The sequence below is a fragment of the Rhinatrema bivittatum genome, chromosome 3, assembly GCF_901001135.1.
Source record: "Rhinatrema bivittatum chromosome 3, aRhiBiv1.1, whole genome shotgun sequence".
Lineage (NCBI taxonomy): Eukaryota > Metazoa > Chordata > Amphibia > Gymnophiona > Rhinatrematidae > Rhinatrema > Rhinatrema bivittatum.
The window spans coordinates 536,118,585-536,262,763 of NC_042617.1; the positions used below are offsets into that span (position 1 = coordinate 536,118,585).

Genomic DNA, 144,179 nt, shown 5'->3' on the forward strand with positions numbered 1-144,179 from the left:
ATCGCCTCCGTCAGAGTAGGGGAGTTTTTAGTGTCCCTCGATTTGACGGAAGCGTACCTACACATTGCAATTTGGAAGGACCATCCGCAGTATCTCCGGTTTATGGTCCTCTGCAAGCATTACCAGTTTCAGGCACTTCCCTTCAGGCTGGCGACCGCTCCGCGCACATTTACCAAGGAGATGGTGATCGTGGCGGCGGCTCTGTCGCCAGGGGATCCTGGTCCATCCCTACTTGGACAACTGGTTCATTCGAGCGAAGTCAAAGGAACTATGCGAGGCAGCGGTCGCAAGGGTGGTGCAGACACTTCGCGCTCTGGGTTGGATCATCAATGCGGACAAGAGCCAGTTGTCCCCCGCCCAGGTCCTGGATTTTTTGGGGGCGAGATTCGATACTTGGATTGGGGAAGTCTTCCTGATGCAGGATTGGATAGACAAACTCATGTTGCAAGTTCGGCGTCTCTTGTCCCTGCCAGTTCCCAGGGCATGGGACTATTTACAGGTTCTTGGTTCTATGGCGTCTACTCTGGAGTTGGTCCCATGGGCTTTCGCTCATATGAGGCTGTTGCAAAGGGCTTTGCTCTCACATTGGGACCCCAAGTCGGAAGCTTTACAAGTTCCCTTACCCCTCCAGGAACCAGCCAGGTCAAGCCTAGCTTAAGAACATAAGAAAATGCCATACTGGGTCAGACCAAGGGTCCATCAAGCCCAGCATCCTGTTTCCAACAGTGGCCAATCCAGGCCATAAGAACCTGGCAAGTACCCAAAAAACTAAGTCTATTCCATGTAACCATTACTAATGGCAGTGGCTATTCTCTAAGTGAACTTAATAGCAGGTAATGGACTTCTCCTCCAAGAACTTATCCAATCCTTTTTTAAACACAGCTATACTAACTGCACAAACCACATTCTCTGGCAACAAATTCCAGAGTTTAATTGTGCGTTGAGTAAAAAAGAACTTTCTCCGATTAGTTTTAAATGTGCCCCATGCTAACTTCAAGGAGTGCCCCCTAGTCTTTCTACTATCCGAAAGAGTAAATAACAGATTCACATCTACCCGTTCTAGACCTCTCATGATTTTAAACACCTCTATCATATCCCCCCTCAGCCGTCTCTTCTCCAAGCTGAAAAGTCCTAACCTCTTTAGTCTTTCCTCATAGGGGAGTTGTTCCATTCCCCTTATCATTTTGGTAGCCCTTCTCTGTACCTTCTCCATCGCAATTATATCTTTTTTGAGATGCGGCGACCAGAATTGTACACAGTATTCAAGGTGCGGTCTCACCATGGAGCGATACAGAGGCATTATGACATTTTCCGTTTTATTCACCATTCCTTTTCTAATAATTCCCAACATTCTGTTTGCTTTTTTGACTGCCGCAGCACACTGCACCGACGATTTCAATGTGTTATCCACTCTGACACCTAGATCTCTTTCTTGGGTTGTAGTACCTAATATGGAACCCAACATTGTGTAATTATAGCATGGGTTATTTTTCTCTATATGCATCACCTTGCACTTATCCACATTAAATTTCATCTGCCATTTGGATGCCCAATTTTCCAGTCTCACAAGGTCTTCCTGCAATTTATCACAATCTGCTTGTGATTTAACTACTCTGAACAATTTTGTGTCATCTGCAAATTTGATTATCTCACTCGTCGTATTTCTTTCCAGATCATTTATAAATATATTGAACAGTAAGGGTCCCAATACAGATCCCTGAGGCACTCCACTGTCCACTCCCTTCCACTGAGAAAATTGCCCATTTAATCCTACTCTGTTTTCTGTCTTTTAGCCAGTTTGCAATCCACGAAAGGACATCGCCACCTATCCCATGACTTTTACTTTTCCTAGAAGCCTCTCATGAGGAACTTTGTCAAATGCCTTCTGAAAATCCAAGTATACTATATCTACCGGTTCACCTTTATCCACATGTTTATTAACTCCTTCAAAAAAGTGAAGCAGATTTGTGAGGCAAGACTTGCCCTGGGTAAAGCCATGCTGACTTTGTTCCATTAAACCATGTCTTTCTATATGTTCTGTGATTTTGATGTTTAGAACACTTTCCACTATTTTTCCTGGCACTGAAGTCAGGCTAACCGGTCTGTAGTTTCCCGGATCGCCCCTGGAGCCCTTTTTAAATATTGGGGTTACATTTGCTATCCTCCAGTCTTCAGGTACAATGGATGATTTTAATGATAAGTTACAAATTTTTACTAATAGGTCTGAAATTTCATTTTTTAGTTCCTTCAGAACTCTGGGGTGTATACCATCTGGTCCAGGTGATTTACTACTCTTCAGTTTGTCAATCAGGCCTACCACATCTTCTAGGTTCACCGTGATTTGATTCAGTCCATCTGAATCATTACCCATGAAAACCTTCTCCATTACAGGTACCTCCCCAACATCCTCTTCAGTAAACAACGAAGCAAAGAAATCATTTAATCTTTCTGCGATGGCCTTATCTTCTCTAAGTGCCCCTTTAACTCTTCAATCATCTAACGGTCCAACTGACTCCCTCACAGGTTTTCTGCTTCGGATATATTTTAAAAAGTTTTTACTGTGAGTTTTTGCCTCTACAGCCAACTTCTTTTTAAATTCTCTCTTAGCCTGTCTTATCAATGTCTTACATTTAACTTGCCAATGTTTATGCTTTATCCTATTTTCTTCTGTTGGATCCTTCTTCCAATTTTTGAATGAAGATCTTTTGGCTAAAATAGCTTCTTTCACCTCCCCTTTTAACCATGCTGGTAATCGTTTTGCCTTCTTTCCACCTTTCTTAATGTGTGGAATACATCTGGACTGTGCTTCTAGAATGGTATTTTTTAACAATGACCACGCCTCTTTGACATTTTTTACTTTTGTAGCTGCTCCTTTCAGTTTTTTTCTAACAATTTTTCTCATTTTATCAAAGTTTCCCTTTTGAAAGTTTAGCACGAGAGCCTTGGATTTGCACACTGTTCCTTTTCAGCTTGGTGGCTGATGCACAAACACTTGTCCCAGGGGATGGATCTGGAGGTCCCTCAGTCGACTATTGTGATGACGGATGACAGTCTTTCTGGCTGGGGGGCAGTTTGCCAATCTCAGGCAGCCCAAGGCCAATGGACGCAGCAGGAAGCGCAATGGTCCATCAATCGTCTCGAGACCAGGGCAGTCCGCTTGGCCCTGCAGAAGCTCTTGCCTCTGGTTCATCGTCGGTCGGTGAGAGTGCTCTCTGACAACGCAATGATAGTAGCATATATCAACTGGCAGGGAGGCACAAAGCCGCCCCATAGCGGTGGAGGCGGACGAGCTCATGGCCTGAGCAGAAACTCATATGCTCAGGATAGCGGCTTCACACATTGCCGGGGTAGACAACGTACAGGTGGATTTTCTGAGCCGTCAGATTGGATCCCGGAGAATGGGAGTTGTCTGACTAGGCATTCGTGTTGATATCGCATCACTGGGGGATTCCCCGTTTGGATCTACTAGCGACTCGAGAAGAGAGCATGGAGCGGAAGGGGTGGATGCTCTTGTCCTCCCATGGCCTCGCGACATTCTGCTCTATGCATTCCCTCCTTGGCCTCTGGTAGGCAAGGTCTTGAGAAGGATAGAAGCCCATCCGGGAACAGTGGTGCTGGTGGCTCTGGAATGGCCATGAAGGCCGTGGTTCGCGGATCTCCTCAACCGTGCAGTGGATGGGCCGCTCCGTCTGGGTCATCTTCCGAATCTCCTGCTGCAGGGTCCAGTATTTTTCAACCAGGTAGATTGCTTTTGTCTAATGGCTTGGCTTGTGAGAGGCAGCAGTTGAGAAAGAAGGGGTATCCGGATTCAGTGATTTCCACTCTTTACGGGCTCGCAAAACGTCCACCTCTCTTATGTATGTCCGAGTCTGGAAGTTGTTTGACTCTTGGTGTAGTAGGTCGAATGTTTCCCTAGGCGGGCCTCGATAGTCCACATTCTAGCCTTCTTGCAAGAGGGCTTGGCAAAAGGGCTAGCTTTCAGTTCTCTCCGGGTTCAAGTGGCGGCATTAGGATGTTTACGTGGAAAGGTGGACAGTGCGTCCATAGCGGCTCATCCAGATGTGGTTTGTTTCCTTCAGGGTGCTAAGCATTTGCATCCACCACGTCGAGCTGTTTCTCCATCCTGGAGTTTGAATTTGGTCCTTAGGATGTTTTGTGAGCCTCCTTTTGAACTGCTCAGGTGCGTCACTCTGAAGGACCTTACGCTCAAAACGGTGTTTTTGGTAGCTATCTGCTTGGCTCGAGAATTTCGGAAATTCAGGCCCTATCTTGTAGCGAACCTTTTCTTAGGTTTTCCGATTTTGGTGTTTCTCTTAGAACCGTGCCGTCCTTCTGCCTAAGGTTGTATCGGCTTTTCACGTGAACCAGTCCATTGAGTTGCCTGCATTCCCAGATTTGGATCAGAATTCTCCACATGCTCGTGAATTGAATTGTTTGGATGTCAGGCGGGTGCTGATGCATTACTTGGAGGTCACTAATGATTTTTGCCTGTCGGATCACCTTTTTGTCTTGTGGAGCAGTCCCAGGAAAGGGCATAAAGCTTCTAAGGCTACTATTGCCCAGTGGTTGAAGAATGCTATTGCTTCAGCATACATATGTCACAGGCGAGCAGTTCCAGAGGGTCTTAAGGCTCATTTGCTCCATTCTCAGGCGGCGTCCTGGGCAGAAAGTCAGTTGATTTTCCCTCAGGAGATCTGTAGGGCGGCAACCTGGAAATCTTTGCATACCTTTGCCCGGCATTACCTTTTGGATGTTTGGGCTCCCAACTCAGTATTTTGTCAGCGGTGTGCTTCGAGCGGGGCTTTCTAGGACCCACCCCATGTAAGGCGGCTTGGGTACATCCCAGCAGTCTGGGCTGATCCGGGTACATACAGGGAAAGGAAAATTGGTTCTTACCTGCTAATTTTCGTTCCTGTAGTACCACGGATCAGCCCAGATGCCCACCCAGATTTTTTGATTCCGTTCAACAGATTATCGGGTTTTTTCCTGTCATACTATAGCAGGATGAAGATTTCACATTTGGTACATAGTTGAGTCTCCTAAATTTGGTTTAACCATTTAAATTTCTGGATTCCTGTTACCACTTTAATTCTGCTTTGATATTGTTTATACTGAAGGGGCTGCAGGTGGCACATTCTACTTACAGGGGTGTCCTTCAAGTTTTTCTCTGTCTCCATCTGCTGGAAGGGAGGCATAACCCCAGCAGACTGGGCTGATCCCCGTGGTACTACAGGAACGAAAATTAGCAGGTAAGAACCAATTTTCCTGTGTTAATTCCAAGAAATGTCATCTTTTTTTTTTGTGTGGCCTGTGCCACATCAGGAAAAACACAATCCTGCATATTCAAAAACAATGTATGCAGATGATGAAGGTACAGTTTGAGTAATCAGTCTTTAGCCAGTTCTAACAAAAAGGTAACTATCCGAATGGAATTTGCTAACTCTCCATTGGATTTCTCCAAAATTTGACACATTCAAGATTTCAAATGACAATTGAGACTTTAAGATCCAACCCCTCTTATGTCTGTCTTCTGGGGGGAGGGGCGACAGTATATTTCAGACATGGGAAGTGCCTCACCTGAAATCTGTTGTACCTCAGTGAGATCTTTTAAATAGTTGCCAGTGCGTCTTTTAAAAGGTTTTCCGAATCGCATTCCCCAATATCTCTAATTTATTATGTAAAGTCATTTTTCATAAAAACATAATTTGCCATACTGGGTCAGACCAAGGGTCCATCAAGCCCAGCATCCTGTTTCCACAAGTGGCCAATCCAGGCTAAAAGTACCTGGCAAGTACCCAAAAACTAAGTATATCCCAAGCTACTGATGCCAGTAATAGCAGTGGCTATTTTCTAAGTCAACTTGATTAATGGCAAGTAATGGACTTCTCCTCCAAGAACTTATCCAAACCTTTTTTATACCCAGCTAAACTAACTGCACTAATTACATCCCCTGGCAACAAATTCCAGAGTTTAATTGTATGTTTCCTAGTGTGTAGCCAGATGGACTCAGGACCAATGGGTATTGTGCTTTTCTACTAGCAGATTGGAGACGGAGTCAGATTTCAAATCTGACGTCATCCTGGGTAAATATACCCCTGCACTGACCTCAATTCCTCAGTATCTCTCCGTCTCCTAGCAGATACGGACACTATACCACATACTAGAATAGTGTAAACAATTACAACAAAGAAAAAAAAATTATCTTTCAGAAGATCGAGCTCCGCTCTCCGATGAAACCTAAGGGTCCCTCCCCCAGTTGAGAATTCCTGAGGTGATTTCCAAGATCCCTCAGAGGTGAGCCTTGGTCCGGTAGCTGGTTCCCCGCATGGACTTAGCTCCCAGGGTGGCTGAAAGGCAGCAGGTGCACAATTGAGTGTGGCAGTGAAGGTATTCCCCTCTCCCCCTGCAGCTGGAGACCACCCGGTACATGACCGGAAAGCGCAGAGACCAGGTAAGGTAAAAAAAATCTTTTAATTGAGGTCTCCGGTCTCCAGAGCTCAGATAGCTGTATCGAACGTCTCTTCGAGCGAGGTTTAAAGGGACACCTATCAGGTTGAGCAGCCTGGCTTGGGCTAGGCCCTGATCCAGTGCAAGGGTCCACATGTGGAGACCCTCGGAGGGGCACCATATTTCCTCCTTGACCGGCGGTACGCGTGGGGCAGGCCAGGTGGCCGATGCGCCTAACTTGTCTGCACCCAATATAGTCCCACACATAGCTGTGCGCACAAACTGAGACATGCGCACAACTTTCGCACATGGCGTGTGCAACTGAGCGCATCTCGTGTGCACAACTGAGCGCACCCGGGCACATTACCACGTGCACAAACTGGTTTGTGAGAGCAGCCATGCGCACAAACTCGTGGAAAACAATGGCACTGCCACTCAAGAAGGCCAAGAGACACTCCCTTTGCACAGCCTGCGATATATAAAACCTCTTAAATAAATAAATAAGCCACACAGCTTGAATTGGAGTCCTGCCTATGCCAGCACTGCGAAGAAGCCCAGGGGGAACCAAAACCTGGACCCCTACTGTCAGGAAAGGAGTCCGGAACTACTGACAAGTGCTCCCCAGACCTATGTATCTCCGGCACGTCCACCCCTCTCCCTGGGATCAACATGGACCCAGGGACCTTCTCCTGGGTGGAATTTTTCAAAGGGCTGCAAACCTTCGTCAGGCACAACCAGTCCCAGCTGTGCACCAGACTCAACCCCTACTGGGAGCTCTAGATCTTCCCGATCTGGCTCGGATGCCTCAAGATATGTCTCGCCTAACCAAGAACTTCCCTAACAGAGATCCAGACACCTCAGATGATGAGAGTGACTCCCTGAAGGAAGGAGAAATCCCTCCAGGGATGGAACCATACCGAACCATGCTTCACTTTTTCCCCAAGGACTAATTAATTGCCCTTGTTTCCCAGACCCTAAAGACGCTGGGTATTCTGGGCACGGACCCTATAGCAGAACCAAAGAAGAACCCCATCTTGGTGTCCCTTCATAAGGCCTCATGCTACTTTCCAATGATGGAAGCTATCCAGGAACTGATTGACCTGGAATGGAATGCCCCAGAGGCCAGCTTCAAAGGGGGGCGGGCATTGGAAGCCCTATATCCTCTGGAACCTGCGGCCAAGGAATGCCTGTGTTTCCCAAAAGTGCCCCTTTAACCCCTCAATGATCTAATGGTCCAACTGACTCCCTCACAGGCTTTCTACTTTGTTCTTCCTCTGTCAAGAGGCAGTGCAGATATAGGCCTGAGCTCTGTCACAAGGCATGCACCTATGTGTACCTAGCAGGGTACACCTATGTGTACCTAGCAGGGACAGAGAATGTGGTTGTGGACTACCTGAGTTGAGTGTTCCTACCACATGAGTGGGTGCTGTATCATACAGTAGCAGGCCGGATCTTCCACCTGTGGGGTACCCCAGATGTGGACGTCTTTGACTCCCCTTGTAACAGCAAAGTAAGCCATTTCTGTTTCCTGTTCATGGCAGATGGACTATCAGCCTCGAAAACCTTGATCCCTATGAGGAAAGGCTGAAGAGATTAGGGCTGAGGGGGGATATGAAAGAGGTCTTTAAGATCATGAGAGGTCTTGAACGAGTAGATGTGACTCGGTTATTTTCACTTTCGAATAATAGAAGGATTAGGGGGCATTCCATGAAGTTAGCAAGTAGCACATTTAAGACTAATTGGAGAAAATTCTTTTTCACTCAACGCACAATAAAGCTCTGGAATTTGTTGCCAGAGGATGTGGTTAGTGCAGTTAGTGTAGCTGGGTTCAAAAAAGGTTTGGATAAGTTCTTGGAGGAGAAGTCCATTAATGGCTATTAATCAATTTTACTTAGGGAATAGCCACTGCTATTAATTGCATCAGTAGCATGGGATCTTCTTAGTGTTTGGGTAATTGCCAGGTTCTTGTGGCCTGGTTTTGGCCTCTGTTGGAAACAGGATGCTGGGCTTGATGGACCCTTGGTCTGACCCAGCATGGCAATTTCTTATGTTCTTATGGGACGAGGGTCTTCTGTATGCGTATCCTCTGCTTCCACTAGTAATGAAGACTCTCTTGAAGCTCCAGCAGGACAAGGGGAACATGATCCTGGTGGCTCCTTATTGGCCAAGATAGGTCTGATTCCTGCTACTGCAGTACCTGTCGATCAGAGATCCTATCAGTCTAGGTACCTCCCTCGATCTGACTACACAGGATCGGGGCAGGCTGCACTATCCAAACCCCACAGGTCATTAGCTATGATAGTCTGGATGTTGAAAGGCTAGTCCTGCAGTCCCTTGACCTCTCTGATCATGTGTTTCAGGTGCTGGTTGCTTCTAGGAAGACTTCCTCCAGGAAGTCTTATAGACTGAAGTGGAAGAGATTCTGCATCTAGTGCGAAGGTCATGGCTTAGATCCATTCGCCTGTCCCACTCTGAAGCTGCTGAACTATTTGTGGCACCTCTCGGGGGCTGGGTTGAAAACCAATTCGGTCAGGGTACACCTGCCATGAGTGCTTACCATCAGGGTGTTGTTGGTATGTCCATCTCTATGCAGCCCTTAGTAAGGCAATTTATGTGGGGTGTGCTTCAGCTGAAGCCTCCCCTCCGGCTTCCAGTTGTGTCCTGGGACCTCAACGTGGTGTTGGCATGGTTCTTGCAAGATCCATTCGAGCCTCTTTGCTCCTGCAATATGAAGTTCTTCACCTGGAAGGTTCTCTTCCTTGTGGTGGTCACTTTGGCGCACAGGGTCAGTGAGCTTCAGGCTTTGGTTATGTATCCGCCCTACATGAAATTCTTTCATGATAGGATGGTCCTGTGTGTGCATCCTAAGTTCCTGCGTAGGGTGGTGACTGATTTTCATTTCAATCAATCAATCAATCATTCTGCCCACCTTCTTTCCGAGGCCTCATTCAAACCAGGGCGAACAGGCGCTGCACAGTTTGGATTGCAAGAGGGCCTTAGCTTTCTATCTAGAATGCACAGCAGGCCACAGGCAGTCCACACAACTCTTCATATCTTTCAACAAGAATAGACTGGGAGTTGTGGTAGGCAAGCAAACTCTGTCCAACTGGCTGGCGGATTGTATCTCCTTCTACTATGCACAGGTGGGCCTTCAGCTTGGAGGCCATGTCAAGGCTCATTCTTTAAAACCTTGGTGGTGGCAGTAGCCCACTTGTGGGCAGTTCCCATCACTGAAATCTGCAGGGCTGTGACATGGAGTTCCTTACACACGTTTGCTTCCCACTACTGCTTGAACAAGGATGATTGGTACAATAGTAGCTTTGGCCAATCTGTCCTTTGCAATCTCTTCCAACCTTAAACCCAACTCCTGTTGGCACCCAGTTAGGGGCTGTTGGTCATTGTTGTATCCGGGAGCAGCCTGTAGCTTGGTATTCACCCATATGTGAGAACTACCATCCTGCTTGTCCTAGGAGAAAGCAGAGTTGCTTACCTGTAACAGGTGTTCTCCTAGGACAGCAGGATGTTAGTCCTTAGGAAACCCACCCGCCATCCCGTGGAGTTGGGTTCTCCTGCGTTTTGTTTTAATTTTTTGCTCCCACTCCACCAAACACCGCTGCCATCCCACACCCTGAAGCAAATGGAAAGATCTGATGGATGCTCACAGCAGCCAGGCTTGGGCACTACTCTAGGGAATATCCCAATTCTTGCTAACAGGATATGCAGCTAAGATGGACCCTGTGATGTCAGTAAAAGTGGACATCCCCTTTATCATTTTGGTCGTGTGAATCTGCACAAGAGTAAACACTAGGGGCCTCTTTTTATGTTTCCTAGTGCCTATCTGGGAACAGGGTTTATCAGTTTACTGTCAGATGTAAACAACTGATAGTCATCAGGCTGACCACTTGCTGAAAGAGACAAAAGACTAGCCAAAGAGGTGGGAAATCAGCTAATTTAAAGCCTTAATCATGTATTCACCTGACTATACACAAAGCTGCTGAATTATGCATAGGTGAGCCCTTAAAAGCAGCAGAGTGCCAAGCAGGCAGGGTACCATAAAGAGAACGAGACAGCCCATCTGAGTGCTGTTGCCTTCCCTGGCCGAGCTCCATACACCCCTCTGCGCAGAGAAAGACTGGTTCCCTCCAAGAGATCCTGCAGCAGAGGAGCCAAATGCACCTTGCTGCTACAAAGTAACAAGATGAAGCCCTTCTCAGCTCTGGATGCCCTGACCCAGAGATGCAGCCCATAGAGAGACCAGCCTGCTGAAGATCCAGAAAGAGGGTCCCTCTGCAGGTCACATATAGTAAGAAATTTTACATTTTATTCCCTGTGCAATGGGTCAGGAAGTTAGAAACCCTTTATATGCAAGTCTCTGCCAGGGACAGGAAATGCCAGCATTTACTCTGTGATCAGACAGCCAGATGTAAAATAAGCAGTAATATTCTATGTATGTTTGTTTCCAATTTAGTTATTACACCTAGCCTGTGTAACTGTAGAATAAAGCAGTATTCAGACAAAAATTTTGGTTAATTTTCTAAGCAAACAGATAGGAGGATTGCTTGTAAATAGAGGTACTCAGAAAGGGGGAGTGTGAGAGAGACATCCTAATCACATTTTCCCCTCAGTAGCACGTGGTTGGGATGACTTTTGTTTTGGTGCATGTGCTCGTTGGGGAAAAAGCATGACCTCAGTCACATTTCTGCAGTGGGGGCAAAAATACTATTCAGCAGGGAGCACTGTGGTGAGGAAGCAGTCAGCCCATTAAGCAGGTATGGTATGGTGGTCCTATTTGCTTGCCATTAAGGTGCTAAACACCGTGAATAGTGGAGTTGGATAGAAATGACAGCAGAGAGGGATCGTATGGTCCATCTAGCCTGCGCAGCAAGTTCTTATGGTAGTAACTGCCGCCCCATGCAGGTTACTCTCCAAGCCTTATGTTAAAGGATAGTAATATTTTACATTCAAAACTGAACAGCTGTGAAACCCAGAACTAAATTACTGCTAGCAACATTGTCAGGGTGAGCAGCCTTCTTGATAACTCAGACAAGGCTGCTTGAACATGCTTTGAGTATGGAATTTGCTTGTGCTACAATCTTGCAGGTTACCATGCTGAGGGCAGTATGAGCATCCGTTTGTCGGCAACCTTTCCTGCTAGCCAATGTCCTTATTAATGAGCCCTTATGATATAATATATACAAACATATCATAACGTGCTTGGCAATACTTCCTAATCAGGCCCCCTTAGAATAACCTTGAGTCTGTAAGGGATGTGCAAGAAAAGGTTCCTACAGTGAGCCCAACATCGGTGCTCCTGTGGCTTGGCCATTTTTTACAGTGCAATTGGGCCATATCGTTAGAGCTGTCCAGTTACCTTGTTCTCTCAATCTCTTATGGCACCCAGATACCATTTTTCTCTGTCTCAGCATTTTCTTGGTAGTGGTGCTCCTTTCACATTGCCTTTGAGAGAGCGCATTGCACATTCTTTATGTAGAGCAAGATCTTTACCCATCTAAGCTGTCAGTATGCATGTATTTATTTATTATCATCATTTTAGTCCACTTACCTCTGAACTATCTCCTTTTAGCTTTAACGTCCTCTTAAATACGCTTCATGGTGATCAGATATCTTCAGTGTTGATCTCATGTTGCTTAACTTCTGTTATTTTTTTGTTTTCTCATTTTCATGTAGAAGCAATGGCATTCATCCAGGACTCAGCATACAAAGGGCAACCATTGGTTTCCAGTGATTGGTTCAGCATCAGCATATTACTTCAATGAATTTCGTACGATGGGTCAGAAGGATGGCCATCCTGCAAAAGGTTCTAGTTCTTTGTCATCAATGTGTGGCCCCCTTTAAGAATCAGGGGCCATGGCTAGGGGTATGGTGGGTAATACTGCTACTTAGATAAGTTAAATGCAGGATTATAAATCCTCTGTGATCTGCTTGGTTTAGATAATTATGCATTTGCAGTTCGATAACTTCACTCAGCCCCCCTGCGTCATATATGCTTGACGATCTGAGTAGCTGGGTATAGGGGATCCTCACTATCCTTGATGCCTTCTACACTCCAGCACTTGCATATCGCATTTCCCGAGACCAGCGCATATAGCACGTCCTTATAAGGGTATTTTGTGATGGCCTATAGCAGCAGTGGATTGGCCTATCGAGGCTTTGGGTATGCCTCGGTGGGCCCATCAGGCCAGTCACATGACTGGTGTTAATCACAGTGCCCTCTTGCCTGTGGAGCTGCTTTAACCAACATGAGGCCCTACAGCAGTTTTTTTTGTTTGGTTTTTTTTTTACCAGCTGGAGCTTCTCTGCTTGCTGGCTCCTACCAGGGTGTTAAGTCTTCATTTTTCGTGGCAGCTGCAGTGGTAAGAGCTACCTGGGCCTCTCTCTCCACCCCATTTGGCAGCAGTAGTGGTGGTAAATGGCTCCTTGGGCCTATCCACCCAACAGTGACAGCAGGAAACACTCCTACGGCTTCCCCTTTCTCCTGCTCAGCAGCATCACCATGCGTGGGTGGAGAATTGGCAGCATGTCAGAACCATGGCTTGTGTAGCAAGGTCAGGGAGGGGTTTGTGAAACTATGGCTTGTACAAAGGTCATAGTGCTGCTGAAGCACAAGAAATTTGAAAATAACACCGGGGTCTATCTATGAGCCAGCAGAGCTCAGGTCTTTTGGCAAACTCTGCCCCTCCATGGTAACAGGAAACCTGTGCGATGGGAGGTGAAGGGGTTTTTTCAGAACCTTAGCGCTGCTTGGTCACAGATAGACCCCAGTGTTACTTTCAAATCTCTTGCCCTTCTTCGTCAGCACTATGACCTTTCTACAAGCCATAGTGTCACAAACCCCTCCCCTTCCACAGTACAGGATCAAATAAATCAAACCAGGTGAATGGGGAGGATCCAAGATGAGGCTGTAAATGAAAATGCAGGGAGATGCTAGGCTGGGTGAAGGGGAGAGGTTGCCTACTGAGCTCCAGAAAAAAAAAGAAAAAGATGCTGGGATGGGAGAGAGATTGCAGGGAGAGGATGGAATGGGATGGGAGAGAGATTGCAGGGAGAGGATGGAATGGGATGGGAGAGAGACTGCAGGGAGATGATGGAATGGGGAGAGAGACTGTAGGGAGATGATGGAATGGGGAGAGAGACTGTAGGGAGATGATGGAATGGAATGGAAGAGATATGATGGGATGGGAGAGAGACTGCAGGGAGATGATGGAATGGGGAGAGAGACTGTAGGGAGATGATGGAATGGAAGAGATATGATGGGATGGGAGAGAGATTGCAGGGAGATGATGGAATGGAATGGGAGAGATTGCAGGGAGATGATGGGATGGGAGAGAGACTGCAGGGAGATGATGTAATGAAATGGGATAGAGACTGCAGGGAGATGATGGGATGGGAGAGAGATTGCAGGGAGATGATGGAATGGGAGAGAGACTGATTGGGGATGATGGGATGGGTAAAAGACTGCAGAGAGATGATGGAATGGAATGGGAAAAAGACTGCAGGGAGATGCTGAGATAGGATGAGATGGGAGAGAGATTGCAGGAAGATGATGGGATGGGATAGGAGAGAGACTGCAGGGAGATGTTGAAATGGGATGGGAGAGAGACTGCTGGGAGACGATGAAATGGGCTTGGAAGAGAAATTGCGTGGAGATGATAATGCAATGTGATGGGAGAGAGACTGCGGGGAGGTGCTAGGTTGAGTGAGGGGGAGAACGCAAGGGGAGAGGCCCCTAATTGCTCTCCTCTGCTGCCAGCCCTCCCATCTTCAGGCTGAGGAAAAAAAAAGAAAACCTTGCAGGGACTTTGCACCCCACCCCCTTTCCAAGCTAAACAACACTTCCTCCTGGAGCTTTAAATTATAGTCCACCCTGTTGTTCTGCCTGGATTCCCCCCCCCCCCCCCTCTTAACCACCAATATAAGTAAAAGCATTTTATTTTTTTACATATGTCAGGGAGCTATGTGTGTCAGGGAGCACATATATGAGCAAGAGTGCATGAGTATGTTAGAGTATGAGTCAGTGATCAAGCAGGCATCTGTGTGTACGTGTGTGTCAAGGAGAGAGTAGAAAGTCTGTGTGTATCCCCCACCCCTATCTAATCCATGCAATCTCAGAATGATTTGAATCTAAAGTTCCCAGGGATGGAGAGTGGAGGATATTTTTATCCTTACTATAATTTGGTATGTCTTCTGTTTTGAAATATTTAATTAGTGTTTGGGAACTTTTAATAATTTTATATGCATTTTTAATTATTCTATATTCTATTTTCAGCTGTTTTAAAATATTTTTTTATTAGTATGATTTTACTGTCGTGACTGATGTTTTGTGAGATCTGGTGACTCTTGCAACCTAGCACTATACAATAGTTATTATATTTCTTACCGCAAGGTCTCCAGGCCACTAGGCAATTTAGTGCTATTCATCTAGGCTTGAGAAATGAGCTTGGTGGTAATTGGGGTGATTCAGGACTGCCATATTCCCATTCGATTATTACTGCACACAGCACATCCCACGAGATAAATCCCACAGGTTTCGGGATGGAGGACTTGATAGGCACATGGCAGTATTCAGCACATTTCAGAATGGAGGCAATCACATATGTTGGTGACAATCTGCAGTATTCTCCTGTGGTTTTGGAGGGGTTGGGCTATCCCCAGAGCAGTATGCATTTTGTTTTCAGCATTATCATGGCTTTCCAAGTCATTGAACAAGAGCATCGAGGGCTATTAAAGCTCTAGGCAGCATTAGTGGTTATAAGATATGGCCACATCTGGGTTGATGGGGTGTCCGCGGCAAGTGAGGTGGGCTTGAGGCGGGGGTTGATCACAACCAAGAGTGCATGGCGTGTGCAAATATTGAAAGCTGAATACCAAGTAGCATGGTATCCCTGCTCTTACGTTGCAGCGGTGGGTGACAGTGAGATGAGTTGCCTGTCAAGTCTTCAGCTTTGGTGGCCAGGATTGGCCTGTGCATCACCCAAAATTATGCTACTTGCTCTTTTGTGGAGCAGGACTTCATTGCACTGCAGAGAATTTTGTCGGTAATCAGGATCGAATTGCAGGATAACCTAAGGGGCAAGGCTTCAATGGCACTGTGTTCCCCAATGGTGCTACACTGCTGTAGCATGATACTATTTTATTTATTTATTTATTTATTTAACATTTTTCTATACCGTCGTTTGGTGGGAACAGACACAACGGTTTACATTAAGGCACATAAAATGAGGCTAACGTATCTTAATTTACATAGGTGCCATTTTAGGGTCGGTAACATAGTTTGTAAATAATATTAATTGGTAAGTGTAATGAGTCATTTCCAGTTTACATTTTAACAGTTTAGGTTACTAGATTACTTTTATGGAGCACTTTTGAATTGGAGCACGACTTCGATGGCCTTGCATCTACAACAGCGCTACATTGCAGTAGCAGGATTCTATGAAGCATTCAGTGAATGGAAATTCAACAGGTAAGGGCGTGGTCACCACTGGGGATTGAGAATACATTAGTAATTGATGTTTTGGAATTGAATGAATGCTAGTAATTTTTAGTAATTGTATTGTATTGTTGTATGCAATTGACCGATGTTGCGGCCACATCCATCCAATAAAGAACTTCTTTTCGAATAATGGACTGACAGAGTTGTCTCTTACAAATATGAAAAGAATCTTGGGATGGGATGGGGGTTAATTATAGGTAGGCGAGAGGAGGCTGTCGCACCTGAGATGGCTGAGATTCTGCAGCCTATATCCACTTATTCTTACCATAAACATTGAGGGGGAGATTTTAACAGGTTGCACACACGCGTCCATGTGTGTGCGATACCCGGCGCGCGCACATGGGACACCCGATTTTATAACATGCACGCGCAGGTGCACGTATGTGTTAAAATCGGGGGTCGGCGTGCGCAAGGGGGTGCACAATTGTGCAACTTGCATGCACCGATGCCTGCAGCCTTCCACCAGCACCTCCCAGGCCGCTCTGATTTTGGAGCGGCCTCGGAGGGAACTTCCCAATCCCCTAACCCTCCTGCCACCTAGACCCCCCCCGACCCCCCAGAGGCAGGCACAGTTTACACATGCCGGCAGCTTGCCAGCACTCAATTCCCCCGGTACAGCGGCAAATGGCTGCTGTGCTGGGAGCCTCTGACCCCGCCCTGCCACCTGGACCGCCCCTCCCCTCCCCTGCCCTTTTTCAAAGCCCTGGGACATACGCGCGTCCCAGGGGCTTTACGCACATCGCTGGGCCTTTCTAAAATAGACCCGGCACTCATAATCCCACCTACGCACGTAAATCCAATAGATTTACACGCGTAGGCTTTTTAAAGTCTACTCCTGAATGCATGCAATGTACAAGATATGGGACAGAAGGAATTGAGCGAATGATTTATATATCATCAGTACTGAAGTTGATGTTAAGCTTTTGCTGATTTTTTTTTTTTTTAATCAGAAATGATTCTCTGCCTTCAAAACAGATAACTGTTTCACATTACAGAGCACTTTTTATATTTTTCTAGAGTAAGAGGTATGTGAAATGTATGCATTCTTCCTCCCCCTCACACTGTACAAATGAGACCTCTGTAACCTATGTGAGGTTGCTCTGTGACCCACTGTTCAGTTTGCAGTTACAGTTACAAACAGCAGACACCACTTTCATTTGTTTATTTTATTACCTAAAATTCGAGCAAAACCAGACAGAGAGAAAAAGGCGAGAAAGATATGGATGGAGGGAGGAAAACCTGTTGTGTTTGGGGGGTGCTGGCGGAGGGAGACTGAAAACTGCATATATACAGAACACACAGAATGATGAACCATGGATTGAGAGGCTCCTAGATCTCTCCTGTCACTGTTAACCTCCAACAGGGCTTTGTTCTGTGCTTCTGTACCAGTGAACACCTGACTGTCAAAACTATCTAAATCTACTTCTGTGGGGGGTTTTTTCTGGTCAAGTTGTCTCTGAACTGTGACCCTTCCTTTCTCCTTGCACCAGTGCATATTCACTCACATGTCATTTCTCTTCTCTGCTTCCCTTCTTTACTGTCTTCAGTCCTTGGCATTTTGTCTGGGCTTCCTGCTCCTTCAGAACAAGCCAAGGACTAGGATACTACTAACACCATTCAGTGATAGGGAAGCAATTCATCAGATGTTCACAGGACAGAACCAGCGGTCACAACAGCCGGCGGGAAGCCTGCATCAGTCCTTTAAAAGGATTCCCGTAATGCACGGCCGTATATTTCTCACTGCGGCTGGCTTCAGGGAAGGGTTTTATTTGTACATGGGAAAGAATGCATCGTAAGGAGGTCCCGTGTTGTAGGCATTTTTCATTCGAAGTGCTACCGTTGCTCTTGCTGCTTTACAAGCAACAGTAATCCACCATGGGGCAGACAAATTATTCTAATATGAAAATACAATCCAATACCTTTTCTACAGAGCTAATACATTTTACATGAAAGCAATTTTTTTTTTTTTTTACTGAAAATTGTCATTTCCACTGCAAGGGTGATGTGTTGCTGTTTTTTGGGGTTTTTTTTATCAGCAGTGTATAGCAACACGCTGTATTCAGACAATTCCATGGGGAAATGCCCCTCCATTTCTGCAGGCAATTCTTCATGAGCACTGACACAAGAGGATGCAGCATTCTTGCCAGCGTTTGCCATGGTACACATTGCGTTATGGCCATTTACACCATGGTTCAGTCTTAATACGTTGGGCCCTTTGGGGTTTTATTTTCATTCAGTTACTCACTATTTTCTATTCTTTTCTCCTTTTACCCTTTTATTGAGTATAATTTCTGCCTGATCACCCTTTTTATCAGTTTTTAATCTTTGTATTATTCCTTCTGTCACCCTAGTCTGTTTTTCTCTTCCCACCTCTCTGGTCTTCCCTGTCTTTTTTTTTTTGTTTTATTATTTCTTCCCATTCGACTTCTGAAGCAGAAGTTCCTGGAGAGATTGTTATACGCTGTTGCATTTTGTGCATCCTGCAGCCTCTTTCTCAGGTAAGAAGACATATGATGTCCATCCACAAATCCAGTTTTGGGTATTTCATTAAGACTGTGCTCAGTACCGGCCTATAAGCTGGTACAGCTCTTACTAATACCAGCTCAATGCTCCTATCCACTGCTGGATCCAAGGACTGCACAGTAAAGTGAGGTATAATAGTCTGTTATTAGGAAAGAGGTTCTAACAGATCTCTTTGGAGGTGAGGAGTGCAGAACTCTTCTATTATTAATAGAATAGAAGCCATACATTGAAGTCAGCACAGCAACTTCATAAATCTACAGTTTTATCAAAATCCCATAAAAGTTGCTCTCAAATGGCTTAAAAATATATATATTACACCCCATTGCGGGTTTCTGCTGTAGTCCCTCTGCTGGCAGTGTCACTGGAGCAAAGCTGCTCCCGGGAGCATCCCAGGGACTCAACCGAAAGGCTCTGGACAGATATTATGCTTCCCAGACTCTGCTGCCGTATTGTCCGAGGATGTGTTTCGACCTCCACTTCCACTTCAAAGTTTATCCCCTCTCTGAAAAGAAAGAAAACACATCAATAAGTGAGGCTAGGTGCTGCTGGTCTTTTAGTTTCAGTCCCCTTCAAGCTGTCCCTCGTTTTCTCCTCCTCTCTCCAATTCCATCTTTCTCTTCTCCCTTTCTCCTTCACTCTCTTCTCTCTGTTGCCCCCCTCTGTGGTCTGTAATCACCTGTAGGATGACTCCTGCACCTCGCTCAGCATACTGCCTGCCAATGCCACGGTACTTGCTGAGTGATTATCCTGCTCCTTTGCACCTTCTCTGTCCTGGCGACTGTGGCTGGTACTCGGCAGAGAAGCAGCTTCCTGGGTAGCGTTCTCACCCACCACGGTATTTGGAAACACTGACCACAGCTCATTCACTGGAAATAAGCATACAGCATGCATCTAAATAACCCCATTAAAAAATACAACAGCTTCCCAATATGCACATGAGTTTTTTGTTGAGCTGATTATCAAAATTCACTGATTCAACTAGCAAATGCAAATTAAAGTACAGCAGAATATATCCATGTTGGTGGAGGGAGTATCCGCCATTAAACAAAAGTAATACCTACTAGCTGGCTCAAAAGAGCACTTGTGTAGGACTGCAGATAGAACCGGTTTCTTCACCTTGGCTTCCCAAACCTTCTGAATGACACCCATAACAGCTGAGTTTTCAGATTATCCAGCATGTGCATGAGATAATCTGCATATACTGGATCTCCAACATTTGCAAATTTATCTCAAGCATATTCATTGTGGTGATCCTGAAAACCTAACTGACTGGGGGAGGGGGGACATGAGGGTAGCTTTGGGATATACAGAACAGGCCTGGGAAGTCCCGACTTAGGCAGAAGATCTTTGTTGCAATCTTCTTTTGCATGGCTATGGCCATTAAATGCACCAAAGGAAAAGGCTTTTCTGCTGTTTTGTAGTAATGGCTGGGCTAGATGGGAGGTGGGTACAAACAGGGAGGGAGGGAGGGAAGAATCTCTGGGCTGCAATTGAACACTCATGATGCTGTAAGCACAGCAATAGCTGAGTTCAATTAAGCTGGAAGAGTACAGGAGCAGCAAGAAGCTGCTGGTTCAAAAAATGTAATGGTAGCCTATGCTAGTGCTGAAATCCTAAGGTGGCTTATAACATTTAAGGTTCACCAATAGTGACTTTCCAAGAGCCAATGAAAATCGTTGGAGTGAATAAACTTGGTGGTTGCAAAAAAACCCATAAATTTTTGTGATTTCTCAGATCATGTGTCAAAATCCTTTAATGCAAGGTCCACACAAGACATTTACCATCAGCAAGATTGCTTGTTTAAAACATAATGGGAACAACACATGCTCCAGGCATAAGAGGATTCCAAGTGAGTCTGCTAAACCTATAGTACAGATAAATTCAAAAGTAACATGGTTTTATTTTAAAAGGGAAATCTATGTTTGGTCCCAAGGCATTCTGGAAATCCAACTCCCAAATGTTGATTGCATGAGGCCAGTACATCTAAGGTATTTGTGCATGTGTTGAAATCCTTTATTCCTGTTCATACCCCAGATTGGTCCAGACTACTGGGTTTCGACTCCCTGCCAGCAGATGGAGAGATGGAGACAGAAAAGAAAAGCTTTACTGGCACTGCTACCTTAACCAAGATTGCCACCTGCAGTCCCTCAGTATTTCTCTGTCTCCAGTAGATTGTAGAGGTGTAAAACCTGCAGTCTGGAGTTTAAAAAAAAAAAAAGAGGAAGAAGAATTTCTTTCAGGAGCTTCCTCCTAAGGGGTTGTTAGATCCCTGGTGAGGGCAATTCTCCCTGATTGAGTTGGACAAGCAGAGGGTTGGTGACTCTTGGTACTGACTCGTCCCTGGACACTGAGGGGATTTTGATTAGCTGGTGGCCCAGTTCCCTTGATTCCTTGGAGAGCCCTCTGGAAGCAGCAACCACTCTGCAGCATTTAGGAAAGTACTTTTTGTCTTTATCTATTACAAAAAAAAAAAAAAGAAAGAAATGACCTGTATTGTTTTACACAGGGGCTTGGAGAGGGTTTCTTGACTTCAACTCGTTCTGTGAGTGATCGCTGATCCCACCAGACACAGGTGAGAGCCGGCGGTAACTGGGGGTTCCGGCGTTGACAAGACCGTGTAGCGAGTGACAAGGAGGCAGCACATACGGGTCATACATGGTGCTGGCCAAGGACTGAGGCAAGGCCTGTCGCTCGTGTTGGACGACCCTAAGGTAATCCAGTGGTTTTGTAGGAAGAGTTGTGGCCCTTGATTCCACGTGCTTAAGCAGCTAGGCATCAAACGTCCTCAGATGGAGACGGACCAGGAAAGGGTGTACACCATCATGGTCGGCTTGAGAGGTCCAGCTAAGGCCTTTCCCTTCCGCAAGCAAGTAAAGCACCTGGTCATCAGGGAGTGGGACACCCTTGAGACCATGGCAACATTGTACCCGTTGCTGGAGGAGACACTCAAGATTTTGATGCTTCTGACAGTAGACACTTTGGTCTCAGGAGTAAGCAAGAAAACCATCATTCCAGTAACAGGGTCTGCCACCTTGAAAGATGTGCAGAACCGTAAGCTGGAAGTTCACCTTAAGAGGATTTTTGAGGTTTCTGCTTTGGGTATCCGGGCTGTGGTATGCGGCAGATTTCTGCATAGAAGCTGGGTTCAGCAGTTGCAAGTGAAGGAGACGTCGTCATCGTCCTCCATTAAGCAGGTGGAGCACTTGGAGGCAGCGGTGGCCTATATAGTGGATGCCTTTTATGACTTGATTAAGACATCCTCCAGAGTTATGATGTCAGCATAGAGAGAGGAATAACCAGTAAGAAAAAAGAGGTGATAATGCCCTTGTACAGGTCCTTAGTGAGACCTCACCTGGAGTACTGCATTCAATATTGGTGCCCATAACTCAAAAGGGATAAAGTCAGGACAGAAGTGGTCCAAAGAAGAGTGACCAAAATGGTGAGGATCAGCACTGGAAGACTTATGAGGAGAGGCTGATGGATCTGAATATGTACACCCTTGAAGAAAGAAGGTGCAAGGGAGATATTATACAGACCTTCAGATATCTGAAAGGTTTTAATAATGCACAATTGTCAAACCTTTTCCATTGGAAAGAAATCAATAGAACTAGGAAATGAAACTCCAGGGAGGATGACTCAGAACCAATGTCAGGAAATATTTCTTCTCTGAGAGGATGGTGAAAGCCTGGAATGCCCTTCCAGAGGAGATGGTGAAGACAAAAACAGTCAAGGAATTCAAAGGGGCATGGGATAAACACTATGGATCCCTAAAGGCTAAATGATAGAAATAAAGAAAAGAGTACATGGGAGTAACTGGGGGTAACTTGCTGGTATGGCAGTTGCTACTCTTAAAAGTATCAAGGCTTAATGCAACTCCATAATTGCTCTCTGCTTCAACAGCAGTGACTGACAAAAAGGGGAATTGGATTCAGACAGCAACCAATAAGGGCACCAACTTTTATGGTTTGGGGAACAAATATAAATGGGGATAACTAGCTGTTGAGGCACTTACTACCCTTAATCACTAAGCCTGATACTTTAGATGCAACTCCAACATCGGTGTCTGCTTTCACACCAACAGTTAAGGGAAATTGCATAATTGTTGCAATGTACAAGTAATATCTCTGTTTCCATTGTAAAAATGTTCCTACATATAATTTAAAATGTTCCTACGTATGTTAATGTTACAATGTAAAAATAGTACAACCCCACTGTCATACTATTACCTGTTATAATGTGAACCGATGTGATGTACCCCAACGAATGTCGGTATATAAAAGCAAATAAATACATAAAATAGCATCCGAGGGCCCTGATTTTTATGGTCTGGTAAACTGATAAGCATGGGGGTAACCTGCACAATGCAGCAGATACTGGCATAAACTTGCTGGGCAGCCTGCGTGGATCATTTGGTCCTCTTCTGCCATTATTTCTATGTTTCTGTGTTTCTATATATTGCCAGAGGACAAGCCAATGGGGGGGGGGGAAGAAATCCTTTTCCACCAGTTTGTGTTTTAGAGACTATAGATGATATCCACAGAACAGAGGCCCTTTGACAGTACAGAGATGAAGCTCGGGCAGGACCCAGTCCTTTTGATGTGAGCAAAAACTGAACCGAGATACCACTGGTCAAGGAACTGGGGGAGCTAAGTCTTCACATTGAAATGGGGCCAGTCCACGCTTCTCTTCTGGCTGTCGAGTGGGTCCACTACCACATTTACAGGTAGTGGACCAGAATCACAACGGACCAGTGGGTCTTGGGAGTGATAAAATGACAACTACACATCAGAATTTACACGCCCGATGTGTGAAGCCTTCATCGTCTCCACTTGTGCTACTCACACCAAACAGATAGCAGTTCGCAACACACTGCACCGCTTGCAATAGCTAAGAGTGATGATTCCATTTCCCCAAGAAGAACGGAGAAAAGGTTGGATCAATATGGAACAGGGTATGGAGTTGGAAATCCCGGATTGGGTGATAGGGTCTGCCGACCCCAGCTTTTCCGATTGGAAAGTGGTGTGTCAGGGCCAGACCACGTAGGGTCAAAGGAGAAGGCATCATGGTCTATCAATCAGTTAGTGATGAGAGCAGTGCGCTTTTCCTTATTTTTCTTTCTGCCATGGTTACAAGGTCAGGCAGTGCAAGTTCTATTGGACAATGCAATGACAGTGATATATCAACTGGCAGGGAGAGACTAAAAGTCGGATAGTTTCTCAGGAGGCTCAGTTGTTGGTTTACTGGACGGAGCAGCCTCTGGTAGTTCTGGCAGCATCTTACATAGCTGGGGTAGACAACATGAGGGTGGATTTTCTCAGCAGGCAAAAGTTGGACCCCAGAGAATGGGAGCTGTCAGAGGAAGCAATGCTTCTCGTTCGGGCCAGATGGAGAATGCTTCTCATGCACTTGATGGCATTGAGACAAAACGCCAAGGCGGTATGCTTTTACAGTTGCAGGCAAGAACACAGAGCAGTAGGAATTGATGCTTTGGTGTTACCATGGCTACCAGGGATTCTTTACATCTTTATACCATGGCCGATCCTGGGCAGGGTGCTACAGGCAGGGTGAACTGATTCTAATGGCTTTGGAATAGCCATGTCGACCTTGGTTCGCGGACCTAGTAAACTTGGCGGTGAATGGTCCATTAAGGTTCAGTCACCTTCCAAGAAAGTTGTGCCAGAGACCCATATTTGTGGATCCTGGTGTATTGCTTCTGTCTCGTGGCTTCGTTTTTGAGAGGAACCGGTATTCCTAAGATGTCATTGCCACCTTACTGCAGGCTGGACGGCCGTCCATATCCTTGCCTTATGTTAGGTGTGGAGTATTTTTTTAAGCTTATTGTGTTGAACAGAGCATGCAGCCTACTCAGGCTTCAATTTCCTATACCTTGACCTTTTTACAAAAAGGTCTAGTGAGGAGTCTAGCCTCTAATTTCTTTCGGGTACAGATGGCAGCTTTATGCTGTCTTCAAGTGCGGTGCATCCAGCTGTGATTCATTTAATTTGAGGGGCAAAACACTTACTGCCCCCAATGCGGGAGGTTTGTCCCTTGTAGAATCTTAATTTGATGATGAGGGTGTTGTGTGAGGCTCCATTCAAGTCATTGCTGGGGCACCTCTAAAGGATTTAACCCTGAAAGTGTTTTGTTTTTTTTAGTGGTAATTTGTTCAGCCAAAAGAATTTCAGAGCTTCATGTGTTGGCTTTTAAAGATCCCTTTCTTCAGTTTCCAGAGAATGGGGTATCCTTGCAAATGGTGCCCTCATTTCTGCTGAAGATTGTTTCATCCTTTCTTCTTAGTCAATTCGTTTTTACAAATTTGGATTTGGCTGTGCCACATGTGAAGGTACTTCGTGTATTGGATATGAGGCGAAGTTATTAAGGCATTTCTAGGTGACTAATAGTTTCCAGAGATCAGATCATATTTTTGTGCTTTGGAATGGGCCAAGAAAGGGGTGGAAGGCATCCAGGCTACTATTGCGAGATGGCTGAAGAACGCGACTACCTTGGCTTGTCAGAGGGTCTAAGGGCTCACTCGACTCAGGCATAGGCAACCTCACGGGCTGAGTGTCAGTTGGTTTCTTCACAATAAATATGTTGGGCGGCTACTTGGAAGTAGTTACGCATTTTCTCCAGACCTTACTGGTTGGATCCGGACTCTGAGGGGTTTAGAGAGAGAATATTATGAGTGGATCTATTACATTCCTGCCCAGTATAGGAGAGCTTGCATACATCTAGGAGTCTGGACTGATCTGGGTTATAAACAGGAAAGGAAAATTGCTGGTGGCTGAAAAGAATTGGTAAGTACTGCTTGGGAAAGTTTTTTTAGAATTTAAAAATTTTGGGGAGAAATAAACTATTGGGATATATTTTTTAGTGTGTTAGTATTAAATAGCTAGTCAGAAGGCAGGCAAAATAACCAGGAGTTTTGTGTGTTTATATTAAATAGCTAGTCAGAGGGCAGGCAAAAACCAGGAGTCCAATCTCTTGAGGCTAGAGTGGCAGACCTGGAGTAGCTGAGGCAGACAGAGAGGTATATAGATGAGACCTTCAGGGACACAGTAGCCAAGTTCAACTCCAGTCTGGATCCCTGGTGCTTCCATGGTGGAGGAAAATATCCTGATCGGAGAGCATCAACCTGGTGCAGCAGGAAACGATCCTGTAACAAGGATCTCACACCGAGGATGTATCTCCCAGGGCTACAGCCCAGAAGGAAAGAGTTATGTGAGCAGTCATAGTTGGTGATTCGATTATTAGGATTGTAGACAGCTGGGTGGCTGGTGGGCATGAGATCGCTTGGTAACATGCATACCTGGTGTGAAGGTGGTGGACCTCATGCGCCACCTAAATAGGCTTTTAGACAGTGCTGGGGTGGAGTCGGCTGTTGTGGTACATGTGAGCACCAACGACATAGGAAAATGTGGGAGGGAGGTTCTGGAAACCAAATTTAGGCTCTTAGGTAGAAAGCTGAAATCCAGAACCTCCAAAGTAACATTCTCTGAAATGCTCCCTGTTCCACAATAAGGTCTCCAGAGGCAGGTAGAGCTCCGGAGTCTTAATGCATGGATGAGATGCTGGTGCAAGGAAGAGGGATTCACTTTTTTAAGGAACTGGAGAACCTTTTGGGAAGGGGAATCTTTTCCAAAGGAATGGACTCCACCTTAACCAGGGTGGAACCAGGTTGCTGATGTTAACCTTTAAAAAGGAGAGAGAGCAACTTTTAAACTAAATCAAAGGAGAAAGCCAACAGTCGCTCAGCAGCACATGGTAAATAGGGAGGTATCTTCAAAGGATACTAAAGAAGTATTAGAGTTAGGGCATCCCAATAGAGAGGTTCCAATAATAAGAAAACTAGTCCAAGTGCTATAATTAAAAACTCATCTGAGCTAAAAGATTCCAATTTAGCCCAGTCAACTGAAAAGTAGAATGTTAACACAAACAAAAAATGCACTTTGAAATGTTTGTATGCTAATGCCAGAAGTCTAAAAAGTAGATGGGAGAGTCAGAGTGTATAGCAGTGAATGATGATATATAAAATTGGCATCTCAGAGACATGGTGGAAAAAGGATAACCAATGGGATAGTGCTATACCAGGGTACAAATTATATCGCAATGATAGAGAGGAGCAACATGGTGGTGGGGTAGCGCTCTATGGGGTAGATTTTAAAAGAAGCGCGATCAGCCTACTTTTGCTTGCGCATCAGACTCAAGCAAAAGTACGCTGGATTTTAGTAGATACGCGCGGAGCCGCGCGTATCCACTAAAATCCTGGATCGGCGCGCGCAAGGCTATCGATTTTGTATAGCCTGCGCGCGCCGAGCCGCACTGCCTCCCCCCGTTCCCTCCAAGGCCGCTCCGAAATCGGAGCGGCCTCGGAGGGAACTTTCCTTTGCCCTCCCCTCACCTTACCCTCCCTTCCCCTACCTAACCCACCCACCCGGCCCTGTCTACACCCCCCCCTTACCTTTGTCGGGGGATTTACGCCTCCCGGAGGGAGACGTAAATCCCCGCGCGCCAGCGGGCCTGCTGCGCGCCGGGCCGCGACCTGGGGGCGGGTACGGAGGGCGCGGCCACGCCCCCGGGCCGTAGCCACGCCCCCGTCCCCGCCCCCAAAACGCTGCCGACACGCCCCCGGAACGCCGCGACGACCGGGCCCGCCCCCCGACACGCCCCCTCCGAGAACCCCGGGACTTACGCGAGTCCCGGGGCTCTGCGCGCGCCGGGAGGCCTATGTAAAATAGGCTTCCCGGCGCGCAGGGCCCTGCTCGCGTAAATCCGCCCGGTTTTGGGCGGATTTACGCGAGCAGGGCTCTGAAAATCCGCCCCTATGTCTGGGATGGCACAGAGTCCAACAGGATAAAGTCCCTGCAAGAGACTAAATGCACAATCGAAAATTTATGGGTAGAAATCCCTTGTGTATAGGGGAAGAATACAGTGAAAGGAGTATAATACCGTCCACCTGGTCAAAAAGATGAGACTAACAGTGAAATATTAAGAGAAATTAGGGAAGCTAACCAGATTGGTAGTGCAGTAATAATGGGAGATTTCAATTATCCCAATATTGACTGGGTAAGTGAAATATTAGGACATGCTAGAAAGAAAAATTCCTGGATGGAATAAATGACAGTTTTATGGATCAATTGGTTCAGAAACCAACAAGAGAGGGAGCAATTTTAGATCTAATTCTCAGTGGAGTGCAGGATTTTGTGAGAGGTAACTGTTTATTCTAAAGAAAGTACAGCTGCAATAGGTAACTTGAGACTTTATTAGGGAAAGACAGAGACAAAGGGATAGGGACAAGGAACAGAACAAAGCACGAGGAAATAGTTTGTTCTGGGGGGCGACAGGTCCATACAACTGCACAATCACCCAGCCACCCCAAAGTTTCAGTAATGTGGATAATCTTTTATACCTTTCATACTGACCAATCAGAGTATATGCCGAGTGTTGATTCTAGATTAGAGCAGTGCATTTCATTTGAGAATATATTAGACCAATCAGCTAATGGGTCTGGGGTGTTGGCTGGCTGCATTCCAGCATGTTGGCAGGGTCCTCAGTAGTCTTAATCTAAAACTAGCATTCTTGAATACAGCAGAGATGAGGTACTTCAGAAAGTCAGTGCATAATATAACATACATAACTGTGGTGGGGCTGCTTGGCAATAGTGATCATAATATGATCAAATTTGAATTAATGACTGGAAGGGGGGCAGTAAGTAAATCCATGGCTCTAGCACTAAACTTTCACTAAACTTTCAAAAGGGAAACCTTGATAAAACGAGAAAAATAGTTTAAAAAAAACCAAAAACTTGAAAGGTGCAGCTACAAATGTTAAGAGTGTGCAACAGGTGTGGACACTGTTAAACAATACCATTTTAGAAGTGCAGCCCAGATGTATTCTAAGCATGAAGAAAGGTGGAAGGAAGGTCAAACAATTGCCAGCATGGCTAAAAATTGAGGTGAAAGAGGTTATTTTAGCCAAAAGATCTTCATTCAAAAATTGGAAGAAGGATCCATCAGAAGAAAATAGGATAAAACATAACTATTGGCAAGTTAAATGTAAAACATTGATAAACAGGCTAAGAGAAAATTTGAAAAAAAGTTGGCCTTAGAGGCAAAAACTCATAAAAACTTAAATATATCCGAAGCAGCCTGTGAGGGAGTCGGTTGGACCATTAGATGATCAAGGGGTTAAAGGGGCACATAGGAAAGATAAGGCCATCGTGGAAAGATTAAACAAATTATTTGCTTCGGTGTTTTGGGTTTTTTTTTTAATTTTATTTTTATTAAATTTCCACAATCACAAAAAATACATATGTCAAGAGATTAGATAAATAACCAAAAATATTTCTCGCATTAATTTTACCAAACAAATTTTCAAACCTATCAGATCTCTACATATTTTCTTAATAGGCAATCCGGGAGACCAAGGGTTTACTGAGCGAACAACGGTAATCAAATAAAAAGAAGCTCAAGAGGTACCCCCTACATTAATTTTAGACGTAACCCCCACGCAACATAATCTAGGAGTGTGAATCCAGATAGGCCCTTAACTGTGAAGGCTCGAAGAACAAATACTTGGAATTTTGAAAATGAAGAAGACATTTGAACAGATATCTTAGAGAGAATTTTGCTCCTCATGACACCACCTTGTCTCTCATCGAAATAAACTTCTTTTGCCATTCCTGCGTAGACCTTGCTATATCAGGAAATATCTAAACTCTTTGCCCATGAAATAATGACTTTGATTGTGAAATTTCTCTCTGATATAAACGCAAAAGTTACAAGTAACGTTCTTCTTGCTTGAATGATAGTCTCTTGTGTTAAATCCAAAATATCCGTGATATTTAAGGACACTTCTTGAGGAGGATTTACAGGTATTTCATCCTTAAATGAAGGCAGGTAATGCTTCATCTGGCATTTTAAGAACTTGAATAAGAAAATTCCTAAAGAAATCCTTTGCTGATACCAGATGCAAGTAAGGAAAATTCAAAACTCTTAGATTCAAAATCCTTGAGGAATTTTCCAATTTCATTGTGTGGATTATCTCTGATTGTATCAGGTTACTCTGAGCAGTTTCTACAGTAGAAACTCTTGTTTCCAAAACTTTAATTTTAGTAACGAAATTAGCCACTTGAGATTCCATAACTTGCATCTTAAGATTAGTGTCCTTCATTATTTGCGTTAGGGATAATATAGCTTTCTCTAAAGAAGACAGAGCATTCCATATAGAATCTAATGTTATCACGGACGGTTTAATCAACAATGTCTGAGGCATTAAGCATACCTTGGATTCCTTAACTCCTAGTTCCAGGGGGTTTCTGCCACTTTTCAGAGCTTCAGGGTTGTGGAGAGCTGCCATGGGGCCCTTGGAGTCCCATGTCAAGGGACTCTCTGAAGGCGGTGTCAAATGACGTCCCTTCTCAGAGCCTTTTCTCCAGCTTTATCTCTCCAGACAGGGAAAGTGGCGATACCAACAAATCTCAGTCCTCCACCGAAGTCTTAAATGGTGGCTCTGGAACCGTCGGTGTACTAGGGCTCAACGATGTCTCTTCTGCTAATCGCCCCGACATTCGCTCCATGCCGGTAGCTGAAGCGGCTCCACCCTCCAGTGCTTGAAGTAAGGGTGACGCAAAGAACGCCTCAATCCGTGGTTGCTGTAGTTCTGATCCAGGAGAAGATGCCGTATTTGCCGGAGCTTAGCTTTTCTTTTGGTATGTGGCATTTTTTGTTATAGGAAACAAGAGTAAAGGAATTCAGAGAGAGCTTCTGTGCATCCTCTTCAGTCGGCAGCCATCTTGGTCTGTGTTCGCTTCGGTGTTTACTGAAGAGGATGTTGGGGAGATACCTGTTCCAGAGATTGTTTTCAAGGGTGATGATTCAGATGAACTGAACCAAATCATGGTAAACCTGGAAGATGTGGTAGGCCAGATTGACAAACTGAAGAGTAATAAATTACCTGGACCAGATGGTATACAGCCCAGGGTTCTGAAAGAAGTAAAAAATGAAATTTCAGACCTATTTCAGTTAATTTGTAACCCATCACTAAAATCATCCATTGTACCTGAAGACTAGAAGGTAGCCAATGTAACCCTGATATTTAAAAAGGGCTCCAGGGGTGATCCAGGAAACTAGAGACCGGTGAGCCTGCCTTCAGTGCTGGGAAAAATCGTGGAAACTGTTATAAAGAATAAAATCACAAAACATTTAGATAGACATGGTTTAATGGGACACAGCCAGCTTGGATATACCCAAGGGAAGTCTTGCCTCACAAATCTCCTACATTTTTTGGAAGGGGTGAATAAATATGTGGACAAAAATAAACCGGTAGATGTGGTGTATTTGGATTTTCAGAAGGTGTTCGACAAAGTCCCGCATGAGAAGCTTCTAAGAAAACTAAAACGTAATGGGATAGGAGGCAATGTCCTTTTCTGTATTGCAAACTGGTTAAAAGACAGGAAACAGAGAATAGGATTAAATGGTCTGTTTTCAAAGTGGAAAAAGGTAAACAGTGGAGTGCCTCAGGGATCTGTTCTTGGACTGGGGCCTTTTAATATATTTATAAATGATCTGGAAAGGGGTATGACAAGTGAGGTAATCAAATTTGTGGATGACACAAAATTATGCAGAGTAGTTAAATCTCAAGAGGATTGTGATAAATTGCAGGAGGACCTTGTAAGTCTGGAAGACTGTGCTTCCAAATGGCAGATGCAATTTAATGAGGACAAGTGCAAGATGATGCATGTAGGGAAAAATAACCCTTGCTGTAGTTACATGAATTTAGATTCCATCTTAGGAGTTACACCCAGGAAAGAGATCTAAGCGTCATAATGGATAATACATTGAAATTGTCAGCTCAGTGTTCTGTGGCAGTCAAAAATGCAAACAGAATGTTAGGAATTATTAGGAAGGGAATGGTGAATAAGACAGAGGATGTCATAATGCCTCTGTATTGCTTCATGGTGGGACCGCATCTCAAAAAAGATATAGTTGACCTGGAGAAAGTGCAGAGAAGGTTGACCAAAATGACAAGGGGCATGAAACTGCTCCCCAATGAGGAAAGGCTAAAGAAGTTAAGGCTGTTCAGTTTGGAGAAGAGATGATTGAGGGGGGATATGATAGAGGTCTACAAAATCATGAAAGGACTTGAACAGGTTAATGTAAATCAGTTATTTACTTTCTCAGATAATAGAAGGACTAGGGGGAACTCCATGAAGTTAGCAAGTAGCTCATTTAAAACAAATTGGAGAAAATTATTTTTCACTCAACGCATTGGTAAACTCTGGAATTCATTCCCAGAGGATGTATTTATGGCAGAAGGTGTAACACAGTTTAAAAAAGGTTTGGATAAGTTCCTAGGGGAGAAGTCCATAAACTTATTAATCATTAAGGAATAGTAGCTTGGGATTTATTTAATGTTTGGTTACTTGCTAGGTACTTGTGACTTGGATTGGCCACTGTTGGAAACAGGATGCTGGGCTTGATGGATCCTTGTTCTGACCCAGTATGGCATCTCTTATGTTCTTATGAGACCGGCAAGGTAATCAATCATAGTAGACTTGGAGGCCATAAGGTAAGACAGAACAGCTCAGGAGGGCATAGATAATGGCAGGGAGGCCTGAGAAGCCGCAGAGCAAGGCAGAGGTCCTGGAAGGGCCCAGAACAAGGCAAGATGCCACAGAGCAAGGTGAGAGGCCAAGAGAGGCCACAAGGCAAGGCAGAAGGCCCAGAGGCCACAAGACTAAGCAAGGTAGAATAGTGAGATAAGAGTGGCCAGGTCAGAGAGCGGAGATGATATAATGAAGAGGCACTGAGGAATTGAGCATGCTGGGTTAAGTAGGGCTGAGGCCGAGGTGTAGTGTGACTAGTGAAGAGGTAGCTGGCAGAGCTAGGAGTGAGGCTCGCTGAGGACTCCTGGTGGAAGTAAGGTTGCACAGCAGGCAGAACTTTGGTATGGGGAGACTTCATAACAGGCAAAACCATGACATCATGGATAGGAGTTCCCTTCAGTAGAAAGACTTACTCAATACTTTCCAATTTATTGATATTTAGAGGTATCAATACCCTTTGATAGGGACTATATCTTCTACTGCCCAAGACACAAAGGGGTACATTTTATAAAAAAGCGCGAGCGTGTACTTTTGTTCACGCACCAGGCGCAAACAAAAGTACACCGGATTTTATAAGATACGCGCGTATCTTATAAAATCCGGGGTCGGCGCGCGCAAAGGGGTGCACATTTGTGCACCTTGCACACACCAAGCCCTGCGCGCGCTGCCCGGTCCCTCCGCCTCCCCCCACCTTCCAATCCCTTCCCCTACTAACCCACCCCCCCAGCCCTATCTACACCCCCCTACCTTTATTCCCAAAGTTACGCCTGCTCGAGCTGGCTGCCGGCACGCCAGGTTCCGGTCCGGGGGCTGGTCTGGAGGCCATGGCCACACCCCTGGGCCGGAACCATGCCCACGGCCATGCCCCCGGAACACCCCCCAGGATGACGCGCTGCCGCGACACACCCCTGACATGCCCCCCCAGGAAAGCCCCGGTACTTACGGGCGTCCTGGCGCTTGCGCGCGCCGCCGAGCCTATGTAAAATAGGCTCAGCACATGCAGGGGGGGGTTTGGGGTAGGTTTTCAGGGATTACGCGCGTAACCCTTTGAAAATCTACCCCAATATGTATAATAGGCTTAACTATTTCCTGTGCTCTCCATACTTAGAGTCTAAGATTTCCATGACTGACATCCTGGTTAGTTCTCCCTCTGATCATCACCCTGTTGAGATAACTGTCTCCTTTAAAGCTTCTCAGCCCAGGGCTTTTTCTTGGAGACTTAACACATCCCTATTGGGTGATAAGCATTTTCCTATCCTCTTTAAAAAGGCAGATACTAATTTTAATGCCTGCAATCCAACGGAGGATTACCTGCCTGTTCTGAGCTTGGAGGCATTTAATGCCTTCTTCAAATGGAAAATAATTATGCCAGTTTCCTTCAGCGTGAGCAGAGGAAGGTGGACGAGCTTCTGGTTAAAATTTAGATTTAGAGGCTCAACACAAGACAATTTGTTCAAATCAAATACTGAAATGATTAGCAGATAACAGAAGGGAGCTTAAGTCCCTAGAAATTGGGAAAACTGGAAAAGTACTAAAATATACCAAACTGAAATTCTTTGAGCATGGCAATAAGCAAAGGGCTTTCTAGGTTGGAGCTGTTAAAAAGAAGGCATGCAGATCAAACATACCTAGTGTCAGGATGCCGGATGGAGATACTACCATGGACTTAAAGGCTATTGAATGCTCTTTTGTTCAGTATTTTCAAGATTTATACAAGGCTCTTACAGGCCAATTCAGTAAAGTCCGCGGGAGAGCGAACGCCCGCTCTCCTGGCGCGCGCACAGGCCACTCGCCTGTGCGCACGATAAAGTATTTAAATGAGGCCCGGCGGTAGAAACGGGCATCCCTAGCACCTCCTTTTTGACAGGAGCGGCGGCTGTCAGTGGGTTTGACAGCCGATGCTCAATTTTGCCAGCGTCTGTTCTCGAGCCTGCTGACAGCCACAGGCTTGGAAAGCGGACGCCGGCAAAATTGAGCGTCCGGTTTTCGACCCAACAGCCACCGACCGACTTCCAATTTTTTTTTTCTTTTTAACTTTTTTTACTCTTCGGGACCTCCGACTTAATATCGCCATGATATTAAGTCGGAGGGTGCACAGAAAAGCAGTTTTTACTGCTTTTCTGTGCACTTTCCCGGTGTCGGAAGAAATTAGCGCCAACCTTTGGGTAGGCGCTAATTTCTAAAAGTAAAATGTGCGGCTTGGCTGCACATTTTACTTTCTGAATCGTGCGCGAATACCTAATAGGGCCATCAACATAGCCTTCAACATGGGAAAACGCGTGTCCAATGGCAGGTAAACAGTGCGCTCCAACGGAGCGCACTGTTTACCTGCCATTGGACACGCGTTACAGTACAGTGCGCTCCGTTGGAGCGCACTGTACTGTAATGGCCTGAAAATGAGGTTAGCACGATGCTATCCAAGAACTTTTGTGTCACTGACTCTGCCTACAGTTATAGACACCCCAAAAGACCAGTTGGTAGCTCCAATTTTGATGCTCGGGATCCAGCGCTCCCAGGTGAGAAATGTTCTAGCCCAGATGGGTACCACATAGAATTCTTTAAAACATTACTACTTGAGGTGACATCTTTCCTGTTGCCAGTATATAATCTTGTGGGTGATGCAGATCTATCTTTTGGTGATATGACCAATGCCAATTTCTTGCTACTTTATAAAAAGGGAAAGGATGCCTTGGATTATAGCCAATATCCCTTTTTGAACTCTGTCATTAAGATTCTTTCAAATATATTAGTAGAAGTGCTGAAAAGTGGAATATAAAAATGTACATAAATAAAATTAAAAAAATAAAAGAAGGGAGGCCAGGCCAGAAGTAATATAGCGAAATTGAAAGGTGATGAAGAACAATGTGTGGAGAGTAATGAAGAAATGGCAGAAATGTTAAACAAATAGTTTAGTTCGGTGTAGGGGGGATGACTCAGAAACAAAGTCAGGAAATATTTCTTCACGGAGAGAGTGGTGGATACCTGGAATGCCCTTCCGGAGGAGGTGGTAAAGACGAAAACAGTCAAAGAATTCAAAGAGGCATGGGATAAACACTGTGGATCTCTAAAGGCTAGAAAACAGAAATGAGATAAGCGTGCAGGGGGGTAACTTGCTGGTGCGGTGGTTACTACCCTTAGTAGAAGGCATGGAGATGACTAAACTTAACCAATTACCCTTGATGCTTTTAATGCAACTGCAACTTTGCTCCCCATTTAGACGGCTACAGAACGGAAATGAAGGATAGCATGCAGGGGGATAATTTGCTGGTGCAGCAGTTACTACCTTTATCAGATGCTCCCCGCTCAGACAGCGGGGGGAAAAGAGGAATTGATTCAGATGACAACTGAGGGCCCACACTTCTATGGGCTGGGATACTGGTACACAGACATAAGGGAAAAAAGCACAGGACTGCTTCTATGGCTAAGTCCTAAAGAATATGAAGAAAGCATGCATGGGGGTAACTTGCTGGTGCAGCGGTTACTACCCTTAGCAGAAATCATGGAGATTCCTACCCTTAACCAATAAGCCTTGATGCTTTAAATGCAACTGAAACATTGCTCCCCGCTTCAGCGGCAGGGGAAAAGGGAAATTGGATTCAGACAACAACCAATAGGGCCCCGATTTCTTGGTCTGGGGTAATGATAAGCAGATATAAGAAAAAAAGCACAGGACTGCTTCTACAGCCAAGTCCATAAGGAAAGCATATCAAGCAACCCTATAGGCCGGATTTTAAAAGGGTTACGCGCATAAGGTACGCGCATAACCCTTTTAAAACACCCCTGCGCATGCCGAGCCTATATTGCATAGGCTTCCGGCGCGTGCAAAGCCCCGAGACGTGTGTAAGTCTTGGGGTGGGCGTGTTGGGGGTGTGACGCAGTCAGCGCGTCATCGGGGGCGTGATGCGGTCGGCGCATCATCTGGGGGCGGTGCCGCAGGCGTGGTTTCGGCCTGGGGCATTCCGGGGGCGTGGCTGTGGCCTCCGGACCAGCCCCTGGACCGGAACATGGCGCGCGGCAGCCGGCCCGGTGCGCGCAAAGTTACGCCTGCCTCGAGCAGGTGGGGGGGGGTGGGTTAGGGAGGGGAAGGTGGGGGGAGCCGGAAGGAAAGTTCCCTCCGAGGCGGCTCCGATTTCAGAGAGGCCTCGGAGGGAACGGGCAGCGCGCGCAAGTTGCACAAATGTGCACCCCCTTGCGTGCGCCGACCCCGGATTTTATAAGATACGTGCATATCTTATAAAGTCCGGCTTACTTTTGTTCGCGCCTGGTGCGCGAACAAAAGTACGCATGCACGCTGTGTTTTAAAATGTTACCCCTGTATGAATTTTCAAAAAAGCTCATCACCTAGTCCAAAATGTTACTAGCCGAAACTTTTAAGGGTATCATAAGGTTTGGGGATAACTGCACAGAGTGACAGTTACTACCCTTAAGAGAAATATGGGAGTAACCTGCATAGAGTGGCAGTTACTACCTTAAGCTTGCTGGGCAGACTGGATGGACCATTTGGTCCTTTTCTGCCATCACTTCTATGGTACTCTGTTACTATATTCTCGCCAAGGTTCTGCAACTTAGTTTGGAAAAGATGTTGCCTAGTATAATACACAGTGACCAAACGGGCTTCGTCAAGGGGAGACTATCTCAAACACTAGAAGATTGTTCAACATCTTACATATTGAATGTCATAATGCAAGGGTATATCTGATCTGATTATATCTCTAGATGCAGAAAAGGCATTCAATCAAATGACTTGTTCTTTCCTGTTTCAGATTTTGCTACATGTGGGTCTCCCTGATATAAATTTATTGCTTGGATTGCCACCATGATTGTGACACCTAGGGATCATCTGTTAATAAATGGCTCTCTTTCTTCATTTATCAATATAGCCTGAAGCACCAGGAAAGGTTGCCTGTTTTTCCTATTGCTCTTTGACATGGTCATTGAACTTCTGGTAGTGGCTATCAGGCAACAGTCAGATATTTGGGGTTTCATGCTGGGGGAAGGGAGCCCAAGATCTTCTTATATGCGGACAATGTCCTGACCTACTTAGCAGACCCTTGCTTGTCTGGCCCAGCTTTCCTGGCACTTCTCTCTGATCACGGTGCTCTTGTTGTCTATAAAACCAATCTAGTTAACTCAAAGTTTAGGTACTAGGATAGCTAGTCCTGCTTGCCTCTCTGATTTCTGAGTAGTGTGGGATGGATTCACATATCCTGGCATTTACATTTCCAAAACTTTCAAAGATTTATACTCAAAATATTGTGGCCCATTGATTGGCAAGAAAAAAAGTGAGGTATTAGCTAGGGATTTCTTAGCTCTATCTTGGTGGTGGTGGAGGGGAGGAGGGGTCAGAATCTGATAAAAATTAATGTGTTACCCAAGTTATTTTATTTGTTCTACATATTCCCTGTTCCATTCCAGTGAACATATTTAATGACATATAGCCCATTCAGTAAATTTATCTGGCAGCACAGACAAGCCACGGTGAAGCTGACAGTCACTCAACAGTGCATGGTTCGGAGAAATGCATCCTTGAAGGATATTAATGAAACAGGAGAGTTAGGGCATCCCAACAGAGAGGTTCCAATAAAAGCAAACATAGTCCATGTGCCTATATGTAAAAAATCACCGAAGCTATTCATTTCCAAATTATCCCTAACAACTGAAAAGCAGGTTGTTAATACAAACAAAAAGCACACTTTGAAATGTCTCTATGCCAATGCCAGAAGTCTAAGAAGTAAGATGGGAGAGTTAGAGTGTATAGCAGAAAATGATGAGCTTGATATAATTGGCATCACAGAGACTTGATGGAAGGAGGATAATCAATGGGATAGTGCTATATCAGGGTACAAATTATATCGCAATGATAGGGAGGATCAACTTGGTGGGGGTGTGGCACTTTATGTCTGGGAGGGTAAGGAGTCCAACATACAAGAGACTAAATACTCAGTAGAATCTATATGGGTAGAAATCCCATGTGTGTTGGGTAAGAGTATAGTGATAGGAGTATACTACCGTCCACCTGGACAAAATGGTCAGACAGATGATGAAATGCTAAGAGAAATCAGGGAAGCTAACCAATTTGGCAGTGCAATAATAATGGGAGATTTCAATTACCTCAAAACCAATACGTTGCAAGCTACAAATTTTTTCTATTTTTGTGCATTTATTTATTTAAAGCTGTGGGACCATCATAACACCCGCGGTTTGTTTGGCAGTAAGCCAGGCTCTAAACCGCAATGGGTCACATTTAATCATCGGTCCATTAAAGTCCTTAGAATCCTATTTTATTGTTGAACCAAAAAATGTTTTTCTTCTTTTTTATTTTGTAAAATTAGTAAGTGACGGTACTTTATTAGTGAGAGACGGTACTTTCCTTACTTGCCAGGAGCGCCGCCGCGCTCCCTTGCTTATCTGTAGCGCTGCCGCGCTTTGTAGATCAAGTTGTTCAGGAGTTGTTAATCCATAGGAATGGACATCAGGTCCAAAGGCACTTGTGCAGTCCGTATGTTTCGCTCCAAGCTGCTTCAGGGACTGTTACAACATCTGAAAATTATTTTCCTGAACTTTGAAAATGAAAGGTTTAACTCCCGTCATATTCACATGGTACTCAATACCTTTTAAAAGTACAACTAAAACAAAAAATGGTCATTTTACCACATGTACTTTGAGATCTAATTTCGCACAATAACATTACTTCATAAGTATATATGTGCACATCCCTAAATGGATTATGAAGCTGGAGCATTCAAAGTTCCAACTTACCACATTCTGCCGCCTGGTCCTCTTGTCGGCGTTCTGCTGAATTGCCGCGAGATCTGACATGATTTTATACGAATTCACCATACTGCACCTGTGTGTTTGATTTGGCAGGCGAGTGGATTCACATGAAGTGAATCCACTCTATTTCCTTATTGAGACCGCGAGGGGTCACTGTTTGCAACTGGAAGATCCAACGTTGTTCACATTGTTGAAGTTGTTTAATCCTATCCCCTTTTCTCCATTCTGCCGCCTGGTCCTCTTGTCGGCGTTCTGCTGAATTGCCGCGAGATCTGACATGATCCAATGGGAGAAAAGGGGATAGGATTAAACAACTTCAACAATGTGAACAATGTTGGATCTTCCAGTTGCAAACAGTGACCCCTCACGGTCTCAATAAGGAAATAGACTGGAGGGTGGCCAATGTAACCCCAATATTTAAAAAGGGCTCCAGAGGCGATCCGGGTAACTATAGACCAGTGAGCCTGACTTCAGTGCCAGGAAAATTGTAGAAACTATTCTCAAGATCAAAATCGTAGAGCATATAGAAAGACATGGTTTAATGGAACAAAGTCAGCATGGCTTTCCCCAAGGGAAGCCTTGCCTCACAAATCTGCTTCATTTTTTTTAAAGGGGTTAATGAACATGTGGATAAAGGTGAACCGGTAAATGTAGTGTATTTAGATTTTCAGAAGGCGTTTGACAAAGTCCTCATGAGAGGCTTCTACGAAAACTAAAAAGTCATGGGATAGGAGGCGATGTCCTTTAATGGATTACAAACTGGTTAAAAGACAGGAAACAGAGAGTAGGATTAAATGGTCAATTTTCTCAGTGGAAAAGGGTAAACAGTGGAGTGCCTCAGGGATCTGTACTTGGACCGGTGTTTTTCAATATATATATATATAAATGATCTGGAAAGGAATATGACGAGTGAGGTTATCAAATTTGCGGATGATACAAAATTATTCAGAGTAGTTAAATCACAGGCAGACTGTGATACATTACAGGGGGACCTTGCAAGGCTGGAAGATTGGGCATCCAAATTGTAGATGAAATTTAATGTGGACAAGTGCAAGGTGTTGCATATAGGGAAAAATAACCCTTGCTGTAGTTACACGATGTTAGGTTCTATATTTGGAGCTACCACCCAGGAAAAAGATCTAGGCATCATAGTAGATAATACTTTAAAATCTTCGGCTCAGTGTGCTGCAGCAGTCAAAAAAGCAAACAGAATGTTAGGAATTATTAGGAAGGGAATGGTTAATAAAACGGAAAATGTCATAATGCCTCTGTATCGCTCCATGGTGAGACCGCACCTTGAATACTGAGTACAGTTCTGGTCGCCGCATCTAAAAAAAGATATAATTGCGATGGAGAAGGTACAGAGAAGGGCAACCAAAATGATAAAGGGGATGGAACAGCTCCCCTATGAGGAAAGACTGAAGAGGTTAGGGCTGTTCAGCTTGGAGAAGAGACGACTGAGGGAGGATATGATAGAGGTCTTTAAGATCATGAGAGGTCTTGAACGAGTAGATGTGAATCGGTTATTTACACTTTCAAATAATAGAAAGACTAGGGGGCATTCCATGAAGTTAGCAAGTAGCACATTTAAGGCTAATCGGAGAAAATTCTTTTTCACTCAACGCACAATAAAGCTCTGGAATTTGTTGCTAGAGGATGCGGTTAGTGCAGTTAGTGTAGCTGGGTTCAAAAAAGGTTTGGATAAGTTCTTGAAGGAGAAGTCCATTAACTGCTATTAGTCAAGTTTACTTAGGGAAAAGCCACTGCTATTAATTGCATCAGTAGCATGGGATCCTCTTGGTGTTTGGGTAATTGCCAGGTTCTTGTGGCCTGGTTTGGCATCTGTTGGAAACAGGATGCTGGGCTTGATGGACCCTTGGTCTGACCCAGCATGGCAATTTCCTATGTTCTTATAAAGAGTTTTAAAAATATTTAGTGTAGCCATCCTGTTTTTAAAGAAATTGTCCCACGTGCTGTGTAAGCAAGAACACGTTGCAAAACTATCCTGTTTTTCAATCAGGCCGTACATGGAAAAAGAAATTTAGTCTGAATTTCATGCACGGACAAATCTAGGAATTTAAAAAGGAGATTGAAAATGGTGTGGTGCATCATCACCCCCTGCTCCTTCCACTCCTCTCACTCTCATCTTCCCGTTCACTGTCTCCTTTGCTTTTCCCTTCTGCTCCTTTCAGGTTCCTCTTCATGTACCTTCCCCTTCCCCCCCCCCCCCAAGCTTATTCTCCACCTATTCCCTCCCACATCACCAGGTTATTATTCATCTCCCATCCCCTTTCAATACATCGTCCTCTCCCTCTTTTACTTCAGTTCCTTTCCATTACCTCCTCCATGGCCTTTTAAATATGATAATGTTTGGTACAGCTTTTACCAAGAAGATGTTCTGGATTGTGGGGATGTGTCAATGTGTACCCTAGGCCTGCATCTACCATGGCACCAGTTACCAATGTGGCTATCAGCTTGTTGTTTATTTGGGGAGATTATTCGGAAAGTCTATAAACATACTTCACCTCCTCTTAGCGGGAGATATGAAAAAAAAATGCAAAAGAAGTAACCACACCCTTTATACAAGAAGGATACTTCTGCCTGAATCTGGGACGGTCTCCACCTAATAAAAGTAAGGGCAACCCATGATCTGGGCTATTCTTAGTGAGATATCTGAGCATGATAGTTTCATAATCTCAGGATGGTCATCTCTATTAATATTGTGCCTTTTCAACTACATCAGAGACCAACGTTTTTTTGAAAGCCTTAGGGATGTGACCTTTTGAGAAACAGTTTCTTTTTTTTTTTTTAAACAGACTGAAGGACCTAGGAACTGTCAGTTTGCTACTACTCCACAGGTGACCCAGGGATGGGAAGTTTTTCAGGAGCTGTGGCCCTGGTCCCTGGTTAGAGGCATGACTAAGCAACAACTGCTTGTCTGGGTTCCAGTGAGCTTGTGAATCCTGTGGGCCTCAGATTTGTGCATATGCCTCAGATGGGGGTCCTTGATGGAGTCTAGTTCACACCATTGCTGTGAGCCTCAAGAACTGCCATCACATGGCTGAAGCAACAGCAGGAGGTAGCTGCAAAGGCGGAAAACTAGCTGGAAAAAGGCTAATGACTATGGAGAATGGTCTGACTGTGGCTCAAGCCTCAAATCTGTAGTCTGAATGCAAATGGATAGGGTTAGGAAGATCCCAATAACGTCCAGAAGCATAGGAAAAGATGGTGGTGACTCCTGAGGGTAGAAAAAAAAAAAAAAAAGAACAGACTCACATTTCATTAGGTTGTTTAACTCCAGCACACCCTGGTCAGCGGAGTTTCCATGGCTTCCTCTGCACCTCCACCTGTTTCTGCAGATAGACAGCATGACAACTCCATAGATGTAGGTGAGCACCAGGGGCACGCCAACTCCTACGGAAAAAAAAGCAACCAACATGGGGACAAACAATATGCAAGTGTGAAAAAGACTTCCAGGGCCCCACTCTCTGCTCTTTTGGCAATCTCATTAAGGTGTTACCCTGGTGATATAAGCGCTGCATATAAATGAGATGTTCACATTGTCTGTGTGTGTGGCTGATTCGCTCACATCTACTCAGCTTATTTTAACTTGTTGGCATCACTTTTATTCAGAGCTAGCTCTAGGGCAAATGGCACCCTGTGCAAAAATCATTGGTGCTCCCTACCAACCCATGAACTGATCCCTGCTCCTCGGGGGCAAAGAGTAAGGAAATCAGACTGGGAGGAAGAGTGAGAAGGGTTAACCCCCTCCCTCAGATTGACATGGATTAGCAGTGGTGGGCATACTTTATCTCTCCCTCTGGCCTCGGCATTCTCCCCATTCCCTTTATCATTCCAGTGTTGGCCTTAGAAATATAGAAATACACATTCTCTAGATATAGAAATGCTGCATCTACAGAATAAAAATAAATATTTTATCACTTTTCATCAATTATGTATCCCTGGATCAAACATCACCAGCAGAACTGAGCCAAAAAATCTCCAACACAAATTTCAAATTTTGTCTAAATAACCAAGAAATAGAGCACATCCCTAGACTATGCATATCTTGGCATGCCATTAACTGTATCTGGCAACTTGGCTATAAGGCATTACAAGAAAAACTCCTAAGGACCCTATATGCACTAGAGAAATCCCTGGCCAGTTCTAGCCACACAGCAAAACTATTTTTTAAATAATTTGTCAGTACTGCTTCAACAATTTTAGAAAATGGATACAAGATCTTAGTCTGATATTTGACACCTCATAGATTATCAAAGTCTACCTACAGGTGTCAGTTAAATGTTGAAGACAAATTCAGAATAAAGACACCATAAAGCATAAATAGAAATGTGCAGACAAAAGCTGAACTGGAAATCGCCACAAGCCACAGATGCTGTATTCAGTGCAACATTACCATTCGTCATAAAATAAACAATAAAATTAAGAAACATAAATTGTGAATCATAGTAGCAAAACCTTACTAATAAAAAGAATAAATATTTCAAAGTATCTGAGGAATAAACCATCCAATAATTTAAAAAAGTTATACATTTCCCTAAATACCAATAAAATATTTCAAAACAGCAGACACCAAAATAACACCAAAATTAATAAGGATTAAAAAAAATCTCCTGTTCTCCATACGTGAAATCTTTTTATTTCCAGTCACGCTGAGATTGTCATGGATTGAGGGAAGTAGTGCCATACAAACTTTATTTTCTCTCTCTCTCACACACACACACACACAAGGATCCACCTACTACTATCTCCTGCAGTCTATAACAACAGATTGCTAAGTCTGCCTACGGAATACATCAGATTGATACTCCTATCTGATTGCTCCTTCCATTAGCATAGTGGATTATGACAGGTCCTTCTTAGTTATGGCATTAAGGCCGCGAGGAACCATCCTTTTCAGAGACAAAGAAGAAGTCAGTTCCTGCGGGAGATGTAGATGGCCTGATAAATCCCCGATCTAGGTTTGCTTTGATATATCGAGTCATAGCCTCTGTCTCAGGAAACGATAGGTGGTAAATCCTGCCACGTGATGGAGTGGTGCCAGGCATCAGATTGATGGCACAATCATACGGCTTATGAGGAGGTAATTCTTTGGCTTTTGTCTTCGAGAATATGTTAGCATAGTCCTCATATGGTGGTGGCAGATCTGGTAGAGACACTGCCACCAGTAGTGCTGATGGTGGTTGAACTTAATCCAAACAGGAGTTGTGGCATTGTGGGCTCCACTTAGAAAATTGTAAGGATTCCCAATCAAATTGCGGTAAATGGCATTGCAACCAGGGAGGCCCTAGGACAATAGGGTGGATAGCCTTTTTGATAACCAAGAAAGTGATACTCTCTGCATGAAGAATCCCGATGCGAAGTTGGAGAGGAGCTGTGCTGGTGGTAATAAGCCCCGGGAGGGGTCTCCATGGATGGAAGATATAGTCAGTGGATTCTCCCAGTTCACTATTGGTAAATCTAAAGAGTGAACAAGCACCCTTTTGATAAAATTTCCCCCAGTGCTGGAATCAACAAGGGCTAGCATGGAGTACTCTTGCCAGTCCGATTTTAGGGTAATGGGCAGGATGAGTTGGGGAGCAGGCGTGGTAAGACCCAGGAGCATCTCCCCTCAGGCTCCTAGGTTCATCCATTTCCCGGCTTCTGTGGGCACTTGCGCTAGGTGATGTCCTGCACCACCGCAGTAGAAGCAGAGGCTCAAGGTATGGCGGCAAATCCTCTCCTCTGTCTCGAGTTGGGTCCATCCTAAATGCATGGGTTCTTCTGTTCATACCAAGCTAGGAGTATGAGGAGTCAGATGCCATTTCCACTCAAGGGTGAGAGAAGGCAGGGGCCAACAGCACTGGCCGACGTGGCTTTTCCTCCCAATACTGTTGCTGCAGACGACGGTCAATCCAACCGGCCAGGTCAATCAGTTCGACCAAAGAGTCGGGTAACTCCCGGGTGGCTAGTTCATCTTTTATTCGGGAGGATAATCCCTCCAGAAATATGCACCGAAGACTAGCCTCCCTCCAATTTAGTTCAGTGGCTAAAGTCCTCAACTCAATGGCGTAGTCCATGAGCAGGCGTGCCCCCTGGTGAAGATGTAACAGATCAGAACCCGCCACAGTGAGTCGTCCAGGCTCATCATCAAATACCTGCTTGAAGATTTTAATGAAGTCCTGCAAATTTTGTAGTAAAGGATCTCCACATTCCCACAAAAGAGAAGCCCATGCTAGGGCCTTCCCATCCAGGAGAGAAAGGATGAAGGTGGTCTTGATAGAGTTGGTGGAAAACTGTGCTGGATAGAGGGCAAAATGCATAAAACACTGGTTCAGGAATCCGTGACATTCGGTTGGATCCCTAGTATATCGTGGTGGTACTGGCAGACAGATCATAGGAAGTGCAGCAGCCATCAGAGGAGTTTCCGGGAAAGCAATGGGTGCCGGAGCCACCGCGGCAACAAGCCAGGTGCTGAGGAGTTCCAAGGAATTTGACAAAAGTTCCAGGCACTGTTGTTGCTGCTGGATTCTTTGAGCCAGACCAGGAATGGCTTGCAGACCTAAGAGATCTGCCAGGTTCATGGCCTCAGCAATCTGTTATTCACAATGGCCCTTGGGCTGAGATGAGATCGGTGCAACCTCCAAAGAAGAACTCCACAGGTCCTCACCATCAGCAGGCAGCGTTGGTCGATAGCAAAGCGTGAGGTGATCCAAGTTCTGGCTGACAGCAAGTAGGGAGGAATCAAAGAACACTCCCAGATAGGCAGGTGGCAACAGCAAATCGTGAGGCAGTCTGAGATTGGGGCAGGCAGCAGGCAGGAGAGAACTGAAAAACAATCCAAGACCAGGCAGGCAGTAAGCAGGGAAGAACTGAAGAACAATCCAAGACAGGGCAGGCGGCAAGCAGGGAAGAACTGAAGAACAATTCAAGACAGGGCAGGCGGCAAGCAGGGAAGAACTGAAGAACAATTCAAGACAGGGCAGGCGGCAAGCAGGGAAAAACTGAAGAACAATTCTAGTCAGGGTAGGTGGCAAACAGGAAGTCGAGCGAGGGACAGACCAGGTCAAACCAAAAGAGAATTCTGAAGCATGAGTCAGGATAGGGCACAAACAACCTGTTGCTGAGGCATCTGGTGGCGACAGAGCTGCCCTTAAGTAGGGGCAGCTCTATGACAACATTAGGAGGCGCCGCCGAATATTCCTGTAGCTGGCCCTTTAAAGACCTGACTACCGTGCATGCATGCGCCTAAGCAGTCAGCATCTTGGTGTTCCCGGCACGGCCTGGCAGCGTATTTGGGGTAGGTTGTCTGTTGTGCAGCACGGTGAGGGCGGCCAGCCAAGGGACGCGAACGTGACTGGCCAAGGGTAACACATTGGAGCAGTATAACTAAAAGAAATAACAATCTGTTATAAATCAAGCCACTAACCAATACCAAATATCCACGAGGCATCAAATAGACTTATCCTGGATAAAAATTTCCAAGTGCAATGGGTCTACAAATATAAATGTATTACCCTGATACAAAATTATGCACTTAAAAGGGAATTTAAAAAAAAAAAGGGGCTCCTAGAGACATAACATGAGGTTTTAATTGAAAAAACTGCCTTCTCTTAATCTGAGTTTCTCTCAAGACATCAGGGAACCCCTGGACCTTATATCCACAGAATAAGGAGTTTTTATATTTAAAGTATTGTCTAAAGAAGATCTCCCTAGCACTAGTTAAGGCAAACAAAATAATAAATGTAGATCTAGTGGGAATATTATCATTAGATGTTTGCAAGAAAAGAGAAAGATCAGGGCGAGAGAAAGGGCCAGAACCTTGGTTTCCCCCTCCTCAGCGCTTAGAATTCTCTTTTTATCTGGAATATGAAAAGAACTAGATAATAAGAACTTTTTATCTGATAAAAATTGAAGAATATCAGACGCATATTTCTTAAACAATTCCTCATCACATATTAAACAAGAATAAGGAAATTACTTCTTAATTTAGTAGCTTTGGAGCAAGTGGGCTTTGTGAAAGGCAGACATGCTGTAAGGAAGATAATGGCATCAATGGAATATTGTAGATGGAATAAGATTTTTTCCTTATTAATAAGTTTTGATGCTGAAAAGGCATTTGATAGAGTTAGTTGGGTATTTATATTTGAAACTTTAATTAAATTCAATATTATGGGAAATTTTGTACAAGGCATTGGGCCTTATATCATCAGCTTTCTGCAGAAGTGAGGATTAATGGAGCTTTTTCCACTACAATTGAATTACAAAGAGGAATTAGACAAGGATGCCCATTGTCAACACGTTTGTTTCTTCTGTGTCTTGAGCTGCTTCTTCAATATAATAGACAAGATCAAAAGATTTCTGGGGTTAAAATGGGCTCTTCAAACTTAATATTGCAGCATTTGCAAACTACATTTTGATAAATGTGTTGATACTAATCGCGGTCCCCTGTCTCTTTTGGTCACGGGGTCTGGTCGCGGTCCCCGGTCTCGGCGCTTTTTAGAGACTGAGGAGGGTGGTGCGGTGTTTCAGATCGTGGCAGATTGTTGCTCCTTCGGGGCGGGCGGGTGGCTGGAGCCGTCGTGGCGCTTGCTCCGGGAGGTGGGCGCCAGCGGGTGCTGGTGGCGTTTCGGGTCGGCAGGCCGAGGCGGATCGTTTGCCTGCGAATCTTCTTTATTGGATGTATGCGCGAGCAGCAGCTGACAATGTCATCACGTTCCGGATGATGACATCACGTGGGGGTTGGGTATGGCCGTTGTCAGCGTCTCTGGTTGCTTTGGCAATGAGTCTGCTTAGAGTAAGTAACTGTCAGGGTTTTCTCCGGTGGATTCTTGTTTTTATTATTTTGTTCTGCTGTGTTTTTTCCCTTCAGTCTCATTGCCTGTGGTCTCAAAGTGTGTAATCTCTGGACTGTATATTTGGCTGAGTTTTTAAAAGAATAAAATTCTATTTTCTATGGTTATATCTGGAGTCATAGCTACCTCAGTGATTTATGCTTTAATTGTTAGCCTGGATCATCAGACTACTGTTAACCCTGAGATAATCAATCTTGACTTAGATCTTCCTGGACTTTTTTTCTGCTAAAAGACTTTCTGGCAAGTCCTACTGGCTCTGGTACCCAAAGGTACAACCTGCGGGGAGCGTGGGCTAGTAAGGTGAAGTTCCTGTCTAAGCTATTAGTATTGTCCGCATTCCGGCTGGAGGTAATTCTAAGGGATTTTCCTTTAGTAGTTCCATCTACCTTCTACTGGCTCAAGGGTCCACATACATAACAATTAACAACATGTTACTGATCCCACTGATTCTTTGCAGAGTATTATGCAGGGATTTTCCAGATATGGAAAAGTGGCCGGCCTGAACATCAGTGAAAATAAATCTGAGGCTATGGTTCTATTCAATGAGATGAAGAACCTGTGGGGCCCTGAATTCCCTTTAAAGTAGGTGTGTGATTTTTTTTTTTAAATATTTGTGAATTTTTCTGTCCAGGTATGTTTCATCCTTACAATCTGGAAATTTTTTTTCATTTGCCTTCTAACACGAAATTGTTATTGAGACAGTGGACTAGACTTCTGGAGGTAGATATTCATAGCTTAGCCATGATATTCAGCGACCTATCTAGCTAAATTCTAGCTGGCTAGCTCTTTATCCAGCTAGAATTTAGCGAATATGTCATGGGTGTTCCTGGGGCAGGCATTAGGCGTTCCAGGGAGGAGGAGAGTTAGACAGTGAACCTAGCCGGCTAACTCTGGCCATGCTGTAGGCAGGCAGGTCTAAAAAGTTAGTCAGATTTACTTCAGCTAGTTTTTATGATAGCCGGGTATATGCACCGCTGCATATCCTAGTTAAGTGGATAAGTGTATCCGGCTAATTTAACTAGATGCTCAGCAGCTGAATATGGACCCCCTGATATCTTTGACGGGGAGAATACATCTTCTGCATAGTGTGATTCTTCTTACATGGCTATATGCTTTTCAGCTGCTCCCCTTGCATTTGACAAACAGAGAGGTAGCCTTTGTTCACAGGGGGATGTTGCAGTTGGACACTGCTGGAGAAATAGTGGACCCTTGGGCCGGCCTATCTAGGGTGACAGGGTAGGCCGGGGGGTGGAGCCACAAGCAGGACGTGTTCACCCAGGAACCAGGGACCCCCCGGGAGGAGCCCGTAGGGTACCTGGTCCTCGGGACTCGGAACTGAGACAGAAAGTCCAGGGGCTGAGATAGGCTTAGACCGGGACCAGAGCAAGCAAGAAGGATAGGAAGTCCAAGGTACCCGGAAGGCAGGGGACCGGCTGTACAGGGCCGAGGGCCGGCTGAAGGCAGGGCAGTGGGCGGCTGCGGAGTCTGTAGCAAACCGGAGGCTGAAGCAGGCTGTAGGCTGAAGCGGAGTCGGTAGCAAACCGGAGGCTGAAGCAGGCTGTAGGCTGAAGCGGAGTCGGTAGCAAACCGGAGGCTGAAGCAGGCTGTAGGCTGAAGCGGAGTCGGTAGCAAACTGGAGGCTGAAGCAGGCTGGAGGCTGAAGCAGAGTCGGAAACAGGCCGGAGACAGAGGCTGGCTGCAGGCTGAAGCGGAGTTAGAGGCAAACCGGAGTCGGAGGCAGGCAGCAGGCAGAAGCGGAGTCAGAGGCAAACCGGGGTCAGAGGCAGGCAGAAGCGGAAGTCAGAAACAAATCGGAGTCAGAGGCAGGCAGCAGGCTGAAGCGGAGTCAGAAGCAAACCGGAGTCAGAAGCAGGCAACGTGGAGATCACCAGGAACACAACTAAGAACAACTATGGAGTTGTGAACCTCGTTGCAAGGCGATGAGAGAGAGTTTGAGCGCCGGTTATATTGGGACTTGGGCATGACGTCAGCAGCATGGGCGGGGCCAGGCTTCCGGGGGCTGAGCGCTCAAGACAGACGTCCTCGTGTGCGCGCGAGACTGAAGGGAAGCAGGCACGTAATGGCAGCCGCCACGTGGAGTCAGAGAAGCCCCCGGGGTCCGGAGCGGGCGGATTGCGGTGATCCCTGAAGCGGAGGTAGGCGGGTTTGGGCCTGAACCGGAGGGAAGCGGTAGAGACCGCAACAGGGGGATACAGGAATTGTTTTGAAGGGGGAAAAGTGCTAGAATTGCTTTTTGTACTCTAATGAATCCAATTGAACAGGGAGGTTCGGATTACCCAGATTTAAGTAGTACAGTATGCCCTGCAATATGAGATACCCTGGGTATTAGCTATATAATTCATCTATCATATACCAGTGGAAGTAGAACGAATGTTGGTCAAATCCCTACAGCTTCCTTATATATTGCATGCTTTACCCTCTAAGATTTCACCCGTCACTAGACTGGCTGGTTTGATTCAACCAGTAGTTAAAACTTGTCGGCTTTGTAGAAGTTTGCAAGTGAATTCTAGGGTTTCTCTTATTTACCTTTTAGGGATTTATAATGAGTTTCCTCCTGCATTACAATCTGGGATGTTTTTAGTTTTGGCCAATGAAAGGTATTTTTCAGCATCTCTTCTTTTTGGAATTGATGGGTAGGTATTATCATTTCAAGAATTCAAAGAACAATATTCAGTGGATAAGACACATTTTTATGCCTATCTTCAAGTCGGGCATTATGAGGTCCATATTCAGTAGGACATTTAGTGGATAAGTTATCCAGCTAAGCTTAGTCGGATAACTTTTCCTGGATATTTAGTAGGATAAACGTCCCACTGAATATCCCTGTTTAAACTTATCCGGCTAACAGTAGCCAAATAACATTAAACATAACTGTATATTCTTTAGAATATTGTCGGTTATGTATTCAAAAGCCAGCTAGCAATGGTAGAGGTGCCCGGCTCGGAGCACGGTAGGATGCTACTGCAGTTCGGACTGAAACAATGCTACCTATTAAGATACAGGGGAGTGTAAGGGAAAGAGTAGGGGTGGGCACTGGGAGGGCAGCATCTGCAGAGTATGAAATTTTAAAGAAAAAAAAACTAGGAACCAGGAACAGGAGGTCGGGAGGGGTATGAAATTGCTTTGACTCGCGGCACTCATAGTTTTTATTAAACTTAGAGATGAGGCGTGCCGGCAGATTCAGACCCGAAGATCCTTTTGAAGTTCAGGTGGGAGGGAGCAGGGAAAAGGTTTGGGCCTGTAGTCCTGCAATGTTTTGTTTTTTCTTTTTAAATCAGGAAAGCTACTTAACCTGCTATATTCTGTTGAATATATAACTGATTAAGTGTAAAGTTATCCGGCCACACTTAGTGGGTTAAATTGAAAATTGGCTGAGTTAACAGGATAACCTTATCATGCCCTGGAATGTCCTCAGAATACTCCTTTTTTTATCCAGCTAAATTATAGTCAGATAATGACTTATCTGGCGATAACCTAGCCAGATAACTGGCTGAATATGCCAAAACCTGCCATTTAGATAGTTAACTTTCAGTTATCCATCTAAATGGCTTTTGAAAATGGATCGCTACATTTCCTCTTTGAATAAGTCAGACCTTCAGGGACATATGACTAAAAATGTAAAAGCATTACTAATATAGAGAATCAAGAATTTCACACAATTCTATTATTTTGCAGAGCTTTAATGTATAATAACCCAAATAATGTTTGACAGAATTTGATACATAAATGGCAAAATGAAGTAGGCTCTAGATTAACCGCATATCTGTCTTGTTTCACAACAATTAAACAAGTTTCGGATAGCGTTCAATTAAGAGAAACTAAATATAAGTTTCTGTTGAATATTTTATTTCACAAAACAAAATGTTTAAAACATTTTGGGGTCGATGCAAAACAATGCGCTCAGCCGAGTGCACTGTTTAACCCATGGTCGGATGCGTGTTTTAGATGCATGTCCACAGCTCCTTATGCAATAAGGAGATTAGCACATCCACAATGTGCAACGCGCCTTGAAAATAATAGCGCTCATCTCATGTAAATGTATGTTGATGAGGCTATTAGTTAGACACACCACATGCAAAAAAAAAAAAATGTGCGTCCAAACTGCACATTTCTGAGCACCCCAAAAAGTTGTACAGAAAAGCAGAAAATACTGCTTTTCTGTACATCTTCCGACTTAATATCCCACGCTTGTTTACCCAGCCTGTGCAATTCAGTCCTTGTTGGTTGTTGTCTGAATATAAATCCTCTTTTCTTCATTCCCCCTGCCGTTGAAGCAGTGAGCCGCGCTGGATATGTATTCCAAGTGAAGTATCAGGCTTAATTGATTCTGGGTAGTAAGCACCGTAACAAGCCATAACAAGCAAGCTACTCCCCTGCTTTTTTGTGGATGCAAATCCTTTTTTCCACATTTCCTCTTGCCGTTGAAGCATAGAGAAATGTTGGTGTCGCATTAACTGTGTGTATGTTTATTGAATAAGGATATTGATCTCCAGGTAGTATCCGTCATTCCCGCAAGCCACCCCCTTGCCTCTTCTCTTCATTCACATCCTCTAGACTTTATGGATCCACAGTGTTTATCCCTCGCCCCTTTGAAATCCTTCACAGTTTTGGTCTTCACCACTTCCTCCGGAAGGGCGTTCCAGGCATCCACCACCCTCTCCGTGAAGAAATACTTCCTGACATTGGTTCTGAGTCTTCCTCCCTGGAGCTTCAAATCGTGACCCCTGGTTCTGCTGATTTTTTTCCAATGGAAAAGGTTTATTGTTGTCGCGAAACACCGGCCGCTGTCGGGCTCAACATTTCAATTACACTTGTGGGAACAGATGAATTTTGTATATGATTTTTTGAATGGTCATTCTGAAATATTTAAAACAAAGTCATTGGACTTGATCATACCGCAAATGACGAGTAGTCCGGACGGCAAGTTGACATACTGCCGTTGTCAGGTTTGTTGATGCGGTTTCACTTTCATCAATATATGAACGTTGGTTGTTAGTCACAGCACTGAGAGAAACAAATATTACACAGTGTCCTTTGTTGTTGGTTTTTTTTTTTTTTTTTTTTAAAGTCTGCCATGTTTTTGCCCTACCAGTGTTGGAGGTGAGTGGGCCTGCCTGCAAGACGGGTGTTTCCTTTCTCTTGGCTGTTAAAATATTCCTACAGCATATTCTTGGCTGTTAAGATAATATCTTGGCTGTTAGCATAATATCTGTTAAGATTATTATTATTATTATTATTTGTGATTTTTCTATACCGGCATTCACGGAGTTCGTATCATGTCTGTTTACATAAAACAAGGGGTGAGCAATACAAAACTATAACTTGAATGTATACATTACAACTTATAACAAATTATAACAAGTGCTCAGAAGAAGAAGTTACAATAAAACAGGGATGATTCTAACTGGGAGTAAAAGAAGAGGAAGATAGAAGTTTAACAAGAGGTAGAACTTTGCGGTGATTGTTAATGACTATATTAGTTTAACGGAAGATGATCAGTCTTGTTGTATTTAGTGTAGGAGAATCAGTAAGGGTCCGGAAAGGCTTTCTTGAACAGCCATGTTTTAAGTCTTTTTCTGAAGGTTGGTAGACATGGTTCCTGTCGTAATTCTAAGGGGATTGAGTTCCATAGTGGTGGGCCTGCTGTAGAGAATATCTTGGCTGTTAGCATAATGGCTGTAAGCATAATATCTTGGCTGTTAAGATATTCCTACAGCATATTCCTACAGCATAAGATATTCCTACAGCATATTAACAGAAAACAGCCTGTTTTCTGTTAATCCTGTTAATTGTAATTAATACTTATTAATACTGTTATTTGTAAAGCCTTGTTGCTAATTTTTTGTTAATGGTAAACCGCGGTGATGTATATCTTTACGTACTGCGGTATATAAAAATCTCTAAATAAATAAATAAATCTATAGCTGAGGCACATGAACCCCAGATCCTTCCAGAACTCTGCACAAGTGCGCCTTTTCAGTCGGTCATTGGGTTCCACTGCCTCGTGGTGATTGGGTAGCCCTCCTTCCCTTGGAACTATGGGAACTGCCCTGAGGGGCAGGAGAAAAGAATAGTTTTCATAGCAGGATGCCAATTTTTTGTTTGTTCTACCGCTTCCACTAACTGTTTAAATTTATATGGTAAATTACACAGAACCTCAGTCTTGCAGGTTTCACCCAGAGAAATTGGCAGACTTTTTCCCCATTTGTTATTGTTTTACCTTTTCTTAGAGCAGATGGAAATGGGAATATTTTTCTCTTGCACGGTGAAAAGGACGTGTCCTTACCCACAGTCACTGCAGCAATCACAGGGGAGATAAATACGGATAGGAGAACCCCGCTGGCAACAGCCAGGCACTGTTTGCATAACGAAAGGTTGCTCTTCTTACTCCGGTTGAACACCTGGCGGGATAAGGAGAGAGAATAGACTGGTTGCCCCATCTCAAAAAAAAAAACAAAAAAAACAGCAGAACTAGAAAAAAGTAGAGACTGGTAACAAAATGATAAAAGGGGATAGAACCTCTCCCTAATGAAGAAAGGTAAAGAAGGTTAGAACTCTTTAAACTGGAGAAGAAACAACTGAGAGGAGGTGTGATGGATGTTTATAAAATCATGAGTGAGGTGGAATAGATAAATAAGCAGGGCTGGATTCACATTTTGGGTGCTGGTTGGGCTGTGAGGGAGGATTCCCCCTTCCCCCGAATTAATTGGAGGGTGCAGGGTAGGGGGGGGGGGTTTGACTCCCTTCCACCCCCTTCAAAGACATCAGAAGTACCAGGGGGGTTAGGGGAGTGGAGAGGGGAGCAAGGGATCCCAGATTGCTTCTGTCCAAATCCTCTCCTCTCAGGTCCCTGCCCCATCTCTCAGCCACTTTTTACCTAATATGATGGCTTCCCAATCCGGCAGCAGCAGCAACAACTTCGAAAAAGAAATTCAACGCGGAGCCTCCAGCCACCCATCATGTGTTCAAGGCCCTGTGGTTGCCCCACCCTTCCTCCCACATGGGCTTTCTGTTACTATGGAAACCGGTGTGAGGGGCAGGGCTACTGTAGGGCCTTAAGAACATGATGGGCAGCTGGAGGCTCCACACTGATGTTTTGTTTTTCAAAGTTATTGTCTCTGCCAGATCAGGATGCCACTGCCGTAGATAACACGCAGCTGGGAGGCAGGCTGGGATAGAGGCATGGCAGTGGCAATGTCACTCCGGCACCTTTCAAGATTTGGCACCGGAAGCAGCTGCCTATGTCTAAATCTGGGCCTGTAAATAGGAAACAGTTATTTACACATTCCCAAGACTAGGAGACACTGCATGAAACGAACAGGGAGCAGATTAAAACAAATTGGCCAAAGTATTTTTTTATTCAATGCACAATCAAGCTGTGGAATTTGATGCTAAACAACATGTTCAAGGCGTCTAGCAACACTCTATCTTTTTATCTTTTATTTAAATTTAATATACTGCTTGAAAATCAAAATTACTTAATCAGTGAGCAATAAAAACAGATATACTGCAATCGAATAACATTCAAAGACATTCTGACTCTTCACTGTCTCCCTGGCCTGTCTCTGCCATGTCTCACTCTCCAACTGTGGTTAATGCAACTACTTTATACAAGTGTCAGTATCTGAAGAGTAATTATGTAAATAGGCTTCCACCTACCCTAGGCATTCCTGAACTCTGGTGGGACTGAGGGGGGGGATAAATAATTACCTGCCAAAATTAAAAGGAGATTTTGATGACCTCAAACGTTTAGGTGTCAAGCCCAAGGGCAGTGGTGTTTCCCTGTTCAAGTTAGCCCCCCTTAAAGGTGCAGGGGATCATGGATCGGCAGACCCTTTAACTCCTGCACCTTTAAGGGACTGTTTCTGATGGGACATGATCTACTGCCAGGTATGGGGCCTAGGTCCAAGGCCCACCTGTGGCTACGCCTCTGCTTTGATCTGACTCAGCATGACAAATCTTATGTTCATATGAAAAATAAACAGGAGACACAAAAAGAGACGAAGACTCATGAAGCTCATCTCCTTGGGAGAAGGGAGAATGGCAAGTGGAAAGCAAAAGCGATGGAATGCTTCATGTCAGAGATCCTCTTTAGCTCTGATCTGCAGTCAGATACTGATTCATAAGGCTGCCCAGAAAGTTCAGCTGAAGGTTAGAGAAACCCTCCCGATGTCCCATTCCAGGCCTCCACACTACAATACAGTGAGGCAGATGAGGTTCCAGCTGTGCTTCAGCACATGACACAAAAGGGATTTGAATTAGCACAAGTCTGAAACTCATCTTATGGGAACTCCAGATGTGTGTGTTACATATAGTGTGTGTGTGTGTGTGTGTGTGTGTGTATTTGTCTCTTGTAGTTCCTCTGGGGGAAGGGGTGGTGGGGAGATGGGGGCAACGGGGTGTGTATTGTGGGGGTGGTGTGTGGGTGTGTGTGTGTTTCTTGTCCTCCCTCTCTCCCTTTTTCAATCTACACACCCCAGTCTTCTTCCTACCCTCCAGCTTCAACCCCTCCCCCACAGTTGTTCTGCTTCTCCTTTCAGCCTACATCCTCCACTGATCCCCTCCGTCCACCTTCTCCTTCCCCCTCTTCATCTTTTTCCTTCCCTCCAGCCTACCTGTGACTCTCATTAGCCTTGGCTGGGCTGCCTACTGTCCTTGCCAGGACCCCACTGCTGTAGCAGAGGCTCTTCTGCTGTTGGCCTAGGCACTGACACACCAGTGGCAGCTCAAGGCTGACTGCCATGTTGTAGTGCACTCATGGTTTCACTTTGTCTGCTGGCCTGCTGCTTGTGACATCAGTGCCATGGACGGACAAAGTGAACTCATAAACACTTTTTATGATATATAATGGGCTAAATAGAAACCTCATTCAGCACTGGAATTTGCGCCACTTGCTTTTATATTCTTGTTCCTTTGCTTTGAAGTGTTCTAGCGTGTGCTGCTGGTTTTAAGACAGAATTTCATCACAAAATAAATGCCCTGCAGGGAGCAGGTACCTGAAACAGAAAAAGGAGGGGAGGGGAGAGGCAGAAAGATCAAAGAGGAGAAAGGGTGAAATCAGAGGAGGAGAAAGATGGCGATACAGTGGGTTCTGAGTTTCTAAGCTGGAACAAGAAGGAAGAAGAGAAGTTGAGGGATAGAACAAAAGCTGAACTATGTGGTTCCTCTCTTCTATTGTCATTCCTGGTATCTGATTAGTTGAGTAAGTTTTACCTTTCTCCCCATATAGACTGGGATCCCGATGACAATAACTGGGACGGCAATGCCAGCAACAAGGGAAATAACCAGCGGGGCCCCAAGCAGCATGCCAACCTGCCAGAGAATCTTCCGTGTCCGTGACCATGGCTTCTTTCCCCAGAACGTGCAGCCAGAGGGACTGTAACACACACAAAGCGTGCCTTTAGTCACAGCCTGTTGGAACATACGCGCTTCCTCTCTTCAGAAGGGCCTGGAACAGCATCCCCAGCCTTGGCCAACCAAGGGGACGGGAGATCCAACTTGGGACTTGGACCCAGGTCCAGCCACGAAGCAGTGCATGCCCTGCCACTGAGCCGCTGGGCCCTGTGTGTGTTGAACCACAGTTTAAAAACATATAGACATGCAGAGGGGCTGGAACATGCAAAGCATACTTCAGATCACAGCCTTACAGAGAGACCATCTCACACACTACATGATGAGTGTACACTGAGACACATCAGACAAATATCTACCTACTGTTCAGTAGCGTATTCTGCACACAGTCACGCGGGGTGTACTGTTGTGGTCAAGATTACGCACGGAAGTCTACGTCTGTCCAATCAGAACGTTTTCTTCTTCCCTCTCTCATCATCCTGTGAATTTGCAGGCACTGCTTTACCTTGATTATATTCTGTTATCTCTGCTAATGATGTTACTTCCTAATGCCTTCCCTTCCAGTGGACTTGGCACAGGGTTGTATATTTGGATAGATCAATAAGTTTATATCTAAATTAGAATTGCGGGGCGGGGGAGCTTGTCCCAGTAGTTTCTTCCTGCTCCTTTGGTCTCGCACTCTTTCAGAACCGGGCTCTGGATCGTGGTGCCGTAAGCCCTTATTCACAGCCACTTGGGGATTTTCTTTACCCTTACTTTATACCTCTCCTACCTTAGTTTGGTCACTGCAGCAACAGTTCTTTGGCAGGCCCTAAATCTGGTCACTATACAAAAAAAGGTCCAGAGATCATCATTTTCCCACCAGAACTATAATATTAAATATAAGAACCGCTTTCTGTTCCATCACTCTCCCAAAAACATGAACAAAACCATCAAAATTATAGAGAGTTACAGATGAAGCAGATAAAACCCAGGTGAAAAAAAAAATATATTCATAAACCCATCAACCTTCAACACAGAAGTATGAGGTTGGTGGAATTCTAATCATCACAAACAAAAAACATTGTGAAAAATGTCTTTTGTATTAAATTATCCAAATATAGCAAATAACACCTATGGTTGGAAGGCTTGTTGCTCCTGCTTACATGTCTCAGTGACAATTAGACACAGTTCCAATATAACGATTTAAATCAACTCTTTAATAAACTGTTTTTATGCCTCACGCCAAATACAAAATTGTGTTCCCGTATTCCACTTCAAGTGCAAAAGTGTCCATTGCTTAAAAGAATGTGTGCATTCAATTCTTCAACACTCCCACTGACTTATTGTTAGAATTCCACTAACCTATTTGCTTCCCTATAGTTTTGATGTTTTGGAGTCATCCTTGAGTGATGATTACACTTCCCTCCCCATGCTTGGGCAGTAAATGGTGGCTCCGTATCCTCCCGACCCCCTTCCCCTCTGGTCCTGGCTGACTCGGGGAGCAGATGACTCGCCTTGGGACTGTCCACATGGCAGTGCGCAGCATTGCTCCTGAGCTGCCAGACTGGCCTTTGAATTTTACACTGTGAGGAGGGTTATGTCCTTACATTAAGACTGGCACCCTTGAAATGAAGCTGAGTTGCATGGCCAGTGTACACACATTAATTCTGAAGACGTCAGTTCTACTCATTGGTATCTTGCACCATTTGAATACATTTGGTGTGTCGATTTCTTTTATTATCTCCAATTACTTTATTTTTCACCCTCCGCCCATTACCCTTATTGGTTAGGCCCAGGTCGTTAGGAAATTTTCGGTGGCCTCAGAGTGCAGTCTGAGGTGCATCCTCAGTGCCACTGGGTACTTATAGGAACCATTAGCCGCATCTGTTTTCCCTCTCTCTCTGGGCCTAAGTGCACCACTTTTGTGCTATTTTTTGTGTAGCATTGTCCATCTATATTCCTTTCTTAATACTGTTACAACTACAAATGTCAGCTCATCCCAAAGCTAAAACACTTTCAGATATGAACAATTCTGCTTACCCTAGTTTTCTGTGAGATGATGTATCCCAGCCTGAACTAGAACATTCTTCTGCCCTAAAGGCAGCAGCTCTGCCACTCAGTCAGAATAGATGATCTTGCTGGCCACTACAGAAACTTGTTTCTTCAGTTGCAGTTGTTATCCTTGCCACTAAATCGGGATACATGATAACTTGCACTGGTTCCTGATATAGCTTGTTTCACATCTCTTCCTTTATCCTCATCTTCACTGAACATAGGCTAGTGGTTCCCAAATTTATCATGGTGACCTCCATTCCCACCTCCCCATACAGCCAATTGAGTTTATAGGATTTTCACAATGAATATATATAGCATCTACTTGGGGTAACATCTCTTTAGACAGTTATGGGCACAGACTAAGTTTCCCGCAGCAGATCAGAGGTAGATTCTGTGGCAAGAGTTGGAAAAATTGTCAGCAAAGTTTCTGAAATTCTGTAGCAAGTATTGGTCAGGACCTGAGATGGAGTCATAGAAACATAGAAACATAGAAACATAGAAATGACGGCAGAAGAAGACCAAACGGCCCATCCAGTCTGCCCAGCAAGCTTCACACATTTTTTCTCTCATACTTATCTGTTTCTTTTAGCTCTTGGTTCTATTTCCCTTCCTCCCCCACCATTAATGTAGAGAGCAGTGATGGAGCTGCATCCAAGTGAAATATCTAGCTTGATTAGTTAGGGGGTAGTAGGGGTAGTAACCGCCGCAATAAGCAAGCTACACCCATGCTTATTTGTTTTAACCCAGACTATGTTATACAGCCCTTATTGGTTGTTTTTCTTCTCCCCTGCCGTTGAAGCAGAGAGCTATGCTGGATATGCATCTAAAGTGAAGTATCAGGCACATTTGGTTTGGGGTAGTAACCGCCGTAACAAGCCAGCTACTCCCCGCTTTGTGAGTGTGAATCCTTTTTTCTTCTCCCCTGCCGTTGAAGCTATGCTGGGTATGCGTGAAGTATCAGTTTTTCTTCTCCCCTGCCGTTGGAGCAGAGAGCTATGCTGGATGTGCATCGAAAGTGAAGTATCAGGCACATTTGGTTTGGGGTAGTAACCGCCGTAACAAGCCAGCTACTCCCGGCTTTGTGAGTGCAAATCCTTTTTTCCACATTTCCTCTTGCTGTTGAAGCTTAGAGTGATGTTGGAGTCACAGTAACCATGTGTATGTTTATTGAATAAGGGTATTGTGTCCAGGCAGTAGCCATCATTCTGGCGAGTCACCCACTCTTCATTGGCGGCCTCTTGACTTTATGGATCCACAGTGTTTATCCCACGCCCCTTTGAAGTCCTTCACAGTTCTGGTCTTCACCTTCCTCCGGAAGGGCATTCCAGGCATCCACCACCCTCTCCGTGAAGAAATACTTCACAAAATCATCAGCTGAAGACAAAAGTGCCTCAAACAGCAATGCTCTTCAGCCACCACCAGCAGCAGCAGCATTAATAGTGGAAGTCGGCATGGGGGCCTGTGAGCCAGCACACACTCACAAGCCCTGCAGCGACCCTGTACTCCCATGAGATTCTGTGGTCATATGACCTGTAGTCATATGAGCTTGCAATAGCTCACTGATTCCGTGCTGACTTTCATTATTAATGCTGCTACCGCTTGCAGATTTTCTTTGAGCTTGGGAGAGGAAGGGAAGGCTGAGTGTGTCACTGCTCCTTTCTCCTCCTCTAACACTGAACATACCCTTGAGAAAAATGCGGCCCTTTTCATCACCCTGCCTTCTTTTCACACCAGCTCTCATCCATTCTTGGCCTAGGTCCTAAAGGAAAATGTTGCTGCTGACCCTGGCCAGGAAGGTGCTTGGAAGAGGGGCTATTTGAAGGGAGAGATAGGATTCAGGAGGGACTTGAGAGCTGGATCAATAGAGAGGGATTGGCTGTGGAGGGTGAGAAATGGGGGGAATGACAGAAGATCAACTGAGGGATGTATGAGAGGAGCTGGTAGTGAGGGCATCAGCTGGTGCTATGAGAGAGAAGAGTTAAAGGGGAGGGAGATAAGGCTGAGAGCTGAAAGGAATGAGGATGAGAATGAGAAGAGATGGGGAATGTGGTGAGGAGGGAATGACAGAAGATCCGATAAGGATTATTAGAAGGTCTTGGGAACAAGAGATGATCAGCTGGAGAGGATATAAAAAGGGCTGGGAGGGGGTTGAGAGAGAGGGGATGGGCTGGGGAGGTGATAGGAACTACGGATATAAGAGGGCATCAGTTGGAGTGGCACAGGTTAAGAGAGGGGATCTGCTGGGGAGGATGGAAGTTGAGCGAAAGGATCAACTGGAGAGGGTGGAGAGTGAGAGAGGGGATCAAATGGGTTGCAGGGAGGGTGAGAAGGCATGATTATTGGAATGGGACTGCATCTCTGCTAATTTGTTGCGGTCGTCTTCTGAGGGTCAAGCAAATTTTCAAGTAGTAAAATGGGATCACATTGGCTAAAAATTTGGGAAGCCCTTTTTAGGAATTTTATGGGTGAGTGATCTAAGGTTTAAGAGAGGGAGATGAAGAGTAGATCTCGGAGATGGGATGAGGTGTGTGAAAGGGGGGAGGATGGGGATGGGAAGAGAAGAAAAGATCCTGCTGAGCAGGTGAGTGGGAGAGGGGGAAGCACATAGGGAGGATGTTCTGAGATCAAAGGAAAGATGAACAAGGGAAATTTCAGGATCAGGGATCAAGAGACAGAGGAAGGATAGGAAGAAAAAAGAAGCTGAGCTGGGAGAAGAGAGAGGGAGGGGAGAAGGAAAAGGATCTGTGATCTGGGCATGTCTGGATGGGGGAGAGGGAGGTATCCCTCTCCTGGTTCTAGTACTGCTCCTCCTCACAAGCCTACATCCTCTTCCCTCCTCACCGTGGTGCGATTTCTCTCCCCATCCGAGATGCTGATCTGCCCTCCTCACCCTCTCTCTCTCTCTCCCAGCAGATTCCTTCTATACCTGAGGAATGGAGGGGCAGCAAGTGTGACACCAATGTTCAAAAAAGGCTCAAGGGGTGACCCAAGCACCATGGACCAGTGAGCCCGACATCGGTGCCAGGTAAAATGATGGAGGCTATTGGTAAGAACAAAATTGCTGGTCATATGGATAAATGTGTTTTAATGGAGAAGAGCCAGCATGGATTTAGCAAAGGGAGGTCGTGCCTTTCTAACCTATCAGAATTCTTTGAAGGTGTGAATAAGAATGTGGATAAAAGTGAGCTGATCAACAGTAATTCGATTTTCAGAAGGCATTTAAAAAAATCCCACGTGTGAATCTTCAGAAAACTAAAAAGTCCTGGGATAGGAGGCCATGTCTTACTATGGATTTGTAAAGATAGGAAACAAAAAGTAGGACTTTGTGGGCAGTTTTCCCAATGGAGAAAGATAAATAGTGGAGTGCTCTACGGATCTGTACTGAGGCCAGTGTTGTTGAACTTATTAAGTAGTGATCTGAAAAAAGGAGAAATGAGTGATCACATTTGCAGATGACATAAAAATAATCAAATGCAAAAATGCAAACAGTCCATGAGGAACTACAGAAGGACCTTGCCAGACTCAGGAACTGGGTATCTAGATGGCAAGCGAAATTTAATGTGCACAAGTGCAAAGTGATGCACATGGGGAAAAATAATCCTAACTATAAGTATTCAATGCTGGGTAATGTATTAAGAATCACTACCTAGGAAAAGGATCTTCAAGTCATTGTGGACAATTTGTTGAAATCTTGAACTCAGTGTGTGGTAGCAGTCAAAAAAGCAAATAGAATCTTAGGAATTATTCAGAAAGGAAACTGTGAATACCAGAATGCCTTTGTATAGCTCTAAGGTGCGACCAGACCTTGATTGGTATGTGCAGTTCTGGTCGCTCCATTTCAAAAAATATATAATGCAACTAGAAAAGGTATAGAGAAGAGCAACAGAAATGATAAAGGGGACCTTATGAAGCCATTAGGTCTCTTTAGCTTAGTGAAGAAAAGACTGAGAGGGGATATGATAAAGGTTTATAAAATCATAAGTGGGTTGGAACAGATAAATAGGGACAGTTATTTACCCTTTCAAATAGTATTAGGACTAGGGACAATCCATGAAACTACTAGGTAGCAGATTTAAAACAAATTGGAGAAAGTATTTTTTCACTCAATGTAAAATTAAGCTGTGGAATTTGTTGCCAGAGGATGTAGTCAGTTCATCTAATATAGCTGACTTTAAAAGAGGTTTGGACAAGTTCCTGGAGGAAAAGATCTTAAACAATTATTAGCCAAGTGGACTCTGTGAAACCCACCACTTATCCCTAGGAATCAGCAACAAGGAATTGTATCTGCTCTTTGGGATCTGTTGAGTACTTCCTAATGGCCTAAATTCACCACTGTCAGAGGCAGGATGCTGGGCTTCATGAACTTTTAGTCTTATCCAGCATGACATATCTTATATTCTTATTCACCCAGTCAATTCTCCAGCCCCGTTTTCATTCCCTCCACCAAGACAATTCCCTCGCACCCCCTAAGCTAATTCCCTCACACATCCTTGCCTCCACCAGGTCCTCTTACTCCTTCCCCTGCTGATCCCCCCTCCCTCAGACTCAGTTACTCTCACTACCAAACCTTATTCATCTTCCCCCATGCTGATCATGCCTCCAAGAGGAGGAGGAGAAGAATGGTGGTGCCTTAGGCCATGTCCTCCTCCTCTGCCGCCTGGATCTCGTATGTTGCGCTTTGACTAGCACTGTTCAATGCACCAATTGAGCCCCAACCAGCAGAGGAGGACAATGTGGCCTGAGACATCTTGGCTATCCTTCTCTTCTTGCCATTTACAGGCCCAACTCCAATTTCCCAACAATGGGGAAAGCTTTGGAGAAGATAGTCTTGAGCCAGCTAAAAGACTTTCTAGAGGAACATAGTATTTTGGACTGAAATCAATGTGGTTTCCCTAGTCATCACAGTACTGAGAGACTTTTAGTATCTGTCACTCATTTTATGTCACGCCAGCTACAAAAAGGTGGAGCTGTTTTCTGGTCTTTCTTGATATTTCCATGGCCTTTGATAGCCTTGACTATTGCATTCTTCTGGACATACTGTCCTCTATAAGAGTTGGAGATAGAGTGGGCAAGTGGTTTAGATCCTTTCTAGCAAATCAACAGCATCAGCTTAGAATAGGTCAGCAGCAAGCCACTTGGAAAACAGCTACCTCAGAAGTTCTGTCTTTATCTGCCTTCTTCTCACTATTCAATATTTACCTTCTTCCACTCTGCGCTATTTTGGATCTCTTTGCTATAAACTTTAAAATATATATAGATGACATCCTGTTACTGTTTTCAGTGGGTGATAGCTTAGATTCTGCAATTGACACTCTCCAGAGCTGCTTGCAGACAATCAATAGATGGTCGGGGCATAATAAGCTGTTTCTTAATCCAGTGGTTCCAAAATCTGTCCTGGAGGACCCTCAGCCAGTTGGGTTTGCAAGATATCCACAATGAATATGCATGAGATAAATTTGCATGCACTGCCTCCATACCATAGACATTTTATTTCATGCAAATTCATTGTGGATATCATGCAAACCCAACTGGCTGGGGGTCTTTTAGGACAGGTTTGGGAACCACTGTCTTTATCTAAAACTGAACCTATTTGGGTGGATTGGTTGCCAATACTTGATATCTTGTCGTCTTTGCAGATTGAGGGGGATTTCCCTCCCTTTTTACACATCTATAAGGGACTTGAGGTTTTTAATTGTTTTGTAGTTATTCTTTAAACCACATCCGAGCGCTATCTTTTGAGCAATTTTTTTTTTACAAATTTAGACCCTGATTTACTAAGCTTTTTTCCTATAGACCCAGAATGAGAAAAAGCCCTTAGTAAATCAGATTAATAAGGCCTTTAAGATACATCTTGACAAGTGTTGACTTTCATTCAGTCATACATTCGTTTGTATGACTGGATGGAATAAATGATAGCTTTATGGAGCAATTGGTTCAGGAACCGACGAGAGAGAGAGCAATTTTAGATCTAATTCTCAGTGGAGAACAGGATTTGATGAGAGAGGTAACAGTGGTGGGGCCGCTTGGCAATAGTGATCATAATATGTTCTAGGGATGTGAATCGTTTTCCATATCGTCTTAACGATAGAAATCGTGTGGCAGGGCAAGAAAATCGTCTTAGGCACGATTTTTTAGTTAAAAAATCGTTAAAAATCGTTTTTTTCCGATTAGTGCGCACTAACTGGGAGTTAGTGCGCACTAACTGAAAATGATACAATTTGACACTTTTCAGGTCAGTTAAGGTCAGTTTAGGAATGAATATGTATTCCTATTGGCTGCCCTCTTATTTATTCATGTTACCAAGTTTCCTACTGACAGTATATGGGGGATGGGAAATGGAAACAGTTGGTAGCTTGACAAAACAAGTAATGTGATCAGTCAATGTGACTAGAACTTGTGCCCTAACCCTGATACCAGGGGTATTGTGATCTTCCTGCACACAGTGCCCTATCCCTATTAATACCAGGAGTGTTGTGATCTTCCTGCACACAGTGCCCTATCCCTAATACCAGGGGTGTTGTGATCTTCCTGCACACAGTGCCCTATTCCTGATACTGGGGGTGTTGTGATCTTCCTGCACACAGTGCCCTATTCCTGATACTGGGGGTGTTGTGATCTTCCTGCACACAGTGCCCTATTCCTGATACCGGGGGTGTTGTGATCTTCTTGCACACATCCCGATATCAGGGATAGGGCACTGCGTGCAGGAAGATCACAACACTCCTGGTATTAATAGGGATAGGGCACTGCATGCAGGAAGATCACAACACTCCTGGTATTAATAGGGATAGGGCACTGCATGCAGGAAGATCACAACACCCCTGGTATCAGGGATAGGGCACTGTGTGCAGGAAGATCACAATACCCCGGAGGAGTGAGGGTCAGGCAGCTCCCCCCTGTCTGTGAAGCCAGCCTCTCACTAGTAATGCAGGGAGGGAGCTGTCTCAGACTGGTATCAGGGTTAGGGCACTGTGTGCAGGAAGATCACAACACTCCTGGTATTAATAGGGATAGGGCACTGTAAGAGATGACTGTAGTAGATTGAATAAAGATCTGATGTTTCTGCTCTCCTCACACCAAACAAAAACAACACACAAGCAGAGAAGCCCTTCTTACAAAGCTGAGCTAGTGAGTTAAGTAGGAGGAAAAGTAAACATACTGGTGCCAGTGTGGCTACTTAAAAAATACACTTACCAACAATCAATTACATATATTTGAACTGTGTACAGTTCCAGCCAGGACCACCTTTCTAAAATGCACAGTGATTGGCAAATTCAACATGCACTAGCATTTCAGGTGCCTGCTAACAAAAATAATAAACAAACAAGTTCTAGTCATGTGAGTGCTGATCATTACATTACTTTTTTTGTCAAGCTTCCAACTGTTTCCATTTCACATCCCCCCAACCATATTGGTAACATCAATAGATAAGAGCACAGCCAGCCAATAGGAATACATACATACATATTCATTCCTAAGTGACCTTTACTGACCTGGGAAGTGTGAACACTTTGTTTCATTTTCTGTTGGTGTTCGTTAGTTTCCAGTTCCATTTCCCATCCCCCCAACCATCACCTCAGTGGTAACCTTGGTAATATCAATAGATAAGAGGGCAGCCAGCCAATAGGAACACATATTCATTCCTAACTGACCTTCAGTGACCTGGAAAGTGTTTATTTGTATCATTTTCAGTTAGTGCGCACTAAATCGAGTTAGTGCGCACTAACGGGGAGTTAGTGCGCACTAACTCGAGTTAGTGCGCACTAACATGATTTAACGATTTTTAACGATAAATCGTTAGAATTTCTATTGTATCGTGTTCTATAACGATTTAAGACGATATAAACATTATCGGACGATAATTTTAATCGTTGAAAAACGATTCACATCCCTAATATGTTCAAATTTGTTTTACTGGCTGGAAGGGGGACAGTAAGCAAATCCACGGCTCTCGTGCTAAACTTTCAAAAGGGAAACTTTGATAAAATGAGAAAAATATTTAGAAAAAAACTGAAAGGAGCAGCTACAAAAGTAAAAAGTGTGTAAGAGGCGTGGTCATTGTTAAAAAATACCATCCTAGAAGCACAATCCAGATGTATTCCACACATTAAAAAAGGTGGAAAGAAGGCAAAAAGATTACCGGTATGGTTAAAAGGGGAGGTTAAAGAAGCTATTTTAGCCAAAAGATCTTCATTCAAAAATTGGAAGAAGGATCCAACAGAAGAAAATAGGATAATGCATAAACATTGGCAAGTTAAATGTAAGACATTGATAAGACAGGCTAAGAGAGAATTTGAAAAGACGTTGGCTGTAGAGGCAATAACTCACAGTAAAAACTTTTTAAAATATATCCGAAGCAGAAAGCCTGTGAGGGAGTCAGTTGGACCGTTAGATGATCGAGGGGTTAAAGGGGCACTTAGAGAAGATAAAGCCATCGCGGAAAGATTAAATGATTTCTTTTCTTCGGTGTTTACTGAAGAGGATGTTGGGGAGGTACCCGTACTGGAGAAGGTTTTCATGGGTAATGATTCAGATGGACTGAACCAAATCACGGTGAACCTGGAAGATGTGGTAGACCTGATTGACAAACTGAAGAGTAGTAAATCACCTGGACCGGATGGTATTCACCCCAGAGTTCTGAAAGAACTAAAAAATGAAATTTCAGACCTATTAGTAAAAATTTGTAACCTGTCATTAAAATCATCCATTGTACCTGAAGACTGGAGGATAGCTAATGTAACCCCCATATTTAAAAAGGGCTCCAGGGGTGATCCGGGAAACTACAGACCGATTAGCCTGACTTCAGTGCCAGGAAAAATAGTGGAAAGTATTCTAAACATCAAAATCACAGAAATATAGAAAGACATGGTTTAATGGAACAAAGTCAGCATGGCTTTACCCAAGGCAAGTCTTGCCTCACAAATCTGCTCCACTTTTTTGAAGGAGTTAATAAACATGTGGATAAAGGTGAACCTGTAGATGTAGTGTACTTGGATTTTCAGAAGGCATTTGATAAAGCTCCTCATGAGAGGCTTCTAGGAAAAATAAAAAGTCATGGGATAGGTGGCGATATCCTTTCGTGGATTACAAACTGGCTAAAAGACAGGAAACAAAGAGTAGGATTAAATGGATAATTTTCTCAGTGGAAGGGTGTGGGCAGTGGAGTGCTTCAGGGATCTGTATTGGGTCCCTTACTTTTCAATATATTTATAAATGATCTGGAAAGAAATAAGACAAGTGTAATCAAATTTGCAGATGATACAAAATTGTTCAGAGTAGTTAAATAACAAGCAGATTGTGATAAATTGCAGGAAGAACTTGTGAGGCTGGAAAATTGGGCATCAAAATGGCAGATGAAATTTAATGTGGACAAGTTCAAGAAGATGCATATAGGGAAAAATAACCCATGCTATAGTTACACAATGTTAGGTTCCATATTAGGTGCTACTACCCAAGAAAGAGATCTAGGCGTCATAGTGGATAACACATTGAAATCGTCTGCTTTTTTGACTGCCGCAGCACACTGAACAAACAATGTTGGGAGTTATTAGAAAGGGAATGGTGAATAAAAAGGAAAATGTAATAATGCCTCTGTATTGCTCCATGGTGAGACCGCACCTTGAATACTGTGTACAATTCTGGTCGCCGCATCTCAAAAAAGATATAATTGCGATGGAGAAGGTACAGAGAAGGGCGACCAAAATGATAAAGGGAATGGAACAGCTCCCCTATGAGGAAAGACTAAAGAGGTTAGGACTGTTCAGCTTGGAGAAGAGACGACTGAGGGGGGATATGATAGAGGTGTTTAAAATCATGAGAGGTCTAGAATGGGTAGATGTGAATCGTTTTTTTACTCTTTCGGATAATAAAAAAGACTAGGGGGCACTCCATGAAGTTAGCATGTGGCATATTTAAAACTAATCGGAGAAAGTTCTTTTTCACTCAATGCACAATTAAACTCTGGAATTTGTTGCCAGAAGATGTGGTTAGTGCAGTTAGTATAGCTGTGTTTAAAAAAGGATTGGATAAGTTCTTGGAGAAGAAGTCCATTAACGGCTATTAATCAAGTTTACTTAGGAATAGCCACTGTTATTAATTGCATCAGTAGCATGGGATCTTCTTAGTGTTGGGTAATTGCCAGGTTATTGTGGCCTGGTTTGGCCTCTGTTGGAAACAGGATGCTGGGCTTGATGGACCCTTGGTCTGACCCAGCATGGCAATTTCTTAATTTCTTATGTTCAGTTTTTAAGCCTCTCAGTGGTGAATATCCTCTTTATCTTGGAGACCGTCTTCTACCTTACAAGCCCTACCAACTATTGCATTCTGCACAAAAGTGCCTTCTGTGTTTGCCTTCCATAAAGGAGGCCCATCTTCAGGCCACTCATTGTCATGCCTTTTCTGTGGTGGGGCCATCTCTGTGGAATGACTTTGAGTTCATGGGATGAGCAACCTTAAGGATTTCTATAAAACACTGAAGGTGTAATCTGTTTCAGCAAGCTTATTAATAAGGTTGTTACTGTACTCTTCTTTTTATTTGCTTGACTTTTTAAAGCTTTTATGTAATTTACTGAAAAATATTGTTTGTGTATGCTTGTATTGTTTTGTAATTTGCTTTTTATAATTTGTTTTATGTATATATAGTATGCAATCCACTTACAATGGATATTCTAATATAAGCAATTTAAAATAAATAAATGAATAAGATTCTGCAACCATTGCTATGGCCTCTGAATCACAGGCAAACAGCGGTCCTGGCTATAGGGTTCTTTTATACTTCAGTTGTAGAATTGGATCTCAGTGGTAATTCACTGCAAAGGACAATCTCCTTTTTGTGGCTATGAGTGCAAAACCTGTTAAAGAACACCAAATTTCAATCGAATGCACTATAGGAATGGTATCAGTTTGTCTGTCTTTATTATCCATAAACTATTTACATGGCCTGCGGTTGCTTCCACAGGTACATTGTTTCAAGTTCCCAACTTCTATGTAGAGCAGTGGTCCCCAAACCTTTCAGGAAAAGTGCCACAGAGGACATTTCAAATCACTGAGCGGGACAGAGGGGGGTTTCTCTTGGATTTTGTGTCAGGGGGACTCTTATCTGGCCCCTTTGTTGATCTGAAATGCTGAGAAAGGGGGAAAGCAGAGGGAAAGGTCCCCAGGAATGTCAATAATATTTATGAAGATGGCAATTGTGCCACATGCCCAGGGACCCTGCACTTCTGCCATGAGCTGCAGGGGTGAGTATGTCTGGTGCATTCCCTTTCCCACCCCATCCTCTCCCTTCCCTTTCGCTGACTTCCTCTCGCCTCTTACCCCACTCCTTCCCTCCCACTCTTCACTTGCTCTCGTTCCATTCTTTCCCCTCCCTTCTCTCTTGTTCCCCCCTTCCTTCCAACTCATTTCCCATCCCCTTCTCTTACTCTCACTTTTCTCCTACCTCCCTTAACTTAATTTTACCTCATTCCCTGTCCTTCCCTCTTACTCTCACCCCACTCCCTCCCACCCTTCTCTTGCTCTCACACCATCCCTTTCACTTTCATCCTAATCCATCCCGCCCTTCACATGCTCTCACACATCCCTCCCTTCATTCTCACCCCACTCTCTCCCACTCTTCACTTGCTCTCACACCAACCCATTCTCCCTTCACTTTCTCTCTTCCCATCCCCCATCTCACCTTCCTTCTCCGCCTCCCTTTCATCTCCCTTTCTTTCATTCACCTCTAGCTATCCTTCTGCCGATTGATCACCCCCTGTTTGCAGTGACACAGTCCTCAGACTCCTCTCTCGCTGGCGGGGCCTGGCGGCTTCCTCACCAGTGGCTGTCTGCGGCACCACAGCCCTCCGGTTCTTGTCTCACTAGCCTTTCTGCTGCACTGCCACTGTCACCAAAGCGCCTACGGAGAAAAGAACTCCATCCTCACAGAACAAAAATAGTTCTGGGGGCTGGATCCAGCCACCATAGGGAAAAGTATGGTGGGCTGGAAAACTGAGCTCTCCGGGCCAGATCCAGCCTGCAGGCCATAGTTTGGGGACCCCTGATGTAGAACAATTGAGCTGTATTACAGAATTTAATTGGGAGCTCCACAAGTACCATACCAGCACCCATTTGCTCCTTTGCATCCTGGATTTCAAGTTAGGCCATTCTTTTCTCCTGTGGGAAGAACCCATGGTACTCGTACGTTTCAGGTATGCCTTCACTATGATACTCCTTTTATGAGTATTTCACCTGGGGGTCTTGCGTATAATCGTCCCAGAAGCATTCAGTCACTCAGAAAAAGAGCTAGGTCTCTCTCCCCTATCCTTCTCTTTCGCTACAGCAGAACTCTGTTAGCAGGCCAGTAACTCGGTGCAGCATATACAGATCGCTCCTGTCTAGATCACTGGCAGTCCCTGCACAGGGCTGATTGGGACATACCAAAGTAAACAGAAGTTAATGTGCATGAGACAAATTTGTATATACTGGGTCTCCACTGTATGCAAATTTCTCTAATGCATATTCAGTGTTGATTGCCTAAAAATCCAATTGGCCGTGAGGTCACTAGGACAGGTGTGGGAACCGCTAGCTAGGAATTGCTCTAGATTCTAATTATTTGGCTTTTAATTTATTTTTCTATGCTCAAGTCTCACAGGTACCAGCTTTATGCCATCTCAATAAATTTACAAATACCTTTCTTTTGAGGTACGGCATAGTTAGACTCCTGCCTTAGTCATACTAAGATTAAACTATACAAATATATATGAGACCACCATTAAACTACTTCAGTTCCAAATTAGTAGTAGTTGGAACTACTTCAGTTCCAAATTAGCCTTCTCATTTTAGCCACTCGCATCCTCTTTTTTAGGAAACTCACAAGCTATTTCATCCAGAGTCTGTTTCATAACAATGGGTTGCCCACAGTACTACCATATGTCAGTGGTTCTCAACCCATTTCTCAAAGATCTGCCCGGCCATTCTGGTTTTCAGGATATCCAAAATAAGTAAGTGTAAAGACACCATGGGGATCTTCACTAGCAGGTGGCTCAAGTAATAGGGCCCATTACAGAAGTCTGAGGAGAGCATACCATTTCATCCTAGCACCCCCTTCAGAGGCTGCTACAATGGAAGGCTCTTATCTCTTTGTTCAAGAGTGAGTGACTCCGGGGACCAGTGAGAGATTCTGTGCTAGAATCTGAAGGAAAAGGACCTATTTTGTTGGATCCCCCATCAAGGCCGGAGCTTCCATTAGGCAAACTAGGTAGTTGCCTAGAACGCCAAGATTTGGGGGGCAGCAAAATCCTCCCAGTGTGCAATCCAGAGGGGTGTGCTGTACCAGAGCCAATATCGTCAAAGAAGGAAGCACTGTGCTGGAGCCACTTCCATCAGTAGTTACATTGGGGGAGGAGGGATAAATAGCCAAAGGTTTACCTAGAGTTGCCAAATATGCACTGGTCCTGTCCCCTATCGCTGCTCAATGTTGGATGCAGCCCCTGTGCTGAGGAAACATAGAAAGCCACATTTTTCTGACTCACATTCCAGTGATTGGATTGTGGTAGTTCTTTGTTTTGAATATTGAGTGATATTTTGATTTCGGGAGGTTGTTTTCAATCCACTCTTTTTTTTTTTTTCAATTTTGCTTTTTGATACTTCCGAACAGATTACATTCAGATACCATGAGAATTTCCCTAACCCCCAGAAGGCTTACAATCTAAGGCCTGGATTCACCATTCTATCGCAGAATGGTGAATCCAGCGAAAACTGGGGGCAGGGGGGCGAAGGGGGGGGGGGCGGGCATGCGAAAGCTGGCAGCCTTCGCACCACCACGGTGTTTTCGCTGCCAGCTTTCGCACCCAACAGCGCCACCGTGAAAGGTGGTGCTATTGGGCGCGCTACTGGCGATGATAACGTTACTTACCTTAGCGCTGCCAGTGAAGACACCGCCGAGTCCGCCTCCTCGCCACCCCGACTCCTCCCCTCGCCACCCCAACTCCGCCCCCCAGCATGCTATCACAAGTGAAAAGGGCTTTTTCGCGTGAGGTAGAGGCTTATTGCACACGATAAGCATTTGAAAATGACCCCCTACGTTTGTAGATGAGGCAATGGAGGGTAAAGTGACTTGCTCAATATCACAAGGAGTGATAATGGGAACTGAACCCTGATTTCCCTGGTTCGTAGTCTCTAACGCCTCCACTCCCACTTCCTGCCCAAGAGAAGAACAGGGAAAGAGGAGGATTTTGCTTTCCCTGATGTGTGATTTTTGGGATCTTCCAGCCGGAAAGATCCTTTGCAATTTATGAGAAGGGAATTGGGAGTGTGAAGGAGGGCATCTGGAGTGAAAACAGGAGAGACTGGAGCCAGGAGTCTTTACCCCAGGAGAACAGGACAGAAATGAGTGGAGTTTGTGGAGTCAAGCAGTGGTCCACAGGTAGTTTTGGAAAGGGAGAGCTATAGAACAACCCATTCCACCCTGGGCATCTTATTTTCCACCTCCTTGGAAGAGAAGGAACCCTGAGACAAATACCAAGGAACACATACACAGATAACGTTTGGGACTAGAGTTTGTGACTGATCATACATGTAACTAGAAGAAAGTGTGTTTGGTGCCAATTGATTACAATAGACCAAGTCTGCCAGTAAACTTTTATTTTGGAACACCCAACCCAAGTGTCCAGTTTGGTTTGTTTGGCATAGGTGATCTTAGATTTTTGCACAATGCTCTGGACCCTGGAGGTATATCCTCCCCTCCCCCCCCCCCCCCCCCCCCCCTCAATTTGGAGAATCCATAACAGGGTTTGGAGAGACTTGGCCCTGATTAAGATCCCATCCATTGCAATCACCACTATCTCAACATATACATATGACATAAATATTTTCATGTACTGTCTCTGCGTTGCAGATATCCTGAAAACAAGACTGTCTGGGGGATTCCTAAGGCTGTTAGCTTCATTTATTTATTTCTGCTATTGATGAGGTATAAGTCTGCAGAAATATCTTTTTAGACCTAAAACAACTGGGTGAGATGCCTGGGTAAACTGGGGGAAGTGCAGGCTAAAGAACCAGAGGGGTCTGGATGACATTGAGACAGACTGGGCAAACTGGTGGACTAATTGGTAAAACTGGGATTATCCTTCATGAGTGGGTTGAGGACCACTGCTTTACATTGTCTTCACGTATTTGTTACCTATTGCACTACTATCCCAGAATCTCCTACTTCTCAGCCTAGCCAAATTTCTAAGTGATGAACTATAGCTTGGTATGTTCCACCTTATTTACCTTCTGCTGTAAAATAAGCTACTTAAGCAATAAGAATTGACATTGTGGCCTTTAATTAGTTTAATAAGCACCAACAGTGATTACTAAGAGCCCAAGCAAAAGGGAAAATTGAGTGGCTAGGGCTGCGTGACCTTATACTATGTTAGAATAAAGATCTTTTATTGCGTTATCATCTCAATGTTCTTTTGGAGTTTGGACACCTTGTACTCAGCATGGGACTGTACACCACCCACAACCTTGTGATCGTTCTACTGGTGTCTTTCTCTCTATTTTTATTTTGAACGGGGCTTGGTATATACCTGTGCCTGGTGCCATGCTTACAACATAGTTCATACCTGAGGAAATGGACGTCTGTGATCTCTTTCAGACACAACCAACAAAAGAGGCAGCCGCATACGGTGCAGTTCATTCGGTTACAGCTCCCATCTTTAACCTTCATGATGAAGGCCCCACAGCGAGGACAAACTTTAATGTCATTGACATCTACTGCTGGTGAAAAACAAGGACCCTTTATTAGTGCTCCTCAATTCTTCTTTCTTGCCCCCTTGACAAACTACACTTTCTTCAGGCCAACCTGGTGGCTCGGGGGAGGTGTGGAAGAGCTATTCATTAAGCAGAAGTGACACCTAATAGATGAATATGTCTAGGGTCTATGATTGCTGGCTTCTGGAAGGCGCCCTGGACTGGTGCATGATCCACAGCAGAGGACTGTCATTGCAATGACCGGGCTAGGTGAGTTGGGAGGAGGATATAAACACAGAGAAAATATCCCCAGGTAAATCCCAAGCTCTAAATGAGCTGGAAGCCCAAAGCAGCAGAAGGAACCCTCAGGGTCAAATGTAAAAGACGATACATACTTCCACAGAACTAGTGGCCATCCCACCCCTTCCCCAATCACATCTACACTAAGGGATGAATATTAAAAGAGTTGCTTGTGTTAAAAGGCCCATATAAGCAAGATTCTGGGCTAAGCATGAGCAACTTGTATTTTAAAAGGGGAATAAAAGGGGTGGAGTCAGGGACAGGGGCGTTCTGGGGCGGAACCAACATTTAGGTGCACAAATCCATATTTTAAATCTGGTGGCCGTAGCGCGCAGCAGGCTGTTAGCTTCGTATATATTTACTTCTGCTCTTGATGAGGTGTAATTCTGCAGAAATCTCTTTTTAGTTCTAAATCAACTGGGTGAAGGGTCTGGGTAAACTGGGGGGAGGCTGAATCTCCAGACGGGTCTGGAAGACTTTGAGAGAGACTGGGCAAAGTGGTGGACTAATTGGTAAAACTGGGATTGTCCTTCATAAGTATATTTTAAAATCCACTTAGTGTGTGCATCAAAGCCGACAAAGTCCTAAGGAAGATATATATATATGCAAACTACATTTGCTTGTCTAAGCACTTAATATTAGAAGCACACACACACACACACGCTTCACATTATTTAAATCCTACATGTGCATATAAGGGCCCCTGCATGCTTGTTTTAAAGTTACCCTCTAATAGTAGGAATAGACCTGAATGCCACTCACACTTGCTAACGGGAAAAGACATGGACTCCTTGTCCTTTCAATAAAGCAGCAAAGATGGACTGGGATTGTTAAGGGGGGGCAGTCCAATTGGGAACCTGCTCTAAGTAAGATAACATGTGTGAGAGAATAAAGAAGCAGGGCACTGAAACCTAGGGTCCGCTAGAAAAAGCTGCTGCATGAGACATTTTGAACCATATGTGGTAGAAAGGAGGGGCAGGGATTTTTTACATTCTATTGAAATCCCCTAAACTCATTTCATTCTTTTCCAGGACTGGGCAAAAAATGTAGGACTGTTCTTCCAACTGAAAGACAGTTGGCCACCCTGGCGCAGGAGAGATTGTCTGGGATTGTTAATGTGAGTGAGATGATCTTGCCCCTTAAAAATTCACATGAATCAGTGCAAAAGGCTTGCAGCTCAATCAGAACCGACCTCTGCTTGGCCATGGTGCCATGAGTCTACATTTTGCAATTGCCCAGCATTTATTCCTCTATTTTATATACCCTCAGCTTAACCCAGTCACAGTAGATGGGATCCACAAACTGCATCTCCTTCCAAAGCCTGGATAACATGGTCCCTAAATTTGGTCACCGGGTGTTGCTCTTGCACTATGACTGAGAATCCCTCCCCAACGTCCACAGCATCCCCAGCTCATCCAAGGAGCAGAAGACCTGAATTGGGAATGTAAGCCATGTCCTCCACGTGGCAGTGCACAAGGTTGACCCTGAGCCTCCTGGCTGGCCCAGCCTCATATATTCTTAATACAGGACCAGCAAGGCAACGGGAGCATGTTCTGACAGGCAGAAGATGCAATTACCAGTCAGGAGAGAGGACAGCAACGGCTCTTTCTAACATTCTCAGCTATTTATTTAAAAAGATTTAAATCCCACTCACTCTAAAGCTCCCAGATGTGAACAATAAACCTACACAAAATCATGTGACATAAACAGTTTGACATGAGAAACATAACAAATAAAAATAGAAACACCATCAAGAGATTTGATAAAATCCTTTCAAGCGATAAACTACCCAGTGGAGAAAAACATTAACAAAAAATAAGTCAACGGCGAGTTTAAACAGTCAGAAAGACAACAAAGAATTTAAATAAAAAGTGAATCCACAAGCAAGCTAACTCACATGAGCTTAATGGCATCTCTGCAATCTGTCATGATTACAAATGCTTCTCTCACGTAGTCTTATCAGTAACGTAGAATCTGCACTGCAGTATTAATAGGCATGTACATTATATACTGTGTAGTGGTTCTAGACATGATCTGCAGGGCTGGTGCTTCCATTAGGCAAACTAGGTGGTCGCTTAGAGCGCCATCATTTTGAGGGCGGCAAAATCCCACTAGCACAAGGCCCAGAGTGGTGCTTCACTAGAGCCAATATCAAAGATGGAAGCATTACCCTGAAGCCACTGCCACCAGTAGACGGGTGTGCTGTGTTGGAGATGCTGGCAGTAGGTAAGTTGGGGGAGGGTGCATGACCAGAAGTTCACTTAAGGCGCCAAATGCTTTTGCACCAGCCTTGAAGATCTACTGCATATTTTGTAATACGTATTAATTCCAGTATAGTGCTCATATAACAATTTTGTGCTCTCCAAAGAGCTGTGTCTGTCAGGGCTGCAATGCTGAAGACAGATGTGATTATTATTAATATCGGGTTGGAGTGATGCCTTTATCTCTATGTCATACCCAAGACAAGGGGCATCATTTACAAATGCTTCCCGTGTGATCTCTTACTTACCATGGCCAGGTTCTTCGCTGAGAACGAGGAGTGCGGAAGGTTCAGTCACACCGGGGGTTTTCTGAGACCATTGTCTCCATGCCTGCTCGCATGTCTCATTCGGATGCCACAGCTGCCGGCAGTGGTAACAGAACTCCGTTCCACAGCTTTTCCGACCGCAGGACAGCCGGGGACATTCGGCACAGCCATAAGCAATGACCGCATAGCTGAAGAAAGATCACAAGGGTCAGTACAGATCATTTGAAAGTTTAAAGAGGTCTTTAGTTCAGAAACATCTTACAAAAGTTATATATGTGTTTACATGAAATAAGTGTTATTATCTTATCTCGCCCTACTGTAACTCCCTTCTATGTAACTCTGTCACATCTGCCACAGGAATGCTGTACATGCATAGAGCATGCATGGCCTTATGATGGACTGGGCATGTGATGCCATTCCTGTTTCTTTCTTGGACGAAAAGCCAAGTCTTGAACTCTTAACAGAAGAGCATAAATATGATCATTTTCTGCTGATTGTCTTTTCCTTGTAGATAACTGTAGGTTCCTTTTTGTTATTTTGTCTTCTCTGTCTTATGGCTATAAACCACTCCATAACCCTGTACCTCGCTCTGAGTACTCTCTCCTAAGAGACAGAGTAATAAATCCTTGTAATAAGTAAATAAAGTCCTAGTAGAAGTTACAAGGCATGGAGTTTGCAGGGTTTCATGCCATTTTCTTTTTTTTTATTTAATTCTGTTTGAAACAATTGTAGCAAGTGCCAGAATGTATCAGGCTGAAACATTTATTTATTTTATTTATTTAACATTTTTCTATACCGAACTTCATGACAAGCTTCATATCAGGCCGGTTTACATCAAACTTAGGGGTTAACTTAACAAAAAACCATATAACAGGAAGGCCGAAGCGCAGATACAAATAACAGGGAGAAGTCTTGAGTTGGCTTTTCGTCCAAGCCTTCCCTCAAGCCTAACATCGCAACAGTTCTTTCAGTTAGCCCAATAGTCTAAATGACCGACACAGCCATTGTATAGTCATACGTTTTTCTTTCTCCAGTTTCTTCTGTCCTTTATTTCCTGGCTACCCTAGCCCCCAAGTTCATTCTCCCTGTTATTTGTATCTGCGCTTCGGCCTTCCTGTTATATGGTTTTTTGTTAAGTTAAACCCCTAAGTTTGATGTAAACCGGCCTGATATGAAGCTTGTCATGAAGTTCGGTATAGAAAAATGTTAAATAAATAAAATAAATAAATGTTTCAGCCTGATACATTCTGGCACTTGCTACAATTGTTTCAAACAGAATTAAATAAAAAAAAAGAAAATGGCATGAAACCCTGCAAACTCCATGCCTTGTAACTTCTACTAGGACTTTATTTACTTATTACAAGGATTTATTACTCTGTCTCTTAGGAGAGAGTACTCAGAGCGAGGTACAGGGTTATGGAGTGGTTTATAGCCATAAGACAGAGAAGACAAAATAACAAAAAGGAACCTACAGTTATCTACAAGGAAAAGACAATCAGCAGAAAATGATCATATTTATGCTCTTCTGTTAATCTGGTATACATTATCCAATGCAGACAATGTGAAGAGGGATGCCACACTGGTGAAACAGGTCAGAGGTCTGAATAAACCTCCGCAAAACAGCAGACACTGCATCCCTGTAGGGCAGAGCTTTCCAAACTTTTCATGTTGGTGACACACTTTTTAGACAAACATAATTTCACGACACGGTAATTCAGTCTACTAGTAAACCAGAGGTTAAAGGTTAAACGAACGAAACATATTTTGACAATTTATGTATGTTTCCTTAAATATATACATAAATAAAATGTTTCACGACACAACCTATCTCATGAAAACCTTAAATTTATATTAAAAATATATATTCCAAGATTCATGTTGTTGTTATAATTTATGAGAAACAATAATAAAACAAATTGTCTGTCCCCCACACACTCATCTCTCTCCTCCCCCCAGCACATGTCTGGCCCCCACACACTCATATCTCTCCCCCTCAAGCACATGTCTGTCCCCCCAGCACGTTTGCCCCCCACTCACTCATCTCTCTCTCCCCAGCACATGTCTGGCCCCCCACACTCATGTACCTCGTCTTTTTGATTGTTGCCAGTTAAGTGCTTCACTCCCTTCCATGATCACCAGACACTGCTGCTTGCAGTCAGTACTCCTCATGGCCAGGCCTCATCGGCAGCAGCAGCCAATACAAGGATGGCTGGGCTCGTTCCACCCACCAAGCCCCCCAAAAAAACGCGATTGACAGCAAAAATCACCCAATAATAAGCAACCCATAAACTGAAAAAAAAAAGTGAATCTCTAGAAAAAAAAAAGCCCAAACTCGCATCAGAGTTGACCGGGCTTGCGCGACACACCTGCACACTGCAGGCGACACACTAACGTGTCCCGACACACAGTTTGGAAAGCTCTGCTGTAGGGGAATACTTTTGCAGGCCAGACCACTGCATCAATGATCAGATGATTGGGACGCTGAAAGGGAACTTTAAAACTACCTAGCGCAACATAAGACATTTAAATTAAAGTGGACATGGAGTGGGAGTGATGTCATCGACGAGATGGCTGACCAGTCCATGCAGGAACTGACACATTTGCATATAAAATGACATCATCTGAACTGAAGCACTAATTAGCAGAAGGCCCAGTGATACAGAGAGGGTATAGCTACTAATGATAAGTCTAGTAAATGTAATTCACTAACAGCACGTCTGTGGGACTGGTATTCAATCTTAAATGCTGCTTCAGTACTTATGGAACACTACTTTACTTTGCTGGCCCACTAACAAATTTTAAAACACATGAAGCCAAACAAAATGGACCCAGGTATCTCTCTGACAAAGGTTTTTGCTCATCCTACTGAATTCTTCAAAGTATCCCTATGTAAATTGTCAAATCTCAGCTCATTCTGTGAACAGAGAAATGACAGAAGTCGAGTGGCACCTTATAGACTAGCCAATTTATTAAAGCGTGATCCTTTGAGGGCAGTGTCCATATCATCAGATCACAGAGAGACAGACACCATCTCTCCATAAGGCATTCCTGCTTTACTTCATACAAGAACACATTTAAAAAATGGGCAATTTAAAACAGCATCTCTGGACAGGAAATGGAGATGAAATGATGAATGGTGGGAGGTCACTGATGCTGACAGGAGGAAGCATGGAGAGCTTGGGCCAGAAGAGTGCTGAGGCAGAAAAGGCACAGTAAACATAACTGATTATTACTAAAGCAAAAATGATTTCCTGCTTTAAAGACTTAAAAGCAAAGTCAGTCAAATCAGAGGCGCAGGAGACAGTTTCCAAGATTGTCCACGTTGTTTCTCAGCTCAGTAGCAATCTGGAGGAAATAGAAAAGAGAAGGCGATAAACCCTAAAATTCATAAAAGACTGGATAAATTAGAAACAGGGAAATATGAGCTAAAGGAAAAATGGGAGAACTTGGAAAACCAGGCTCAGAGAAATAATTTGAGCTTTTGGGGGGAGGAACCTGAGAGCTATGAGTACACAGACTGTGTGGATGTGATATAGAAACTCTGCTGAGCCATTTTAAATCCAGGACGTGATATAGCTGAAAATTTCACTTTGAAGGCACATAGGGGCAGATTTTCAAAGGGGTACGCGCGTACCCCACGAAAACCTGCCCCAAGCTCCCCCTGCGCGCGCCGAGCCTATGTTGCATAGGCTGCCGGTGCGCGCAAAGCCCCGGGATGCGCGTAAGCCCTGGGGCTTTGTCAGGGGTGTGCTGGGGGGCGTGTCGTGGTGGTGCGTCATTGGCATTCTGGGGGCGGGGCCACGGGCCTCCGGACCGGAACATGGCGCGCTGGCAGCCGGCCCGGCGCACGCAAGTTACGCCTGCCTCGGCGCAGCCTTGCGCGCGCAGACCCCGGATTTTTGTTTGTGCCGGTCGCGCGAACAAAAGTATGCGCGGGCGTAGTTTTTTAAAATCTGCCCCATAGAGCATTAGCCTCCTCCCCCCAAGATATAACAGCCTGAGAAAGTATTGCCTTGTACAACTTTACAGAAAAAGACTGAATAATGAATAAAGCCAGATCACTTGGAGCAATTTATTGGGAAGGATCTGAAATAGAAATATTTATTTAACGATAGATCAATAATTACATTGCAAAAGAGGAGGGCGTATGAAAGAAATAACCGAGATCTTGAAAAAAAGAAAGTATTAGCTATGGATGGACATGCTTGTTTTGGGTTACTTTTTACTGTAAGCTTCATGAATTACAGGATGAAATCAAAGGCTGAGAGATGGCAGGCACTGAAAAAGGCAGGAATCTCCAGGCAGAAAACACAGTCGTGGCAGAAGTAACTCTGGGAGGGGAAATTCAGCACCAGCAGCGAGTCCCCACAGGAGGAAAGAGACTCGGACCAAACTCTATAATTCCTGAGTCCAATAATTCAAAAAAAAGGAGACCGAGGTAGAACTCCAGGAGGCTAAAAGAAAGATACGCCTGGAGAGAAAGATTGGAATTCAGAATTTAAGGAAGGAGCAGGTCATTAAGTTGAAGACAAACTGATTGCGCTATGCACAGAGCTGTTCAAAAGTCAGAAAGATCCTTTCTGGAAAATGACATGGGAATTATTTGCAGGAGTTTCTATGCTGAGACAAGAGAAGAGCCAAATGAATAGCTAAGGAGACCCACAACATAGCGAGACTAAGTGCAAGGATTCCTATTACCTGTGTTCTGCTTTCTTTCATAGTGAAATTAGCTTGAACACTAGGGATGTGAATCGTTTTTTGACGATTTAAAATATCGTCCGATATATTTTAAATCGTCAAAAAATCGTTAGGGCCACGATACAATACCAATTCCCCCGATTTATCGTTAAAAAATCGTAAATCGGGGGAAGGGGGAGGGCAGGAAAACCGGCACACTAAAACCCCCTAAAACCCACCCCGACCATTTAAATTAAATCCCCCACCCTCCCGAACCCCCCCCCCCAATGCTTTAAATTACCTGGGGATCCGGCGGTGGTCCAGAACGGTGGCGGTCCGGAACGGCCCCCTCAATAGAATCGTGTTGTCTTCAGCCGGCGCCATTTTTCAAAATGGCCGCCGCAAAATGGCAGCGGCCATAGACAAAAACGATTCGACGGAGGAGGTCGTTCCGGACCCCCGCTGGACTTTTGGCAAGTCTTGTGGGGGTCAGGAGGCCCCCCCAAGCTGGCCAAAAGTTTCCTGGGAGTCCAGCGGGGTTCCGGGAGCGATTTCTTGCCGCGAATCGTTTTCGTACGGAAAATGGCGCCGGCAGGAGATCGCGTGCAGGAGGTCGTTCAGCGGCGGTCCGGAACCCCCGCTGAACGACCTCCTGCAGTCGATTTAAAGGGTCGGGGTGGGTTTTAGGGGGGTTTAGTGTGCCGGCTCACGATTTTAACGATTTTTCACGATAGTTTACACACCCAAACGGCAACAATACGATTCCCTCCCCCTCCCAGCTGAAATCGATCGTTAAGACTATCGAGGACACGATTCACATCTCTATTGAACACCATGGACTTGCGGAGATTTTAATACAAGAACTGAGAATAAAAGTTAATGGAGATACGCAGATAAAAAAAAGGAACAACTCCCTTTCTTTTGTTTTTCCTTTTCTTCCTCTCTGTGATCCATGTTTCTTCTTTCCTATTCCATTAAGTAAGAGGTGGATGTGGACGAGACAGGAAGAGATCCATATTCAACCGTGGTTCAGCTAGCAAACCCCTAGATTCACTAAGCTGCAATGTTTTATCGCAGAAGGGGGGGGTCCCACCATCGCGGGGAGGTGTCGCCGCGATAGCAGGACCTCTCTCCCTCCCTGAAAAAGCATTGCGGTTGGATGGCGCGTTCTTTTGTGTCACGGTCAAACACCGCAGCGAGCGGCCCTTTCACGCAATGGCGGCGCCAACCTCATGGGACCACCATCGCCTTAAAGGGCCACTGGCCCAAAAAATAAAAGATGTGGCAAATGGGGAGGTTGAGCAGGGTCAGTGCTGACCTCCGTTTCAACCTGGGGCCATCGGTTGATGCGGCCCCAACTCCCCTAAAATTAAAAAAAAAATAAAACTTTAGGTACATGGTGATGGCCTTCCCCCAAAGTCCATCATCAAACCCCCCCTTCTTCCCATATACTTCATGAAGACCCCCTCCCCCGGTTCATCTTGAAGTCCCCCAGTCCATTAAATAAACTTGAGGCTCCAGCCCCCCCTTCCCCCTCTTCCCACTCTTCTCCCCCCAACAGCAAACATCATGCCCCCCTAACCCCCCCAAACCTGTCAAGGGATCCCACGGCTGGGGCAAGGTCAGGTTGGTGCCTTTTGAAAAATGGCACCGACTGGGCCAGGTGCAAGGGTGCACCCGGCTCCTATGTTTATGATTCATTGCACTGCAAATTGATTCAATGGAGTCAGGCTTCTTAACAATGGACAGGGATTGTATCCTATCTGCCAGATGTTGGTTAACACTCAGTAAAGAAGCATAGAGTAACATTTAAGCAACTACTAAATGAGAGGGGCATGATAGATTTTTGGAGGTATTGATATCCCTTAGAACAAAATTGCTACATGTAGGGCTCAATTTTCAAATACATTTACATGCTTAAAATTGGGTTTTACACATGTAAATGCAATTTGCCCGTGTAAGTGGGCTTTTGAAAATTGCTACAATATATGCCATTGAATTATCCAGAGAATGTACTCAAGTAAGTGCACTATACTCGAGTAAGTGGGCTTTTGAAAATTGCTCTGAAAGTATGTTACATTTACATGTGTAACTCCTTTGAAAATTACCCCAGTATTATTCTATGTCACATAACTCCAATTCTCGCTTTGACTTATATTCATTGATAAGGTATCGGTAAAAAAGATGAGAAATGTGAGAGAGGCCGAGATTGAAACAATCACTGGGTCTGATCTCTCCCTGTGCTAGGTGTAACTTCGAAATCTTAAGCAATTGGCAAGGGTGGTTGGGTGGAATATTGCAGATTGAATGATAGTCAATCAGAGAACTTCCAAAAAGAAATATAAGAATACTTTGAAATTAATGGCACAAGAGAAACCTCTCAGCACACTATTTAGCATGGTTTTAAAATTGTCTTAAGGGGAAGATGCATATCTTGGGCAGTGAGAAAAACTGAAAAAGAACAGAAGAGAACCGGAATTGCTTAACAACAGATTAAGAGATTTGAAAAACCAGCATGAGAAGACAGAATTGAAAATGACATTAAGAGTAATAGAAAAGACAAGGGGGAAAATCTATCTATACAAGGAGGTGATATTAATTTTCAAATGCAGAAGGCTAAGTAAATATATTTTGAGAGAGGGTCAAAGGCAAGCAAATTATTATCACAAAAGATAAAGAAAGAATAAATGAGAGGTTTATTTTTTGATTAAAGATAAACGAGGATACTTATTATTGGATAGTGACATAATCACCTAAGATCTGATACTTTTGTTAAAGAATTATACTCATGGATAAAAAAAGTAGATGAAATGGACACGTTGAATATCTCAAACCAGCCACACTTATTAAATTTAATTTGTATGAACAAGCAAGATGGGATAAAGAAATAACAGAAAAAGAAGTTCTAGAGACCATAAACAATGCGAAGATAAATAAATCCCCAGTATTGGATGGATTTACTGCCAAATTCTATAAAACCTAGAAAGAAAAATTGGCAAACCCCATGACTAGATTGTTTAATGCCTCATTAGATGATCTTGAGACACAATAGGGTAAATAAAATGTATGACCATGAATATCTGAACAAATCGGACTGGACTCCACGAAAATAATGTAAACCCCCCCCCCAAGATTCTGGTCTGAGGTTCCATCACATTTGCAAATGTCTGCGTAGACCAGAGTGTTTTTCTCCATTTTAATCCTCACGTTTGCAATGAGTGGCAGTCTTTGTGTAATTTGGTAATTGTGTAATTTTGTTCATCCTTAATTTACATATCATAAAGAGAAGGAACTGGCCCAATACTTAGCTCAAAGACCATATTTCCCATCCTGGTCCTGAGGCCTCACCAAATGGGGCTGGTTTTCAGGTTCTGTGGAATGAGTGTGCATGAGCTCTGTTTGCATACATTGGGTCCCTAATGTATGCAAATATATATTATACATATTCATAGCCTAAAAACCTCAACCTGTTAGGTGAGGCTCCAGGATGAGGTTGAGGAACACCAATCTAAGAACCAGAAAAAAGACTGTAACCTCTTAGAGGCAATAGAACATGGAAGGCTGTCTCCGTAGAGTAATATTAATAATTAAGCATTGCTACCTGCAGTCTGGGGCTGGACACCAGCGGCTGTCTGGGTCGGACACCAGCAACCGACGTAATAAGTATTCTTCATACTTCTCCAGCAGTGCCGTGTCCATGAGCAGATGGTGGATGTCTGAGGGCTGGACAAGCTCTGGGCACTGAGGGCAAGCGATCTGAACTCGGCTTTCCGTAATTTCAATCTGCAGATACTGATGCAGGCAGTCCAGGCAACTAAGGTGGGGGCAGCAGGAGAGTGGAGGAAAGCACTTGACTGGCTGGGGGAGCAGGCACAAGGGGCACTCTAAGAGGGTGTCGCTTGGCATTGGAGAGGAGGCAGTGGTGCCCTCGCTGGGTGTGAGAGTCAGCTGGATCTCTTCTTGGCTCTTTGTTGCTGTCTTCTCCTCTCCCAACATAACTGGCTCCCCCTTACCCTTGGGCTTTTGTCCGAAGAAGCTAAGGATATTGAGCTGAGTGGACTGCTTGGGCCTCTTCATATTGGGCTGGGAGAGCCGAGTAAAACAGAATCTCCTACAGACTCATGCCATTTGCAAGCTCTTTTGTGATTTATTGCAGGGAGGCTTATTGGCTGTAGGAGTTCCTCAAGGCAAAGTGTCAGAGCACGTCCTCTACATTCCATGCCAGGTTCCAAGGGAATCCTATTTGAGTGCCACCTCTGGTATTCCCAGAATGACCTTCAGCGTCATCATCTTCCTCTGCTCCATCTCCACTTCTGAATGCGGTTGATGAAGGCAGAGAAAACTTCCTTGATACTGTTTCCCAGAGTTGCGAAGCCCGTAGCTAGCTGCTCATGGAATATGTTTTGTGCTCAGCATTTCTCTTTCACTCTCTGCAATGAACCTTGAAAATAATGAGAGCAGGATGAGATGCAAACAGAGATCAACAAAATTAGCATTCAGATTTTATTGCCTACCTTCCTGAGAAATTCAGCAGAGGGAAAAAGTTAGGACATACCATTCTTTTTCTTTTTTTTTGTAATAAATGGTTTTTATTTTAATTATTAAACAGGTTTTAAAACTCAACATATGAATTGTTGGAACATGCAGAATATATCATGACTTATCATTACTTAACATAACAAAAATATAGATATAAAAAACCCCCCAAAAACTGCATACCCATAGATAGTTACATTCATCTGTTGTACAAAACTAGAAATAACTGGATGTGCACCAAATGATCTCTGTTGTTTAAGTCATTTATACCAGTGGTCCCCATCCACTACCTCCCTCCCCCCCACCCACCCCCCATAGCCTTCTTTAGGACATACCATTCTGATATCTTCAGACCCCAGTTCATATCCTTCCTCTGATCACTGCCTATGGGACCTCATATATTGTTCAGATTAAAAGTTCTTTGAAACAGTAATTATGATTTATCTAATGCACCAATCCATATATTGACAGAGAATTGTAAATAATAAATATAGATACATAGTGGTTCCCCCGTTAAGGGTTTTATTCTTATTGCTCATGAGTGAGGTCGGTAAGGGCAAGTGTTACTTTATCTAATGGCGTTGTTTCTACCATACATTAAGTCATTTTATTTAAAAGGTTAAATTAACTTGCCACGTGACTGTTTCAGGCTGCCCTTGTTTCACTATAACTGCTGTTGCTTCTGCAGTGCCACTAGGACTAGGTCTGTGCCATCCTTCCCATCCAACAGGGCAGGGATGAGGTATTCATTCCATCAATGCTTTCCAATTCCAGATCCAAGCTAAAAGGTCTACAAACACCAAAATCCCTGAAAGATCCCTGATAGATTATGTAATGGCAGTGCCAATAAAAACTAGATGACATTGAACTCACACACAAACACACACACACACACACACACACATATATATATATATATATATATATATATATATATATATATATATGTATATATATGTTATAAATACTGCAATGCTCTTACTACTTAAGATTTATTTATTTATTTAGCATATTTATAAATTGCCTCCCTGGCTTTCAAAAAGTTGCTGTACAACATTAAAAAATGCTACACATGGGGCATATTTAAAATAAAACAAACAACTAAAATCATTGGAGATCCTATTCAAAACCATTTAACAGATAATTTTTATTTATTTATTTTATTTTATTTATTTATTGGGTCTTATATACCATCACTTGGGTTCCATCACAATGGTTCACAGCAATAAATACATTAAAAACAATAAAACAATCAAATAAAATACATATAAAACTTTAAAAATTGCAACCAGTAGCAACATTTCATAATCCTAAAATACATCAAAAACTCCTGTTCACTTCTCCTCCTTTCTCCTGAAATAAGCCACTGTATAACTCTAAAATACCTAAAACAATAAAATGGGAGTGTTAATACATAAAACAGTAAAATAACACAGAAGTTATCTGGCTGAATGAAGATTTGGTCACTTATCTGACTAAATTCTAGCTGGATTATAAATTAGCTGGCTAGAATTTAAGTGGATAAGTTAGGGGCGTTCTGGGAGCTAACTCTAGTTGGCCCATAGACATGTCCTAAAATCAGCCAGATAAACTTATCTGGCTAACTTTAAGATAGCCGGGTATATTCCACGATGCCGCTCAATATGGACCTCTTAATCTCCAAATCTACAGCCTAAACCAAACTCCACTATAGTAAATCACAGCTTCTCTTCCTGTTTATTAGTGCACTTTCTTGAGCATTAGTTAGATGGTAACATGTGCATTCATATTGCTTGTAAGGAAGACTGAAATGTCTGGTCTTACCTGATGTTGCTATGTTTGTTGCTTCATTTTGCACAGAACCTAAGAAAGGGTTTTTCAGAGTCTGATCCCATAGAAGGACTCCAGAAGAACGCCACGGCTTATCCTTCCAATTTTAAAACTAAAACTTACCTCTCAAATGCAACCACCTGGCTAAATCGTTCACATAAAAGATATATTTTTGCATATGATTTTTTTTCACAGGAGAGAGAACACATCTGTTAGGCCCTTCAGTGAAGTAGGACAACATGCACACATAGCTCCAGTGGTCTTTCTCTTCCAACAACACAAAACAAACTGTGGTTGTGATTCCCCAATAAAATAGAGTTTTCACTAAAGAAAATGATAACAGTGCAATTACTTTCCTCTGCTCCTACTGGCATGGGGCAGGATGATATTCCATTTAACAAACAGGCAAATATTATTCAATCTCTCATACCACTTAAACACAGAAAAATAATAACTGCTCTCAGAAAAAATAAGGCCCATTGACATCAGAGATACATTGCTTACTATGTAAACTCCAGAGCCCTTTCCCCTTGCTTAAAGGCTACATTTGAAATCACTTTTCTTTCTCAAAGTCCACTCTTTGGTTCACGTTTGCTGGACACACAAAACCACTTCTCCTAAACTGACTGAAAACTCACCTAAACTTTGGAAAAGTGATAAAGGAGGGAAAAAACCTCAGGTTCTGCAATGCCGTTCAGATTGGCAAACGCACACATCAAGAAAAATTGTAATCATGTGACAGAAAAACGTAATTATTGTGCTTTTTAATTTTAATATTACTTTCCTTACATAATTTGCAATTATTTTTCAAACTGAAATAAAAGCAAAGATCTATTGCTGTCTCAAAATGTGATTCACCCTGAAAAGCCTCTTTTTTTTTTTTTTCAAAAATAGTTTTTATTGGGAAGGCCAGAGTGGCTCACACTAAACATTGTACACTGTAAATGGTACATTTGGGACATAACATACAAAAACTCAATCATAATGCTGTAAATAACATCGCCGTTATGTCAACAAAGCGCATGTAACCAAGACAAGTCTCTTTTAATTAATGCAAACATACTAGTAAAGAACTGATCTTGAAAATGTAATCTATTATTCAATTTTCTTTCACTAACAATGCAACCCACAACTGGTTTGGAACAGCTCACACATCGATTAAACGGAGCAGCGATGAACCACAGGAAAGCCAGCGTTGACCAGCATCCCACGCCTGCATCAGGCGTGGGATGCTGGTCAACGCTGGGATCTGAACGCTGGGATCTCAATTTTCTACAGTGGGGGCCGGCAGGACTTAGGCGCAGGTACCCTGGAGAAGGAAGTCCGGTGGGCGGTCCCAGTCGAGGCTGGCAGAAGACTGAAGAGGCGGAGATTGTCCAGGAGTCGAGGCGGGCAGTGATGGTGCAAAATGAGGAACCAGGCCGGAGGTTGGGGCAGGCAGCAGACAAGCCGAAGTCTGAGAACACTCCAAGGGTCAGGACGGGCAGCAGACAGAGGAATCCAGGAGCCAGGCCGAAGTCAAAACCGAAGAAGCAAGTGAAGGCAGGAGCAGGAGCGGGAACAGGAGCAGTACCACAGGAACGAAGCTGGAGCAGGCAAGAACACAGGAACTCTGGAACGGAATCAGGAACAGCAACTAGCTACTCAGGAGAGTCAACCTGTTGCCAAGGCAAAGCAGAGAAGTTAGAAGTGGTCATATATAGACCTCTGCCGGTGACATCAGGTTTGGGGCCAGGCAGCGGTTTCCCACCGCGGCCCCTTTAAATTATGGCCTTCTGCGCATGCGCGCGCCTAAGGGGCGGAGTCCTCTGAAGAAGTCGGCAACATCTCCCTCGTGGGGAGAACGCTGCGGGAAGGCCACGACGCGGATCGGGCCGGCATGGGGAAGTCAGCGGGAAGCACTGGCGACTGCTGGTAAGAGAGGGGGGGACCCAGCCACGGCTGTCCACGGCCGGGTTTCCCAACATTTCCCAAGTTTACCTGGCTAATAATATTTTATGGATGTTTCCTCCAGGACCTTGTCCAAACCTCGTTTAAACCCTGCTGTGCTGGTCACCTTGTCCAGGTCCCTCTGGCAACAAATTCCACAGCTTGATTGTGCACTCAGTAAAAAAAACAAAAAACTTTACATTATGGGGTAGATTTTAAAAGGGTTTCGCGCATAAGTTATGCGCGTAACCCTTTAAAAACTCCCCTGCGTGGGCCGAGCCTATTTTTCATAGGCTCGGCGATGCGCGCAAGCCCCGGGACGGCGCGACATTCGGGGCGTTCCGGGGGGGGGCATGGTTCCGGCCTGGGGGCGTTTTGAGGGCGTGGCCGAGGCCTCCAAAATTGCTCCCGGGCCGGGGAATCACACAATGGCGGCCGACCGGCGCAGGCGTAACTTTCGTGATAAAAGTAGGGGGCTGTACATAGGGCTGGGGGGGTGGGTTAGTTAGGAAAGGGAGGGGAAGGTGGGGAGAGGCTGAAGGAAAGTTCCATCCGAGGCCGCTCCGATTTTGGAGCGGCCTCGGAGGGAATGGGCAGCGCGCGCAGGGCTCGGCCGCACAAATGTGCACCCCCCTTGCGTGCGCCGACCCCTTGCGCGCGTATCTTATAAAATCTGGCGTACTTTTGTTTGCGCCTGGATGGAAAAACCTAGGTGTCAGGTTTCCTAGTTGCCTAAAATTTGGAGAAGACACAGCTGAGGGGGGATATGATAGAGGTGTTTAAAATCATGAGAGGTCTAGAACCGGTAGATGTGAATCGGTTATTTACTCTTTCAGATAATAGAAAGACTAGGGGACACTCCATGAAGTTAGCATGTGGCACATTTAAAACTAAACAGAGAAAGTTCTTTTTCACTCAATGCATAGTTAAACTCTGGAATTTGTTGCTAGAGGATGTGGTTAGTGCAGTTAGTGTAGCTGGGTTTAAAAAAGAATTGGATAAGTTCTTGGAGGAGAAGTCCATTACCTGCTATTAATTAAGTTGACTTAGATAATAACCACTGCTCTTACTAGCAACAGTAGCATGGAATAGACTTAGTTTTTGGGTACTTGCTAGGTTCTTATGGCCTGGATTGGCCACTGTTGGAAACAGGATGCTGGGCTTGATGGACTCTTGGTCTGACCCAGTATGGCATGTTCTTATGTTCTTATGTCCTGCTGCCAGAGAAGCCTAGCCTGGGGATGGACAGGAAAATCAGTACCGTGGGCCAGAAAGAATAGTTGCTTCCCGGGATCAGAGAAAAAACAGCAGTCACTGGAGCAGGAAAGAGCAGGGGCAGCCACTGACCTGAAGCAACAATGTTTGCCATGACCAGAAAGAGCAGTGCCTGATGCCAGGCTGGGAGGAGCACTGGCTGTTGAGGTCAGCAGCAGTTACTACACTGGATGATTTATATTTTTGCCTTGGCTTTTATTAATTAAACCTGGATTTTTCTCCATAAGCAACAGAACCTTAATTCCTCAAAAATCTATCCTCTTAGGAATTATGTGCCCTCTGTATTACTGCATGTCAGGCAAATGGTTTTTACTGGGAGTCTGTAGCTTCATCTACTGTACAAACTCTTTGGGGTGAAATTATTTTTTGGATGGGAAGCAGTTGAGGGAAATTACAGATCTGCTGTAATTACAGCTCTGCTTCCGGCTATAGCCAAGCCCTGAAGACTGGCTGCAAATCATGTGGTGCGAGGATCCTTACAGATTACAGGTAGAGGCGGGGGGGGGGGGGACAGCACATTATCCTACCTGTCTTGCAGGCAGATCTCCATTGAAAGGTGGGTCTTTCTGAGATCTAAGTGTGGGCAAGTCAATGAAGAGATTTGGAGATGGAAGCAGGGAGCCTTGTAGAAGCAAGCTGGGCCCTACCAGGGAGGATAGCCAGTGTGGGCATGGAGAAGGCTAGGCTTGGTGCTATAGATACATCCGACACCTGTATTAATCCATGTAGGCCTTCATCTCTGTGGGGTAAGAAAGGTTGTTTTTCATTTTCTTGACATCTGCAGCTTTGGAGGGGCTCACAGAGGTGAATTAGATGAACTTGCTGCAGCAGCCAGCTTCAGGTGAATGGAGATCCTACCAGCACATCTCTGTGGGAAGTTGTGCTGTATTTGAAAGGGCCAATGCATGTGTGCTCCTTGTCTCCCTGCACTGTGCTTTTTAGTAATGGGGTATTGTACAAGAACTTTCCCCCTATAGCCTAAACCCATGATTGTGACTTGTTTGCACTCACATCTCTGTCCCTGTGGGGAAGTAAGAGGTAAATGTAGACTACAACTTCAGAAGTTGATCATTCAGGGGTGCTAAGTATAGACTGCACACCTAAATAACCAAAGTTGCACATAGGCAGCTGTAAGGGTGGATGAGAGGAGGATAGAGGTTACTGGACAGACCTGCATGGCAAGCTACATGATTAGGTTTATGATGGTTGTATTTATCATTTGTTTTAATTGGAGTTTTTAGTCTTTTATTTCCATTTTATATGACTGTTTTTTTTATTGTATGTATATAGCTGATTTTTTTATAATGTCCTATTTTAAATATGTATATTTTAATCTGCCAAGTACTCCTGATTGTGCAGGTTATAAGTCCATTAAATAAATAAATAAATGTTAATGCGTGTGTGAGAGAATAATTGTGATAGGCAGTCCTAAGAGGGGCTTTATTGTGGGTGGAAACAGACCAAAGCATGCATCAAATAACAGACACACCCCAAAATTATAATAATAATACATTTTTATATCAAATTGAAAAATATTTAAAACTTTAAAAACTATTTAGAATTAAAAAATTAAATGGGAAAGGAGTGAGAAAAACTAAGGACTAAACTATTTACATTAAAAAAAGGGTCCAGAAACCTGAGGAGGCCCAGTCCAAAATGGCCTAGGGGACTGGGCCTCCTCAGGGCGGATGCCTCATGACCATCATTTCAGCAGCTGCTCTGAAGCCCTCTTGATCCTGTGCTAGTTGCTCCACTTCCACCAGTCCCAGCTGCGACCAGAGCTCAGCTTTAACTCTTCTCATGTCCTCCACCATCTTCGGCATTGCCAGTCCCATAGTTGTCTGACACCTTGCCTCCTGGTCTAGAGCAAGTGCTCCGGCCACTGAGGTGGTTTCTGCAGCTATGGGGTGCAGTGCAGAATCTGGTGGGAGGTCAAAAGTCAGGTTGTCGCCTCCCTTGCCCAGCAATGGCTAGGCAGCCTCTGGACCAGAGTCCCAATGTTCCGGGGCAGAAAGAGGAGAAGACCCTATGGGGAACATGAGAGGGATAGGTGGAGCAAGAGGTCCAGGGCCTCCCATGGGTGAGTGGCTGCTGTGCTGCTGCAGGGTCCACTGCCGCTGGTTATGGTGCTGTTGGTGGCTGCTGCAGCAGCAAGAGGGATCAGAAGTTCTTCATCCTCTTCTTCTTCAACCTCCTCTGATGAAGAGCTGGTGTTATCTGTGAAAACAGCAAAACCTGTGTGTCAAGTCATCAGCTGGTATACTCCAAGGTCTGATGTGCGGTATCATATCAACAATTAGAGGGCATTGCTTTTCTGGGAGAGGTGGAGGCAATGAGAAATGCTCCTAGCATCCTATAGGGAGGCTGGCAATGCCATGCCCTTTAGGGGGGTGGCAAGGTCATGGATAGGATCCCCTAGAAACTGAAACTTCTGTACAGATGTCTTTTATTACATTGTGCCTAGCTAGTGATAGGGGCTCGGAAGTAGAGCAGTTAGTTTTGGGCTGCATTCTAGAAAGAAAGTTGTCAAGGACCAGGATGCAGCCTCAAGTCTATGGATTCTTGTAGGACTTGAGGCATAGACGTTTACTGGTAATAGTTTTTGGAGTAGGTTCTCACACTCTTTAGAATTCAAAAATTGGCTGTAAGTCCGTTACAAGAAACAATTTATGACAGTGCTGCCCATGACCCAGGGAGTATGCAAGGAAAAAATGAATAAAGTGAATGTGCATGAGGGTTTCTTGAAGCTCTAGGCAGAGAGTGGGTCTTGTAGAGTGGCAGGGCATTAGTGGGACCTGCGATGGAAGCTGGAAATAGACAGAGGTTGCTGACATCTTACTGATGGCCATTTAATGAACTTACCTCCATGCCCTTCCTGCCAGGCATGAGCCTCTCCCCTTTCTTATGAAAGTCCTCAATCTATCCAGAAAAATGGGAATACAGAGCTATTAGTTCAATGTTGCTGGTTCTCTGACCTCCAGAATGCTATGTTTGTATGATTTCAAGTGAAGCCTTCAATTTGTTTCATGGCTCTTTGCTTGTCCTTCGTGCAGCTATATGTTGTGACCTGCCAGCTGGTACAATCCCAGAACTGGAAAGGTACCCAGTTTCAGAAGGGAGATAGCAGTCCAATGTAGGGATTCTAACAACCCCGTTCTGATGCATTATGGGCCTGGCAGCACAAATTTTAAAGGGTTGAATTTGGGACTACAAAAACCACACACCTTTGGGGTGTAAGTAGACAATTAAGACAGGCCCAGTTTTCTGCTTTCTGGAACAGGGACACAGGTCTTCTCTACAATAGGGGCCAGCAGCAAATTCAGAAATATGCCACTCCGGATGTTCTTTCCCTTATTTTAACCTTTACTATACTTATTATCTTTGTCTAAAGTTGTCCCTTTTTGTCCTACCCATATATTTACCTCTTTATGTGTAATACTTTAGCAATACATGTACAAGGGTCATGGCATTATTATCATATTAATCAGTTTCATCATCGATATATGCCTCTTGCTCTACCATAAGCCCATAATGGCCCCCCCTTGCCCCCATAACCCTCCCCCATCTGAAAATGCCACATCTATATAGCTCCCAAATACCCTGCAACCTACCCCACACTACCACCTAATTGCCCTCAACTCCTAACATCCCCCATACCTGCCCCACCCCAATTGCCCCAAATGTCTCCACATCCACATCCACACCCACCTCAATTGCCTCCCAAATGCTCCATACCCACTCTCGCTACCCATTTGCCCCAAATGCCCCACAATTACCCCACTACCCAATTGCCCCGATTACTCTAACCCATCCCCAACACCCCAACCCCACCCCCACACCCCCAAATGTCTCCCCCAAACATTCCTAACACCCCCTACCCCCACTCACCTTCTTAGTTTCCACAATGTACTTACCCTGCAGGGGTAGAAAGTTTCTCTGTTATATTCTGCCTGCACTCCCCTCATGCTTCCCTCTGCTGCCTCTTATTCCTTCTGGCCTCTGGACTGGAAACAACAAATATTCATTCCTCACCACCAAGGACACCAGCCGTGACATGTCCCTGGTGGTAAAATTTGGCTGCTTTGCTTGGGAGTGCCATCTTGGAATGAGCCCACCCCAGAAAATCTGGAATTTTGCGTGCGCATGGAAAAACAAACACATACATTCACAATTTTGCAAAAATGTATGTGCATAGAAGTTCACTTACATGCAAACATTTATACACATAGCAAACATATGCTTATATGGTTTCTATAATATATATGCATAATTTTTAATCTGTGCAGATGAATGCGCGCAGATTATAAAATACAAGTATACTTCTGTACGGCCCCATATATGCATGTATATAGGATTACACATAATTCTTTTAAAATTATGCTCCCTTAGTGCTTAGGTGCAAGATTAATGCTCTATTGGTTGAAGAAACTAAAACACTAATTGAAAAATCTGACCAGGTGTTTTATTCTGTGGGTGGCAAAATTGAAAAAATATTAGCCAGACAATTTAACTAGAGAAGAACCAATAATACCATTTTAGAAATAAGGGGCATGTCCATAAATTTAGAGAGGACATAACACAACAAGGTCCATATTCCAGTCGCCGAGTGGTTAGGAAACTTATCTGGCTAACTTAGCTCATATATTCAGTGGTTTATCTGGCTAGCTTCATAACATCTGAATATCAGAATTAGCTGGATAATTTATCTGGGTAACTCAGTTCCTACCAGTTAAGCCCCTGGAATATCTCTAACTTATCCAGTCAAATTTTAGCCTTGATAAATAGTTATCCAGCTGGAATTTAGCCGGATAAGGGCCCAAATATTCATTTAACTTTTGAGTTTTTTGGCTAATTGCTTCTGAATATGGACCTCAATGTTTTCAAAATTAACTATCAAACCTTAGTCTTTTCAGAGATGGCATTCTTGGATGGAGCTATGGAAAAATTTCTAGTTGAGATTCACCTGAGTAATACTGATGATGAGGACAAAGCTGCTGTGGATGCCCCCATTACCTGTATGGAAATGCAATGGGTCATTAATAATCTTCCAAACAATAAATCGGTAGGCCCTGATGGATTCTCCATTGATTTTTTTTTCATACATTTATTTATTTATTTTATTTAAAAACTTTTATATACCGGTATTAGTATGCATACATCATACCGGTTTACAATGTAACTTTAAAGGTAGAAATTACAATGAACAGGGAGGGCGAACAAGGAGGAGTATACAAAGAGCAGGAGGTGGAGGAATTAAAGCAATAAATAAAACTGCAACGGACTATTTACAGGAATATACAAGGCGTAGGCAAGATACTTGCGGAAGTCAGTGTACTTAATCAGGGTAGGCTTGTCGGAAGAGCCATGTTTTAAGTTTTTTTCTGAACTTGGCGTAACATGGCTCTAGCCTGAGAGTGGTAGGCTCTACCTATTGACCTATTACTCACAAAGGTCCTTAATAATTGACCTATTAATAATTGACCTATTACTCACAAAGGTCCTTAATAACGCAGTGCTGTTTGAGAAAATACCACTCCTTCAGTCCAGAGGGAGTGCTGACAGTGACAAAAAATATTCTTGGAGGGTTAAACTACTAATGTTTTGGATGATGGTTTAGTGGCAGCATGTAGTGAGCTGCCTGGTGTAGGGGGCTGTGTGGGGGGGGGGGGGGATTGGTTTGCTTGGCGGGTGGCCAAGGCCTCGCAGGTGTCCTAATTGAAGCGCTATGATAGTGCACTTTGCGATAAATAACCTATTACCATAAAACACACCCCTCTTCCTATCGCATGCGATAGTTTGATGAATCTAGGCCTAAGTTTGTTAAACTGATAAAGGCTTATTATGTCTTAATTTAAGGATTGTTAAATGTGCTTAGAGTTTTTTTTACTGTATTTATTAGGTATCTTTTAAATTTGATTCTAGATTATTAATGTTATTGCATGACCAGCAAAAGAGCTAAAATAAGTCAGTCACTAAAATCAGGGCTAATTGAATGCAATTTTAAATGAGTAATTGACTTATTTTGAAGACTTTCCTCCTAGTGGACTTGCTAATCTATACATCAGAAAAGGAGATGGAGTGGGAAAGTGGGACTCAGACTAGTGACTAGTTGCCCAGGAAAAAGTACTCTGACCTTCTCAGATTAAGTAAGTGACCTTTGAAAACTCACAGTTCTAACACTGGCAAACAAATACTATCTTTTACTAGCTCAGGGAATCAAAATGTATTTTCCGACTGTACAAACAATTTTAACACTGGCAAACAAATCATAAGATTAGCAAACAATATGAAAGGACAGTAGTAGTTTAACCCTCCACGATCCCTACTGTCGTTTGGAAGGATTCAGTTGCCATGAGATGCAGGGTGGCCAACAGTTTGGTATGGCCAGGCACAGCATGGAACCTTTCTGTGACCGGATCCAAATCCCCTCAGATTTCTTCATATAATCCCAGGATAGCCCGAGAGCTGAGACGATATCTGCAAACCACATAGTCCTCTGGCATGCCCAGCAAGGATGTTCGTGGAGGAAAGATGCACTCCCTGTATCTCCTCTGCCATGGCTGTCTGCGTGCCAGGCACTGCTCTGGACCCCAACCCTGTGTGGCCCGTGGCTCTGCCTCCAGTGCAGGGACTTCCCTAGGAGGGCTGGGAACTGGCCTTGTCTGTTCTTGAGGTTACTGCTGTTCCGCTTGTGGTCTGTGGCGAGCATCCTGAGGCATCCCGTATCCCCCAACAATTAAACTTGCCACAAACATTATGGCTTTAGGAAACTAGACCAGGTAAGAACAGGTGTTTTTATTGGGTTAGGAAGGCCTGGTAGGTGTGTCCGTTATAATTCCTCTTTTTATTGCACGCGATAATCACTGCAATAATACCTGTGATCTGTGATATCGGCTGTGGGAACGTGACAAATAGTTTTTCACTATACTGCAAAAAAAAAAAAAAAAGGGGTAGTTATTTCCTGTGTTAAATCCCGCGATAGTGTGCGTTATTCTATTGCACTCTGCGCTAGCAGACCCTCATTTCCATTTGGTCCACCCAAACTCCTCCCACCTGAATACTCAATGTTTAATTTGCATACGCATTTTGCGTTATGTTATTTATCGCACATGTTACAGTGTTATCGCATGCGTTATGGTGTTATCACTCGCAATAAGGCCCTAACACGAAATGATAAATTACAAAGTAAGATGCAGACAAAAGCCCAGCAGCGAGATGAGGGTTATCCAGTTTTTTTATTACTTATTTTATTTATTTAAAAGGACTTATTGCCCGCGTCTTAAAATGTTCGGGGCAGGTTACAGATAGTATAATCATAATAAAACAACAAAAAGTGAAAAATATAAAACATTTATAGTCAAAAACAAAGCCTGGGTGTTAAAGCCTGGCTGGAAACAAGATAAAAAAGGGCAGAGTAGAAGAGGGTAAATAGTGGTAAGAAAAATTAGGGTTCACATAGATCTTTGAATGCTGGGTTAAATAGATTCTACTTTAAGGGGTAGATTTCATAAAAAAGCACACGCGCGTCCTTTTGTTCGCATACCAGGCGCAAACAAAAGTACGCCAGATTTCAATAGATACACGCGTAGCCGCGAGTATCTGTTAAAATCCGGGGTTGGCGCACGCAAGGCTGGCCAAAATCGGCAGCCGGCACGTACCAAGCCTCACAGCCGGCCTCCGTTCCCTCCAAGGCCACTCCGAAATTGGAGCAGCCTCGGAGGGAGCTTTCCTTCCACCCCCCCGCACCTTCCCCTACCTAACCCACCCCCCCCCCCCCCGGCCCTATCCAAACCCCCCCCCCTACCTTTGTTGCACAAGTTATGCCATGGTTCGGTCCAGGCTGGTCCAGAGGCCGCGGCCACACCCCCAGAACGCCCCCGATGACACGCTGGCCGCGACACGCCCCCGACATGCCCCCCGACACGCCCCCGATGACGCGCTGTCTGCAAACCACCCCCTCCCAGGAAAGCCCCAGGACTTACGCTCGTCCCGGGGCTTTGCGCATGCCGGCAGCCTATGCAAGATAGGCTTGGCGTGCGCAGGGGGGAGTTTGGTGTAGGTTTTCGGGGGTTACGTGCGTAACCCTTTGAAAATCTACCCCTAAGGCTTTCCTGAAGTCCTTAGTGTTAGGTAAGGCTCTCAGGGTGGGAAGAATGGAGTTCCATTTGACTGGACCTATGATGGAGAAAGCCCGTTCATGAGTCACTTCCAGATCTGAGATTACGTGGAGGTAAACAGAAATGTAGGGTAACTAAAAACCATGGACTTTTAACATTGTATATGAAATTGTGTATTGTGGATAGTATTTTATATTGTATTCTCTATTGTAGAGGTAACCAGTGCAGAGAAAACAGAACTGGTATGATATGTTCATATAGTTTTTTGCTAGTTATTAAACGGGCAGCTGCATTTTGCACCAATTGGAGAAACCTGATAGTAGATTTAGGTAGACCAACATAGAGGAATTACAATAATCAATTCCTGTAAGTATTAGTGATTGGAGTACAGTTCTGAAAGCGCTTGGTTCGAGTAAATGCTTGATATGTTTAAGGAAACATAACTTGTAGAAAGAGGATTTAACAACTGATTTAATGTGAGTTTGCATGTCCAGCTTGATGTCAAACATGACACCAAGATTTCAGTCATGTTGAGTTATGTGGATGGTAGTATTGTCAATGAAGATGGTGTTTGGAATGTCATTTAATGCAGGATTTCCAAGGATCATTATTTCAGTTTTTGAAAGATTTAAGCAAAGTTTATTGTGGGTCAACAATTTCTTGATGAAAGATAGACAGAGAGAGATGAATTGAGATGTGGATTGCCAGTTAATCCAAGTTGGAAAGTAGAATTGAATGTCGACTGTATAGAGATGATAGGAGAGGCCTAGAGTGGAAAGGAATTGACAAATTGGAGAAAGGAAAATATTAAATAGTGCAGCGGAGAGTGCTGAACCTTGTGGGACTCCAGTATTCAATGTAAACCATGATGAAGTGGTGGAATGTATATGTATTTGTTGATACCAGTTCTGTAGGTAAGACTTAAACCAGGAAATAACTGTACCAGATAAGCCAATTTTGGTGAGACAAGAGAGCAGTATCTCATAATTGATGGTGTCGAAGGCAACAGGTAAGTCAAGGAAAATTAAAACATAGGATGTACCAGAGTCAAACTCTCGATGGTTAACTTCAGTGCTAGATAGTTAAAGGGTTTCAGTGCTGTGGTGTGATCTGAATCCAAATTGATATTGATAGAGTAGGGAGTGTTCATCTAGGAAATTGGTAAGTTACTTTAGTACCAAAGATTCTATGATTTTGGAGAGAAATGGAAGGGAGGAAATAGGATGGAAGTTACTATAATCAGTATTGGGAGTTGTAGACTTCTTTTGTATTGGTGCAACAGAGGCCTTTTTTAGAGATAGGCGAATGCCTGTTGACAGTGAGGAATTAATCTGGCAAACGGGCAAAGCAATGTCATCTTTAATGAGTTTTAGTAAGACTTTAGAACAAGGCATTAGAGGACAAGAGGAGTATCTCATTTTGGAGATATTTTGTAATATTTCGGTACTTGCTAATGTCTCAAACATATCCCAGGTAGTGTTGGATGTAACATTGGAAAAAGGGTATGTTGTTGTGGGAAAAGAATTTACCTTATTTTGGAATTTGGACTGAAAGTATTTTCCTTTTAAAAAGGAGATGGAGCCGCTTTTAAACTAGAATATAGGGGGAAAGCCAACAGTCGCTCATAAGGAGGTATCTTCAAAGGATACTGGCAAACTAAGTTAAAATGTCCTGATAGAAAGATGATTGTAAAAGCTGAAAAAAAAACCAGATGTATTTAAATACAGAGCATTCGGATAGAAATGACTCCTAACTGCCTGTATCATCAGATAATAGGTTGGGGGATGAGAGGAATCCAGAAACTGTGATGATGTATCTTGGCTCTGATTGGGGATGAGAGGGATCCAGAGGCTACAGAAAGTGCAGAGAAGGGCGACCAAAATAATAAGGGGCATGGAATGACTGCCATGTGAGGAAAGGCTAAAGAAGTTAGGGCTATTCAGTTTGGAGAACAGATGACTGAGGGAGGGATATGATAGAAGTCTACAAAATCCTGAAAGGACTTGAACAAGTTAATGTAAATCGGTTATTTACTCTTGCAGATAATAAAAGAACCAAAGGGCACTCCATGAAGTTAGCAAGTAGCTTATTTAAAACAAATCGAAGGAAATTCTTTTTCACTCAGTACATACTTAAGCTCTAGAATTCATTGCCAGAGGATGTGGTTACAGCAGTTAGTGTAACTGGATTTAAAAAAGATTTGGATAAGTTCCTAGAGGAAAAATCCATATACTGCTATTATGGTAATTAATAAGCAATAGTAGCTTGTGATCTATTTAATGTTTGGGTACTTGCCAGGTGACTTGGATTGGCCACTGTTGGAAACAGGCTTGATGGACCCTTGGTCTGACCCAGTATGGCATATCTTATGTTCTTATATTAGATCTAGTTTTTGGTAGAACACAGGACCTGGTGCAAGTGATAAAGATGGTGAATCCATTTGGCAACAATGATGATCAGGTAATAAAATTCATCGTAAACACTGGAGGATGAATACTAAGGAAAACTACTGCAGTAGCTTTTAACTATAAAAAAGGAGTGCAAAGATGTGGCCCTAATCCCTCTCCTTCACCTGTGCGGGACCAGGCTAGGCACCTGGTCCACCTTAAATCCCATAGAGGGAGAGAGCTCTGTGGGTGGGATCCTGCTGGACAGGATAAGAAGTGGAACGCAGCTAAGAACAGGAGGTCCTGTGTCTCCAGGAGAAGCCAGCTCCCGAACCCTGTCTGGTGGAAATTATGGTGTGAGTATACTGCTGGAAGGTAGGTAGTCTACTGACTAGAGATGTGAATCGTGTCCTCGATCGTCTTAACGATCGATTTCGGCTGGGAGGGGGAGGGAATCGTATCGTCGCCGTTTGGGTGTTTAGATTATCGTGAAAAATCGTTAAAATCGTGAACACACACTAAAACCCCCTAAAACCCACCCCCGACCCTTTAAATTAAATCCCCCACCATTTTTTGCGGCGGCCATTTTGCAAAATGGCCGCCGCAAAATGGCGGCGGCCATAGACCAATACGATTCGACGCAGGAGGTTGTTCCGGACCCCCGCTGGACTTTTGGCAAGTCTTGTGGGGGTCAGGAGGCCCCCCAAGCTGGCCAAAAGTTCCTGGGGGTCCAGCGGGGGGCCCTGGAGCGATCTCCTGCCGCGAATCGTTTCCGTACGGAAAATGGCACCGGCCTCCTGCGTCGAATCGTATTGGTCTATGGCCGCCGCCATTTTGCGGCGGCCATTTTGCAAAATGGCGCCGGCTGAAGACACCACGATTTACTGTGCCGGATTTCCTGCTCTCATCCTTTCCCCGATTTAGCTACGGACCCGGGGGTAATTTAAGCTACGGACCGCCGCTACGGACCCCCAGGTAATTTAAGGCATTTGGGGTGGGGGATTTAATTTAAAGGGTCGGGGTGGGTTTTAGGGGGTTTTAGTGTGCCGGGGGTAGGTTTTAGGGGGTTTTAGTGTGCTGCTGGACCCCCAGGTAATTTAAGGCATTTGGGGGGGGTTCGGGAGGGTGGGGGATTTAATTTAAAGGGTCGGGGGTGGGTTTTAGGGGGTTTTAGTGTGCCGGTTTTCCTGCCCTCCCTCTTCCCCCGATTTACGATTTTTTGACGATAAATCGGGGGAATTGGTATTGTATCGTGGTCCTAACGATTTTTGACGATTTAAAATATATCGGATGATATTTTAAATCGTCAAAAAACAATTCACATCCCTACTACTGACAGTGTTTAATAAAGTCATAATCTGTAAGAAGAAAGGCTGAAGTCTGAGTGTCTGTGCCTATCCCACAGGGAGACTATGATAAAATAATGAAATGTTTTTAGAAAAGAAGTGAAAGGAGGAATCCACAAATATAAACACTTGCAGGAGACATGGACACTATTTAAAATTAACATCCTTGAGGCCCAGACAAAATGTATTCTGTGCATTAAAAAATGGTAGGGAAATAAAAACAACGGCCAGAGTGGTTTAATAGCAGCAGAAAGAGCACATCACATTTTTTCATTTCATTCTGTTTCTGCATTTTAGCACTCCCTAAATCATTCTAGCATGCACTAAAATGCAGAAACATAATACAGTTTTATTGATGATTTTGTGTCATTTAAAATGGGAAACACAAAATAACCACAACGAATGTTGTTGTGATATCCCAGTTGTTTAACAATTATAGCAAACCCCTCATCCTGAGCATTGGATTCTATTTGCTAAGTGAAGCACAAACAGCCACACAGTTTCAGGTTCACACATATCTCAGCAGGATGTCAGATCTGTAGCCTGATATTAGTGGCAGAAGCTGGCTGTAGCACACTGCAGGATCTGGATTAACTCCCTGGGGTAGAGTTGTTTAGGGATGTGAATCGTTTTAGGACGATTAAAATTATCGTCCGATAATTTTAATATCGTCTTAAACCGTTATGGAACACAATACAATACAGATTCTAACGATTTATCGTTATAAATCGTTAGAATCGTGAGCCGGCACACTAAAACCCCCTAAAACCCACCCCCGACCCTTTAAATTAAATCCCCCACCCTCCCGAACCCCCCCACAAATAACTTAAATAACCTGCGGGTCCAGCGGCGGTCCGGAACGGCAGCGGTCCGGAACGGGCTCCTGCTCTGAATCTTGTCGTCTTCAGCCGGCGCCATTTTCCAAAATGGCGCCAAAAATGGCGGTGGCCATAGACGAAAAAGATTGGACGGCAGGAGGTCCTTCCGGACCCCCGCTGGACTTTTGGCAAGTCTCGTGGGGGTCAGGAGGCCCCCCACAAGCTGGCCAAAAGTTCCTGGAGGTCCAGCGGGGGTCAGGGAGCGATTTCCCGCCGCGAATCGTTTGCGTACGGAAAATGGCGCCGGCAGGAGATCGACTGCAGGAGGTCGTTCAGCGAGGGTTCCGGCGCCTCGCTGAACGACCTCCTGCAGTCGATCTCCTGCCGGCGCCATTTTCCGTACGAAAACGATTCGCGGCGGGAAATCGCTCCCTGACCCCCGCTGGACCTCCAGGAACTTTTGGCCAGCTTGTGGGGGGCCTCCTGACCCCCACGAGACTTGCCAAAAGTCCAGCGGGGGTCCGGAAGGACCTCCTGCCGTCCAATCTTTTTCGTCTATGGCCGCCGCCATTTTTCGGCGCCATTTTGGAAAATGGCGCCGGCTGAAGACGACAAGATTCAGAGCAGGAGCCCGTTCCGGACCGCTGCCGTTCCGGACCGCCGCTGGACCCGCAGGTTATTTAAGTTATTTGATGGGGGATTTAATTTAAAGGGTCGGGGGTGGGTTTTAGGGGGTTTTAATGTGCCGGTTTTTCGATTTTTCGATTTTTCACGATTTTTAACGATTTTTCACGATATTTTACCCCCCCAAACGGCAACAATACGATTCCCTCCCCCTCCCAGCCGAAATCGATCGTTAAGACGATCGAGGACACGATTCACATCCCTAGAGTTGTTTGCCACTGGGGATCTGACTTTGACTCCACAATTAGTTACAGACTCAAGAGTTGTTTCTGAGGCTGCACAACAGAAAGCCAGGTCAAAAACCAAAATGCAACCCAGCCAGACATGAGAGTTGTTCCATTCACCCAAATCATGCTTGAGTGGTGGACAAATGAAGAAACTACTATGAAAACATGCTTTCCTAATGTATAAGTTCATGAGAGCCAAATGAAAATAAGTGAGTGACACAGTTGCTAACCCTGCAGTTTTGTCCTATAGTCACAGCCCTCCTCTTTTATCCCACCTGTAAATCTGAACTAGGATACAGCATTATGGTCCATAGACCACTCCCCCTGTCAGAATGAGAAAAAGCACACAGCATCATGGGCTACAGATCTCCCCATTCTCAAGATTACAAGGTCTATCTCTCCCCTCCCAAGCCAGAGCCAAGGCACAAATCACAGCCTCTGGATCCCCTCATTCCCAATCAGAGCAAAGATACATCACAGCCTCTGGATCTCCTCATTCACAATCAGAACCAATATACAACATCACAGCCTCTGGGTCCCTCTCATCCCTAATTAGAGCCAAGATACATCATCACAGCCTCTGGATCCCCTCATTCCCAATCAGAACCAATATACAACATCACAGCCTCTGGATCCCTCTCATCCCTAACCAGAGCCAAGATACATCATCACAGCCCCTGGATCCCCTCATTCCCAATCCGAGACAAGATACATCATCACAGCCTCTGGATCCCTCTCATCCCTAATCAGAGACAAGACACATCATCACAGCCTCTGGATCCCTCTCATCCCTAATCAGAGCCAACATACAACATCACAACCTTTAGATCCCCCTCATCCCCAATCAGAGCCAAGATATAACATGACAGCATCTGGATTCCTTCAACCCATTCAGAACATCACAGCCTCTGGAATTCCTCATTCCCAATCAGAGCCAAGATATAACATCAAAGCCTCTGGATTCCCTCAACCCAGTCAGATTCAAATCACAACATCACAGCCTCTGGATTCCCTCAACCCAGTCAGATTCAAATCACATCACCACAGCCTCTGGATCCCCTCATTTCCGATCAGAGACAAGATATAACATCACAGCCTCTGGATTCCCTCATTCCCAATCAGAAACAAGATACAACATCACAGCCTCTGGATCCCCTCATCCCCAATCAGAGACAAGATACAACATCACAGCCTCCGTATTTTCTCATTCCCAATCAGAGCCAAGATATAACATCAAAGCCTCTGGATTCCCTCAACCCAGTCAGATTCAAATCACAACATCACAGCCTCTGGATCCTCTCATTCCCAAACAGAGCAAAGATACTACATCACAGCCTCTGGATCCCCTCATTCCCAATCAGAGCCAAGATATAACATCACAGCCTCTGGATCCCCATTCCCAATCAGAGCCAAGATACAACATCACAGCCTCTGGATTCCCTCAACCCAGTCAGATCCAAATCACAACATCACAGCCTCTGAAGTCCCTCATCCCCAATCAGAGCCAAGCTATAACATCACAGCCTCTGGATTCCCCTCATCCCCAATCAAAGCCAAGATATATCATGACAGCATCTGGATTCCCTCAACCCAGTCAGATCCAAATCACAACAGCACAGCCTCTGGATTCCCTCAACCTAGTTAGATCCAAATCACAACTTCAGAGCCTCTGGATCCCCTCATTCCCAATCAGAACCAAGATACAACTTCACACCCTCTGGATCCCCTCATTCCCAATCAGAGCCAAGATATAACATCACAGCCTCTGGATCCCCTCATTCTCAGTCAGAGACAACATATAACATCACAGCCTCTGGATTCCCTCAACCCAGTCAGATCCAAATCACATTATCTCAGCCTCTAAATTCCCTCATCCAAAATCAGAGCCAAGATACAACATCACAGCCTCTGGATCTCCTCATTCACAATCAGAGACAAGATACATCCTCACAGCCTCTGGATCCCCTCATTCCCAACCAGAGCCAAGATATATCATCACAGCCTCTGGATCCCCTCATTCCCAGTCAGAGACAAGATACATCATCACAGCCTCTGGATCTCTCTCATCCCTAATCAGAGCCAAGACACATCATCACAGCCTCTGGATCCCTCTCATCCCTAATCAGAGCCAAAATACATCATCACAGCCTCTGGATTCCCTCAACCCAGTCAGATCCAAGATAGAACATCACAGCCTCTGGAGCCCCTCATTCCCAATCAGAGCCAATACATAAAATCACAGGCTCTGGATCCCACTCATCCCAAATCAGAGCCAAGATATAACATGACAGCATCTGGATTCCCTCAACCCACTCAATCAAATCACAACATCACAGCCTCTGGATTCCCTCATTCCCATTCAGAGAAAAGATACAACATCACAGCCTCTGGATCCCCTCATTTCCAATCAGAGACAAGATATAACACCACAGACTCTGAATTCCCTCATTCCCAATCAGAGACAAGGTACAACATCAAAGCTTCTGGATCCCCTCATCCCCAAGCAGAGAGAGATACAACATCACAGCCTCTGGATCCCCTCATTTCCAATCAGAGACAAGATATAACATCACAGCCTCTGGATTCCCTCATCCCCAATCAGAGACCAGATACAACATCACAGCCTATGGATCCCCTCATCCCTAATCAGAGACAAGATACATCACAGCTTCTGGAACCTCTCATTCCCAATCAGAGCCAAGATATAACATCACAGCCTCTGGATCCCTCTCATCCACAATCAGAGCCAAGATACATCATCACGGCCTCTGGATCCCCTCATCCCCAATCAGAGACAAGATAAAACATCACAGCCTCTGGATCCCCTCATCCCCAATCAGAGACAACATACAACATCACAGCCTCTGTATCCCGCTCATCCCTAATCAGAGCCAAGATACATCATCACAGCCTCTGGATCCCCTCATTCCCAATCAGAGCCAAGATACAACATCACAGCCTCTGGATCCCCTCATCCCCAATCAGAGACAAGATACATCACAGCCTCTGGATTTTCTCATTCCCAATCAGAGACAAGATATAACATCAAAGCCTCTGGATTCCCTCAACCCAGTCAGATTCAAATCACAACATCACAGTCTCTGGATTCCCTCAACCCAGTCAGATTCAAATCACAACATCACAGCCTCTGGATCCCCACATTTCCGATCAGAGACAAGATATAACTTCACAGCCTCTGGATTCCCGCATTCCCAATCAGAGACAAGATACAACATCACAGCCTCTGGATCCCCTCATCCCCAATCAGAGACAAGATACATCACAGCCTCTGGATTTTCTCATTCCCAATCAGAGACAAGATATAACATCAAAGCCTCTGGATTCCCTCAACCCAGTCAGATTCAAATCACAACATCACAGCCTCTGGATCCCCTCATTTCCAATCAGAGACAAGATACAACATCACAGCCTCTGGATCCCCTCATCTCCAATCAGAGACAAGATAGAACATCACAGCCTCTGGATCCCCTCATCCCCAATCAGAGATAAGATACATCACAGCTTCTGGATCTTCTCATTCCCAAACAGAGCAAAGATACTACATCACAGCCTCTGGATCCCCTCATTCCCAATCAGAGCCAAGATATAACATCACAGCCTCTGGATCCCCTCATTCTCAATCAGAGACAAGATCCAACATCACAGCCACTGGATTCCCTCAATCCAGTCAGATCCAAATCACAACATCACAGCCTCTGAAGTCCCTCATCCCCAATCAGAGCCAAGATATAACATCACAGCCTCTGGATTCCACTCATCCCCAATCAAAGCCAAGATATATCATGACAGCATCTGGATTCCCTCAACCCAGTCAGATCCAAATCACAACAGCACAGCCTCTGGATTCCCTCAACCCAGTTAGATCCAAATCACAACTTCAGAGCGTCTGGATCCCCTCATTCCCAATCAGAACCAAGATACAACTTCACAGCCTCGGGATCCTCTCATTCCCAATCAGAGCCAAGTTATAACATCACACCCTCTGGATCCCCTCATTCCCAATCAGAGCCAAGATATAACATCACAGCCTCTGGATCCCCTCATTCTCAGTCAGAGACAAGATATAACATCATAGCTTCTGGATTCCCTCAACCCAGTCAGATCCAAATCACATCATCACAGCCTCTAAATTCCCTCATCCCCAATCAGAGCCAAGATATAATATCACAGCCTCTGGATCCCCTCATTCACAATCAGAGCCAAGATACAACATCACAGCCTCTGGATCTCCTCATTCACAATCAGAGACAAGATACATCCTCACAGCCTCTGGATCCCCTCCTTCCCAACCAGAGCCAAGATATATCATCACAGCCTCTGGATCCCCTCATTCCCAGTCAGAGACAAGATACATCATCACAGCCTCTGGATCCCTCTCATCCCTAATCAGAGCCAAGATACATCATCACAGCCTCTGGATCCCTCTCATCCCTAATCAGAGCCAAAATACATCATCACAGCCTCTGGATTCCCTCAACCCAGTCAGATCCAAGATAGAACATCACAGTCTCTGGATACCCTCATTCCCAATCAGAGCTGACATATAACATCACAGCCTCTGGAGCCCCTTATTCCCAATCAGAGCCAATACATAAAATCACAGGCTCTGGATCCCACTCATCCCAAATCAGAGCCAAGATATAACATGACAGCATCTGGATTCCCTCAACCCACTCAGAATCAAATCACAACATCACAGCCTCTGGATTCCCTCATTCCCAATCAGAGACAAGATACAACATCACAGCCTCTGGATCCCCTCATTTCCAATCAGAGACAAGATACAACATCAAAGCTTCTGGATGCCCTCATCCCCAATCAGAGACAAGATACAACATCACAGCCTCTGGATCCCCTCATTTCCAATCAGAGACAAGATATAACATCACAGCCTCTGGATTCCCTCATCCCCAATCAGAGACAAGATACAACATCACAGCCTATGGATCCCCTCATCCCTAATCAGAGACAAGATACATCACAGCTTCTGGATCCTCTCATTCCCAAACAGAGCCAAGATATTACATCACAGCCTCTGAATCCCCTCATTCCCAATCAGAGCCAAGATATAACATCACAGCCTCTGGATCCCCTCATTCCCAATCAGAGACAAGATACATCATCACATCCTCTGGATCCCTCTCATCCCTAATCAGAGCCAAGATACATTTATTTATTTATTTATTTAAATCTTTTCTATACCGTCGTTAAGAAGGATCTGTCACAACAGTTTACAATAGGGCACATAAAATAAGGATGCTGAAATATATTAATTTACACAAGTGCCATAATGGCTCGGTACATAGTTTTCTCAATGATATAATTGGTTTGTGATACAATACTGTCCAGGATTTATCAGTTTAAAAATAATTCTAACTTTATAAGTATCAAACTTACTTTCTGGTGATGGACGAGAAGGTAAAGTAAAAACAGAGATAGAAATACAGCTACACACATCATTTGTTCGTACCTCTCACTTTGCCTGCCTCACTGTTTCCCCTTCTCTATTTGATAGGCTTACTTGAATAGCCAGGTTTTTAAGCTTCTGGATCCCCTTATTCCCAATCAAAGACAAGATACATCATCACAGCCTCTGGATCCCCAATCAGAGACAACATCACAGCCTCTGGATCCCCTCATTCCCAATCAGAGACAAGATATAACATGATAGCATCTGGATTCCCTCAACCCAGTCAGATCCAAATCACAACATCACAGCCTCTGGATTCCCTCAACCCGGCTACATCCAAATCACAACATCAGAGCCTCTGGATCCCCTCATTTCCAATCAGAGCCAAGATACAACATCACAGTCTCGGGGATCCACTCATTCCTAATCAGAGCAAAGATTTAACATCACAGCCTCTGGATCCCCTCTTTCCCAATCAGAGACAAGATACATCACAGCTTCTGGATCCTCTCATTCCCAATCAGAGTCACGATATAACATCACATCTTCTGGATCCCCTCATTCCCAATCAGAGCCAAGATATAACTTCACAGCCTCTAGATCCCCTCACCTAAATAGAGACAAGATACATCACAGCTTCTGGATCCTCCCATTCCCAATCAGAACCAAGATATAACATCACAGCCTCTGGATCCCCTCATCCCAATCAGAGACAAGATACAACATCACAGTCTCTGGGTCCCCTCATCCCCAATCAGAGACAAGATACAACATTACAGCCTCTGGATCCCCTCATTCCCAATCAGAACCAAGATATAACATGATAGCATCTGGATTCCCTCAACCCAGTCAGATCCAAATCACAACATAACAGTCTCTGGATTTCCTCATCAGAGCCAAGATATAAAATCACAGCCTCTGGATCCCCTCATTCCCAATCAGAGCCAAGATACAACATCACAGCCTCTGGATCCTCACATTCCCAATCAGAGCCAAGATATAACATCACAGCCTCTGGATCCCCTCATCCCCAATCAGAGACAAGATACAAGATACCTAATTTATTATTTTAAATTGTTACCGTACTATGATGGCACACGAGTAATTTGTAATCTATACCACCCATATTTCACTTTATCGTGCCCTTCTGTAAACCGTTGTGATGGTATTTAACTTAACGATGGTATAGTAAAATTTTTAAATAAATGAATAAATAAATACAACATCACAGCCTCTGGATCCCCTCATTTCTAATCAGAGACAAGATACATCACAGCTTCTGGATCCTCTCATTCCCAATCAGAGCCAAGATACATCACAGCCTCTGGATCCCTCTCATCCCCAATCAGAGCCAAGATACATCATCACAGCCTCTGGATCCCCTCATTCCCAATCAAAAGAAAGATACAATATCACAGCCTCTGCATCCCCTCATCCCCAATCAGAGACAAGATACAACATCACAGCCTCTGGAACTCTCTCATCCCCAATCAGAACCAAGATACATCATAACAGCCTCTGGATCCCCTCATTCCCATTCAGAGACAAGATACAATATCACAGCCTCTGGATCCCCTCATCCCCAATCAGAACCAAGATACAACATCACAGCCTCGGCATTTCCTCATCCCCAATCAGAGCCAATATGTAACAACACAGCCTCTGGATCCCCTCATTCCCAATCAGAGCCAAGATACAACATCACAGCCCCTGGATTCCCTCATCCCCAATCAGAGCCAAGATACATCATCACAGCCTCTGGATCCCCTCATTCCCAATCAGAGCCAAGATACAACATCACAGCCCCTGGATTCCCTCATCCCCAATCAAAGCCAAGATACATCATCACAGCCTCTGGATTCCCTCATCCCCAATCAAAGCCAAGATACAACATCACAGCCTCTGGATTCCCTCATCCCCAATCAAAGCCAAGATACAACATCACAGCCCCTGGATTCCCTCATCCCCAATCAAAGCCAAGATACAACATCACAGCCTCTGGATTCCCTCATCCCCAATCAAAGCCAAGATACAACATCACAACCTCTGGATCCCCTCATTCCCAAGGCTTACTGCCCTAACCTGAGGATCCCCCCCCCCCCCTCCCCAAGGTATACTGCCTTAGCCTCTGGAACCCCTCCCCCAAGAATTACTGCTATAGCCTCTTGATCCTCTCACCCCAGTCAGAGCTAAAACACAAATAGCTTCAGGATCCCCTCATCATCAGCCAGATTCAGGACATGACTCTGGATTCCCTCTCTTCTCCTTAAAAAAAAAAAGCAACAAAAAACCCAGAGCCTCACTCTTTCCTATTCCAAGAAACAACTCCGAACAATTTTTTTAACCCAGTCGTGAGTCTGAAGTCAAAAAAAGGAAAAGTCAGAAGAGGAAAGCAGGGAGTGGCAGCTCCAGCTCCATCCAACGAAGGAAAAAAACCAAACAAACAAACCATGACATCATGCCCTTCAGAGAATAAGGAGGCATGGAGAGAAAGGATTCCCCGTCCTTGCTTCTCACACCCCCTGCAGGTATGACATCATTCAGTGGCTGGGATGCAGTGGGGAGAATGGGCGATGCCTTACCCTCCTCGGCAACCTGGCTCCGAGACCTCGGCAATTCTGCTGCTACTGCAGGAGCTCCCCGGGCTGCTAACATCTGCAGTTCTTCAAGCAGCTCGGCCCCTCCTTCTGCTCAAACAAGCTGCTTCCCCCCTCCCACTTGTCCCAAGGGTTCTCCTATGTGTCACGAATCTGAGGGAGACCCAAGCTGACGCTCCTCTTCGTGGCAAAGCACTCTGGGAATTGTAGTACAGCAAATCGCTGGCAGGGTTTGGCTCCTTAAAGACGGGCAAAAATGCTGGACAGTGTACACCTGGCTGCGCTTTCCGTTCTTCTTTCTATCTTCAACTCTGCGTTCTATTTTCTTCTTGTATTTTTTAGGCCATCTGCTTTTCCTTTCTTTTTTCCCCCCTCTCTCTCTTTTTTTTTTTTTTTGAAAGCGTATTTTCTGCATCCTCCAAAGAACTTTGCTCTCTGTGTTATTTTTTTCCTGTTTTAACTTTCCCCCAATTTTCCTTTACCCTGCCTCTTTTCATTTTTGCCTCTCTGTTATATAATTCCTTGGCTGTTTCTCTGCTAGCTTAACAATATTGGTTTTCTTTCCTCCATCTAGGTTGTCATCTCCTTTCCCCCCATACTTTCTTTCCCACTCTCCTTGCCTGGCTGCTATTAGGGTGGGCAAATGCCTTTATTATCAAGACCAGGCTAAAATCATTCTGATTAAGATTGTAAATCCCTTACCTTGCCATATTGTATAAATGGAGTTGGACTCCTGCTTTTTTTTAGGAAAATTGAGATTACAAGTTCTAACATGCAATGGAAAAATAAAGGACAGTCTCAGCCTGTCCTTGATGATGTGAAATCCCAGCTTTATACTATTCTGAACTGATTTGGAGACACCGAGCACCAGAACGAATACATTATAGGACTCTTTCAGAGAGAACTGGAGAGAGGCAGCCTCATTTACTAAGCTTTTCCCATAGACACAGAGGCGCTGATGTAATAAAGTGTTGCTCAACTGTGCACACACATTTTTGCATGATTGTGCACACATTATTTGAGTGTACAAACTTACTCCTGATTTAACAGGGAGTTTAGTGTCTGAAAGATGTGGGCACAAATGGGAGTAAAACTGTGCACATGAATTAGTGCGCCTCTATGCACATCCCATGATAATCAAGGCATTAGCTATTACTCCCCAATGCAGAGAGATGCACAGGCTTAATAACTCAGGTTTCCTGAATACTGGAAATTTAACTCCTGGTTAGAGGTGGAGTAAAGTCTCTGGGGCTAGTGTTAGTCTACAGGGCTGAACCTGGAGTTCATGGTGCAGGGTTCCCGTATTTGGGACTTATATGGAAAGAACATGCGTTGAGCACATAAAACACAATTTGTGTGCACAACATTTTTGTGCAGAAAACATACTTTATGTGCATAAATCATGTTTTATGCATGCTAAACGTCTTTCTTATGCACATTTTCAGGTTAGAGTACTTTTTAAAACTCCTACTGCATTATCATACCAATAACTTACTGCATTGGGCATTAACTCTTTTTAATGTATGAGTAATAAAATGTGCATGATACATTTTTTATAACATATCTTATTACATTGAGGCCAGAATGGAAGAAAAGCTTTAATAAATCAGGCCCAGAGTGAGAGATCAAGAGAAAACAAGATTGGGATAGGGTGGCCACCTTGCTACAGCAATGATGAGCTATATATTTCTTTTCAAAGGGGCGGGATCTCATTAACTCTTATCCACTGTCAGGCCGAGGCAATAAAGTGCATATAAAAAACGTGCGTCCAAACCTGCCACTCGTTTTTTAACGCGCACACATTCACCTCTCTTGGGTGCCCAATGCAATATGTAAATGAGCTGCTGCGCTGAAACGGACGCACTAGGGATAAAGTGTGTGCCCCTAGCACATCTGTGGAATCGGGCGCCCAGGAGGCGTGGCTGTGTGTGGGTTACCAAAACAGGCGCTCAATTAATGTCCGTTTTATCCTGTGGCAGCTAATTGACCGGCACAATACACACATACAATATACACGGCCTGGAGCATATATACTGTGCATATATATGGATAGATTTTAAAAGGCTCGCATGTGTAAATCGCAGGGTTTAAGCGTGCAGCTGCGCCTTGTGCGCACCTAGCAAATTTTCCGGCCGTGCGTGTAAACCCTGGTACATGCATAAGTGCCAGGCCTCTTCGAAGGGGCGGGCTCGGGAGCTGAAGTAAGTTGTAAAACAAAGAAAAAACCCAAAAGGTAGGGTTTAGGAGGTGGGGAGGAGAGGGGAAGAGGAAGGGAATTTAGGTAGGGGGGTAGGGAAGTTCCCTCCTAGTCTGCTCCTTAATTGGATTATAAAATCTGGCATGCATGTGCATGCAGTCCACGGATTTTCAAGCATGCGTGCGCCAGCGCACACTTGTTAGAAAATCGGCGCATCTATGTGCACGTGCCGGGAAGCGCGCGCGCGTGGATGTGTGTGCATACATTCGAAAATCTACCCCATATTCTGCACACAGAAATTCTTTTTTTTTCAGGCAAGCATTTTAAATTTAGCATGTTGCTGCTTTCTGCCGTTCTTCCTACTTGGTATATCGTGATGATACTAAGTAGGAGGAACCATAGAAAGCACGATTTTTTTGTATTTTCAATCAGCCCAATATGCGCTGTAAGGCTTAATGTCAGCTCCCTGGCTGGCGTCGATTTTGCGGCATTAACAAGGGTGCATTGGGCGAGCGGGGATTTTTTGCATCATGGGTAGTAGCTAATAGCCTCATCTACATGGAATTTACATGTGATGAGCACTAGTAGCTACGAACGAGTTTGGACGCGTGTTTTGGATGCGCTAATCCCCTTTTTACACCAGGTGTTAGTCTAGCGCATCCAAAACGTGCATCCAACCGCAGGTTAACCTGTGCGCTAGCCTGAGTGGATGATATTGTATCAGCCCCTGTGAGACACAATTTTGATAAAATATACTTAATAAGATGTTATCAGGAATTTCCCACTTCCCCTCTCCCAGCTCTGCGACAGGGCATAAGGAACCAGGGAACCAGTCCTGGAGGACATTTTTCAAATTAAAACATAACCCAGAGATTAGAGGTGAAATATATAGATAATTACCAAAGAAGTACCAACACAGGGACACACAAAATATAGTAAAGAGACCTTCATATGTTAGAGCTTAATTATCACATCACCATTATGAAAAGTGTTCAGCTATCATAATCATTGGTTTCAACATAGTCCTATAGTATTTTTCCCAAAAACTTTTATGAGTTTTAGTATGCATTTTAAAAGAAGCAACACTTATATTTTACTTAATGAAACTTGAAAACATCATCTCTAGCATGCTGCAAACTTTAAAGAGACCCAACACAAGCTGTGTTTCGCTGGTTTCCTCAGGGGTAGATAAGCTGAAGTCGGTGTGCTTCTGAGAAATGGATGCATGTGTATACTCCACTTTTGTAAACCACCTCATCATTAGAAAAACCTATCAATGACAAAAAGGAAAAAGATCCAGTCAAATGCCACTCTGGATGATGGTGTGCAATGGGAAAGACATGTGAGCCCGCTGACAGCCACGGGCTCGGAAACCGGACGCCGGCAAAATTGAGTGTCCGGTTTTCAACCCGACAGCTGCCGGCTGACTTCAAATTTTTTTTTTTACTTTTTTTACTCTTCGGGACCTCCGACTTAATATCGCCATGATATTAAGTCGGAGGGTGCACAGAAAAGCAGTTTTTACTGCTTTTCTGTGCACTTTCCCGGCGCCCGAAGAAATTAGCGCCTACCTTTGGGTAGGCGCTAATTTCTGAAAGTAAAATGTGCGGCTTGGCTGCACATTTTATTTTCTGAATTGCGTGGGAATACCTAATAGGGCCATCAACATGCATTTGCATGTTGAGGGCGCTATTAGGTTCGGAGGGTTGGACGCGCATTTTCCACCCCTTACTGAATAAGGGGTAAGGGAAAATGCGCGTCCAATAGCGGGTTAACAGTGCGTACTGTACTGTATCGGCCCAATTGTGACTACATAACTATATTGATAATATTCCACCGATGATCTTCAAAACAATGGTGGTTAGTTATACATTGTTTTATTTTAAGGGCTTGCTCCTTACATGTTCTTAAACAACTCCAGTGTTCACTCAGACTAACCCTAATAGGTATCTTAGTACTACCAATGTACAACAAAGGGCAATTGCATTGGATAACATATATAACATTGGATGAATGACAATCTGTATATTTCCTGTGTTTGATTTCAAAATGGGTAACCGGATGTGTCCATGACTGCCCCAATAATGTGGTAGCAAACATGTCACAACGATTACACAGGAAATGACCTCTAGGCAAACCTTCTTCTTTACTTTGGGACACTTGGGGTAATGCCAGTCTAACCACATGATCTCATTGTTGGAATTAGTGGTTTGCAGGCTGCCCCACTGTTATGGATCTGCTCCCCCAGAGGAGAGTAGCCAGCAGTCCGTTGTACTCCGTAGACGGAGTTAGTGATCTGTTGTGGGTTGGTTCCCCACAGAGTGGCAGTTTGTTATGATACTGTTCTAGTAGTGTAAGGAATGAACACTTTACTGTAAATTGATGAATCCTTGGGCCGATGGCAGATGACAGCGCCCCCAGGAGGATATCCTGAGAGGGACCACCGGCTAGGCTGGAGTATGGAGACAAACACAGATAGTTCTTTATTAGACAGGAAGTAGAATCACCAGAGGTGGCAGTAGTGAGCTGATGTGCCTGGCAGGGCTGAAGTCCCTCAGATACTGGAACTGTGATCTCTGGGTTGCTGAGCTGTAGAGAGAGACTATAGGTAGTGAGTAGACAGGGTATGCTGGATACATAACCAGTAGTAGATGAATAGCTTCTATGCAACAGAGAGTCTTCAGTATATTCAGGAATAGGAGCCGTAGGCGAGTATTGATTCCTATATGCAGTCTGGAATAAGAACTCACAATATCTGTGTATGAGATGGCTTCTGAAATAGGAGAGAGTCTTTGGAGGGTTTTAGGAACATAGGCCCTCGTGGAGCGAGTACCGGTTCCTATCTGCAATCTGTAATAGTAATTCACAAGATTATAGGTATGCGATAGCTTCTGAGATAGAAGAGAGTCTTGAAGGGTTTTAGGAACATGGGCCCTCGTGGAGCGAGTACCGGTTCCTATCTGCAATAATAACTCATGATCTCCGTACCTGCGATAACGTCTTAGACAGAAGGGAGTCTTCGGAGATTAGGAACATAGGCCCTCGTGGAGCGAGTACCAGTTCCTATCTGTAATAGAACTCACAGTGTTCACGTCTGCGATCGCTTCCAGGCAGTAAGGAGTCTTCTGAGCATTCAGAGAAGTAGGCCCTCAAGGAGCGAGTACCGGATCCCGTCTTAGCAATCTGAAATCAAGAAGAGAGAGCGGGGCCCCCGAGGAGCGGGTACCCCTTGGTAAATTTGTGGAGGCAGAGCAGCAGAGAAAGAATTCCCCTTGCTAACTCGATTCGTAGTTGCAAATAAAGACCTTTTAAGTTGGAAACGGATGACATCACTACGGGGGGGGGCGCCCCTGAGGTTCGTGCCCTTGCCGGTACAAATTCTGGAGTGCGTGCACGTGTGCGCCCTTACGTCATCAGAAACATGGCGGATCCGCAGCGTCAGGCCAGCCCGGGGATTCCGCACAGGAACGAGGACGGCAAACTAGCTTCACACTGAGGTGATGACCTGATTGCCAAGGCGAGGGACTGAGGTGCAGGCCCTCGTTTATATACTGAGACTAAAGGGCCAAGGGTGATCCGCGCACGCGTGCCTAGAGGCGGAGTCGAGGCAGCGAAGGACGCCGAGCCCCTGCGTGGGGTGAGGAGCGAGGCCTGGGATGCCGAAGCACTGGAGGCAGCTGGGGATGCTGCTGCCATGAGCCGGGGGTGCAGACGACTAGCTGTGGCAGCAAGAGAGGAAGGCCCGGGACCTGCGGAGCTTGGAACAAGGTAAGCAGGCCCGGGTGCGACCCTAGCGCGACCGGGGCGCGCAACAAATGGCATGTATTCAGAATTCTTCCCTTTAGCCCATGGCACTAATCAGGGTTGTCCCTTGTCCGCACTTTTATTTTTGCTAACCTTGGAACCTTGGATTTTATTCAAATTTTGGAACTGTGAAAGGGAAGCAACTGGGTACACAGACATTTAAATATGTTGCTTTCACTGATGACATCGGGTCCTTTTTTTATATAAATCTTTTTTATTAATTCCAATAAATATGTCCAACAACAAACAAACAAAGCAAAGATAACAGATAGCAATCATAATATCTGCTGCCCTACACCCCCCCTCCCTTTCTGCATGACAGAACAAATCCTCATATACAGGGATTCAAATGAACCAGATTACTGAGTGCATTTGTTTCTGATGCACTCCGCAAGCTGTAAGTGACAAAAATAGCTTGAAAGGAAACCCACCCTGCTTTCAACCCAAAATCCCTCCTTCTATCTATATAACCCCAAATGTCTAGCACTATAAAAGTTAAAACTGTATCATTGAGCAGATAACAATAAATACAAAATAGCAAAAAAATACAAAAAGAAAAAAAAAAAGATCAACTGGAACTATTGATCACTAGACTTCTTGCCCTAGGAGATAGAGATTGGAGGTAGCAATCCCAAATTCTAAAAAACTGCCGTTGACGTTTGAATGTCCCCATCGATGCTCCGTTGTCCATTTGTAACAAGTTCATGTAAATAAATGTTACCGGATAGTTCCCTTAAATTTTTAAGCAGAACTGAAACATTTCCTCTGTAACTGTGAAACCACTGTCTTGAGACCATTTATGAACTAATATTCCATAGTCCACTCAGGCTTGTAAATCTTCAAAGATTTCAGCAGTTGTAATAGAGATTGTTTACTTAGATCTGGGCAGAAAAGATCCTCCAGAGCACCTGGAAACAAAATATGGGCAACAAAGAGACATAGTGTTGCAGTTGGATATATGAAAATAATCCTGTGTCAGGTAATCCATATTGATCCTTTAAAGTGGCAAATGGAAGGAGTGAGCCATCCTCATTCAGTACATGTTGCAAGTAGGTAATACCATGATTCCCCGATCTGTGAAATTCTTTAGAGTAAGTACTAATAACAATTGTGAGCATTGGGAAGAATTATTCAAACACCTCGTTAGTCTTTTCCAGGCCCATAGAATAGGTAGAGCCAGAACACATCCAATCAAGCTCTTTGATAATTTGTTGGGAGCTGCATGTAACATATACTTCAAGTTTGTCGGCACCACCAACAATCTATCAGCCTCAAGATTTATATAGTCTGACTTGTCATAAAGACAATCACGTAGGATGTGCAAAAGAGTGACAAGATTATATTCCTCTAAATCTGGCAATGCTAAACCTCCATGGTCCCAATCATGTTTTAAACTAGTCAAGGGAATTTGTGGCTTCTTGCCTTGCCAGAGATAATTTAAAAGTAATGAGCTATGGCATTTTAGGTCTCTCTTCAATAAACAAATTGGAAATTCTGAAGAACATAGAGCCACCTTGGGAAGATCACCATTTTATACAGGTTGATATGCCCAACTAAAGTTAGTGATAACCCCTTCCAAATATGAAACTTCTGCTTGGTGAAGTCCATCAAACGGGCTAAATTCAACCTATAAAGCTCTTTGGGATCGACCAACATTTCTAGTCCTAAATATCTAAAAACACTATCTGCCCACTTTAATGGGAAAGCCCCTCCCCATTGATTTTTCAAAGATAAGGGAAAAGATAAAGCCTCAGATTTGTCTATATTTAATTGGAACCCGGAAAAACTTCCAAACTGGTAAAATAACTGCAGCAGCAAAGCTAAAGAAGACTCCAGGTTAGTGAGAAAAACCAAGATGTCATCTGCAAAGGCTGCATACTTGAAATCACACTCATCCAGCTTCAAGCTCCTTATATCTATAGATGCCTGTATGGTCCATAACAAAGGCTCTAAATATAGCAAGAACAAAAGAGGGGATAACGGGCAACCTTGTCCGATACCTTGCTCAATGGAAAAGGTGTCCAATTTGACTCCATTAGCCCAGACATATGTCTTTGGGAGACAATAAAGCAATCTGAAAACTTTCTGAAAATGGTCAGTAAAACCCATAAATTCCAGAACAGTAAACAGATAATCCCACTCCAGCCTATTGAATACCTTTTCGGCGTCAAAGCTGACGACCAAAAAGGGTTCGTTCTGCTGTTGACAACGCAACAGAGCTGACATCACCAACCGCACATTAGTTAAGGTGTAGCACCCTCGTACAAAGCCTACTTGTCCACTTGCTATCAGGCGAGGCAACAAAACCACCAATCTGTCCACCCAAATCTTTGCATGTAGCTTCTGGTCAAAATTTAAAAAAGAAATGGAATGATAAGAGGCAGGTAGAGATTCATCCTTACCCAGCTTAGGGATAACGATGATCTGGGCCACATTAACCCCTACCGGATATTCACCCTTTTCCATTAAATCTTGAAACAGGTTGCATAGGGGTAGCAAAAGATGATCGCACAGAATTCTATAAATTTCACACTAAAACCATCTGGACCCGGCGCTTTCAGTGTATTTAGCTTGCCTAATTACTACCTTGATCTCCTTTTCAGTAACTGGCCTATTTAGCCATTCAAGTTGGGCCTCGGTAAGATGTGGAAGGTGAATATTATTCAAAAACTCCCGGGCTTTAGACCTATCACTGCCCTCCAACTGATATAACGATTTATAAAACTTTCCCAAGGTATTTGCTATTTCTTTATTAGTAAGGGCCAGACCCCCATCCCGCTTCCTTAAAGTAGTAATCAACTATGATCCCACGTTTGCTCTAACTAAATTGGCCTTGAATTTCCCATTTTTGTTACTGTATTGGTAACAATTGTTTATATTTATAGAAGGTATATTTATAGAAGACCACACTCTGTTTGGCTCATTGGTGTATTAACATGTTCAACTGGGATCTTATTGTCAGATATTTGTCTCTGTGCTCTTTAGTATCAGAGGCAACCAGTTTCTTTTTGACATTGTTTAACTGCCTTTCCAGTCTCAGTAATTGCTTATCAATGTAACGTCGTCATTGGGCTACTGTTATAAATCTGCTGCTCGGAGTTAGCAATCTGTTATTGAGCTCCTCCTGTAGAGGGAGGAGTTAGCAATCTGATATGGATCTCCTCCTGGAGAGGGAGGAGTTAACAAACTGTTATCAATCCCTGCTGTTAGGAGTAGCAATCTGTAGAAACTGCTCCCTTGGTCTTCACTAGATAGCCCTAGCTCCTGACCCTTGCACTTAGTCAGCTAGAAGGGATATATCATTCCTTACAGCCCCTTCCCTTGAGGTTGGCTGTGTGGTATAATCATAAGTTGGTAAGCTGAGACAGTGTAGATTTGATTTCGATAAAGGAAGAAGTGATTTTGGTGCGCTCCATGTTAGGCCCTCAATCTACCACAGCAAGGGAAAGACACAGACCTGCCAGCTCTTGGTACTGAAGACTGGAGGGAAGAAAGAAAAGAGAAATTTTTGTCCACTTTTGAATACTTTTGATATTTTTTACTATGCAGGCCTGTACCTTCTGGGAGGCAGAGATCCCCTCTTCAGGAATGCAGAGAGAATTTGTACACCTTTTTGTCCGGCGAAGAGGAGATTTCAGAGCCCAAAGAAAGATTCCAGTATGGTTTGCCCAAGACTGAGAGTTTAGCACCTTTTAAGAAGGAAGTATTTTTCTGCCTCCTTCCTTGCCCAGGACTGGATGTTAAGATCCGCTTCCAGAGTAGATGTTTCCCCACGAAAGGTTTCAGGATGTCAGGGCTGGAGAAAGAGAAGGAAGACACCTGGAGACCCCCCCCCCTCCCCCAAACAGAGTTTCCACCCCAGGATGCAGGACCACAGACAGGCTGGAGATCATGACATGCACCATGGACCTCAGGTACTGTGGGAACCAGGGACCCTACACACTGCTAGGACACTCCAGCCATGTTGGAATTCCTAATCTTCCCCAGTGGAGTATACAAAGATCTCAACTCCCTACACTGAGGGACACTTACACAGGAAAATAACTTCTAAATGTCTGTACTCTAAAACCATCACAAAACCTGGATGTAACTGGACATTAAGTTATGTCTACATCTTGATTGCCTTATTACAAATCATAGTAAAATGTTATTTGAACACCCATCAGTGAGTCTTGCCTGGTTTGTTCAGGTACCTGCCCCAAAGAGCTATGGTAATGTACGCACACAGAAGGTTCCACTGCTTGGGCCCAGAAGGTTAGCCTTCCCCGCCACAGAAAAGAATCCACCCCTTAGAGACAGAAGAGTTGGGGAAAGGAAGGAGGAGCTAGATCAGTTTAACAAATTCTTTTATGGTCCTTTGGAATCAAACAAATTCCCCAAAAATGGGTTACATACTCTATCCATCCAAAGGTATCTGCAGAAGCCATTTAGACTACTCATGTTACAATCAGGGGCATTTTCAGAGTATAGTTGTGAAGTTGTGGAGGGGCCTAGGAAGCCATTAACAATGTGGAATAGTGTTTTAGTCCAATCCTTATTTTATAATTCCTATCTTAATGTCTTCTGCAGGAAAATAAAAACTGGATTGCCCTGAGGCAACAATAGTAAACTGGGCTCAAATTCCATCAAGGATGGTAGAAGCAGTAGGCAGACTAGGTGGCTGCCTAGAGCATCACAGTCTTGCGGACAGTGTGGTGATGACATATCCTTCTTCCAGCCCACGGGGGCCTGGAAGAGAAAGTGGTGTCTCTTAACCCTTATGGGCAGGAACTAAATGTAATCACTGCCGTGCCAGAAGAAGCAAGAGGCAGCAGCTCGGGTGTATGCACTGAAAGGAAAGTGAAAAAGAAGCAGGCAGCAATTTCATCCCACAGGGTCAGAAGGAGCAGGAAGCAACAACTTCAGCCTGTGCCAGAAGGAGGAGGAAGAGCAGGAGGTAACAGCGTTGGTCTGTGCACTGAAAGAAGGAGGATCAGGAGGAGACAGAGGCAGAGTAGCATTAGCTCCACAACCCAAAGAAAGAGAAATACCTTGGGCCATGTGAGCTGAAGGAGGAGGCTGCTGCTGCCCTTGTTTGTGCATCCAGAAGGAGATTGAAGAATGTATGAGTGAAAGAGCATTTGTGTTTTTGTATGACTGAGCATGTGTGCGAGTGTGAGAGCATGTGTGAGTGAGATTGTGAATGTATGTGAGACTGAGCATGTTTAAGATTGAACTTGTGTGATTAAGTATGTGTATCTGAACATGTGTGTGCATGAGAGCATATGTGAAAGTTTGTGTGTGAAAGCATGTAGGAGAATATGTGCATGTGAGGGTGTATATGTGTGCGTGTGTGTGTGTGTGAGAGACAGAGAGAGAAAGAGAGGAGAAAGCTTGTGCACAACAACCTCCTGCTAATCCACGACAATCTCGAGGCATCTGGAAATCAAAAGTTCCCAGGTACGAAGAATGGGGAATTTTTTAACATCATTTATTTGTTTTAATTATTGGGAGTGTTGTGGGCTGTAAATAAATGCTTAACACCGACAGCTGAAAGAAAAAGATCTTTATTGAGATATTTCAGGAGAGTACAAATTACCAGCAAGGCAACTCAGGAACAGTCTCAGAGAATGTTAGTGATACAAAAGGTTAAATAGGTCACCATCTCTAATCTGCACATCAGTGAGTTAATTTGTTTGCATAACATTTTCCTAATTTATTGGCATTATAATTTTATCTCCTATATGATAATGAGATAGGATTCTTGTAAGTCATGTGATTTCTTGTAAATTGATCTGTAACGGATACGGAATGTGTGAGCCCTTAGTGCTGTGGCGTAGTCGATGCAGCCTCAAGGGCAAAGCCCTGAGGCCTACACCAGCAGCTGCTGAATGGACTCACTGGGGTAGATTTTTTAAAAAAGCGCGATCACGTACTTTTGTTTGCGCAGCAGGCGCAAACAAAAGTACACTGGATTTTATAAGATACGCGCATAGCCGCGCGTATCCTCTAAAATCCTGGATCGGCGCACGCAAGGCTGCCGATTTTGGGCAGCCGGCGCGCGCTGAGCCGCGCAGCCTGCCTCTGTTCCCTCCGAGGCCGCTCCGAATCGGAGCGGCCTCGGAGGGAACTCTCTTTCGCCCTCCCCTCACCATCCCCTCCCTTCCCCTACCTAACCCACCCCCCGGCCCTATCTAAACCCCCCCCTACCTTTATCCATGGATTTACGCCTCCCAGAGGGAGACGTAAATCCATGCGCGCTAGCGGGCTGCTGGCGCGCCGAGTCCCGACCCGGGGGAGGTTCCGGAGGGCGCGGCCACGCCCCCGGAACGCCCCGGCCCGAAACCACGCCCCCGGGCCAGCCCCCAAAACGCCGCCTCGTTCGGTCCCGCCCCCGACGCGCCCCCAACACGCCCCCTTCCAAAAACCCCGGGACCTACGCGCGTCCCGGGGTTCTGTGCGCGCCGGCGGCCTATGGAAAATAGGCACGCCGGCGCACAAGGCCCTGCTCGCGTAAATCCGGGCGGATTTACGTGAGCAGGGCTTTTAAAATCTGCCCCACTAACGGGCCAGACTGGAGCTTCACCTTTACTAGCTGTCTCCTCCATTGATGGAGTCCTTGGATTCTGGTGGCCAACAGGGCTTAGGCAGGACCCTGGGACAGAGATGGTAGTTAGAGTCCAGAGGCACACCAGAGACAGGGTAGAGAGCAGGCTTACAGAAGTCAGAGGACAGCCAAGGTTGGGGCAGGCAACGAGCAAGAATAGTCGGGTCCAGGCAAGGGGTCAGGTCCAGGCAGCAGACAATCGTAGTCAGGTAGGTGGTGGAGATCCAAGCAGCAGATAATTGTGGTCAGGTCCAAGCAAGAGATCAAGATCCAGAGTAAGAAGCCGAAGGTGGACATGGACATACAGAAGACAATAAAGAAGAGAACAAGGAAAACAGGCTGGATGGACTGGATTGGAGGAAAAGGTGAGGCTGGATGAAGCTGGACTCAAGGGCAAAATGAGGCTGGACTAGAAGGCAAAGCAAGGCAAGGCTAGATGAAGCAAAACACACTGCACAGGATGTAGGAGACCTGGTGCTGAGGTGAAGCGGAGACATTTCAGGAACCCTCAAGTGAGGCAAGCAATGGTGACATCAACCAAGGGTGCCGTGGCTTTGTCTCGCCGTGGGCCCTTTAAATACAATGAGGTTGGGCGGGTGCGCATATGCCAAGGGAGGAGCAGCAGAGACAGCAGTCTTGATGGCGTCCTGCCACACAGATGGAGGTCAGCGGTGCTGTACCACGCTGGTGTCTGGCGGCATTAGGGTGAGTCCAGCAGCTCGCAGGACCTTCCTACTAGCCACAATTCTTAACATGAGCCAGAAGGCAAAAATAAAACTCAGTGCTAATTCTTAACATACTTTTTGACTTTTAACATATATTCTAGCATTTCAACAGCCTTGGATAGTTTTTAAAAGTCTGATCAGTGCAATTTCATTGCTGTAATGATCTTTATTTCTTCACTGTCACTAAACTAGTCTGGCTTCATAGGAAACCTTTTCAAAGCACCCTTACGATCCTCTCTTTGTCCTATTTAGTATGTCAATATAATGATTTTGATTTAAATGGTAAATATGAGAAGGTCCATTGGAACTAAAACAGTCAAAACAGTTCTAAGTCTTGGGTCACCAGGATACAAAGAAATAGTCTTATTGTAGATTGGTCTATTCCTTTACACACGTGTCAGCATTTGAAACAAGGAGTTTACAATAGGAAATAATGACTTTAAGAATCATTTGGAGCTTTGAAGTTTTGAGTTCAAAATGGTCTCCCTCACAGGAGAAAGTGGGCAGCAGACAATCAGTTGTCTTTTGTTGCACATTAATATAAATGTTTGTAAGGAATGGATAGGTCTCCAAAACTTATTAGTAACTTTTTCTGAGGGTCACTACCAATTAGAACAAATGCAAAACAGTAATATAGTACTCTAACTAATTCTATAAAACCAGCACAGAGGTTAGCTAGATGGTGAAAAACACAAAAACACAGGCCATCTTGGCCTACTAAAATTGACAATGCCTCCTTTTGTGATTTTCACAAAAAGATCTTGCCAAGCAGATCTAAACTTAAACCTTAAACTTTCTTATGCATACCATGCCACCACACACTGTCATTACACTTACACATACCCTTAAACATCTTACAATAAGTCCATATTCAATCAAATGAACAGACTCTTCCTAAAAGGAGAGCTCCTTCAATTTTGTCCTGTTATTCATGACTACCCCAGAAAGTAAGGAAATTTCATTTTGAGGCTCTATCAGTCCTTTGCTGATTTTTTTGGCTATTTGCTCTACTATGTAGGAGAGGGTTTTTCTTTACGAAAACTTATAGTTCATTAAGTAATGCATACATTTGTGCCAACTTGATGGATTTAATGAGGTTAGTTGTCTTCACTTCACTCAACAATGGATATCTGGATGATAAGTGGAGGCAGAAGCACTAATGGACAGAGAAGTTAGGAATGGTGTAGCCAAGAGTAACTCAAAGTGTCAAAAGATAACATTTTTTTAAAAGCACTTTTTCTATTCAGAGAGAGGGGTACACTTGTCATTTCTTTCTTGAAGATTTCTTAATTTTGAGCCATCCATATGAATCATATGACTGAGTCAAGAAGAAGCAGGTTCAAGAGCAAGATCAGCAGGGACTTGGCAATCATGGTCAGGTGAAATGGTGTTTGGTAAAGCAAGGAAGTTCGGAAGCAGATGATGATTTTCAGAACCAAGGGACTGATGATAAATGTTAGGAGAAGTAGAATCATAGAAATATAAGTTGAAAAATGTGTTTTGTTAAAGTTCCAGGGTAGGTATTAATAGAACATATCACAATTTGCAATTTTATTCCAGCCAGGGAGAAGGGAAAGACTTTGTGTACAGTCATCCTCATAAAATCGTGATGTTTCACCTGGATTGGAATCACCATTCAGCTGAGTCAAGGATTCAATAGTCTGTATGGTCTGGAAGATCAGAACATAGCCTTTGTATACAAGGTCAGAGTCCATTTTGGCAGTAAGATGTGCTGGTACAGCGAGGAAGGCATTAGCTGTAAGGCTAATTGCAATCGGAGGATGAGTGCATATTCAGCAATTGGTAACATTAAGGCTTTTCTGTAGTTATCATTTATTCCAGGAACAGGCATCACTGCAATAAAATGAGTCAGAATGAGAAGGGTAGTGCTCATTCACTATCAGGATGCAATCACCTGTCTACTGTGAGACCCCAATGGATCCCTCCCAGTAGAGTTCAGGTAAACTGTTGAAGAGTTCAGCAGATGAGAGACTTCCAAGTCTGTCCACAACTAGTAGGTGTAGTAAACTTGATAAGATTCTTCCCAGTGTGATCTTGGTGATTCAGCACTGATCTGTTAAAAGGTCTCAGAAATAATATTTATATTCTGCTTTTTCAGCACTTCAAAATGGATCACATTCAGGTACAGTGGGTATTTCTCTATCCACAGAGGGCTTACAATCTAATAGGGTCATTTATCATTAGGGCCTTAACACATTGTTATGGAGGTGGACCCTTGGACCAAAGGAGAGTTGGCGCTGCCTGTGGGGAGGTACCCCACAGGCCCCCACCATCAGTAGGCATGGATGACGAAGAGCAGAGGCCCTGTTGGGGCTTCACCACTACCAGCCCACATTCCCCTTAGATTAAGCCCTCGGGTGCCGGGACCTGCTGGACTTACGTGGGGCCTCTGAGAAGATGGACGTCCAGAACAGCAGTGCAAAGCAGCAGCATAGGCCAAGTCTGAAGTTGGGAAGGAAGCCTGCAGTGATCCATACAAGGATCGGGATGGCAACGGAGTCACTGACAATGTCCAGGCAAGGGTCTTGACAGGCGGAGTATCTCATAGTCGGTATCCAAGCAAGAGTCGTGGCAGGTGGCGTATCTCGTGGTTGGTATCCAGGCAAGGTTTGTCGCAGGCAGCGTATCTTGTGGTCAGTATTCAGGCAAGGGTCGTGGCTGGCAGCATATCTCATTGTTGTATCCATCGGTCGCAGACAGCTGCGACCTCTCATACTCACCTCTTTTTTCCCTGCACCGTCAATCATGGGAAGAATGACGGCCTCCGCCAACCAATGCCGACCTCCCCGGCGTCCCTGGGACGGCGAGGGTGCTGCCGACCGCCATCTTACTTCTGAAATCACCTAGGCACGCGCGCGCACAAGGGCCTCCTTTTGTATACGTCATGGCGAGAACCTCAGGGGCATCCGCTCCCGATGACGTCAGCTTGCTACTATACTTAAGATGATCGGCCCATTGCTAAGACGAAGTTAGCAAGGAGTTCTCTTGTTGCTAAATCCGCTCCATTCTAGGATCTCCTGTTCCAGTATCGCTTCATGGCATTGGACGCTCTGGGTAACCGCTCCACAGGGGCCCTTCCACTTTCCTGGCTACCCACTCCTCGGAGGGCCTTCTTGCCTAGGACTACTCCTGGAACTTCCTTATGTGAGTATCTTCTTCAGTTCCTACGATACCAATGTTGCTGAAGTCTCCTCGGTGTACCCCGTGCCTCAGGCCACTACCGTCCTTCAGCATTATCGCTTCTATATATCTTGAGCTGCAGGGCTTCGCTGCATCTACTTCAAGATCCACTGCTTGGTTCCTGTACCTCAGGCCTCAGCTACCTCGTCATCTACAGTATAGTTATTCTCAGCGTACCCCGCACTGCGGGCCACTACCGGATCTGCATTTCTGAGGTATCTCCACTAGCCTGCAGGAACTTCCTGGTGTACCCTGCGCTGCGGGCCACTACCGGACCTTCTCATCTGCAGTACCAGCCTGGGTATATCTTGTTGCTCAAGAACTGTGTTTTATTGGCATTCCCCGCTCCTCGGGTAATGCAATATCTTATTCTCTAATAAAGTCTCTCTCACAGCTGTGTCCTACATTGCTGAGACCACACCCACCGACGGTGAGGCTCCTGGGACTCCTCCCTGTGGATGGAATCATCTCTCATCTTGGCCCAAGGTTCACAATTTCCTACAAAACCATAACACTCATAGTCGGTAAACGATCCAAGGTCGAGGCCAAAGTCAGTCAGGAGAAACAAAGAGACAGGACGAACTCAGGAACTCAGGAGGCAATGCACTTCACAGAGCGAGGAGACCTATTGCCAAGGCGCTGCCTGCATGCAGGGGCTTGCCTTAAATAGCCCCTGGCAGTGATGTCATCCATAAGAGCTGTGGGTCTTTTTCCCTTTGCAGGCACTTTAAATAGAACAGAGAGGAGCACGCCTATGGGAAGCCAAGGTGTAGGAGGCTCGGCGGCGTCCCAGCCGTGAGGCAGTGTGGTGGTAGCAACAGTGTTCAGCCGTGAAGAGGGGGAGGAGCCAGTGGCATGGGACCACGGATGAAAGCTCAGGGCTGCAATGGAGGGTAGTGGTGACTTGCCACCTTCACCAGGAGGCCCAGGGTGAGAGAGGCCGATTGCGGGTTCTCCACCCCCCCAAACCCCACCCCAAGTTAGAAATACCCCCTCTTACAGTGGTATAAATAGTAAAGTTACATACTCCTCTCTCTTCCTCTTTCTCTCTCCCCATTTGTGATAAAAACCTTTTCAGTTGGTAATGTGGAATAATCAACAAGCGATGTGAAAATTAGTGCTGGTGCGATAAATTTATCTGTTTGCAGAAATTACCTGTGCAATGAGGGAGTAGGGAAATTATCCTAACCATGCCCCCTTTTTTTTTTTATCATGGGTGCTATTTTTGCTATAATTATATGAAATTATTGAGTCTAAACAAATCACATTCAATCAAGCTTATTTTTGGAGTGGGGCTGTTGGGTGCTGGCACGGGATGCCCAGTAATCACTTCAAATGGATTCAGATTAGCGTTTCTGGCTGCTGCATCGCTAATACTTAGCAAGGCTGCTGGCAGTACTTCTGGACAGGGTAACCCAGTTTCTTTTAGGGCTTTAGTCAGTCTAAGACAGTTTAGTTTTAATGATTTAATTCATCCTCCCAATTTGGTTAGTGAGGTACTCACTGCAATGGTCAAACAATATTGGCATTCCTGAAATTTTGACATATGCATAGTGTTCAACTATAGTTGCGCAAAGAGGAGTTCAAATCTGTGCCATTTTATGGAAATGTAAAAAAAGATACTTATATAGGGAATAATGAAATTAAAACAGAAATGTCCAGTGCTCCAATAGATGACAGAATAGGAAACCAACAGCATAATTCAATATATTTGTTCACGTTCCAAGATTTTTATGCCATATAGAATATTTAAGACAATTGGAATTTTGTTTAAGAAAGAAGTAAGTATCATTAATAATTAAATGTTTCTTTATAAATTAGTGATGCTGAATTTTAAATCCAGTCTTGGGAATGAACAGAAACACATGTCTTTGTCATTAAAAATGTATCTTAAAGATTCCAGCATCTCGCTGTGGTTTTGATATAATACCACAAGAGGCAACCTTTGTAAAATACCTGTTTGTGCATAAACATACTTTGTGATATACATTTGCATACTGATGAATGTTGATGCAATATCCATAATTATTTTCCTTAAATGCTAGTATTTAAAAAGTAATTTGACATTTATCCATTTTCAGCATTGTACAACCTACATTCCAATAAATCCAGATGTGAGCATTTTCTTTTCAGAGCTCTTGCTGTAGCAATATCAAATAAAACAAAGAAATTAACTCAATTTAATGCAATTGGGGAAAATAAAGATTGCTAATATTGTTAAATAAAAAACGAAGGAAAAAATACACATTGCTATATTCCAGTGGCGTAGCCAGAACTGATTTTTTGGGGGGGGCCCAAGGTTAACATGGGTGGACAGTAGGTATACAGGTCTGATGTTGCGCGTCCCGGCCGCATTGGCACTACCGTCAGTCCTGCTCACCTCGCGCTTCCTTCAACCAGCACCGGACACCCTTCCCTTGCGGCCGCAGCCAGTTCACAGTGTCCTCGGGCCTTCCGCTCACCATCTCCCTCACAGGCCTCACAGTGGAGCTCCCATTGGGGCTCTGCATTGTCGGCTTCTTCGGCCACGCCCCTAGGCACACGCACGGCTGACGTGCAGCCCTTTAAAGGGCCCAAGGCTGGAAAACCCGCGGGGGCGCCTCCCGATGACGTCACCTAGTCTCACTATATAAGGCGAGGCCCTGTCTCCAGGACCTTGCCTAGGCAATCGGGTCGACACCGTTGGTGTGCTAGTTTGCCTTCGTGTTCCAGTGTTCTCCTATTCCAGTGTCTCCTATTCCAGCGTCTCTGTGTTCCTGTATCCTTCCCAGGTAGTACCTGTCCGGATTGATCCTTGGTACTGACCTCTGCCTGCCTGACCATTCTCTTGCCTGCCACCTGGAACCGACCACTGCCTGCCTGACCATCCTCTTGCCTGCTGCCTGGAACCAACCACTGCCTGCCTGACCATCCTCTTGCCTGCTGCCTGGTACCGATCCTCGCTTGTCTTGACAATGCCAGGACTGATCCTGGTTTTGACCCCTGCTTTGGCTGACCTCTCCTGGACTGATACACTGGTTCTGAACCTTGCGCTTCACTCGGATACTCTCTTCTGGCCTACTGTGACCATTGGGCCAACCTGCTTGGAAACCAATCGTGGCTTCCATTTGGCTAGACCCACAGGCGCTGCCTGTCTCACCCAGAGTACCTTCCTGAACTATTGCCTCCCTGAGGTCTCCGGGACCTCTACTTTGGGTCTAGCCCATTCATTCAGCGTCAGCCGCGCACCCTTGCTCGTGATGGGCATACCCTTTGTTACCTCTCCGGGAGACCACCAGAGGCCCACCTAAGTCCAGGCAGTCCGTATACCCAAGGGCTCAACCTGTGGAAACCCCGGACTGTTATTAGTGAAGCTCCAGTTAGCCTCTGTCTCCTTGTGTGCTCTGCCTCCTGGTGGCAGGCGCTCTCTGGGTCCGACCAGAGGGCCTTACCAATCCTGCTCAAGGCCAAGGGTCCACCTCCAGTGAAATATCTGAGCCCTACTATTTGTACCTTTATCCATAAATAATGGCTGAGTACACCTGACAAAGAATTTCTAAGTCCAATTGCTGTTATGCATCATGAGTGAAACTTAAATACATTAGAATATAATGTAAAAAGTAAAGAAAATAAATATCAGATCCAATCAATCATGTAATAAAACAAATATCAATGTATTCTTTCATGAATCCTCTTTCTAGCAATAATCACACATGCAAAAATTATAATATTCAAATTCTGGTGTCAGCTCAGAATAACAAAATCCTTTCACTGCTAAACATTTATAAAGCGTGATACCCTTGCAGAGAGAGAGAGAGAGAGAGAGAGAGAGAGAGAGAGAGACTAGCTATATGGCCCTCATAGTAGTTAGGTATTTATACCTCTATAGGATGCCCACCTAGTTTCTCGAGGTGAGGTTTAGGTATTAATGTAGGGGTTAGGGGCCACTTTGACATTCAGAGTGAGACATACAAACAGAACAGTACACTCTTGTGAAGATTTGATGTCCTTCGGAGTGAGGAAACTCAACCAAAGATGAGATTTGTACAATGTTCTCTCAACCTAGCTTGATGGACTCTCTACACAGGAGAAACTGTTAGTGTACAAAGGATAAGAATTCAGATGTTTCCTTTTTTTATTTTTTCAGGATGATCACTTTTCACCCAGACTCTACACAGTTTATTTGCTTACCTCAGCTAAGGACAGAACTTGTTAGAATAGACACCACTCATTTAGCAGTGAAAGAGAGGAGACATTTTAAAATAAAGGGGAATTCCTCAAATTCTTTTAGTGAGGCAGCACCATCTTTTTTTTACTTAATTAAATGATCTGCAAAACTTAAAGAAAACTTAATCAATGATACTTAATCAAGATAATAATGAAGTTATTTCACATTTAATTTGTAACAGGAAGGAAAAGAAATATAGTTTAGATTCAGATACAATGAAATAGCAGTAAAAACCAGTAAACTCTCAATTCTTTGAATATACATCACTTCCTATTCTTTCTTTCTGCTTCATAACAGTCGGCCAGAATAAATATGCAAAAATCCTAACACCATCTGAACCTATTCTATTTATCAATTCAGTAACGAACTTTCAGACCACTACAACTTATGTATACAATCATCACATGCTTTAAGCTTAAAAAAAAAAGACAATATCTCCATAATAGAAATATTTAACGCTTAAACATCACTTTCACCTTATCACCTTAAGAAAAGAATGAAATGTGATTGCAGGTAAACAGACTGAAAGATGAGCCATTGTCAGTCTAGAGCTAAGCATTTGGATCTTGAATCCATAGAATTGATTTGAGCATTTTGTAATTAGAAATAGGCACAAACAGACTGAAGAACCAAACTAATTTAAAATATAGAGAGAGACAGGGCAGCGAGCAGTGCCTCAGAATCTCCCGTTCAGGCAGGGCTGTTGGTGCAAGGGAAGGGGATAGAAAAGGCAAAACTGGTTCAGGATCCATTCTCTTCTTAAATTCATGCTGTAAAGACTTGATCCAAGGGTTCTGTGTCTGAGTCTGTTTTAAACCCTCATCAAGAAATTTATTTATTTATTTATTTATAGTTTTTATATACCGAAGTTCTTGTAGAATATACAAATCAATCCGGTTTACATGTAACAGAAAAACGCCAAAGGCATAAGTGGACGCCCAAGGGCTTTACAAGGAACAGTTAAACAGTTAATACAAAAGAACTCCATAAAACAATTAAGCAGTAAATCTCTCAGGGTTATACATACATGCCAAAGAGCTTTAACTAGAGTAAATTACAAAACGATAAGAACAGTTGAAACAAATTATACGGAAAAACGCAGCGGTTGTATGAGTACCATTGAACGATGAAGTAGGGAGGGAAGCATTTGATAGGAGAGTAGATATGAAATAAAATAGTGGAAGGCGTTATAGAGAGTAACTGAATTGAGTAAGTTTCGAACTGAGAGCTACTGATGGGAGGTCTAACGTTGCCTTCGCAAGGAGTTGGTCACTCCTGGGAGCCTCGTCCCAGGAGCTGCCTTGAGTTTCAGCCTTCTGCAAGGTCCAGTGTTCCTCGTTCTCTGTTGGACCTCCTCGTCTCGTCTGATGTACCAGCCCTGATGTCTGCCTGTTCCTGTTTCTGCCCTTGGCTTGTCTTCCAATCCGATCCTGTGTTCCAGTCCAGTTGATGCCTCTGCCTTGCCTTCGGCTGCCGGTGTGCAGCAATCCCTGCTTCAGGCTGCCGGTGTGCAGCATACTCTGCTTCAGGCTGCCGGTGTGCAGCAATCCCTGCTATAGACTGTCTGGTATGCAGCAATCCCTGCTTCAGGCTGCCGGTGTCTGTCTGGTGCGCAGCAATCCCTGCTTCAGGCTGTGGGTGTGCAGCAATCCCTGCTATAGTTTTTTTTAACTTGTTTTTTACTTCATCTATCTGTCTGCCTTTTTTCCCCTTCCCCTCCTCATCCCCTCCCTCCCACACCCCTCCTACCCCCATCCCTCCCTTCCTCCCCTTGTCCCACCTACTCTGCCTATCCTCCCCCACCTCCCCCACCTCTCCTTCCCTTATCCTCCCTATTTTATTGCTCCTTTGGTTCATTGTATTATTGTTATTAATGTTATATTGTTTTATTGTATTTCCCACCTGAGTTCATTGTAAACCGGCATGATGTGCTTCACGAATGTCGGTAAATAAAAGTTAACAAATAAATAAAAATAAATAAATATAGACTGTCTGGTGTGCAGCAATCCTTGCTTCAGGCTGCCGGTGTGCAGCAATCCTTGCTTCAGGCTGCCGGTGCGCAGCAAACCCCTGCTATAGACTGCCTGGTGTGCAGCTACCTGCCTTACCCTGTTCCTGAACCTCCTGAAAGCTAGCACCTTGTTCCTGTTTCTCAAGATGTCCTGGTGCCTCGCGGCAAGCCATGTCGTGGTCCGTGACCAGCCCCATGGGTGGGCTGAGTAGGGTGCTTCGTGATGCAAACCTTGCACCTCGTCCCTAAATCTGTGAGAAAGCCTTACCCTATTCTTGAAGGCAACCTCTGTAGTGGTCCGTGACCAGCCCCGCGGGCGGGCTGTGTAGGGCGCTCCATGTTGCCAGTCTCGTACCTCGCCCAGAGTCTCCTGTATGCATTGTACCTTGTCTCTGAGTCCACGTCTACACTTCCAGTACCTTGCTCCTGAGTCTACGTCAGCTCGTCCAGTACCTTGTCTCTGAGTCCACGTCTACACTTCCAGTACCTTGCTCCTGAGTCTACGTCAGCTCATCCAGCACCTTGTCTCTGAGTCCACGTCTACACTTCCAGTACCTTGCTCCTGAGTCTACGTCAGCTCGTCCAGTACCTTGTCTCTGAGTCCACGTCTACACTTCCAGTACCTTGCTCCTGAGTCTACGTCAGCTCGTCCAGTACCTTGTCTCTGAGTCCACGTCTACACTTCCAGTACCTTGCTCCTGAGTCTACGTCAGCTCGTCCAGCACCTTGTCTCTGAGTCCACGTCTACACTTCCAGTACCTGTGCCTGAGTCTCGTCTGCGTCCATGTTCCAGTCCTCGCTGTCCTGGCCTCCATCCGGCCTGCCGCTTCATGCCGTACCCTGCGGCAGGTCCGAAAGGGCTGGGAACGGTCGGAGGACTGTTCACAAGACCAACATAGCGTTGTTGGGTCTTCTGAAGCGTGCAGGTCCGGAGGAGGGCCTGTCTTCCAGTCTTCACTCCAGGTTGCTTCCGTCCAGCCCATGCTCGGGCATGCCACGCCTCCCGCGGCACCTCTTCAGACTCTCTGGCGTTGAGCCGCGGCCCAAGGGCACACACCTCTCCCAGGAGTGGGATCGCTCTCCGAGCGCTCCGTAACAATATGTAAGCTTCTTTTTCATTTAAAATGTAAATTGTAAGTTACAATTTTTTTCCTTAGGTTCAAGTCTCATGATCTATTTTGTGGACTTTGATTTGAGTTACAAATGGGTTTGGATATTTAAATTTATGAAATATTATTACCTATATGTTAATATAATTACCATGATGTTTCTCTATTTTCAAACAAGAAGTATGTTTCTTGATTATAATTGTTTAAACTTTCTAAAAAAAAAAAAAAGAGGTAGACTTAAATATCCGGGCAGCGTGATGTCATCTCAGGGGGACGCCCCTGAGGTTCACGCCAATGAGGAAATAAAGATGAGGGCGGCGAGCGCACGCACCCTATGGTACCTTGGAGGAGCATGGCGGGAAGCAGCACCAAAGCCGGTCCGGGGACGCCGGAGAGGACGGCAGACAGATGCCGCGGCAGCTAGTAGTCCGAGGTGAGCAGGAGGAGCCGCAAGAAGAGTAAGGTAGGCAGGGCGAAGCCATCGTAGAACAACGGTCGCAACAGCAATTCAGGAACAGTCTCAGAAAACATTACTGATACAATTGGCTAAATAAGTCACTACCTCTAACTTGTACACCAATGAGTTAGTTTGTATGTTTGCATAAAATTTCCCTAATTGGTTGTCATTATAATTTTATCTTATATATGCTAATAAGATAGGCTTCTTATTAGTTATGTGATTTCTTGTAAATTGAGCTAGAAAGTAAAAACAAAATTCAGTGCTGACTCATCATATTTTTTTACCTTTAGTATACATTCTAGCATTTCAGTAACCTTGGATAGTTCTTACAAGTCTGTTCAGTGCAATTTCATTGCTATAATGATCTTTATTTCTTCATTGTCACCAAACTAGTCTGGCTTCATAGGAAAACCTTTTCAAAGCACCTTTACAGGAGTTATTTGATATGTCTGTTGTTTTGAAATATTTTGTTTGTTAAATTTTTTATATTTTTAATGTTTTTAATTATTGTTTGTTATTATATTCCTCTTTTGTTTTGAAATATGTATTCTTTTTATTAGTATGTATAGAGAACCAACAGGATCTCTACGTAGAGGAATGTTCTATTTGTCATGGGGAAACAGGGTTTTAGCTTCCCCATGAGGAAGACTGAGATGGTGAGTCCCCAGTATATATAAACCATTGCCACCATTTTGGAGTGTATATTTTGAGTTAGTCCTTGCGGGGGGGGGGTGGGGGGGGATGACTCTATGCCTGCTCCTGTTTTTGGTTGTTTTCTTGGGGAAAGGACCCTTGGGCTTCTAGGGTAAAAGAGAAAAGATTGCCTTTTAACTTTTTTGAAGAAAGACATTTTTGCCCTTTTGAGTTTGAGTGAAGGAAGTTTTTCCACCCTATCTTCCTCCCTTTTGGGTTTTCCTATTTTCTGAAGGTCTTTATTTTTGCAATCTACTTGAGTCCCTCTGGGATCCAGGGACTCAGGGTAATAACATCCTAAGGAGCAGTGTCTCTCAACCAGAGAGTATGGGTGGACTATTGTAAGTCCTGGTGGAGGAATGGACCTGGATTCATTCCTGGGGAGAAGAAGCTCTGTGGCACCCATCCGATGTTAACCACATATACATTATCAAGATGTTGAAGAAAGGAGTATAGAGGTACACTTCAGGTACCAACAGGCAAGTAAGGAGAATGATTTTATAAAAGGATGTTAGGTATGAGGTGTTGGTCTTTACTTTGAATCTAAATTGTGAAATATCATCTTATCCACCAAATTCTGGGAGGAAGCTCCAAAACTACCCCATTAATTGGACAGGATTAAGATTAACAGAATTAATTGACTTCATTTACATTCTAAATTACCTGGAAACTTAAAATCAGAGATTTATTAAAAGAACATAAGAACATAAGAAATTGCCATGCTGGATCAGACCAAGGGTCCATCAATCCCAGCATCCTGTTTCCAACAGAGGCCAAACCAGGCCACAAGAACCTGGCAATTACCCAAACACTAAGAAGATCCCATGCTACTGATGCAATTAATAGCAGTTGCTATTCCCTAAGGGGTAGATTTTTAAAATTTGCGCGATCGCGTACTTTTTTTCGCTCACCAGGCGCGAACAAAAGTACGCTGGATTTTATAAGATAAGCGCATAGCCGCGCGTATCTTATAAAATCCGGGGTCGGCACGCGCAAGGGGGTGCACATTTGTGCAACCTGCGCGCGCCAAGCCTAGCGCACGCTGCCTGTTCCCTCCGAGGCCGCTCCGAAATCGGAGCGGCCTCGGAGGGAACTTTCCTTCGCCCTTCCCCGCACATTCCCTTCCCTTCCCCTACCTAACCCACCCCCCCGCCCCGGCCCTATCTAAACCCCCCCCTAACTTTGCGTGCGCCGGCCAGCAGCCCCGCTCCGTGTTCCGGTCCCGGGGGCTGGTCCGGAGGCCGCGGCCATGCCCCCGGAACACCCCCGGGCCGAAACCACGCCCGCGTTGCCGCCCCCGAAACGCTGCGTCACACGCGACACGCCCCCAAAACGCCACGTCGCTCCGGGTACGCCCCCGACACACCCCTTTTACAAAGCCCCGGGACTTACGCGCGAGGGCATTTAAAATCCGGCCGGATTTACGTGCGCAGGGCATTTAAAATCTGCCCCTAAGTAAACTTGATTAACAGCCATTAATGGACTTCTCCTCCAAGAACTTATCCAAACCTTTTTTGAACCCAGCTACACTAACTGCATCAACCACATCCTCTAGCAACAAATTCCAGAGCTTTATTGTGCGATGAGTGAAAAAGAATTTTCTCCGATTAGTCTTAAATGTGCTACTTGCTAACTTCATGGAATGCCCCCTAGTCCTTCTATTATTCGAAAGTGTAAATAACCGAGTCACATCTATTCGTTCAAGACTCTCATGATCTTAAAGACCTCTATCATATCCCCCCTCAGCCGTCTCTTCTCCAAGCTGAACAGCTCCAATCTCTTCAGCCTTTCCTCATAGGGGAGCTGTTCCATCCCCTTTATCATTTTGGTTGCCCTTCTCTGTACCTTCTCCATCGCAACTATATCTTTTTTTAGATGCGGCGACCAGAATTGTGTTACGAACGCTGCCCGCGGGTTCCCCCGCGAGCAGGCACTCACCCGTTGCCATTTCCTGCATCACCCGACGCGGCATGGATGCCAACATTGGGCCTGCCTACGCGGCTGGAGCCACGGACTGAAGTTCTCCCGCGGCCCGGAGGCTGCCCCTGGTAGCAGTCTTCACCCCCGCCGGAGCCGCAGACTTTCCTGGCCATATTCACGGCATAGAGCCGCCACCGATTTCCACCATCTTCCTGGCATAGGCCGCAAGCCCCGGGACTCTCTTGGCGACTGGAGCCGCCTTCGGGGCTTCCTGCAGTGGCAGGAGCCGCTGCCGACATCAGGGCCTGTGTCCAGGCTCAGCCCTGCTTCTCTTCACATCAACGTCAGTGCAGGCCGCTGTCAGCGGTCCTGCACAAGCTCCTGCTTCCCCTTAGGCGCCGGCGCGCGCCTCTCTGCTACATTTAAAGGGCCAGACACAGGAAGTGTGCTGGCCCCACCTTTAATGGGACTTCCTGTACCAGCCCTATAAAAGGGCTGCTCCGTCAGTCAGTCTTGGCCTTGCATCGGAGTTACTTCTCTCTGGAGGCTCCTGCCTGCCAGAGCTCCGTCAGGTCTTCTTCGTCTTCTCCATGGAGTTCTTCGTCTCTTCTCGTCATGTCATGCCATGTCTTCGTTGCCTGAGGCCTCCGTCCAGGTGTCCTGGTGTCTCATCTTGGTCTTCTGCTTCCCAATATCCTGCTCCTGTTCTTCGTCTTCAACGCTCCTGAGCCTTCTGGTTCTGTAGGCCGGGGGTCCCTCAGATGATGTCTTGCCCGAGTTTGGACTAGCCTGCAGGCGGACTGGTGTCCTGTGCTCCTGAGCCGTCATGTCCTGCCAGCTGTTGGTGGAGCTTCGGACGACATCGGCTCCGTCGTTGGAATTCTGCTTCGACTGGATCCTTCCCTGCGCTCGTTCCGTTCTCAGCATGGTCCGTGACCAGCCTCCCCGGGCTGTGTAGGGCGCGCAGTGGGACAGGGTGGCCCACGACTCAGCTCCGCGGGTGAACTGAGTAGGGCGCCCTGAGAGACAGTGCCAATGTCCTTCCGCCCAGCTTCTCGTCTCGTCTGGACTTCGTCAAGTTCCTCGTCTCGTTCTGGATGCCGTTGCATCACTCTTGGTATCATGTTAACGTTTTGTTCCTGATGTCGTCGCATCGACCCTGGTCCGGGATGCCGTCGCATCGACCATTGGTCCGTGATGTCTTCGCATCAGCCTTGGTGTCATGTCTTCGTCCGCGATGCCGTTGCATCGACCCTGGTGTCATGTCTTCAGCTACCTTGGTGTCTTGTCTTGTGCCAGTCCTCGTCTCTGATGCCGTCCGCATTAGCCTTGGTGTCAAGTCCTCGTCCGCGATGCCGTTGCATCGATCCTGCTGTCATGTCTTCGTGTCAAGGCCCGTCTGCCCTCAACCTCAGGCCAGGCCTGCTGCTCCATGCCGATCCAAGCGGCAAGTCCGAAAGGGCTCAGAATGGTCGGAGGACCATTCACATTCCAACATCATCTTGTTGTTGGCCTTGGGAGCTTGCAGGCCTGGCAGAGGGTAAGACCGTCAGCCATGGTGGAACACGCCGTCAATCCTCGGTTCGGTCCTGGTTCCATCTGGGGTCGGGCTGAGGCCCAAGGGCACACGAAAACACCCCGCTCTTGACAAATTGTACACAGTATTCAAGGTGCGGTCTCACCATGGAGCGATATAGAGGCATTATGACATTTTCCGTTTTATTAACCATTCCCTTCCTAATAATTCCTAACATTCTGTTTGCTTTTTTGACTGCTGCAGCACATTGAGCCGACGATTTTAAAGTATTATCCACTATGATGACTAGATCTTTTTCCTGGGTGGTAGCTCCTAATATGGAACCTAACATCGTGTAACTACAGCAAGGGTTATTTTTCCCTATATGCAACACTTTGCACTTGTCCACATTAAATTTCATCTGCCATTTGGATGTCCAATCTTCCAGTCTTGCAAGGTCCTCTTGTAATGTATCACAGTCCGCTTATGATTTAACTACTCTGAATAATTTTGTATCATCCGCAAATTTGATAACCTCACTTGTCGTATTCCTTTCCAGATCATTTATATATATATTGAAAAGCACCGGTCCAAGTACAGATCTGTATTACAGATCCCTGAGGTACTCCACTGTTTACCCTTTTCCACTGAGAAAATTGACCATTTAATGCTACTCTCTGTTTCCTGTCTTTTAACCAGTTTGTAATCCACGAAAGGACATCGCCTCCTATCCCATGACTTTTTAGTTTTTAGTAGAAGCCTCTCCTGAGGGACTTTGTCAAACGCCTTCTGAAAATCCAAATACACTACATCTACGGTTCACCTTTAACCATATGTTTATTAACCCCTTCAAAAAAATGAAGCTGATTTGTAACTACATGTTGACTGTGTTCCATTAAACCATGTCTTTCTATATGCTCTACAATTTTGAACTTGAGAATAGTTTCCATTATTTTTCCCGGCACTGAAGTCAGACTCACTGGTCTAAAGTTACCCAGATCGCCCCTGGAGCCTTTTTTAAATATTGGGGTTACATTGGCCACCCTCCAATCTTCAGGTACAATGGCTGATTTTAATGATAGGTTACAAATTTTAACTAATAGATCAGAATTTTTTAGTTCCTTCAGTACCCTAGGATGCATACCATCTGGTCCAGGTGATTTGCTACTCTTTAGTTTGTCAATCTGGTCTACTACATCTTCCAGGTTCACAGTGATTTCGTTCAGTTCGTCTGACTCATCACCCCTGAAAACAATCTCCGGAACTGGTATCTCCCCAACATCCTCATTAGTAAACACAGAAGCAAATAATTCATTTAGTCTTTCTGCAATGGCCTTTAACCCCTCGGTCATCTAATGGTTCAACCGACTCCCTCACAGGTTTCTTGCTTTGGATATATTTTTAAAAGTTTTTATTATGAGTTTTTGCCTCTATGGCCAACTTTATTTCAAATTCTCTTTTCGCCTGTCTTGTCAATGTTTTACACTTAACTTGACAATGCTTATGTTTTATCCTATTTTCTTCAGATGGATCCTTCTTCCAATTTTTGAAGGATTTTTTTTGGCTAAAATAGCCTCTTTCACCTCACCTTTTAATCATGACAGTAATCGTTTTGCCTTCTTTCCACCTTTCTTAATGTGTGGAATACATATGGACTGCGCCTCTAGGATTGTATTTTTAAACAATGTCCAAGCCTGTTGAACACTCTTAACCTTTGCAGCTGCACCTTTCAGGTTTTTTTTAACTATTTTCCTCATTTTATCAAAGTTTCCCTTTTGAAAGTTTAGTGTTAGAGCTGCAGATTTATTTATTGTCCCCCTTCCAGTTATTAGTTTAAACTTGATCATGTTATGAGGCCCCACCACCGTTACCTCTCTCACCAAATCCTGCGTTCCACTAAAAATTAAATCTAAAATAGCTCCCTCTCTTGTTGCTTCCTGAACCAATTGCTCCATGAAGCAGTCATTTATTACATCCAGGAACTTTATGTCTCTAGCAAGTCCTGATGTTACATTTACCCAGTCAATATTGGGGTAATTGAAAAATCTCCCATTATTATTGCATTGCCAAATTGGTTTGCTTCCCTGATTTCTCTTAGCATTTCATCATCTGTCTGAGCATTTTGTCCAGGTGGACGGTAGTATACTCCTATCACTACACTCTTACCCAACACACTTGGGATTTCTACCCATATAGATTGTACTGAGCATTTAATCTCTTGTATGATCTTCATCCTGTTGGACTCTATACCCTC

At 44.6% G+C, this 144,179-nt stretch overlaps 1 protein-coding gene across 2 annotated transcripts; it reads right to left on the reverse strand.

Moving 5' to 3' along the window:
* Positions 1-17,109: 17,109 nt before the first annotated feature.
* Positions 17,110-113,590, reverse strand: LOC115088252 (E3 ubiquitin-protein ligase RNF19A-like). 2 transcript variants are annotated; one of them, XM_029596347.1, is made up of 9 exons: positions 113,482-113,583; positions 85,942-86,781; positions 77,646-77,851; positions 74,710-74,860; positions 56,951-57,113; positions 54,024-54,138; positions 42,138-42,275; positions 19,158-19,347; positions 17,110-18,983 (listed from the first exon to the last, which is right to left on the reverse strand). In XM_029596347.1, exons 2-9 carry the CDS (start codon positions 86,415-86,417, stop codon positions 18,794-18,796), a joined length of 1,629 nt encoding a protein of 542 aa, XP_029452207.1. In that variant the 5' UTR covers positions 86,418-86,781; positions 113,482-113,583; the 3' UTR covers positions 17,110-18,793. The 2 variants fall into 2 exon arrangements, 1 of the variants encoding a protein (XP_029452207.1); XR_003855732.1 differs by lacking the exons at positions 17,110-18,983; positions 19,158-19,347; positions 42,138-42,275; ... (3 more) ...; positions 77,646-77,851; positions 85,942-86,781 and adding exons at positions 91,779-94,106; positions 94,752-94,808; positions 95,804-96,014 and having other exon boundaries at positions 113,482-113,590.
* Positions 113,591-144,179: the final 30,589 nt, after the last annotated feature.

Bases quoted from the DNA above. Each gene is read 5' to 3' on its own strand.
- LOC115088252 (XM_029596347.1), bottom strand. From the start codon at position 86,417: ATGAAGAGGCCCAAGCAGTCCACTCAGCTCAATATCCTTAGCTTCTTC. The intron at 77,852-85,941 runs GTAGCAATGCTT...ATCTTTCTTCAG, and splicing joins TGTCCAGCCCCAGACTGCAG to CTATGCGGTCATTGCTTATG. The intron at 54,139-56,950 runs GTAAAACTTACT...TTATCCCGCCAG, and splicing joins CAGTCTATATGGGGAGAAAG to GTGTTCAACCGGAGTAAGAA.